Genomic DNA, 138,033 nt, shown 5'->3' with positions numbered 1-138,033 from the left:
CCTGGAATAACTTTCTGCCACCCCAAATTCTAGGCTTCCATGAAGACCCAGTTCAGAAACCCATTCCTCTGTGGTTAATCTCCTCCTGGAACCATCTTCTAATACAGTAGTATTAATTGTCCATGTTATGGGCTCAGAGCAGAGCTGGAGCCTTTAGAAACAAGTTAGTCCAGCCCCTGATTTTAAAGACAAGGAAATGAGGAATTGATCAAGTACAGAACTTGCCTGGTATCACAGAGCAGGTGCACAATGAAGCTTTAATGGTCTGGGAATCTTTCTGTTTCCTGGAGCACAGACTTCGGCATTTCCAGCTCTACCACTTGCCAGTGAACATAAAACTTTCTGTAGCTCAGTTTCCTCATCCATAAAATGCAGAGGATGTTGCCAACTTCCCAGCGTTGCTGCAAGGATTGAGATAATAAACTTTGTAAAGTGAGTGCACTTGTAAGGGCTAGATTCCCTATTACTCCCACAGAGATAGCAACAGGGGCAGGTGAGCTCCTTGGAGCAGGGCTCTGCCTCAGGCATCAGGACACGCCCAACAGACATTGGCACTCTGAAAAGCAGGCAGGGGTGGGGGTTCTGCAGCTGGCCTGGAAATGTGACTCAACAATGGGAGCCATGGCCGCGCCAAGGCTCCAAGGCCCAGAGAGGTCCTTGGCTGGAACGCTGGGAGAAAGAGGAGGGTGGTGGACCCATGACTTTAGTTCACCTGATGGGAGACCGTGGCGTAGGTCCAGAGAGGGTTCTGGTATCACACAGGTCTGGGTCCCATCAAGCTCCCCTGAGTTTTGTCCAGACTGTGCCCCACCCGGGGGTGATGTGAGGCTCAAAGGAACCCCAGTGGTCCCCCCAGCCTGGTGCCTCCCACAGAGCAGATGTGAAGTTAGTGATTTCACTTCCTGCTGCTTCTTTCTGAGCAGTAATTCCTACCATATGATGTTCGTCTACAGGAACATTTACTTTCCTCAAGCTAATACTTCATGGGGTTCGTGTTACTATCTCCATCTTACGCAAAGGGACCCTGAGGCTCAGAGAGGCGAAAGGATTTCCCTAGCTCGCGCAAACGCGCAGTTGCAAATGCGGAGTTGAGGGATGGGACTCAAACCCAAGTCGACCTCAGTTCAGAGCCCCAGATCCCACCTCTGCTCTGTAACACCTCAAGGCTCTGTGCCAGGAGGCTTTCTAGGTAACAAGCCAGGGAACTCTGACCTGGATCAGCTCCTGGGCTGTCTGCTTTATCAGCCGAGCCACCTCCAGGTTCAAGGAGGAACACGAGACTGCTGATGGATGGCGGCTCAGTAAAGTCCACAGGAGTTGCCTGGGCTCAGCTCATTCATTCTGAGGCTACATCAATAGAGGCAGCGACCAGGGGGTGGGAAGGGAAAGGCAACTTAGGTCCAGTAGTGGTCATACCATATCAGAGGCAGCACTGGACCCCATACTCCTAGAGGGATTTGAACAAACTAGGGATAAGTGGTTGTAGTTTGCTGAGCAGCAAGTCTGGGTTAGGGATGTTCCTGAGGAGGGGTTGTAAGGCACAGGCTGTTCATCGTGGAGAAGAGCAGCCTCGGAGGGACCAGATCCCCACCTTTCTATCCCTGCCAGGCTGTCTTCAGGCAGAGGGAGCAGGCAGGGTCCGTGGGCCCAGAGTGCAGAGCTGGGACCAAAGGAGAAAGCCACAAACAGATTTTCAAGCTGCATGAGAAAATGTCTAAGAGTTCAGGAGGAGAGAAATCAGGGAACACTGACAAACTGTAAAGCACTGTGAGCGATACTCGTGAACAATCTCTGCAGCCACAGTTGCGCAGAGGTGACGTGAGCCACAAATACTAGAGACCAAAAAGAAGTTTTCGGAGCAGAGCATTATCAGCAATTGCGATTTCCAACCATGTAAGCTACAGACACCTGGCAACATGCTGCTCAGAAGGATGATGGAGAAGAAGGTGGGAGCAGCCAAGGACCTTTCTCCATCTAAGACACAAAACAAAGCTATGGGAGCGGAGATGGCCGTGGGGCAAGCCCCAAAGCACCTATGAGAGAGGGGGTGATAAAGGGAGGTGTGTTTGTCCTCCTGGATGGAGGACAGAGAACAGGGGGGCAGGAATATTCTCAGAGGCCTCCTGAGCCTCTAGATTCTCAACCTGGAGACCCAGGGGGCCAGTCGTCCCCTCTCCAGAAATCCCAAGCCCCGCACCTGGGAGTGGACACAAGGCATCCCAGCTCTGTGCAGAGAGAATCCCTGGAGCTTAAAGATCACTTGACTCGAGGTAGGACAGGCCCCTTCTTGCTGCAGGGGACAATATCTGTGCCTGTCCCCACCCAAGTGACAGCAAGAGGGGACAGAAGCCCACCCAGCCTCAGTGGATCCTGGGGATGAGTGGGGAGGTGGGTCCTCCTACATATCCTAACTCTCTGGGCCTCTTCTCTCCCTTTCAACCCCCACCCCCACTCCAGGCCCTCCAATGCTCCACTCACCCCCTCTACCCTCACCTATCTGCTTCCCTGCTCCCAACCTTCCAGGGACTGCCCAAATCCAAAGTCCTGATCACACGGACAGTGCCCTCTGTGACCCAGCCTCTGCCTACCCTCCACCTGCGCACCCCGTCACTCACGCAGCTCCAGGAACACTGGCTGCTTTCTGTGGCTGAAACACCCCGACCTCATTTCAACCTCAGGGCCTTTGCACTTGCCGTTCCCTCCGCTGGCAAAGCTCTTCCCTCCCGCTCTTTGCCGCAGGTCTGAGGCCTCACCCCCGACACCATTTTCTCGGAGACGTCTTCCTGGACCACTGATGCGATGTCAGTCCCACCCCAATCTGCCATCATTTCCATCCCGTCTTGCCCCTCTCTTCACAGCACTGCCGCTCCTCAGATGATCTTATTTGCACATTCTTCTGTTGGCTGTTTAGCAGGTGCTCCTGCACCCACACCAGAATGCAAGTTGCGTTTGCGGCTGCGACCCCAGAGCCTACAACCCATTAAGTATAAATCAAATGAGTGAACGAACGGATGCATGAATGGTTCGTGATCTCTTTTCTTCAGATTTATTCCTTTGCTTCCTTTTCCTCTAGCTCATGCCTCCATTTCTCCACTCTCTACTCTCTGCCCGAGAGAGAAAGGGGCCCGGGAGTGGGGTGTGTGGAGGCACAGCTCCACCATGAGACTTCTCAAGCAACAAGGGGATAGTGCCACAGTGCTGGCAGCCAGGGGCCCTTGGACACCCCAACAGGACACACAGAGGTGGGATTCTCAACGTTTATTTATTTTTGGGACAGAGAGAGACAGAGCATGAACGGGGGAGGGGCAGAGAGAGAGAGGGAGACACAGAATCGGAAACAGCCTCCAGGCTCTGAGCCATCAGCCCAGAGCCTGATGCGGGGCTCGAACTCACGGACCGCGAGATCGTGACTTGGCTGAAGTCGGAGGCTTAACCGACTGCGCCACCCAGGCGCCCCTAGAGGTGGGATTCTAAGAAGACTGTAACCCCTCTCTCTCCTCGCACCTTCCTATCTCCTGGTTGTGGGGGCTCCCGCTGTATGGACCCAGTAGGAAATCATCAGAGATCAAGGTTCCTGGAATGAGGCAGGCCATGGGGGTTACCCTGGGGCTAGTGCAGGACAAAGGAGGTCAGAGAAAGGATCCCATCATTTCCATTTGCCTTCCAATCTCCGGTATGAGCACATGGCATTTTCTCCATTTCCTGTAAGGTGCCCTTCAAACAGCTCAGCAACACCCCGAATCCTGCTTCCCAGCCCATGCTGCCCCCAAGCCCCTTGACACGGAAATTGCGGAACCAAGATGGGTGTCTCAGCTCCTGCCTTCCTTTTTCCCTCTGATGAGACAGGGGCAGGGTGACCTGGATACAGTGACCCAGGGACATACCAACGGGCTGGGCCTCTCCCAAAAAAGGAGTCTTTGGGCCCCAGGGAGCTGGCTCCAAGGAGCAGGGGCTCCAGAGGGGCTGGTGGGACTTCCTCTGGTTCCTGGGGGTCACCCCACCCACCCAGTCAGGGACCAGAGTCTGAGAGGAAAGGGAGGCTGTCCCCTCCATCGTCCACTCGGCAGACAATTCCAGTGCTGGCCCTGGGCCGAGGGTTGGGCTCTAAGCTCTGGGAGACGAGCCAGGACTCAAGGACTGGAGGCAGATGTGGGCACAGGATCAGGGCCAGGGCAAGGGCCAGGGGAGGCCAGTCACTGGTCTGGCTCTCTTTGTGCCCCCTCAGGCCTGATGGGGAGGTCTGGGCTCCTTGGCCGGGTCCACAGGAGGAGGTGCCCCAGGCTGGAGGGGGCTGGTGACCGGCAGGCTGCGGAGGAAGCAGAAGGCGGTGAATGCAAGCTTTCAGAGCCTGGGGCTGGACGAAGGGCAGGGGGAAGCCGTTGGGGGGGCGGGGGGGGGCAGCCCTCGCATCCAGTGAAGTCCCTCTGCCCCCAGATCCTGCCATGAGGAAGGCCCCGAGCCCCTCATTCCGGCCACACTGGGGTTCCTGGCATGGCCCAACAAGTGTCTGTCGGGTGGGGTGGGAGGACATCAGGGTCTCCAGCCAGTAGGGAGGCAGGCTGAGAGAGAGCAGCCCCAACCCAGACCCCGCACAGGACCTGGAGGGACATCTGGAAGGCTGTCGGAAGGGCTGGCTGGGATCTGGCAGAGCAGGGGAAGCCACTCGGCCCGTGAGCCTGGACCCTGCCTCTGTGAGCAGGTCCAGCAGGCCGACCGGTGTGGCCGGTCAGCTCCTCCAGCCAGGCCCAACACAGGTCTGACCCACGGCGGTGACTGAACACAGGCGCCAGGGACCGCGCGGGAGCACGGGGAGAAGGACGCGGAAGGTGTGCCCCCCCCTGCCTGTCCAGGATCCAGATAAACAGCCTTTCTCCGCCAGGGACCCGGCTCCCCCTCCGCCCCAGGCCCATCCGCCAACCTCACCTGAACAGCCTGCGGAGCTGGTCCTTCGACCTGGAGCAGATCCGGAGGCCCAAGCTCTGCAGCTCACCCTGTATCCACTCCAAGTCGGCCGGCACATCCGGAAGCCATGCCACCAGCCTGGAGGAAAGGGCAGCAAATAGCTGAGCCCGAGCGTGCGGCCCAGCAGAGCCCCCACTCCCCGCGGGCCCGGGGCAGAGCTGGGTGCCTCCCTGCACCCGAGGCCCCAGGCCCAAAGGAAGTGAAATAGGGGGTGAGAAGCCCCCGCGGTATCGGCCCCGCACGGAGCCGGGTAGCGACTCCACGGGAAGCCCAAATGGGAAAGGGCGGGGCTCTGGGGTCAGGCCACCTCAGGGTTGTGGCCCGGCCCCCCTGCTCATCAGCTGTGTGCCCTGGGCAGGTCAGGGAACCTCTCCGGGCCTCAGTTTCCTCACCCGCCTAAAGAGGACCGTCACCTGGCCTAGAGTCCCTAACCTCCTTCATATCTCTGCCCCACCCTCTCCTCCCCAGACCTGCCCTCCTTCCTCCACAGCCCTCCATCCACTCTCCTCTTAGCACCAGTGACTTTCCTGAAACATACATCTGATCATAGCCCAAACCCTCCCGTGGCTCCCCATGTGCCGGGTCAGCAGAGGGCCAGCTCATCCAATTATGGCTGAGAGCGTGCCTGGCTGGGCACCTTCCCAGACTCACGGGACACTGCAGGGCCTCACTCCCAACGTGTCGCCTTTAGCAGAGCTTCTAAACCAGGGCCTTGAACTGGCGCTCCACAGGGTGTAGTATGAGAAGCAAAACATAAGTAGACCATCACCTCCCTTGTTCTGGACCTTCTATCTCTATTATTGTAACCTGCATGTGCATGTAGGTTACAGAGAATGCTAAGGAAGAACTTCCCTGTGGTCTGAACAAGTTTTCCCATCAGTGCTCGTATCTGGACTTTTGTTTTTTGTTTTTGGCTGAAAAGGTTAGACTTTGCTTTTATCCTTTTTGACTTCAGCCTGTGGTTTCAACCTAACAGCTCAGCACGAGGAGAATCTGAGTCAGCAGAAAGCTCTCTCCTGGCTTTGGGCCACTGGCAATTTCAGCATCAGGGCTGATCCAGTGGCCCATTGTCATAGACCTCTTAGAGAATAAAGAATTTTTTTTTAAATGCAGTTCTCCCCATGACACTTCCCTACTGAAACCCTTCACTGTTAGGAAACCCACCACTGTTAGGATGAAAACCACAGTCCTCACTTGGCTATAGAGCCCCGCATGTCTAGCCCCTGCCAGCCACCGCCACACCACCTCACCACCAGCCCCGTCTTGTACAGCACCCCACCTTTTGGTTCCAGCCACACTGGCCTCCAAAGAGCCTTACTTCCTCTGCCTTCTGCCCCAGGACCTTTGCATATGTTTTCCCGTCCGTCTGAATGCTTTGCCCTTCCCTCTTTGCCTGGTGGACCCATCCTTCAGATTAGGACTCAAAAGTTACTTCCCTTAGGCAGCCATCCCTGACCAGATTGCCCCTAGTGTGAGCTGTCTCAGTTCACAGGCAGTGTAGACCTCTTTTAGGAAACACAGCCAGTATAGACCTCTCTAGGTATCTCTGGACAGAGGTGTGATTGCACAGAGGTGTGATGGTTCATGGGCTGCGAGCTCCACAGGGTGAGGGGCTAGATCTGAGTCAGGGCTGCCTCCCTATCCCCAGCCAAGCCCTGGCCAGGCCCTCAATAACTACTGGTGGAATGAATAAACCAAAAATGCAGAGTGATTCATTAGTCAGCAAAGTTAAAATGGTTAGTGAGGGCTTAACCACAACCAGTCTGTCCTGGAAGGGCCTTGGTTTTTTTTTTGTTTTTTATGTTTATTTTTGAGAGAGAGAGACAGAGACAGAGCATGAACAGAAAGGAGCAGAGAGAGAGGGAGACACAGAATCCGAAGCAGGCTCTAGGCTCCGAGCTGTCGGCACAGAACCCGACGCGGGGCTCGAACCCACAAACCGTGAGATCATGACCTGAGCCGAAGCTGGATGCCACCCAGGCACTCCATGGGCTTTGTTTTACAGAAAAGGAACTGAGGCCCAGAGAGGTCAAGAGACCTGTCCCAGGCCACACAGCTAATCTGAGCCAGACCCCCCTGGAGTTATTTCCCCAGACATAGCGCACTTTCTCTGAGGCTCTAACGGGTAGAGCAAAGGGCCAAAGGGCCTAGAGACAGGCGAGCGGCCAAGGTGCTGGCCCGGGGGTCCCATTTCTGATCAGTCGGTCACAGCTGCTACACCATCTCCCCAGTGGTCCCGTCCCGCAGGGGGAGACCACCGAGACTCCTCTGGGCTGTGTGACCAAGACTGAGCAGCAGGGGAGGCCAGCCAGGCCCCGCCCACCCGGCGCGCCGGCTGCCCCTCCCGCCATGGGCACTGGTCTCCGCCACAATCCGGGACAAGCCAGGCCCCTCCCAGGAGCCCTGGCTGGGCCTCACCTTCTGCTCCGGAAGTAAACATACTCGAAGGGTAGCGTCCAGGGCAGTAGGAAGTAGGTCAGGGCCCGCCCGGGCCCTGACCGACAGAATTGGGCCCAGGGGCTGGTGTCCCTCATACATGCTTTCTTCAGTGCTACGAGAGAAGCCGAAGCCGTGGCGTGACCAGCCAGCCCTCCAGCCAGCACCCCCTCCACCATCACCCTTAGGGAAGGTGGCCTGAACCCCTGTCCACCTCACACAGTCTGCAAACTGCGCCTGCCCCCCGCCCCCCATCTGCAGAGGGAAAAACAAAAAAACAAAAAAAAAAACGGCACGCCTGATCAAGCCCCTCGCAGAAGCTGGCAGGGGGCGAGGCACTCAGGTCGTGCTCTCGCATCAGTGTCCCTGATGTTGGCAGGGCGTGCCCCTGTCCCAGATGAGGAGACTGAGGTTCAGAGTGGAGAAGTGACTTGCCCAAAGACCATCCCAGGAAGAGGCAGGGCCAGGGTGGACCCAAGGCCTGCCAGGCTCCCCGAGCTCTTTCCATCTCTAGATGGCCGTCTAGAGACGGCCACTTGGAGGGGTCACAGACAGCACGGCACCAAGACCCAGCTGCTCGTTTACCTGCCGCGTGTCCCAGGACGGGTCCCTTCCCTTCCCTGAGCCGAGGCTACCTCCTCTGAAAAGGATCTCCCTCCCAGGCAGGCAGGAGAGGATTAGGGAATGTCCATCAAGGCTTGGCCAGCTCAGTCCCAGGGGCGTGCTGGCTGTGACGCCCCATCCCGGAGGCGGCTCTCTGGTGCCCCCACGTGGCAGCAGGGATGCTGCCTTGGTTCCAGAGCTCCAAGCTTGGACCTCAGGGGCTCAGCACAGATCCAGACCCATTTCCGCACGCCCGTCTGGTCTCCGGCGCAGGAGGAGGCTGCGTCCCCTCGCCCACCCACACTGTCCTTGCTCTGACCTCAACCACTATCGTCTCTGCTTCCAGCCTCCCCACCCCCACCCGTAGCCTGTCCCACCCCAGCTAGGTGCAGTGAACACAGGATCTAGAGTTCAGAGAAGTACTCAACTCTGAAAAGGAGGGGGTGCCCTCTGTAAGCACCCCCCCACCCCTGCAGTGGCTCCCCATCTCTCTCCTCCTGCAGTTTCAAAGCCACCTGCCTGACCCTCCCAGCCTCTGTTCCCCTGCCCCGCAACCACAATGCTGTGGCCACAGGGGCCTCCAGCTGCCCCCACCAAACCCAGGACATTTGCACATGCTGTACCTTCTGCCTGGCCACTCGTCTGCCCCCTTTTGCCTGGCCACCATGCCTCCTTCCAAGTCTCACTTAGATGCTGTTCAAACCCACGTCCCCGCCACCATTACACATGCCTGGACTTTGCTGTTGTGGCGGTTGTGACTCTGGGGTCACTAAGCAGGAGAGCAGACTAAATGGTTCACAGCAGAATGGTTCGCTGCTGTGGCAGTTTGTTAGCTGTATGACTTTAGACAAGTCACTTAACCTCTCTGTGCAACGGTTTCCGTACGATGGGGACAATTCAGTGCCATCCGCGTGGCATTGTTGGGAGGGTGAGATGAGCCCATCATCATGTGTGGAGAGTCCAGAACCCTCTGTGTGTGACTCTCTTAGGTCCCTCAGGACTTCCTGCGCTTCCCCTGGGCAGTGGGCAAAGACCTGGCTTTCTGAGGCACGGATTTGGGTGTGAATCTCCCAACCGCCTCTCTGAGCTTCAGTTTCCTCATCAGTGGAATGGGGCAAGAAAAACACCAGGGTTGGGGCGCCTGGGTGGCTTGGTCGGTGAAGCGTCCGACTTCGGCTCAGGTCACGATCTCGCGGTCCGTGAGTTCAAGCCCCGCGTCGGGCTCTGTGCTGACAGCTCAGAGCCCGGAGCCTGTTTCAGATTCTGTGTCTCCCTCTCTCTCTGCCCCTCCCCCGTTCATGCTCTGTCTCTCTCTGTCTCAAAAATAAATAAACGTTAAAAAAAAAATTAAAAAAAAAAAGAAAAACACCAGGGCGCACGGTTGTGGAGCGGAGTGAGTGACACAACAGGTAAAAAGGCCTTCGCATCACACTTGGCACTCGGGAGACGCTCGGTAAATGAGTCCTGTCCTCTTCCAGGCCGCGAGGCCCTTCAGGGTAGGGTCCCTGCCCCCAGGCCCCTGTGCGCAGGGCACGTGGTAGGTGAGCAAGGGCATGAAGGAAGGGCAGTACCAGCCTCCAGCTCTGGTGAGAGCCGCTCGAAGTCGGGCACGTCCTTGACCAGCACGTTGGGCACTGACCAGTTGACAGACAGGCCCCCCTTCTGGCCACCGTCATGGTCGGTGTCCTGGGTCCCATTCGCGGGGGCTGGGGGCTCCTTAGACACCAGCATGCAAAGCACCGGTTCCTTGGTAAGTCCTGGGTCAGCAGAGAAGAGGGACACGACAGGTCAGCACATCTGGAGCTCCCTGGCGACAGCGACTCCCCTGGCCCTCCACGCCACCTGCACCTCTCAATCCCCAAACCCAGCTCTGGGGACCTGCTCGCTGCCGAACGGACCCGCGGCTCATCCTGAACGACCTCTTCCTGCTCTCCCCTGGCCCTTCTCTGCTCCCTGTTTCCCGTGCACTTTCTAGTGGTGAATCAGATCCCAGACCATGACGAACCGGTCCAAGGTTCAAATCCTAACGCCAACACCTGCTAGCTATGTGGTCTAGGTGCTCAACGCTTCGGTTTCCCTCTTTGACAAAGGAGAAAATTCCAGTCTGCTTTATGGGGTTGTTCTGAGAATTGAACGAGACAAATACCTTAAAGCTCAAGCCCAGATCTGGGCACATTTTAAGCGCTCAGCAGATTCTTCCCGCTGCTGTGTGTTTGGGGCTGTAGTGTGGAGGGTAAAGGACTTGGGTTCTGGAGCCGGCCAGCCTGGGCTCAAATCTCAGAACTACCCCTTTGAAGAGCAGTGCTCTTGGGGCGCCTGGGTGGCTCCGTCGGTGAAGCGTCCGACTTCGGCTCAGGTCATGATCTCACGGTCCGTGAGTTCGAGCCCCGCGTCGGGCTCTGTGCCGACAGCTCGGAGCCTGGAGCCTGCTTTGGATTCTGTGTCTCCCTCTCTCTCTGCCCCTCCCCCGTTCATGGTCTGTCTCTATCTCAAAAATAAAATAAACATTAAAAAAAAAAAAAAAAAAAGCAGTGTCCTGTGGGAGGACAATCGAGCTCTCCAACTGGGAAGACCTCTCTGGCCCACCCCTCCCACATGAACACACACACACACACACACACACACACACACACACACACACACTCCTGCAGCCAAACTGAGCTGTGTTCACTGAAGGTGCTGGGCCCTGTCCCTTTGCTCATCCGCCCTCTTCCTTTCTGTCTCCAACCTTTCCGTATTTTTCATAACTAGTCAAAACCCAGCTTATCTGTTGCCGCCGCCTCCAGGAAGCCCTCCTTGCCCACCCCCCAGGCTGGGTCAGTGTCCCCTCTGACACCGTAGGCGTGAGCATCCCTCCATCTCCGTGGGGAGACGTCTCTCTCTTGGTCTGTTCCCCCGCCCCGGACTAAGAACAGTTCAAGAGCAGGGCACATGTGTGATCCTCTCTGGGTCCCCAGCATCCAGCTCAGGCCAGGCACAGAGTAGATGCTGAGGAAGAGAATAAGTGAGCTGAGGTCCCGAAAAACTCAAACACCTGCAAAGCAAGATCCACTTGGGACCCCGGGGAAGCAGGATGCCCGGCCACCTACCGCGTCTCTCCAGGAACCTGAGGGCGTCCAGGTAGCCTTGTCTGCAATTGTCAGCTACCATCTGCCAACACACAGGTCAGGGTGGGATGAGGAAGGCCCGGACCCGCCCCTCGAGCTGGCAGTTCGTAGGCCAGAGACCCGTCTTCAACCGGAAGCAATCCCTGCCCAGCCCACGCTCCCAAGAGGCCCCTCAGCAGGGTTCAAGGCCCCCACTGCTGGGCGGGGACTGCTTCCAGTTGAAGATCTGCGATCTGTTCAAGCTGCTTCCCTCCCCATGACCCCGTGTCACCTCCCTCCTCTAAGACTCCTCGGCAGGAAGGGGGGGCTCCTGCTCCAGACTCTCCTCTCTCTGGTCTCAGTTCCCTCCTCTGGAAAATGGGATAACTCAGCCCAGGTCAGGATGCCTGGGACATCGTCTGGTTCCCTGTTGGTCAATGCATGGTCCTTTGGTGTTTATTTCCAGAACCAGCCTGAGACGGCAGAGGAAACTGGGGGCCCACACCTGCCTGTCTCAATCAGAGCTCCCCTAGTGGGGAAAAGGCACCTATCGGGCCCGAAGGGAGCTCCACCTCCCCACGCTACGGGGCCTTGGAAAGGCCACGCCACCTTTCTGAGAGCCTCAGCTTTTCCTTGACTGTAAGATGGGGCTGAGATTTTTTTGCCCACCCCACAGGTATAGGGGAGAGGACAGGACGGGAACATGAACTTGTGTCATAGATTATAAAACACGACAGGACCGAGGTGCCTGGCTGGCTCACTCAGTAGAGCATGTGGCTCTTGATCTCGGGGCTGAGTTCAAGCCCCTGGTGTGGCACGGAGTTTACTTAAAGTAAAAAACCAAACAAAATAAAACACGACAGAACCAAAACACGTCTGAAGGAACAGGGGAGGCCAAGGCACGGTTGGGTGTGTTATGGGGATAAACCATTTGCTGTCAAATTCCCCATTTCCCCAAAATACCAGGGGAAAAAAAGCAGGAAATGTAAGTCTACTGTCCACCTTTGTCTGTGTTTCTGCCTCGCCTCCACGGGGATGGTCAATCTGGCCACAGTCTAGGGTGGTGGCGGTTCAGAGCACGGGTCTGGGCTAGCTGAGGATTTGGAACCTGGCTTTGCTGCTTCTGGGCTGCAGAAGGGCTACCTACCAAGCCTCTTATACCTTCCAGGCGGGTGCCGGGGCCAGACCTACCTCAGGGCCGGGGGATATGAGGGAGGCAAACCCCAGGAAGAAGTTCTTGGTGGATATCTGGAAACTCGCATTGAAGGTGTTCAGCTCGTGAATGCTGGCCGAGGTGCTCTGGGGGCAGATGTCCACTGTCCCGTGGAAAGGGGACACGGTGATGGTGGAGGGCGAGTCCGCGAAGGGCAGGTTGTTGCTCAGGCCCCCGTCAAAGTAGCGCTGCAATTCGGGTGGGCTGTCTGCTCAGGATGCCTGCCCTCTCCCCATACCGCCGTGGAGCCACCGGCCAGAAATGGGCTGCGGCCGGTGACCTCCAGCTGCCCCGGAGCCACTGGGTCCACCGGAGCCCAGGATGTTCTGAGCACCGCCCCCCCAGGAGCAGGGAATCTGGGGTGGAGGGCTGGCACGCAGCAGGTGCTCAAGAGGCACGGGTTCCCTCCCCCCACACGGCTGTCAGTGCTAGGAACACTGGGCCATCCAGAGCACGGGGCGGGGCGGGGACTCAGTCATTAAGCCCCCCAAGTGCACTTACCTCCCCTCTGAATTCGGGGGGGATCGTCCCACAGTAGAAAGGAATGTATAAAGTACAGACCAGAGCCTGGGAAAACGAGTAAGTGGAAACACAATTGTTCACACTCCTGCTGTTCGGAACCTGCTCGGGGCAGAGCAGCCTGCGAAGTACGCGGCATGAGTTTTGTGCTCAGGGAAGGGAAATGAGGCCCAGAGAGGTGTCACGTCCCAGCTGAGCTCTCAAGGTCAAGAAGGTACTTGAAGGCAAGCCTGTCATGACACCCACCCTCGTCTTCCTGCCGATGGGTCCTTGCTCACTCGAAACTGCTGCTGGGACTTCCCTTTCCCCCAAGGACAAACAGAGGCACCAAGTACCCATTTCCCCTTCACCCAGCGGGCAGGAACTCTCCACCAACAATCTAGATATGCCTCCCACGGTGTGCTCCCTGAACACCGATTCAGCCAGAGGCATCTCAAATAAGAAACCCTGACTTCCGGTTAAGCGTAAGACTCTTGGTTTCAGCCCAGGTCGTGATCTCATGGCGGTTCGTGAGTTTGAGCCCCGCATCGGACTCCACAATGACAGTGCAAAGCCTGCTTGGGATTCTTTCTCTGTCTCTGCCCCTCCCCCACTCATGTTCTTTGTTTCTCTCTCTCTCTCTCTCTCTCACTTCTCTCTCAATAAATAAATAACCTTAAAAGGGGCGCCTGGGTGGCTCAGTCAGTTAAGCATCCGACTCTTGATTTTGGCTCAGGTCATGATCTCACGGTTCAGGAGTTGGAGCCCCAAGTCAGTCCCTGAGCTGACGGCATAGAGCCTGCTTGGAATTTTCTCCCTCTCTCTTAAAATAAATAAATAAACATTTAAAAAAGAAGAAGAAGAAACCCTGACTTATTTACCCACTTGGGAAACACTGTGTCCACTCTTCCCATGCCCAGGACCATGCCCAGTACATGGGAGCAGCAGAAATCTGCGGGTGCGGGGGACACGAGGAGAGGGTCCTCAGCCACCCAGGGGGTCTGCCCACGCCCGTCCCAAAGACTTGACCTCCTTCCCGGGTGTCTCCCCCTCTCCATCTCAGATTTTCTGTGCCCTTCCCAGCAGAGGCTCTGACAAATCCTGCAGTGAAAATGATGCTTAACATATTGACATTGGGGGCTTGAGAATTCTGCCTTGTGAGTGGGAGATGGGGTGGGAGGGGGCTGTCCTGAACACCGTGGGATATTTAGCAGCATCCTCGGCCTCTACCCACGAAGTGTCAGTACTTTGTGCCCCCCACACAGAGCTGTGATAACCAAAAATGCCTCCAACGTTGCCAGATGTCACTGGGGGGTGGGATGGGGAGGCAAAAGAATCACCCCTGGTTGAGAAACACTGATGTAGAGCTTACCAAACTCATCAAGCATGGAACCTTGTCTCGAGGTCTCCTTGGAAATATGCCTCCAACCCTCTCTGGGAAATGCAGAAGGCATCCTGTCCCTAACCAGTTGGAAATGCAAGTGGGAGCCTTGTTCGCACAGATAGCAGTGACAGCAGCTAATGTTTACTGAGTACCTATTACGTGCCAGGTCCTGTGCTATGTGCCATACAGGCAAAGACATTGGGACACCCTTTAGGTGTCAGTGACATCAAGAGCCAGTGGACATCAAGACACAGCAAGGGACTGGCCCCTCTCTTGTACACATGACGAATTCCAATCAGCACAGAGGCACAGACTCAGAAACAGTCCCCATGCTGGGGGCTGGGGGCTGGGGTCAGCAAGGTGAAGCAGGTTCTGCATTAGGGCTCCCAGTCTGGGTGGAAGGCACAGACCCTAACAGGAAGGGAAGGCACAGCTGCGATGGGGGAGCTGAGGCCCTCCAGGGTAGGGACCTGCCTCCCTACCTGCCTGAGCTCTCCCGGGGACCCAACCCCTACTGAGCCCGCCTGCACACCCCCACAGCCTGTCACCGGCCTCTCTTCCCGACCTGTGGCTCTCTGTCACAACCTCCTGTTTTATAACAATACTGGATTGTTTCCTCTTCCATCGTGGGCAGGCACGCCTCTGGAAAAGCAGCCCCTTCAGGGGCCCTGAGCACAGAAGCCTGACTTTGCCCCCTCCCTGGCCATACCCTTCTCTGTGTGCAGCCATGGGGCCTTCCCAAAGCAAGCCGGGAGTATGGGCACTCCGCACTCACCCTGTGGCTCCTCTCTGCACCTCCACTGTCTTGTTTGTAAGCAAACCCAAGCCTAAGGTCATCCCACCCCCAAGGAGTGTCTGCCCCTGGAAAGCACCTGAAAGTCCCTGGTAGGAGATGGGACCCAGTCCCCTGTCTCCAGGGCCCGGGTCCCACCCCTGCTCTCACCTGGATGACTTCCCTGCGGGTCGCGAAGTCGGTGACTATGATGTTATGGCCATCGGGCCAGCGGGTCAGCGAGATGCCCAGCCGCTGGGAGGCCAGGACATGAATGTCGGTGGGCAGTAAGTCCTGCAGCTGCTGTCTGATGTGCTCGATGGGCGCGAAGGCAGGGTGGAAGATACCCAGGCTGAGGCGCTCCACCTGCTTGACCATGCCCAGTGCATGGGAGCAGCAGAAATCTGCGGGTGCGGGGGACAGGAGGAGAGGGTCCTCAGCCACCCAGGGGGTCTGCCCACGTGCGTCCCAAAGACTTGACCTCCTTCCCGGGTGTCTCCCCCTCTCCATCTCAGATTTTCTGTGCCCAGCCCTGCGTTCGAATGCTCCGTCCACCTTGTGATCTCGGGAGCAGGATCCCCAGCTCTGCTCGGTCCTCTGCGAAACAAGGGTAACCACAGCCCCGAGTCCTCAGGGTTCTCATAAGGCTTAGATGGGAGCATGCTGGATGCAAAGGGCGCCGGCCCCAGCGCCCGGCACGAGGCCCCGAAACGCCCCTCTCGGCGCCCTCCATCCCGCGTGGAGCCAGCGTCCCGCCGCGCTCCTCGCCCGCGCCGTCCCCCGCGCACCGACGGTCTTGCCGCAGACGATGCTGATGGCGTTGAGCGCCCCGGACGAGGAGCCGTAGAAGCGGCGGGCGCCCCGGAGGAGGTGCGGGGCGCGCTCCCTGAGGCAGCTGGTCACACCCACGTGGTAGAGCCCCAGGAAGCCGGCGCCCGAGAAGGACAGGCTCCAGCTGCCCTCCTCCTCGTAGCAGTGCATGGCGGTCGGGGCCGCCGGGCTGGGGTCGGGACGGACACGGGCCGGGCCGCTGCACGGGGACAGCCAGCGCTGGAGAGGAGAGGTCGCTCGGAAGAAAAGCTCTGGCGGGAGCCGGGGCCCCGCCCTACGTGCACCTGCCCCGCACCGTGCACCTGCCCCGCCCCGGGCTGGGTGGCCCGCCGCCCCAGCCAATGAGGTTCCAGGGCCGCGATGCCCCGCCCTCAGGGGTGTGGCAGGTTTGACCCCGATGTACCAGGTCGCTGGGCGGACTCCGGAGACGACCCACACCGCTGCTGTACTGGGGGGGGGGGGAGGAGTCACGGCCCCAGGTCGCGGGGTGACCGGCCCGGGGGGGTGGGGAATGGCACCAGCTTTTCGCCTGATGCCTGGAAGCATTGACAGAAGCATTTCTCCCGCCCCCATTTTACAGATGAGGGAACTGAGGGCGGGGAAGGCAAATAAGAACCGGGATGTGGCAGAGCTGGACCCACACTGGGTCTTGGGGGTCAAGCCAGACTTAACTCTGCAGCTGTGCTAGTTCAAGGCCCAGGCACAGGCAGAGCCAGCCCCCGCCAGCGGTGCGGCTGTGCCCAAACTACCCACTCTCTCTGGGCTACAGTTTTTCAGCGTGATAGGAGGCGCTTGGGCGCCAGCCTTCTCTGCTCTGATCGCTGCTTCTCTGGCCCAGACTCACCATCGACTGGCCCAGCCCGGGGGTGGGGTGGCAACGGGGGCAGCAGACACAAGCACTGTGCCGAGCGTTCTTTGTAGTCACCCTCACAGAGTCGTGTGGGTCAGGATCACCGTGTCTACGCCCATGTGTGGACCCTGAGCCCTGGAGCTTGGGCACGGGTACGGCCACAAAGTGCTTCCAAGAAAACTTGCCCACAGCCTGTAAACGGGGCCAGTGAGTGGTTCTGTAAGTCAAGCAGGCAACGAGTGAAATTAAATACCCCCCGCAAATTACGTGATATGTTCACCGGCGTGTGGCAGACACGGAGGTGGGCGGAAGCATTGCCCGTGGCTGCAGGCGTAGGTGACTCTCCCTCCCTCCTGCCCCCTCCCGGTGGAATGGATGAGTAGCCTCAACGGGACATTCGCGAAAGGTCGCAGAGCCTCAGAAGTGAGGAGCGGAAGAACAATGGGGTTTATTGACTGCCTGGCTTCATTTACGCAAACATTTAAAAACACTCCCAAAGCATTACCATGTCTTTTTAGAATGAAATTCTGACAGCCTGGGAGATGGCTCTATATATTAGAGGGTGTGCTAGCGGGAAGTGGAAGGCTAGGGAAACAGAGATCAGGGATGGACAATGGGTAAAATAGTACAGCAAACCCGATGGTGTGCACCCAAGTTGCTAAAAAGAAGCTGAGGGGACGCGGCCGGGAAACAGCAGCCAGACTTGCACCGAGGCTCAGGCCCGCCCTGCCCCACTCCCAGACCGAGCAGGGGGCAGACCAGTGGGCTAGACCTTCCTGGACTCACCTAACTCTGGGGGCCTCTCTCCTTGGAGGTGGGAGCTGGGAAGTCAGGAGAGGCTTCACGGGTGGGCAACATACCTCTGCAAGCGTTTCCCTCTTACCTGACCCTGGGCTGAGTGTTTTTCCTAGGCTGTCGCATTTTATCCTCGCCACAGCCCTTTGAGATGGAAAGTCCTGCCAACCCCATTTTGCCGATGAAGAAATGGAGACAGAAACCAGGAACCCAAGAGAGCCCAGCCAGTAAGGTTTGAGCTCCACTCGTGTCCCTGCTGCCTTAACAGGAGGGGGGGGGGAGCAGGAAGTAGAGGGGGGGCCGCCTAAGTTTCAGGCCGCAGGGGTCCCCAGGGACCAGGCTGGTGGGCATGAGGTTTCATGACTCAGGGAGTGCACAGGTGTCTCTGCAAGCATCAGGGAAGAACCGTGCTTCTGGAAAAATCCCAGAAGGCGGAACCTGGAGCATCTTCTCAGGCCGAAAAGCAAGGAAGTATTCCAAAAATGATGAGGACTCGTCCAAAGGATACAGAAGCCAGCTTGGAGGGGGTTTCACTGGCTAAATCCAGCACGATTTGAACATCAAAACAAATAATGTTAATAAGAGAATGTTCACGGGGCGCCTGGGCGGCTCAGTCAGTTAAGCATCAGACTCTTGATTTCGGCTCAGGTTATGATCTCATGGTTCCTGAGATCGGGCCCTATTTTGGGCTCTATGCTGACAGTGAAGAGCCTGCTTGGGATTCTCTCTCTCTCTCTCTCTCTCTCTCTCTCTCTGCCCCTCCCCCTGCTGGTGTGCTTACTCTTGCTCTCTCTCTCTCTCTCTCAAATAAAATATATATTAAAAAAAATTAAGCCTGCTTGGTTTAAACTGATGGAACCAAACCACCTTGTGCACGGGGTGCAGTGCTCTGTTCTGGTGTCAGAAAGTCACAATTCAGCCCGTCATTTCCCTTCCGTACAGGCCTGGCAACGGTTCATGGTGTTCTGTCACATCCTTCTCTGGCCCAGCAGCCCTGCATGTATTTTCTGCAGCTTATGTGTGTGGCCTCGTTCTCCTAAGAGCATCAGTCGTTCACGTTTGGGACGGGAGCCAGATCATCCCTGTGCCCTCTGGTCTTAGTCCTTATTTATTTATTTTTTAATGTGTATTCATTTTTGAGAGACAGAGAGAGACAGAGCACAAGCAGGGGAGGGGCAGAGAGAGAGAAGGAGACAGAATCTGAAGCAGCTCGAGGCTCCGAGCTGTCAGCACAGAGCCCGGCGTGGGGCTCGAACCCACGAACCGCGAGACCGTGACCTGAGCCGAAGTTGGACGCTTAACCGACTGAGCCACCCAGGCGTCCCAGTCCTTATTTTCTTTTAAAGGATGAAATTGTCCCTTGTTGGGAGAATAACATAGTAACTTTTGCTTATCAAAGCTTACTTGTCAAGTATTTTTTTTTTTAATTTTTTTTTTTTATAAATTTTTTTTTCAACGTTTTTATTTATTTTTGGGACAGAGAGAGACAGAGCATGAACGGGGGAGGGGCAGAGAGAGAGGGAGACACAGAATCGGAAACAGGCTCCAGGCTCTGAGCCATCAGCCCAGAGCCTGACGCGGGGCTCGAACTCCCGGACCGCGAGATCGCGACCTGGCTGAAGTCGGACGCTTAACCGACTGCGCCACCCAGGCGCCCCTTTTAATTTTTTTTTAACGTTTATTTTATTTTTGAGACAGAGAGAGACAGAGCATGAACGGGGGAGGGTCAGAGAGAGAGGGGGACAGAATCTGAAACAGGCTCCAGGCTCTGAGCTATCAGCACAGAGCCCGACGCGGGGCTTGAACTCACGGACCGCGAGATCATGACCTGAGCCGAAGTCGGACGCTCAACCGACTGAGCCACCCAGGCGCCCCTTGTCAAGTATTTTTAAGTTAAAAAGAGAGAAGAAAGGAAGGTGCAGGACTGAGCCCTAGGAAGGCCTGACCACCCAAGATGGGGTGCGGCGGAGTTATCTGGAAAACTGAGAGACTGTGGTTTAAACACCAGAGGTCAATGAGCTATGTGGCCTGGGGCCATCAGCACAAGGGGGGGAGGAGAAGGAGGGGGCGTCAGCAGCTGGCAGATTCTGGTTCCTACCAGCTGCCCGCTCCTGCCCTCCATCCCAGCTGCTGCACCTGGCCCTGGTCCTGATGAGCCAGGATCTCCCGAGATCATTCCACCCCGGGGCCCAAGACCCCGATTGGAGAGCCAGGCTCCTGGTTACTTACACCCCGCAGTGGACTCTGCCTTTGAGGTTTGGGACAAGTCACTTCCTCGCTCTGGGCCTCAGTTCCCCCACTTGTACGTTGGGAAAATTGAACTACATCAGACCCCAATGTTTTCAAGAATGAGGATCCTGCTTCACTCACACACACACACACACACACACACACACACACACACACACACGGGCACGCACACAAATGCCCTTGAGTATCATATGACAGTTGCTCAGCGTGGAGCCCGACGTGGGGTTCAATCCCACGAACCGTGGCATCGTGACCTGAGCCGAAATCCAGAGTAGGACGCTCAACCGACGGAGCCACCCAGGCACCCCCACAATGTGGTTTTTTTAACTAAGGAAAGCGGGGACGAGGGGGAAATACTGGAGATGAGACTGAGGTCGACAATGAGGCACAGCAGAGCTGGTGTCTCAGCTCCGTCCAGGGGAGAGTGGAGGGGGCGTCAGGGAAAAGCTTGTGGGCAAAACCCCAGACGTGGGACCACTGAGCTATTGGGGTTTGGAACTGCCAGTCTCTCTGGGAAGCAACCCAGGCTGTCGCTGGAGCCCTCATCCCACGGGTGCCATGCTCTCCTCTCCCTGTGTTCACCCCGGAAAAAGCACCTGGGCGGTAGGGGCCTCCAGGAGGGGGCCTCACTGTACACGCAAGTCAGGGAAGCCTACCTGCAGGAGGAGTTCAGAAAGGGCTTGAAGGGAGGAAAGATTAGAGGAGGTAGAGATGCAAAGAGGGCGTTCTAGAGCAAAGACACCGAGACGGGAAAGCAGAGGGTGCGTCCGGGGCTCAGGGAGGGGAGCCCCGGTCTAGAGCAGACGGCATGGAGGGGAGGCATGAGAAACGAGTCTGGCAAGGGGGCGGGGGTCGAGCGGGGTGGACAAGGGCACACAGGGGTCTGAGCACCAGTGTCCTCAGGCCTCCCGCACCTGGCTTTCACGGGGCCCTGAGTGATTACCCTCCGTTGCACAGAGGGGACACTGAGTCACAGACAGGCACCCAGCTGGAAGGTAACAGGCGGAATCCACACACACACAGGCTGCTGGCTCAGCCTCAGCCCCGGGATCCCACACACAGGTCTGCCGCTCTGGGATACAGGGCCCCGGGCTCCAAGAAGGAAAGCAAGCAGGAGTCCCAGGCAGCCGAGGATGGGACCCAGCTTCCTGGGTCTCTCATCCGGCTCCCCGCGGACGGGAGGCTGGGCTCAGCAGGCCTGGGCGTTCATTCGCTGCCCTCTGGGAGCATGTCTGCGCATCTGTGAACAGGAAACAGCAATGCGAAAAGACGGGTGGGGACAGAACGCTCTAAACAAAGCCGTTAGTAAGGAGTATGTGTGGCTGAAGCAGGTGCACTTCTGTGGCCTGGGGTGCAATGGCCGAGTCGGTGGGCGGCACAGACCTGGGACGGCCCCAGGTGACAGAGAGCCCCCGTCTCTGTGTCCTGCCAGGCGACTGGTCCCGTGCAGCCAGGTGCCCGCCAAGCTCCCGAGGAATAAGCCACAGAATGTTTCCGGCACAGGGACCCGGGCAAAGGGAGGCCCACGGAAAGGTGTGCCCTCTCCCAGCTCCGTGTTCCCACCCTGATAGAGGAGGCGGCCCTCCCCCACAGGCTCCACACGCCGGCCCTGTCTCTCTCACACCTGTGCCTCCGGCCTTGCCTCTCGAACTCCCAGCCTGGAATTTTCCATCACCTGTATCAACACACCTCCCACCTTCCCGCCCCCTCTCATCCCTTCCCAGTGCCAGGCATCACTGGGCCTCCCCTGCCTTCCCCGATGCTGCCATCACTCACCAGGCCCTCTCCTGTGGCCTCCTCTGATGCCTCACCTCTCCCTCCTCCCCGGTGCCCTACCTCATCACCTCTCACCCCAACACCTGCAGCCGCCTCCAGTGACAACCTCCTGCCCGTCCCCCCACCCCCAACCACTGCATGGTGGCTCCAGTCCCGGGCTCCCAAACCTCCCTCCGAACTCCTCACGCAGGTATAAACCCAACTCCCCCTGTGTTTCCAGATCCCTTCCTGCCGGCCGAACGCACTCCTCCACCTTACCCGTGCCCGGGGATGGGGGGCGGGGCTGCTGTTGCTCTTGGCCTTGCAGAGCCACAGCTGGCTGGAGTTTGGGGTGCCTCTGCGCTGGGTCCCTGACTCAGCTCGCCCAGACGGGGCAGCACAGGCTGGATGGCACGGGCCAGTGCCCGCCCCTCTCTGGGCCTATCTCCTCGCCAGGTATGGGTTGACAATGCCTACCTAGCACACTGCCAGCAGACAACGGCCCTCCAGTTTATCAGAAGACACATAACACACACACACACACACACACACACACACACACACCCCACAAAGAACAACTCAAATCATGGAAGGAAGGATCAAAACAAGAAGCACTAAAACAAACGGGAAGAAACAACCCAACCCGGCAGATGGACCAACTCTGGCACAGACAAACACACACTCAAGGCTCTTCAGCTGTTGAGGGGCAGGGGGGGCAGATCTCTGACAGGGACCGGTCCCCAGAGAAAGGGCCAACTTTCTGCCCTCGCTGCGCCTAAGATTTGACCACCTGGGTGATTTTTTTAAAAGGAGGATTTTAGGGAAGATAAACATAATGGGGATATTAAGACAGAATGTCTCTGGAAAGATCCATAAGGGGGGATAACGCGGTGCCCCTGGGGAACAGGGACAGACGGATTTCTCAGGACAGAGACATGTATTCACTGTGTACCCCCTTTGTTTTAGCACGCGCACGTGTTCACCGTGAGAGAACAGCACGTTTCTCCCCAAACTGCAGATTACATGAGATATTACACACAGATTCGTTCAGAGAATGGAGATCAATTTGCCCCCAAGTGCTTTATACACTGTAAAGCCCTTAGATATGTAGGGAGGAAGGCTTTCTGGCTTCAAAAGCAGGCGGCACACTTATCGGCCGGTGACCTCAAATTTTAACTGACCTGTGCCTCAGTTTCCTCACCCTTCAAATGGGACAAAACACTGCCTACTCCGTAGGACTGACATGCGGATAGGGGAAGGTGTTGGGAGAGCTCCTGGCTACGATAAACACCCTATAGGTGCTTACTGTTTACGTTACTGTCTCAATTATGTGGCCCTCTCACGGACCGTGAGGGTAGGGCCCATGCTTCCCCCCCTGTGCCTGGAGGAAACGGGGCTCGGATGTTTGGGGACTGAATGCTTGACCCGCTGCTCGGATGGGTCATTTCCACAGGAGGAGGCAGAAAGACCCATTTCTCTTGGGTACATAAGGGCCAGGAATGAAGTCCAGCCTGTCCTCGTGAGCGCTGAGAGTGACAGGCACCAGTGACAGAGGCCAGACCAGCACTGAGGTGGCTATAGAATTCCTCTTCCCTTGTGCTCGGCCAGGCGTGAAGGGGGAGCCCTGGCTTCTCCGAGTGAGCAGTTCGGTGCCCCGGGCCAGGTGCAAGCCCGTGGAGTTGAGGCTGACCCAGCCCTGGACGCGCCCTGGTGAGAGTGGGTGATGAGGGCGGGCTGGATGCATTTCCTCCGCGTGGGGTCCACGTGGAAGCCTGAACACGGGTGTGCCAGCAAGGAACAAAGGGACAGAGGTGGCAGGAGGGTTCCTGGTGTTCCGTGTTCAGTTGCACACAGACAGACAGACGGGAGCCCCTGAAAGAGGCCACGTGGTAGGTAAGAAAAGGAAAGGCCTCCCCAACGGGTTATCCGAGGGGACCTGGCGTCCAGGCCTGAGCACTGGGACACGGGAAGGTGGATTCAAGGAATGAATCACTCGGGGCCCAGGCAGCTTGGTTGTAGGGCTCCTGGGGAGCCGGGGGAGCGTGCTCACTCTCTCATTATCCAGCAGGACTGATCAGCCATCATAGCCCCACGAGGACAGAAGTGACAAGAGTGGGGACACACCCAGCAGAGGTGCCCCGAGGGAACGACTATCCAGGCAGTGTGGACCCCCTCACTGGGCTATCCACAGCAGCCAGTACGCTTAACCTAATGAGACCAGCAGGTGTAGGCATCAGGATCAAATCTATCCCTCCATGGAGTTGTAGGGGCCTCTGGCTTTGAGGGATATAGGCACCCACAGAGAACCTCAGAGATATTTGGGGAAATGGACCTTCCTCTAAGTCAGGCAGACGGAGGCTTGGCATCAGATCCAGATTTTAAAATGTTAAGTGTGATCGGCATTGGACGTGGCCTCTGCGCGGAGGAAGGGTAAGAAGAGTGACACCGGGGCTAGGACTGGTGCAGTAGGCAGCAGAGAGGAAGATGATGATGGGGCTAGGATTCGGGTGGCCACCGTGGAAGACATTCAGGAGGGTGATGGGGCAGCACCTGCAACTGAAGACACACACGGGAGTCGACGCAGAGGGAACAGTCTGGATGAAACCCCGGTTTCTGATCTGGATGACTCGGTATATAGCAGGGCCATCAGTTGAGATGGGGACCTCACAGACAGAGCAGGTTTGGGAGCAGGTGATTAATTCAGATTCAGTCATGTCTCTGGGATCTAGAAAACACCTCGGTCAGGGCCTGAATTTGCTGCTGAGGCTGAATTTCCACCTCACGATAGCCAGGTCGTGGCAGGCCCCAGGGCACTTCCCCGCCCCATTTTCTCTCTGTGGTTTAAAGGGTGTACTGAGCTAGAACCCCACTCCCTAACCTGCTCCCTAACCTGACAAGCAGCCCCTGTCATCATGAGTCCGTGGCTCACCGAGGCCGTTGGGCAATGGTGTGTGAGGTCCGTGATACTGATCTCTCTACCTGGGTCTATGCTTGAAAATTTCTGCAGTAGGAAGTTCCTTCCAGACACGTCTGTGCGTGAGCAAATATCCTGTTACTTTGCTGGTGGATCTCGCTGTAGTCACCGCTCTCGGGTTGGACTCTGTTTTTCTTGGGCTCTTCGTCTGCCCCTCCACCCTGCTCAGAAGCCAAGCTGCCTTGGGAAGCCCGGGTCGGCATCACCCTGTCCTGCACTGACTCACCCACCCTGGTGGCAGGCGACCCAGCTGCATCCAGAACGGGTCCCACCCACAGGGCCATCAGAGGCTGGTTCTGGCCCTCGGGAGGGAACCAGACCACACCACACGGAGCCCAGGACCACCGCACCCCACAGGCGTGACTGTGCCAGGCCTCGAAGAGCCTCCGCCTGAGACTCGAAGGACCCGGAGACCCTCTAGGGACCCAGCTCATGCCCAAGCCCCCTTACCAACACCCCAGTGGTCATCCAGCCTTGCTTGAACACCTCTGCTGAGAGGGAACTTCCTGTTTGTGAGGGAGCCCTCTTTCCCACAAGAGAAATCTAAGTGTGGGAATCTACCTCCCTGTACTGCTAGTTCCAGCTCAACCCTCTGGGACCCCAGAACAGACTTGCTCCCTCTGCCTGGGGCAGCCTTGAAGAGGCAGATACCCAGGACCTCAGGCAGGTCCTTATACCACTGAGTCTCGTAGACCCTCTGAACCCGCTCTAGGTGGTCAGTGCCACTCTAAGATGCAAAACCCAGAACAGAAACCCCTACTTCGGGGACAGCCACGGCTCTGACTTTCACCTCCTTCATTATGGACACTCTGCTTCTGGTAATGTGGCCTCAGGTCTCACTAGCCTTCCGGTAAGCCTTATCATACTGACATCTCACAGTGTCCAGCCACTTAAATGCTCCGTTCCTTTTCACGAAGGATCTTTTCACACCTCTTCCATTTTCTACTTGGGCAGCCTTTTTTTCCCCCCTTAAATTCGAGTACAGCACAGTCTAATAGAAATATAACGCAAGTCTTATATGATGCTTTTAATTTTTCGCCACATTTAAAAAAGCTAAAAAGAAAGAGGTGAGATATTTTCAATAATGTGTTTTATTCCACTCAGTATATCCAAAATGTTATCACTTCCACATGTAATAAATATAAAAAAGTATTAATAAGACACGTTAGTCTTTTTTTCTCCAAGACTTCTAAATCTTTTGCTCTTAAAACATCCCAATTTAGGGGCGCCTGGGTGGCGCAGTCGGTTAAGCGTCCGACTTCAGCCAGGTCACGATCTCGCGGTCCGGGAGTTCGAGCCCCGCGTCGGGCTCTGGGCTGATGGCTCAGAGCCTGGAGCCTGTTTCTGATTCTGTGTCTCCCTCTCTCTCTGCCCCTCCCCCGTTCATGCTCTGTCTCTCTCTGTCCCAAAAATAAAAATAAACATTGAAAAAAAAAAATTAAAAAAAAAAAATCCCAATTTGGATATTAAATTTTCAACAGCTAAAGTAAAATGTAATCCTCCCAAAACAATAGAGTCCTTTAATGAGAAAATTTTGCACCTGCTTTGGTTTGTAAATTTAAAATTTAATTACTGGAAATAAAATAAATCCAGTGTCTCTGGTGCATTGATCATGTTTTAAGTGCTCAGCAGCACAAGTGGCCAACAGTGAGCATGTTGGACAGTGCGGGTCTAGAATTCAAGAAAGAAAGAGAAATTGACATGTCCCCGTACGTACCGCCTCCAGGGCCCTGGCGTCTCTGAGAGGAGTGAGCAGGTGGCTGCCCCCAGGGAGCCCACCATCCACTGAGGGAGACACACATCCGTGGGTGATGGCCTGGGGGCAGGCTGGGGCACGTGGTGATGGCCAATGTGAGTTCAGAAGAAGGTAGAGTTCAGGGGCCAGGTGTTCCGTGGGGACAAGTCCCAGAGGCTTCAGAGAACAAAGCAACATTTGAGCTGGGTGTTGGAGGCTGCGTGAGGATTCACTAGGTGGGGAAGAGAAGACGGGTGCAGAGAGGAAGAGCATGAGCCAAGGCACCGAGGCAGGGAGGAGTCGGGAGGAGTCGGGAGGAGTCGGGAGGAGTGAGAATCGGGTAAGGCAAGAGAGCAGGCTCTGAGGGTTAGCGGGAGAAGCCTGGGAACCAAGCTGAGTTTCCGTGTATTTTGTGCTTCAGGAATTGGAGTTTGCAAATTGGGGGTGGCTGTCTGAGATCTCCCGGAGATAGTCACCCCGGGACCCGTTTTCCACAGAAGCACATCCAGAAGAAAGTCAGCTTTGCCCTCACAGAACACTATCCCCCTCCCCCACCCTGCATGGCTGCAGCCAAGCCTGCTCAGAGCCCCCACCCCCACACCTGCACACACCGCCTCTCTGTCCCTGGGTCCCTCCTGCCAGCCCACACTCGCATTCTGTCTCTCCAGGGGCAGGTGACTGGGCGGAGTATGCGGGCTCTCTGGGGGCTGGAAACACATCACAGTTTGATCTGACTATATGAGTGTTTGCAATCAAGATATTCCCCCACCTGTGCATTCACAATCAGTGCCCTTGACCATGGGTGTATTATAACTCAATAAAAAACCTTAAAATAGAAGCCTCTCCCCCTAGCCCCCAGCTCTAGGTTTTTCCCTCCAAGCCCCGTCCTCTACCCCCTGGACCCCACCTTTTCTTCCTTGGGAGCCCCTACGTCCCCCTCCATTTCCTGGGGTAGAGCAACCTCCCGGGGCCCTCTCCCCTACTCAGCACCGCCGTGGGCTGCTTAGCACCCCAGTGAGAATCATTTCCGGAGCCTGGACTCACATCCCAGCTGTTCACCAGGTGACCCTGCCTGTTGCTGGACGTCAAGCATCCTGGTTTCCTCCATCGATAAACGGGGACGCAAAAGGACGTAACTCAGTCATCACAGGGATTTAAACAGGTTACGTTTGTAAAGCTCGTAGCAGGCCCCTGGCTCATGCTGTTTACCATTCGGTCTTTCAAAATCCCTCTCACACAGTCAGAGTGCGGGGGAGTTTAGGTAAACAAGATCAGTCCCCGCTTGGATGAGGAACCCTCCCATGCAAGCTGGGAGGCGGGTACAACTAACCAGTGTGACCAGTGCTACAGTGGGTCACAGAGGCCGAGAGGAAGGGCACAGCTGACTGGGGCGGGGATGGCCATCTGCCTCGGCAGGATGCCAGAGGTCCCGTCACCTCCCAGCTCCACGGCTGGGCCAGTGGGCTAGTAAAGTGTCACAACAGTGCTGCGGCACTGACAGCCGGGCAGTGGGTGATCTGGAAGGTCGCCTCGCTGTTTCTCCAGAGCTAAGATGGGCACGGTCACCATGTCACCAGGGCGAGGACCTTTGTGAGAAGGCGTGCTTGAAAAGGGGCTTTGGAAACTATCAAGCGCTGAGCGGATGTGCGCCTCCTTCTGTGTCCCTGCTCAGAAGAGCCAGGGCACCTACTCCCGCGGCCCACCTGGAGAGAGAGACGAAGGTGTGGAGATTTGGGGGTGGGGCGTGGGTCTCTACTGAGACCCGGGAGGCCGGAAGCCGCTACTCCAACCTCAGCTCCTCGGAGTTTCCCAAGGGCAGGTTTGGGAAAACTTGGAGAAAGCAGGCGTCCACCATTTGGACAGGGGGGTTCCTGGGCAGTGTGGGTCCCAACCTGCAGGAGGCGCTCCGGCGGCGTGCACCCAGGCCACTTAGGACCGCAGAGGCCTTCTTGGAGAGGCCAACGATGGGGTGGAGGAGGGCTGCCCCCAGCACCCTAAGGCCGTGGTGGAGAGCACTGCTGGGGCCAAACGCGAAGAGCAGCGATGGGGCCCTGGGGCAGCTTGGCGCACGGCCACAGGTGTTGGGCAGCGCGGAAAACACGGGGTCGTTGGAGCCAGAGTCTGGAGTCACCTAAAGAGGGTAAGGAGCGAAGGGTGAGCCCAGCTTCCCCAGGAGGTGGCGTCTGAGTGGGCGGTAAAGGGTGAGTAGGAGTTCGCCCAGCGGACGTGGAGCTGAGGACCGGAACCCCCAGCGCGGGGCGGTGTGCGGTGTGCGGTGTGCGGTGTGCGGGCCGGGTCCGGCGCGCCGCGGCCGCACCTGCTCCGGTCGGTGATGCACGGAGCCGGAGAGTCCGCATGCTCAGCCGCCTGAGGTCGGTGACGTCACGAGGGTGGGCGGGGAGGGGCGGGGTGCTCCCGCCGCCTTAGAAAGACGCAAACTCACGCTTACGGAGCGGGAGGGATAGGAAAGCCGGGGTTCGACTCCCACCGCTGCCGGTGGACGAGCCCAGGTGCGGCTGGCGCCTGTCCTTCTCGGGCTGCGGCCTCCTGGGCCTCTACCTGGTCCGGGTGACCCGCTGCCCCAGCGAGGGCGCCCCCCCACCATGTCCGCGACGCGCGCATGTTCTTGGGGCTCCCCGGGCCGGACGCTGCACCCTACTCTCTTCCTCGCCGCCGGGGTCCCTCTGGCTCCTGCAGACAAGCCAAGCCGCTGGCTAACAGATGGGGAAACTGAGCCGCCCAGAGAGGCCAAGTTCACACTGCGACTCCCAGTTCTCCCTCCTGCTCTCATTACGTCCATCCCCAGGCATGGACAGAGCCCAGCTCCCCGGCACCCGCTGCTCAAGTCTGCCCTGAAGCCCCGAGGCCCCGGAGGTGGGGGTGCGGTGGGGGGGGGGGGCACACCAGCGCCGGACCAGGCTCCGTGACGTAGAAGTGGGAGGCATTGGAAGTGTAGGGACCAGCCCGGCTCGCGTCGGCAGGGGCGGGTGGGGGAGGGGTGGGAGGGTTAGATTCGCACCCCTGCCCCCACTCGGGGGCTGACACCGCGCGAAAGCTTACCCAGCATTCACAGTCTGGGTCACAGCACCCCCCACACCTGGACACGTCCAAGTACAAAAATGTCTCCTGACCCCTTTGACCAGGGTCTCCGTGTCTCTCCGTGTCTCCTCCTCTGACCAGTCCAGGTCCACTGGCTGCAGGACATGTCAGGGCCGACAGCTCCTCCAACTGATGGCACCCCAGATGCCAGGACCCAGGCCAGCTGGGCCTGGAAGCCAGGGGCAGCCTGCTGGCTCTGAAGCTGCTGCATGTCAGAGGGGTGCCCTGTGATGGGGCTGAGTCCACCAGCAGTGTGGACATGGGAGCAGGCCTTCCCAGAGGAAGGACTCACTTGATCTGGGAGCATCATTCTGGAGGTTGGGGTCCTGGGCATCCAGCTGAGACCCAGACGGGCAAAGGCCCTGCCCTTTATTATCGTGGGGGTAGACAATAAACAAATAAATACATTCTTAGATTTTTTTTTAGTGTTTGTTTTTGAGAAAGAGAGAGTGACTTGGGGAGGGTCAGAGAGAGAGGGAGACAGAATCCGAAGCAGGCTCCAGGCGGTCAGCACAGAGCCCCTTGTGGGGCTTGAACCCACAGACTGCGAGAACGCGACCTGAGCTGAAGTCGGATGCTTAACCCACTGAGCCACCCAGGCGCCCAACAAATAAATACATTTTTCGAAAGTAAGTGAGCCAGGGGCGCCTGGGTGGCTCAGTCGGTTGAGCCTCCAACTTCGGCTCAGGTCATGATCCCGTGCTTCGTGGGTTCGAGCCCCGCGTCGGGCTTTGTGCTGACAACTCTGAGCCTGGAGCCTGCTTCGGATTCTGTGTCTCCCTCTCTCTCTCTGCCCCTCCCCCGCTCACACACTGTCTCTCTCTGTCTCAAAAATAAAATAAACATTAAAAAAATTTTTTTAAAAAAAGAAAGAAAGTGAGCCAGAGATGGGTCAGATAGTAAAAAGTGCAGTGACAGGTACTGGAGAAGGGCTACTCGATATTGTGTTGTATATTGCATGGGGGGCTCCCTGGAGGCGATGAACTTGAAGCTAAGACCGAATGGCGTGGGAGATCTGGGGCTGGGACCTCTACCAGGCAGTGGGAACAGCACTTACCTGTTTCATCCTCCCGGCAAACCTCTGAAGGCAGCCCTGTCATCATCCCCACGTACGGATTGGGAAATAGAGACTCAGTGAGACCGCTCGAGTCTCCCTCGCTGGGGCTCTGAAGTCCCCAGTTCACAGGACAATTGGCTCTTCCCAGCAGACCCACACGACACAGAGGTTAAATGACCGACTCAGCTGGTCTGCGAGGCCACCCAGGCCTCCTGGTCGGGGCTCCAGGAAGTGCTTTCTTTCTGGTTTTTCAGCAGGAGGGAAGGGCAGGGACCAGCGCCAGGAGCTCTTGCTGGTGGTTAAAAAAAAACACAAAAGAACCCTGCAAATCGGTGGAGACAAGATGCCCCCGCGGCCACACCGCTGGCCGGTTCTTGTCCCTGCGGCTGTGAACGTGTGCGCGCCCAGGCCACTCCCCGCCTTTCCTTCTCTGCGATACACCGTGACTGTGATTCCGAGGCCACTCCGTGGCAGACAGGCTGCTCCCGCGACGTCCTGATGTGTGCCATGGAGGAGGCCTGGATGGTCTCCACCAACCGTGAGGATGTGACCACGTAGGAGCAGGGGCGCGTGGGCGCTGGTGACTTCCGGAAAGCAGGCCACAGTGGAGAGGTTCCCCGGATTCATCTGCACTCTGCTGGCATGCGTGGTCTTTAACCTCATGGGAGTCCTGAGCGGTAGGTCCCATTGTCCCCGTTTTACAGGAGGGAAAACTGAGGCCAGGCACTTGCCCCGAGCCACAAAGTTTTGAGGCCCGGCCATGCCTTAAAGCCGGTCTGCCAAGTACCTAAAATACCTCTGAGAGGCAAGGGTGCGAGGTTACTGGTGATTTTCCGTCTGGGTTTTCTAAAGTTTCTCTCCTGATGCAACAGATTGAACAATTAAATTTGCTTATAAAAAGGAAGCGAGTCACCTAGGAGACTGTGAATTGCGTTTGTTCATTTCTTCCCCTGGGGTCTCTTTTTAGGGTCCTTGGAGACATTGTGAGGTTTGCTCAGAGGGCAAGTATGGGTGTGTCCCACCCTTCCTTTAAAGCAGCGTGGTCCTTAGGGACATGTTCCGGCCAAGGCTCAGAGCTGCTCCCGGGCAGGGGGCCATCTCTCTAACTAGGGTGTGCTGGTCACACTCTCTCAAAAATAAATACAGGCGGCGGGGGCCCGGGTGGCTCAGTCGGTTGAATGTCCGACTTGGCTCAGGTCACGATCTCACCGTTCTCAGCTGGACGTGGGGCTTGATCTCACGACCCTGGGATCATGACCTGAGCCAAAACCAAGAGTCGGACGCTCAACCAACTAAGCCGTCCAGGCGCCCCTCTCTCTCAAAAAAAAAAAAAAAAAAAAGCCTCCAGACATTGTCAAATATCCCCCATGGAGAGGAGAACAGGGTGGCCCCTCCTGAGAACCACAGAACTCACTTTACGGATTCTTAGGCGGATTTTCTTGCGCCTGTCATTGAAGATGAGGAAACTGAGGCACAGAGAGGTGAAGTAACTTGCCCATGGCTGTCACTTCTGATGCGTTTCAGGACCTGGGGGCTCTGTGCCACCTGCTTGGCTCTAAAGCCCAATTCTCTCTCCAGCTCCTACTTTTTGGTCTCATTCATCTCTCTCTCTCTCTTTTCTCTTTTTACTAAGAAATTGTTCTCATCACTTTTCCAATGATTAGCTCATCTCATTCCTCATAATGACTCCAGGAAGTGATGCACTCAGATTACCTGCATTTCACACTGAGGCCCAGAGAGGTGAAGTCACTTGCCCGAGGTCGCACAGCTGAATACTAGCAATGCTGGGGCTGGAGCCCAGGCAGCCTGGCTCTGGTCTATGCCCCGCACTGCTGCACGTCCATGTGTCCAGAGGCTCCGTCCTACCCCAAATTGTTGTGTAGTGGTTCTGGATGGGCTTGTCCTTCCCCTGACCCCAGAAACTCTTGCCCTGAGTACCTTTAATGGCTCTGCTGTAGGGCAGTAGGCAAAGGGCTTTGCGAACTGACAGATGTGTTTCTAATCCCAGCTCTGCCAGTGACCAGATCGGAGACCTTGAGTAAGTCACTCCACCTCTCTGGGCCTCCATTTCCCCATCTGTAAAGTGGGGGTGACCGGGGCATCTCTCATTGGGATGGTTGTGGGGACTCAGCGAAGCAGGGATGCACGGCAGCAGAAAGGTGCCGGAGAAGCAGCCCCCGCCCCTGCCCCGCCCTCCCCAGCGTCCCAGGGGCGTGACAATGGCGGCCGTCTGTCCCCCGCCAGCCACGATGATAACCACAGCTACCAACCCTGGTGCCTTTTAAGGGCTCAGCGCCATGGGGCACTTCATGCCCGAGACCCTTACCAGGTGGTAGGTATTTTGTCCGCATCCTGACAGTGACACTGAGGACCTTGGCGTGAGACCCAGGGTCCGGCACCAGGAAATGACAGTACTGAGATGGGAACAGAAGTGGTCAACAACCCTCGGTCACGCTCGCCCCGTGGGTGTCAGAACTTCCTCTGCACTCACCCCCACCTTCCCTCCCTCCTCACTCGCTGAGCCAAGCCTAGCCCCGGAGGGGGGTGGGGGGGCGGAATCCCAGGGCAGCCAGACCAAGCAGCCCAGGGGACCTGGATGTAAGAGGCAGGGCACCCAGACAGCGGGGAGTGCCAGCCTGCCCCGAGCCAGAGGGCCAGTCAGGCGGGGGCCTGGCCTGGTGGCCCCGCGAGCCAGCAGGGGAGCGAACAGGGGACCTCGTGGGGACAGACAGACCACCTGGGGGGTGAGGGCAAGGGCCAGGGCTGTTTCACCTTCAGGCCACTCCCCCAGGCCAGACACCGGAGAAGGGTCCTGGTGGCCTTCTGCACCCACACTGCCCTGCCGGCCTGGTCCCCGCGTCCCCAGCTGTCCCTTCTCAGCTTCATCGGGCTCCTCTCTCCGTCGTGCTGCGGCCCTGCCCCCTTTCTCTCCCATTTCCCGAGGGAATTATTTGGGGGAACAGCCTCCTTCACCACGACCTTGCTGGTCTGTGTTCCGGGCTCTCCCAAGCTCTTGCAGCCAGGACTCCACGCTGACCCCATCTGCTTCTTACGGTCCCGGCTCTTAAGAAATCAACTCACCTGGCGAATTCTCGGCGATGACCCTGAGGCGTCGTGTGGGGTCTCGTGCGGAGGCCTGAGGTCACCCGGACGCAGACGCCAAGCCCAGCCTGCCAAGGCCACGCAGACTTCCCGAGTGACCTGTAGGAGCCACACGCCCTGCCCACAGCGCCCTGGCCATCTGTGTGCTCACCCTGTGCGTACAGTAGGTGGCCACACGAGCAGGCTGGTCCCACCGGCTCTCTGGGTAACAGGGCAGGTCCGTCTCATCTCAGGGCCATTTGCAGAGGCCGAGTCCAGCCAGAAATTCCACCCCAGCGTGGCCTCGGGTTACCTGATGCTCTTTGTGCCCTGTGTCTCCAATGCCCTAGTGTTTTCCGTCTGTGCCCTGCCCACTGGGTCAGCCTCGCTGCTTCCATTTCAGTGCCGCTGGCTTTTCTCCCAGAAAAGTGGGCCAGGCACTCCCTCCCGCTCTGCCGGGCCCTTCTGGAAGCCCGTCTGGCTGCTGAGGGCCTTCCTCCCCGCGAGGCGCCATCCGGGAGGCACCAGCGCGAGGGGCGTCGGGAGTCTGCAGTGGGTGCCGGTCCGTCTTCTGATTTTAGGTGGGCACGAGCTCTTTTTTTTTTTTTTTTTTTTTTAAACGTTTATTTATTTTTGGGACAGAGAGAGACAGAGCATGAACGGGGGAGGGGCAGAGAGAGAGGGAGACACAGAATCGGAAACAGGCTCCAGGCTCCGAGCCATCAGCCCAGAGCCCGACGCGGGGCTCGAACTCACGGACCGCGAGATCGTGACCTGGCTGAAGTCGGACGCTTAACCGACTGCGCCACCCAGGCGCCCCGGGCACGAGCTCTTAAAGCGGCTTTTCCTCCTCCTCTGCGGCCGCCTTTACAATTTCTTCAAAGGAATCTGCTTCCTTCATTACAAATGCCTCCAGGTCACTGTAAACAGATAGAAGAGGGTTGTTTTTTTTAATGCATTTTTTTAAGTTTATTTATTTATTCTTTTTGAGAGAGAGAGAGAGAGAGAGAGAGAGAGAGAGGGAAAGAGAGAGAATCCCAAGCGGGTGCAGTACTGTCAGCTCAGAGCCCAACGCAGGGCGCGAACCCAGGAACAGCCTTGGATTTCAAGGCGGCTGTGGGCATCAGGAGCACTTTGGGGTGCCTTCCCCAAACCGCGTGGTTCCGGTGCTCCCCACCCCAACACACGCACACAGCTTCTGAAATGCCTGCCCCCACTTCTAACCGGGCCCGGCCCTGGTTACCTGCCGGGGCTGATGATCAGCACCGCGGTGAGCCCCGCGGATGCACTGAGGCAGGAGGGGGGCTTGACCTTGAGGCTCTGGGGAGGTGGGGTGGGAGCCGGGGGTAGTGTCTCCCCAAGTCAGGAATGTCCTGTTCTCACCACTGGTCCGCACGCGGCCGGCCCCACCACCCCCTCAGTTCCCTGGCCCAGAGGTGAGCTGGCCCTGGCCTGGGACTCACTGCCAGGACTGAGGGCGTGCCGGGACCCGGTGCCAAGGCCACTGGGCGTCGAGGGTGGTGGACTGTCCTGGTAAGCAAGACAGGCTGGTGTGGGGTCAGTGAGGACGAGGCTGGGACCAGAGCAGATGCTCCTCGTGCATTCATTTCTCAGAGTCACTGAGTCCCCTTGGCCTGCGCCAGGGCCGGTGCTGGGAACTCGGGACAGAGATGTAGACCAGCCCACCCGGGTCCCCTGCCTCCAGGGGACGAGCCAGGCAAGTAACATGTGTGGATTCAAATCCATGAAAATGTCACTTCCTCTGGGAAGCCCTCCCCGATCCCCCTTCCTCCTCCCTAACTTAGGTGGCCCTTCTCCAGCGAAGAGGGGATCAGACTGCCTGGGTTTTCCAGGCCTGGCCCCACCTCCTGCTGGCCAAGGGCAAGTCACTCATCCTCATCTGTGAAAGGGGCGGGGTGGGGCGGGGTCAGAACATGGCTTCCCTCACCGGCTTATTGTGAGCGTGAAACAAAATCTGGGTACAAATCCTAGCACAGTGCCTGTCACAGAGCACGCTCTCGATGGCTATTAATATTAGTATTAACATCAGTACTGCTCCAAGGAGTGACTGTTCCCCAGAGGGACGCGGTGAGGTGGCCCCAGCTCGCCAGAGGGCCACACCAGGCCCAGCCTGCAAATGTCCCAACGGGGAGGGGCAAAAATCCCAAGACAGCAAGGGGCTGGCCCCGAGTCCCAGGCTGCCTCTGGTTCTGCCGGGGTGGGGGCGGGGGGAGGCCCCAGGCCTGAGGTGAGCTGAACCCTCTGTTCCTGCACATCACAGAGCTTCTGTTTCGTATCAGCCTCGAGGGACAGACCTGGGCCGTGTGTCTTCAACATCTTGGGGTCACAGACCCTTTAAGAGTTTGGTGGTGGTGGCCGTGGTCCTTAGCGATCCTCAGCCACCACCCCGCAGGTCTACCCCCGATGCCACGCCCAGGACACCGGGTTCTCTCTCAGTGGGCATCCTCCTTGCTCCTCACCCCTGCTTCCAGACTGTCTCTCCTCCTTCATCCCTCCAGTCCCCCGTGTTCCACTCACGTGCCCACTTCACGGTTCATACCCGAGCCTGCTGCTGCCCCTGGACGGTCTCGTGCCCCTGGATGGACCCTCTCGGGCCGCCCTTCCTGGGGACCACGGCATCCACGTTCCAGGCTCCCGGGCCCTAGAATTCCGTAGATGGTCTTGCCCTCCACCCCGTCGTCATACCCTCACGTGACCACCTCTGCTGACTGCTCATCCCCCGGGGGACCCCGTTAGCATCCTCCCGTCCAAGGACCCCCACCCGTTCCTCTGCAAGCCGCGTCCCCCCTCAGGGGAGCCGCAGCCGCATCGAGACCCCCAGGTCACTGACCCCACTGCAGCTTTGCCGCCCCCCGCATCCCCTTTCTGGCTCTCACATCCCCCTTCCCCCAGCTTACATTCTGTGGCCCACCCGTTAAAAGATACACGGAGGCAGATTAAAAACTGTAAGAGTTTATCTGAGCAAATGGACGTGAACCGGGGCGTGTCACACATGAAGTGGTTGGGAGCCAGGGACAGGACTTTCTAGAGGGGACAGAAGCACAGCAAGGACTTTATCGCCTGGCTGTAACTTGGGCATTTGGCTAATTTGGGAAAGCCTGGTGGGCTGTTTGTGATGGATTGTCCTTAGGTTTTGGTTTCTTCTTTTTTTTTTATACATATTTTTATTTTTTATTTTATTTTATTTCATTTTGTTTCCTTTCCTTTCATTCTTTCTTTCTTTCTTTCTTTTTTGTGAGAGAATGGGCACAAGTGAGCGAGGGGCGGGGGGGTGGGGGGAGAGAGAGAATCCCATGCAGGCTCCGCACTGTCAGCACGGTGCTCGAACTCACCCAGCTCGGGGCTTGAACTCACGAACCATGAGATCATGAGCCGAAGTTGGATGCTAAACCCACTGAGTTGCCCAGGTGCCCCGGGGTTTTGACTTCTCAACCTTGAGGCGCTACAGGCAGGACTGCTGAGACTTGAGGAGCCACCTCAGTCTGACGGCCTCCGTGTTTAGTGAGCTTAACACACCAGGTGCCCCTTTCCTTACAAACACCTTCAGTCCTCCTCCCTCTCTCCCTCTGTCACGCCACCTGTAAAATTCCTAACCCTCTCCAGGAGTTCTACGCTTTCACAAGAGTGGGTGGAAGCTGCTGGAGAAGAGAACACAATCCCGAGGCCCCCTTTCAATGAACGGCCCTGGAGCTCGCGGGCTCAGGCCCTACACAGCCTTGCGAGCTTTGCAAGAACCTCTCCAGAAACCTCTCCGTTCCCACCCGTATGCGCCTTCCTCGCCATCCACTCTCACCCAGGGACCTCATCGTCACAGAGACTATGTGCAATCCCGTCTCATGTTGACAATCCCCTGGGCCACACTCGGGCCCAATCCAAAGGGCCCTTTTGACGGCCGGCCCCGTCCAAAGTCAATTGCCTCTGGAAAGCTTCTTCCTCCCACTGGGTCCTTTTCTCCAAGAACCTGTCCAGCAACGTCCTCCTCATCTTCTGTGCAATGCAGCCCTCTCTCTTTGGCCGTTCTCTCCTGCATAAAAAACACCAGCTTTTTATTTTATTTTTTATTATTTAAAAAAAGTTTTTAATGTTTATTCTTGAGAGAGAGGAGAGAGAGACAGAGTGCGAGCGGGGGAGGGACAGAGAGAGAGGGGGACACAGAATCCAAAGTAGGCTCCAGGCTCCGAGCTGTCAGCACAGAGCCTGACGTGGGGCTGGAACCCATGAACAGGGACATCATGACCTGAGCCAAAGTCAGATGCTTAACCGACTGAGCCTCCCAGGCGCCCCCAACACCAGCTCTTTCAAAAAACCCCTCTTGACTGCCCTCCCTCCCTCCTTCTCCACTCCAGCTTCTTCAAGGAGCTGACTCCGCCAGCTGTCCCCACGCTTTCCTCCCCCACCATCCCCAACCGGTTTTTGTCCCGTGTGCCAAGGCCACCTCCACGGTTCTTCTCCGTGACACCTGCTCTCTAGGCTGTCTCTCTCTTCCCTCCAGCACCTCCCCCCATGTGGGCCTGCCCTGTTTCTCTATTACCCCTCCTGGACGGTCTCCTCTGGTGTCCGGGCCCTAACTACCACCTCTATACCCCAACCCCCCTGAAATCGTGTTAACCTGATATCTGCGTTGGGCTGTCCAGCAGGCTCGCGGGGCTCAGAGAGCTCAGCGCGCCAGACGCGGGACCCCCATTTGCCCTTCTGGATTCGCCTCCATCCACCAGCCAGGTCCACTCTTCTCTGCTGCCCAGGTAGCCCACCCACCCCTCCGTCACCAGCTCCGGCCCCCTTGTGCAAGCACCCCCTGAATAGCTGCCTGTGACTGGCCCCACCTCTTCCAGGGCCCCTGCCCTGCAGGCGGCCGGCAACCCACCCCCACGGCCATCCCTTCTCAGAGGAAGGTTTTTCAACACGTGAGATGAAATTCGTGGAATTACAAAGGAAACCACTTGGTTTTGAATCCAGTCATCAAAATCTGTTTTAATCGTGGCTATGATAGCAGATGTGCTTCTTTGTCCGTGCATTAAATAAGCTCTCACACCCGGCGTCTTCTCAGACACCAGGATTTCAAACCCACAAGCGTAAACATCATCTCAGATCCACAACTGCAATGCGATAAAAAAGATCGGTGACTTCCGTTAGGAACAAAGTCGCGGGTGATTCTATTTTTTTTAATTTGATTTTTTAAATGTTTATTTGTTTTTGAGAGAGAGAGAGAGGAGAGAGAAAGAGAGAGAGAGAGACAGCGTGAGTGGGGAAGGGGCAGAGAGGGAGACACAGAATCCAAAACAGGCTCCAGGCTCGGAGGTGTCAGCACAGAGCCCAACATGGGGCAGAAACTCACAAACCGTGACATCATGACCTGAGCCAAAGTTGGATGCTTCACCGACTGAGCCACCCAGGTGCCCCTAGTTTAATTTTTTAAATGTTTATTTTTGAGAGAGAGAGACACACAGAGTGCGAGCGAGGGGGGCACAGAAAGAGAGGGCAGGGGGTCGGGGGGGGGACATAGAACCTGAAGCAGTCTCCAGGAGGGGCTTGAACTCACTTGAACTGAACTCACTTGAACTCCAGGAGGGGACTTGAACTGACACAGGGCTTGAACTCACGGACCGTGAGATCATGACCTGGCAGAAGTCGGACGCTTCACCAACCAAACCACCCAGGCGCCCCTAAAGCTGCAGGTAATTCTAATAACACTACCGTGGTTTGTTCCCTACGTTTGCGTGCGAAGGAAATACTACATTGCAGTTAGACGCAGTGAAAATGAAAAGGTACTTCTTTCCCGTCCAAGTTCACCAGCCCGCCGAATTCCACTAGGTGGCTCTCCCTGCTTTGTAAATAAGATTGCCACTCCCCTGCCTAAACCCTCAGCTTCTCTGTTGCAGCAGGTATCACATGGGGACTCCTACTGGTCTTGGGCCCTTCCCCTAGATTCCGCCTCCTCCTCTCCTTATCTTCCTATCTCCCCGCTTTGGAGACCTTTTGCCTGGTCTTAAACTTGCAACTTCGCTTACCCAATTCACCTGTCTCCCTCTGGCTGGCTCCCTCCCTCCCCTTGTCGCAAGGCTCTTGCTTCTGGTCCCATCTGTTCTGAGGGTACCCACACTCCAAGAAGGCTTCCCTGGCTCTCCCTCCCCGCCCCCCCGCAGCTAACAGTGTCTCGCCCCCCAGCCAGCGGCCCTCCACCACGTCCTCTTGCGTTAAGAAGAAATAACAAGCTCAAAATGGAGTCACTTGTGCTAAGCCCAGATCATCAAACAAAGACTTCATACCTGAGCTAATTTCAATTTCAGCCTCTCCCAGGAATATAGCCCTCAACCCGTTAACCCAGCATTACCTGCTCAGCAGTAGTGAGGTGATCTGCCCATTTGACAGGTTCCACTCCCCTTAAAAGGGCCCAGAAACAATGCATTCTTTGGTAACCATTTCCTTTATCTGCCCCCTGCTGCCTTTAAAAACCTTCTATCTGTGGGGCGCCTGGGTGGCTCAGTCGGTTAAGCTGAAGCGTTAAGCGACTTCAGCTCAGGTCATGATCTCGCGGTCTGTGAGTTCGAGCCCCGCGTCGGGCTCTGCGATGACAGCTCAGAGCCTGGAGCCTGCTTTGCATTCTGGGTCTCCCTCTCTCTCTGCCCCTCCCCCACTCATGCTTGCTCGCTCTCTGTCAAAAATAAATAAACATTAAAACAATGAAAAAAAAACCCTCCTATCTGCTCCCTATGGCGTGTTGTTTCTGTTCGAGGACCCCAGTGCGAGTGAGCCCCGTTTACCCAGAGTGGTCTCCTGCCTCTGAGACCCCAACCTCGCACCCCGCCCCCCCCTCCTCCCAGTGTCTCCTGGGATCACCTGGCACTCAAATCCTGGTCTCTGGGTCGGCTTCCGGAAGAATCCGTCTAAGACCACACCTAGGCTACTAACGAATAGTGAAGAAAACGTGGAGGTCTGTGAAGGTGGTTAAACTTGGAGGAGCGTCCGTGTGTAGCCAAGACAAGGGAAAGGAGGGCGCTTTAGCGTTCATCCCCTCATTCGTTCACTTACTCATTCACTCAATAGACACCGCGAGGGGCTGGCTGGGGGTGCCAGGCTGTGTGCACAGCATCATCTCTGGCAGGCGGGCAATGCTGGTCGGCAGCCACGAAGCCTCTGTGTGGCAGGGAACGTCCGTCTGACTTCCCCACGGCTCAGTGACTAGACCCTCGGCGTCGCCCAGGTCTCCCAGAGCCGATTCCATGCCCTCCCAACACGGCCAACGGGGACTGTCCCATTCCCCAGGAGCCAGGACAATTGGGGGAATGCATGTATGACACAGGACTTCCCGGATCCCGTTCTGGGGACAGGGACACACCTGAAAATGATGTCATCCCTGAGGACCAGGGTTGAAGAGTGGGGTCCTGGGACCGGGATGGAGCAAGAGAGGTGTTTACTGGAGATGCGGGAGGGAATCACGTGAATGCATGCGCATACATGGAATGTACCGAAGGCGGGAGAAATCTCTTCTTCAGTTCCCGACTGGGACAGATTTGTGAGAGAAGCATAGTTATGCATTAATATAAGTAATGTGACACAGGAGGCTTCATATAGAAATGAAGACCCAAGGGCACTTGGGTTGCTCCGTCGGTTAAGCATCTGACTTTGGCTCAGGTCATGATCTCACGGCTCTTGGGTCCAAGCCCCGCATTGGGCTCTGCGATCACAGTGTAGAGGCTGCTTCGGATCCTCTGTCTCCCTCTCTCTGCCCCTCCCCTGCCTGTTCTCTCTCTCTCTCTCAAAAATAAATAAACATTAAAAAACAACAACAACAACAAAGAAATGAATACCCAAAGGAAGGGTTCAACCTGAGCGTTTTAATACTCAGTTTAACGAAGAGTGGAAAGTCGTGGAAAAATATGGGAGGACAAGGGTAAGGGGTAAGTGTTGTGAACACGGCTGGAAACTTAGCAGGGCCCATTGGCTCAGATTCCTCTGTCCCCGAATCGTTGCAGACAAGCAGGCTCCTCTCCTCCGGGCATAGGGGAAGCCACCTCCCACGTGAGGGTCTGAGACCCGCTTCAGGGTGGGTCAGAGTCCCCGTAGCTGCCATTTCTCAGATTCCTTCAGCTGAAAATATTCACTACGCCAAGAAGCTATATTCTGGGGGGGTGCGTTCTGAACCCCATCGATACGTACAATGGACACTATTCGGCTGTAAAGAGGAAGGAGATTCTGACACCTGCGTCATTGAAACTTGAGGACATGGTGTTCAGCGAAATAAGCCCGTCACAAACGGGCAGATGCTGTGTGATTCTGCTTCTTTGGGGCCCCTTGGGTATCAAATCCACAGAGACAGAAAATGAAATGGTGGGTGCCAGGGGCTGTGGGGAATGGAAGAGGGAAATGTTTAACGGGGCCAGAGTTTCTGTTCTATGAGATGAAAAAGTCCTGAAACGGACGGTGGTGTTGGCTGCATACATTGTGAAGGTACTTAGTGCCACTGAGCTGTTAAAAAGTATTGAGGGGCGCCTGGGCAGTTCAGTCGGTTGAACATCCGACCAGCTCAGGTCATGATCTCACAGTTCATGGGGTGGAACCCTGTGCTGGGCTTTGTGCTGACAGTTCTGAGCTTGCTTCGGATTCTGTCTCCCTCTCTCTCGGCTCCTTCCCTGCTCTTGTGCACATGCGCTCTCTCTCTCTCTCTCTCTCAAAAATAAACATGAAAAATGTATTAAAATGGTCAATTTTATGCTTGGTACATTTCACTACAAAGATAAAGAAGGAGGCGTTGGAGGAGGAGGAGGGGAAGGAGAAAAGTGTGAATTTCAGCCAAAGCTCAGGAGGCTGAGCCCAGGGTGGGGGCTGAGGGGGGTGAAGGGAGGCTGACGCTGGGCTGATCAGGGGAACGCCTTCCCTGAGGCCACCGGTGGCGGTTAGAAAATGCTGAGCAAGGAATATGGAGGCAGAAGGGTCAGAAGCAAGTCAGGGGCACCAAGGGGAGCACAGAAAAAGGATCAGGACACCTGGTAGGTTGATAGAGAAGCCAAACCCTCAGGCTCAGTCCCCAGATGTTGGGGTTTCTTAACTGGGTGAAGGATGCCTGCCCTCATTTTGCCCAGCCCTGCAGGAGGAGGTGAGGGGACTGAGCGAGCACCGTCAGAGCAGACAACTCTGCGTTTTTGGTTCTATGGAGGAAAGAACCCCCAGGGTCCACAGAATCCACCTGCTCCCCTTTACGGAGTTTCGGTGAAGTACAGCCAGTCTTCGTTATTCACAGTGGTTCTATCGCTGTGAATTATGCTTATGCTTAATCAGTGACCCCTGAATTGTTCTTATAGGAGATACAGGGTTGAGTTCCTATGTGCCTCTGGTCGTTAACACTTTTGCCAACCCATCAATACAGAACCTTTAAGTTACGCGTGTTTTCCGTTTAAAAACAGAAGTATATATTATATAGAAATATACATGTATCTAGATGACTCATTAATATTGAACTCAGAGCCACCACCAGCACTGTAACCTGTGCCTGGACGAATCGTATCTAATGCGGGTATTTTCTCTGCAAGGCACGCACAGCCTTCTCGGACTCGGGAACACCAGACAGCCCTTCAGCATCGTGTGTGGAGCCATTTTAGATAGCAATGTCAGCAACAAAAAGCACAAAAATGTGAAATCCATCCATGAATCAGCAGGCCACAAGAAGAACACCTGTTTACAACAGAGGAGTTGAAACAAGAAGGTTGGACATCGCCCTGTCTGACCCCAGCTGGGAAGGAGCACATTGTGCAATTCTCTGCCCTGTTCCCAGCTCCCCACTCCCACAGGCACAGGCTCAGCAAAGCAGGGGATGTCTCGGGCTCAGGAAGGTTTGTGGGTGGGGAGGTCATGCACAGTCCACATGTCCAGGCGCTTCACAAGTGGTATTTTGATATTTTTTTCACGTTTATTTTTTGAGAGAGACAGAGACAGAGAGAGACAGAGCAGGAGCCGGGTAGGGGCAGAGACAGAGGGAGACACAGAATCCCAAGCAGGCTCCGGGCTCTGAGCTGTCAGCACAGAGCCCGATGCGGGGCTCGAACCCACAAACCGTGAGATCATGACCTGAGCCAAAGTCCCATGCTTAACTGGCTGAGCCACCCAGGCGCCCCCACGAGTGATATCTTGAATCCTGACAGGAAGCCTGTCATTTTCAGATGAGGACACTGAGGCACAGAAAGGGAGGGGTGACCTGATTCCAAAGCCCACACTCCTTGGACTCCACACCCCCGTCTGTAGAGAAGGGAGGTTTCTCTGTCCACATCGACAGGGAAGTAGGATGGCCCGGGAGACCCAGACTTCTGGCTCCGGACAGATGCCTAACCTCCCTGCACAGGCTGCTGTGGAAATGCTCTGTGCAGGGCACAAGGGTCAGGGGGCATTTTTGGCACTTCCTAAAGATGCCCGCAAACTCCCTCCCCAGCACCGGTTATCCCCAACTTCAACTTATCCATGACACGGTGGAACGGAAACCTCATGTCAGTATCACTCAACGAAAAATCTCTACCACTTGCCAGGAAGTGAAGGCATCACACAAAAAACGAGCAAGCAAACAAACAAACAAAAACGGCAGGAAAATCAAGCAAAGACCTTCCACTCTGTTGAGATGTTGGTGCCTGCTGGAGGTTCGCGGTCCCATGTGAAAAGGGAAAAGATAGTATCACAGGATCCCAAGGAGCTAAGAGGGCAACTGCTACTTGTCGCTGACTTAAGGGATGGGAGGGAACGGAAAGGGAGCGGTTTCTCTCCAGGACGTGCAGGGCCACTCGGGGATGGAAAATTTCCCTCCTCCGCCGCCGACCTGGGGGCAAGGTCCTCTTCTCTTCTCCGCCCCCGCCCCCGTCCCTGCCTCCCGAGCCGAGACCCAGGAGCACCCCCTCCCCCTCCCCCCTCCGCCCTCCCCCCTCTCCCTCCTCCCCCCTCCCCCCCTCCCCTAGCGCTCTGGCGGCCCCTCATTTGCATGGCCCGAGGGGGCGGGGCTGCCGGGCTGACGTCACGCAGGGACTGCTTGAGCCGCGGCGTGGAGGCCGCCCCGGGAGCGCGCGCGGGCGCCGGCGGTGCAGGGCGGACCGCGGCCCCGGACCTGGACGGCCGTCCGCGGCGCGCGCGGACCCGAGAGCCCCCGCGCCGGGCCCCCGGAGTGCCGCCGCTATGTACGACCCCAGGCGCGACTGGAGCCTGTCCTTCTCGGGCTGCGGCTTCCTGGGCTTCTACCACATCGGGGTGACAAGCTGCCTGAGCGAGCGCGCCCCGCACCTCCTCCGCGACGCGCGCATGTTTTTCGGCTCCTCGGCCGGGGCGCTGCACTGCGTCACTTTCCTCGCGGGGATCCCCCTAGGTATGTCCCGGGCCGCCGCCGCGGCTCCGCGCGGGGACGGGTCGCGGGGCGCCCGGTGGAGCTGACATTGGACGCGGACACCGCGGGGTGCATCCCCGGGGCCCCTTCCCGGACAGAGGCTTCCTCCGAAGTGTCCTCTCGCCCTGCGCCGGCGGGTGGCTCACTCGCCAGCCTGGGAGGGGTACGCGCCTGGGGTTGGCTGCCGTGGCCGTGGGAACCCCGAGCGCATCCCCACCCCAACCCCGCCCTGGCGCCCGGGCTTGCGGGAAGCCCTTCGCCCCGAGACTGAGAGTGGGCTCATCTGGAGCGACGCGGAGGAAGGAGCAGGACCGGGGATGGGGCGTCGAGGGTGGAGCTGGCCCCTATGGTCCCCATCAGCTCACAAAGCTTTGGGCGATTTGCCCTGGGTCCGGAGCAGGGCGGGCCTGCCCCCAGGAGCAGGGCGTTGGCCTCTGACCCGGGGGTGGGTGGGTGGGTGGGGGGAGCCTTCTTCGCTCTGGTGACTACAGGAATTGGGGACATCCCCCCTCCGCCCCACCTCCTGGGGGCTGGATAGCTTTTCAGGGGGAGGACAACCCTCCAGAGTTTTCCTGGGCAGGTTTGCTGATTTGAGGTTAAAGGGACAAGGCCGGGTGGGGCGCATGTTTTGTGTGTGTGTGTGTGTGTGTGTATTGGGGGAGTGCTAGATATCGTTCCTAGGGGCTGGGGTAGATCCCTGGACATCCCCCATGCCATCCTTCCACCCACCCCCACCCTGCTCAGTGCGGCTGGAAATGAGGTCCTGTGCATTTGAATCTTGTGCTAATGAAACATCTGTGTATGTGGGTAGTTGTGGGAGGGACAGATGTAGAGCTTGTGCCCAGCTGGGCCAAACTAGGGTGTGGCCTGGGGTTCTGAGCCAGGGGACAGGACCTGGGACTGGTGGCAGCTAGAGCTGTTGGCACCCAGAGATCCCCAGACCGGAAGACCGTGCACCTCACTGGCCCCTGCTCAACTTCCTTAGCAGTTTATTCTTTGCCTTTCCCGGGAATGGGGACTGTTAGACTCCACCAGCAGGGAATGACTTTGATCCCGGTGGCCAGGAATCCCCTGCAATTAGATAGGATCAGTGAGCAGGCCTTGGGCTGACTGGGAGGTGGGGATTAGGAGAGAGGCCCCAGCTGGCTTCTCCACTGACAGGGAGGGGAGCAAAGGGCAGGAATTGTGGCCTCAGGGAAGATTCGTGTGGCCACATAGCCAGTCGGCACACTCTGGGCTTCGGGGGTGATAAAAGACGGCCTTTGTGTGTCAAGGTGGCCTGTGCTGACTCTAGTATAGAGAGGGTTCCTAACTGGCAGAGGACAGGGGCAGTCCTGGTCTGTGCCCTGTAGAACGGGGGGAGGCTTGGGGACCACCAGATCCTTGGAAAGTGGGGTCTGGAGGTTTGGGCAGGAGCCCTGCTTTAACCTCCTGTCTCATTTGGGGACCACTGAGGAAAGTTTCCTAGGGCTGCACCTTGGAAAGAGTTCCCGTGAGTGCTTCTAAGCCCGGTGCTTGGCAGGAGAGGCGGGCAGAATGTGCCAGCTGTGTGCAACTTTGCCCCTTCCACCTGGGCTCCGTGGGGCCACACGTGTCGGGAGAGTTGAGCTGAGGTCAGAGGTGGGCCAAGACGGGCTGGCTTATGTCTGTCCTTCCGCATCTCAGGATTTATGACCCAGGGGTCGGGGTGGGGACTCGTGGTCCTGCCACGCCAGCGCCGTGCAAATCAGCCAGAGCGGCCCAGGCCGCTGAGTGAGGTTGGACGGAGCACGAATGTGGCCCGTGTCCACCGGACAGCGGTAATCCTGGTGTCAGAGCCTGAAGATTAAATCTAGTCCTTTACGAGGAGCCTTCTCTGGGTTGAGTACCTTACAGATGGTAGTGTAGCTAATCCCCTCTGTCCCCAAAGTGAAAACGTGCACAGTCTGAGACGGAGAGAGGCAGTGAATGCTGACGCTCCCTTCCTGAGGAGTTCCCGCTTCGGGCTTTGGGGGCGTGTAGGTGAGAGCGAGCTCCCCTGGGCCTCTGGGGGCCTGTTCCCGTGGCGGGAACCTGGGCCCGCAGTGTCCAATAGAAAGACAGTGCAGCTGCGTGTGCTGTTTCACATTTCCCCAGCCGCCGAGCTGAAAAAAAGCGAAAGATACAATTGAAACGAAAATGTCACTCATCCCAATACAGCCAGCCTATCATTTTCGTTTTTACAGCTAATCGATATAAAAACATTATTAATGACATATTTTATTAGATTTTTTTTTTTTTTTTTGTACGAAGCCTTTGAACTCAGGTGCGTCGTTTATACATCTCAGATTGGACTGAGCCGCGTCGGAAGGGCTCCGTAGCCGCCTGTGGCTGCCGTGTTCGTGCAGGACTGGAAAACAGTTGGCAGCTTCCTTGCCGCCTGGTTTCTGGTCACTGCCATCTCCACGGGGCACCATCCTTTGTATATTTGTGTCTTGCCGCCCCCCAGACAAGATCGTGCATGTGCTCATGGGCCTCGTCTGTGCTGCCAGGAGACGGAACATCGGCATCTTCCATCCGTCCTTCCGTGCGACTACCTACATTCGAGAACATCTCCACAGACACCTGCCAGCCAACGTCCACACGCTCGTCTCTGGCAGAATGTGCGTCTCACTCACCAGAGTGTCTGATGGGGAAAGTGTGCTGGTGTCTGATTTTCAGTCCAAAGACGAAGTTGTGGATGTAAGCAGTTTGCTTACACGGGGGATTGTCCAGTAAGAAAAGCGATTTCACTTTGGCTGCAACCCAGAGAGGGCTGTCTTGGGCAACTGGCCTCGTTTCTTAAGACGCAGGGGAACTGGATGAGGGGGGATGCTGGTTGGCTTCCTGCCCCCATGGTGATGTTAACTGGGTGTGCCTCCGGTGGTCTGGTCCTAGCATAGGTGAACCTTGGATGCCCGCAGTCAGTTTCAGTTTCAGATACTACCTGCCCCCCTTCAAGACGTGGCTCGTGACCACGTCTTCCAAGGATCCCGATCCCCACGATGTGTGTTCTGTGATGAGCACATGTGGAGTAAGGTCCCACGAGGGTGGGATTACTCGCCTCTGGCCTAAGGGTCTAGCTCGGAGAAGATCACTTACTGTATCAAAATCCTGTTTATTTATTTATTTTTCTTTTCTTTATTAAAAAAAATTTTTTTTAATGTTTATTTATGTTTTGAGAGAGACAGAGACAGAACGCGAGTGGGTTAGAGGCAGAGAGAGAGGGAGACACAGAATCCAAAGCGGGCTCCAGGCTCTGAGTTGTCAGCACAGAGCCCGACGCGGGGCTCGAACTCACGAGCTGTGAGATTGTGACCTGAGCCGGAGTTGGTCGCTCAGCCGACTGAGCCACCCAGGCGCCCCTGTTTATTTTTCTCTTAAATGTTTATTTATTTTTGAGAGAGACAGAGACAAAGCGTGAGCAGGGGAGGGGCAGAGAGAGAGGGAGACACAGAACCCGAAGCAGGTTCCAGGCTCTGAGCCGTCAGCACAGAGCCTGACGTGGGGCTCGAACCCATGAACTGTGAGATCATGACCTGAGCTGAAGTCGGATGCTTCACTGACTGAGCCACCCAGGCGCCCCTCAAAATCCCATTTAATTTGGCTGATGCTTTTTACCAGAGTTACTCGGACTATATTGCACTTAATATGCCCCATAGGAGCCAGCAGCCTGGCACGTGTAACCAGTAGCATCTCAGCAGCCAGGATCAACCTCTGTTTAGCCTTGTTTCCAGAAGCCTTGTCTAGATAGCCAGCAGTGGCCCATGCTCGCAGGAGCCGGGTTCTCGCAGGGGGTTGGTCCTGCTTCCCGCCCCATGGCTCCATGCTACTCAGTGTGCTGGTTGGACCCCCAGCATCGGCAGCACCTAGAAGCCTGTTCAGATGGTAGGTTCTCGGGTGCCTCCAGCCTGCTACGTCAGAATCCTGGGGTAGGCCGTGGAGCGTGTGGGCGGCATGCTTGCCACGTGATTCTAAGGAAGGTCAGCATTTGCAAAGCCCCTGTCTGGTGTCTTCCCTGTCAGTCAGCGACGCTGGGTCCCGTCTTCGAGGGCCCCGTACGGCTCTCTCCCGTGGGGAAAGGGACAGGAAGTTGATACCCACAGTGTTTTAGGAGCTTCTCCTTAGGCCTGAAATACAAGTGTGAGGGTTTGTTTGTTACCCATTCAGCTCGTTCATGCAAGCACCCCATCTCCAAAGAGCATTCTAGGCTTGCTTCTCTGTCCATTTGAAGAAGGCTCATGCTGGCCCAGGGGAATCGAAGACAGGCTGTTCTGGCCTGTAATTTCACTTCCTTTTGTCTCCTCAGGCCTTGGTTTGTTCCTCCTTCATCCCTTTCTACTGTGGCCTAATGCCTCCTTCCTTCAGAGGCGTGGTGAGTCTGCTTTGGTTTTGTTTTTTTTTTTGTTTTTAATTTTTTTTAATGTTTATTTGTTTTTGAGAGGGAGACAGAGCATGAGCAGGGGAGGGGCAGAGAGAGGGGGAGACACAGATTCCAAAGGAGCTCCAGGCTCTGAGCTGTCAGCACAGAGCCCGACACGGGGCTTGAACTCATGGACCGTGAGATCATGACCTGAACTGAAGTCAGACGCTTAAGCGACTGAGCCTCCCGGGCACCCCGAGTCTGCTTTTGTTTATTTATTTTTTAATGTTTATTTATTTTTGAGACAGAGAGAGACACAGCATGAACGGGGGAGGGTCAGAGAGAGAGGGAGACACAGAATCCGAAGCAGGTTCCAGGCTCTGAGCTGTCAGCACAGAGCCCCACGCGGGGCTCGAACTCACGGACCGTGAGATCATGACCTGAACTGAAGTCAGACGCTTAAGCGACTGAGCCTCCCAGGCGCCCCGAGTCTGCTTTTAAACTAACTGCACAGCTCCTGCCTGCAGAGCACTTGCTTCAGGCAGCCTGGGACCCGTCCCCAAATGCAGAGTCTTTTGCTCTCTTGGCCTTTCAGACAGAGGTTCCCTAGCCATAGCCCCCTTCTAGGCTGCCCGGGGAAACAAAACCACCTTCATGTAGAATTAATTATCTGGCTACCTGGAAGGTAAGCTGATTCACTTAATCTTTGCCAGAGCACCAAGGATAGGTCCCCGGTGCCCCGGTTAAAGTATCAGATGCTTAAGGGTCTGTTACTTGCTTAAGGTAGTGCTTTATTCTTAGGGCTTGAGGGTTTCAGCCCACCGTGGGTCCGATTCTGCCCTTTGCGGCCAATGGCTTTGGGCAGAAGCTGCCAACAGGGCTTTGCATTTGGTTCCATTCCACAAGTATGTGTTTTGGTCCATTGCTGAGCCCTACTTGGGATGGGGAAACACAGGCCGAGCTGTCTGTTCTGCAGGCATATATATGGGTTTTTTTTTTAACTATTTTTTTAATGTTTATTTATTTTTGAGAGAGACAGAGAGAGAGAGAGAGAGAGAGAGAGAGAGACAGACAGAGCACAAGTGGGGGAGGGTCAGAGAGAGAGGGAGACACAGAATCCGAAACAGGCTCCAGGCTCTGAGCTGTCAGCACAGAGCCCGATGCGGGGCTCGAACTCACGGACCGTGAGATCATGACCTGAGCCGAAGTCGGACGCTTAACCGACCAAGCCACCCAGGCGCCCCAATATGTTAGTTTTTTTAATGTGTATTTATTTTTGAGAGAGAGACAGAGTGCAAGTGGGGGAGGGGCAGAGAGAGAGGGAGACACACAATCTGAAGCAGGCTCCAGGCCCCGAGCCATCAGCACAGGGCCCGAGGCAGGGCTTGAACTCACAAACCGTGAGATCATGACCTGAGCCGAAGTCTGCCCTCAACTGACTGAGCGCCACGGGTGCCCCTAAGGCGAGCATGTCTTCATGCCTAAGATGTGGCTGAGCATGGGCCGTTCTCTGCACTCGTTTAGGCCTCGGGAAGGATTGGCTGCGGAGTCTTCCGGCTGTGATACTCGAAGGCCTTCCTCTGTGGGCACAGACAGCTGAGCTGTGATGGCCTTGGATTTGGGAATCATTCTAGACTTCACTTTGATGGGTGCAGACTTTGTCCAAATTGCACCAAAACCTGCCTGTGCCAGCCTAAAGTTGTGGGAGGATATGGATGTAGGGAAATTGATGCCCACAGTAGCTGATCCCAGATGCCACTAGGCCGTGGATACAAAAAATGTTTTTCTGGCTGCCTTGATCCCAGGTTCACGGCCATTTAGGTCTCCAAAGCTCCTCAAGGTGCTCGTTCTGATTTTCCAAGCAGCAAGAGGGGTCTGGAATCTAACCCATGACCTCTGTCACTTTCATGGCAGGGTCTACATCATACTCTGTCTCCAGCGCACACAGAGTTCCTGCCCAAACAGATCCCTTTCATGCAAATTATATGGGCACACCTAGAGGTGGCCTCCTGGGCTTCAGACTTGGCCAGCACGATGTGGGCTGGGCTCCAGCCTCTGTCCGCCTCGTTGCCAGGCACTTTTTGTGCGGCGCACAAACTACACAACAGGACATAGCAATCCTGAGTGCCAGCCTAGAGCCTGGCCTGGCATAGAAATGTTCAATGAGGATTTGTTGACGGAAAGTTTCCAGAACCTTGTCTTCTCACCATACCAGCCTGAGGCTCTGAGAGGCCTCTCCCCATAATCTGAAATACACATAAAACACCAGCCCGGAGTTTCTGATGCTGGGTCCTTTTTTCTTCCCCATAAAAGCGATACGTGGATGGAGGAATAACTAACAACATCCCCTTCTTTGATTCCAAAACGACCATCACCGTGTCCCCCTTCTTTGGGGAGTATGATATCTGCCCTAAAGTCAAGTCCACAAACTTTCTTCATGTGGAATTAACCAAGCTCAGTTTGCGCCTCTGCCCGGAGAATGTCTACCTTCTAATACGAGCGTTACTTCCTCCAGATCTCAAGGTGAGTTGGGGGCTGTGTGTTTTGGGGGTGCAGCTCTTCTCTGCTTCCCCATTTGCCGGGATATCTACCAATGGCTCTTTCCACAAACGGAATCAGATCCCTCCCCTCCCTCCCCTCCCCTCCCTGCCCCCCCCTCCCCCCAGTGAAAAGGAACTCAGGGAAGAGTGTCCGTCCTGGGAGCTCAGTGCTGCCCCACTCTGACCACTGGAATCACCTGGGAAGATTTAAACAGCCCTGTAGCTCAGATCCCACCTCCAAGGGGCTCTGATTCTTATCTCCAAGTGTGGTCAAGAACCACACCACATTTGGTGATTTAATCTTTCTCGATTGTTGTAGGAGGTTTCTTCTCCCTAATATTCAAACAAACAAACAAAAAACAAAAACAGAAAACCAAAACGTAAAACGTCTAAACCCTGGACACGAATGGTGCTCTGGGGAGAAGGAAGGCTGTGTGTAGGCTGTTGTGTGGACAGTGTGTGTTCCAGGCGACAAGGGGAGGCTGGACCTTGGTTTGCATGTGTGGTTTGTATTCAGAGGAGTAGAGACGGCTGCCGTTAACTGTCCCAGTGACAGCTGGAATGGGCCCCGGTATTTGTTAGGGTGGAGGCTGGTCTTGGGACGGAGGGGGCCCGGAGAAACCAGCCCCCGTCATGCTGGGCCACCAGCAAAGGCTCCACGGAGGGGATGTCCTCTGAGCCCAGCCTTGCATGAAAGTGGAACTTGTGCTTTTTCAGAGCACGGAGCCCTTTGTCCAGCGTCTCTGGGGCTGTGCTGGGCCATTGAGCAGCTCGGAGTGGGGAGGGTTCTTCCGTTTGTCTCGGGAGCCTTCGGAACGGCCCCCTCCGCTGCAGTGACCTTACTTGATGTGTTGCCAGGTGCTTGGAGAGATATGCCTTCGCGGGTATTTAGACGCCACCAGATTCTTGGAAGAGAATGGTATGTATGGGTGAGGTGGGGGGCAGACGTGTCCTTCTAACAAGCTTCTCGTTAGCAGTCAGCAACTGGAGGTTGAGGTTAGGTAGAAACTCAGGGCTGAGGGTCTTCACTTCGCAACTTGCTTACCCCGCATGTTAGCGCTGTGAGAGAGGAAATCTTTGTCCCATTTTATAAAGGGGGAGATGGATGTGAGCCAGGGGCCACACTGCACTCACTGAGCGGCAGGGCTGGGGCCGGGACACTGGGTGTCACAGTTCCAGGGCTCTCTCCTTCCTTAGTGGCACCTATCTGAACAGCAAAAGCCGTTCTGTTCGTTTTTCTTTTCTGCTCGAACTATTTTGAACATTTCGGTAAACAAGAGAGGAAGTTAAGCAAGGTGTCCGGCCCTGAGCCCCAAGTTGTCTCCAGCCAGGTGTGAGTCACACCCACAAGGTCAGCTGACGTCCTTTGTGGGACAGGTTCCTGCCTTTGGGTCATCTGGCTGGTCTGGGCTATGGGAGTTGGGCTCTCGCAATATTAGATGTGTTTGGAGCTATTTTTCTTGAATACTAAACGTTGGTTCCTGGGACGCCTGGGTGGCTCAGTCAGTTGAGCGTCCGACTTCGGCTCAGGCCGTGATCTCACGGCTGGCGAGTTGGAGCCCAGCGTCAGGCTCACCACTGGCAGTGCAGAGCCGCCTTCGGGTCCTCAGTTCCTCTGTCTCCCTCTCTCTCTGCCTTTGCCCCGCTTGTGCCCTCTTTAAAAAAATAAAAATAATAAAAGTACGTATGTTTTCCGTATGGCTTCTCAGAATTAGTCTTTGGCCAAGACCAAGGAGAAGTCATGGTTAAAAGGACATACACATATCTGTCCACTCAGAAAACGTTGACTGTATACCTTCTAGGTGCCAAGCTATTGGCTCTGTGCCAGGGATGCCACAGTGAATAGGCAGATGTGGCCCCTGCCCTCCTAGAGCTTAGTCTGGTGGTCAGATAAGTAAACGGAAGGATGACGTGTGCCGAGTGCCCTGATAGGAAGATACAGGATGCCGTAGGATCACGCAGGAGGGATCTGCATGGCCTGGGGGAAGGCATGGCTTCAGGAAGATGTCAATCATGTTGCAACTCTGGGATGGATGGGGGCGTCCTACGCACGGGGGACACGAACAGGAGGCTTGCAGACCACAGAGAGCATGGTTGGTTGGAGGATGGGAAGAAGGCGCACGTAGCTGGAGTGGCGGGGGGTGGGGGACGCTGAGAGGTGAGCAGAGAGGGGGGAGGGGCAGGGCTGGACCTGGCTGACTCCTGACGCCTGCAGCCGTAGGGAGCCACTGAGGGCTGCTGAAGCAGGAGTGAGGGAGGTCAGCAGAGGGCTTTGGCTGCAGGTGGAGAGGGCAAGATGCTGGTCTCTGGGGGACTGGCGAGGCCCGAGGGGACAGGGCTCAAAGATGACCAGTTAGAGATTCAGGAAGGGGAAGAATCTGGAACGAAGTCCCGGGTCCTGGCTTTAGCAGCCCGGGCAGGGGATGCTCTGTCCCCCGGTTCAGGGCTCTCAGGAGGGGGAGGGAACGTGTTCTTTGGGAAGGGTGGCCTGCTCCTTGCGGGCCGGGTGGGTGTGCAGTGCCCCAGGGACATTTTTGGCCACTTGTGCTGGAGGCAGTTGACATCAGGGCCCAAAGTGCTGGAGAGCCGTCTGGGCTGGGGACGGAAGTTGGAGGGAACCTGGGAATCGGTGACAGCAGCAGACCCCTTAGGGTCGCACTCAGGTGATTCAGTGACTTTCCTAACTCGCTGACTTTGGACAAACCACCTCCCTCCCAGGGCCTCTGTTTCTCCATCTGTAGCAAAGGGAGTTTGGATTAAGAATGCCCAGGTTAGGGGGGCCTGGGTGGCGCAGTCGGTTAAGCGTCCGACTTCAGCCAGGTCACGATCTCGCGGTCCGTGAGTTCGAGCCCCGCGTTGGGCTCTGGGCTGATGGCTCAGAGCCTGGAGCCTGTTTCCGATTCTGTGTCTCCCTCTCTCTCTGCCCCTCGCCCGTTCATGCTCTGTCTCTCTCTGTCCTAAAAATAAATAAACGTTGAAAAAAAAAATTAAAAAAAAAAAAAAAAAAGAATGCCCAGGTTGGAGTCTTGGTAATTCCAAAGCCTGGCATTTGCAGCTTCTGTGCTGGGTTTGAGTCTAAAGATCTAAGTGGGGCCCTCAGCCAGGCTGGCCCGGGTAGGGGTTGTCCTCTGGGAACAGATTATTATGAAGTTCCTAACTCAGGGCCCGCGACACAGGCTTAGCCGGTGGTTCAGTTGTTACCCGTTAATTAGAATTGCCGTTTTACCTTCATGCCCCCTCGTGTGGCTGGGGAGCCCACACAGCTAGTGGGTGATCAAGCCAGAGCCAGCCAAACTCACATCTCTCTGGCTTCAAAGTCCCACCCTTCTTTCTCCCTGGCAGGGAACGCCTGCCCTCGTGGATCCCCGCCTCGCCTCGTAGTTGGCTGGCAACAGGCCCTACGGCCCGTGGCTTTGCCCCCACATCGTTCTGTGGGTGGGTGTGTGAGCAGTGACCCCGGCCGCCCAAGTTCACCTGGTGCCTGGTTTCCCGCACCCTTGGTAGGCATCTGCAGCGGGCCTCGGCCGGGCCCGAGTTTATCTCCAGAAGAGTGGGGCTTCCTCGTGCCCCCCTCGGAACACACGGGGCCGGGGTCTCCCCCGAGGGCGGCTGCCTGGGGGACGAAGATGGAGGGAGACGAGCTGCTGGACCACCTGCGTGTCAGCATCCTGCCCTGGGACGAGAGCATCCTGGAGACCCTGCCGCCCAGGCTCACCACAGGTGCCGGCAGCTCGGGGGGCGGGGATGGCAGGCGGCGGCGTTTCCCGTGACAGCGACCCAAGGGGCTTCTTTTCTGTGTGTTGTGGAGGAAGGTGACCCGGCCCTGCAGGAGATGGAGAGGGCGGGGTGTGGGGGCCCCGCTCCTGGTGCAGGCCCGTCACCCGCCTCGGGCACCTTGCTCAGTCTCTCTTCCCGTGGGGTCATGGCCAGAGGGAAGCTGACTCCCAGCTGTTTTGAGTACCAGGCACACTGGATTTCCGGGGGCCACGGGGGTGGGTCTATTGTTTCAGAACCGCTCTTTGCCTGCCCACCCGTCTCAAAGCCTTCTTTCTTGAGGATCCCCCGCCCCGGTGTTTCCCTGCCTCCCCGCAATGTTGAATCTCCATTGGGCGGTGATATTTTGTTTTTAAGTTTTTTTAATGTTTTTATTTATTTTTGAGACAGAGACAGAGCATGAGTGGGGGAAGGGCAGAGAGAGAGGGAGACACAGAACCCAAAGCAGGCTCCAGGCTCCGAGCTGTCAGCACAGAGCCCGACGCGGGGCTCGAGCTCACAGACTGTGAGATCGTGACCTGAGCTGAAGTCGGACGCCCAACCGACTGAGCCACCCAGGTACCCCAAGTGGTGATCTATTTTTATCACATCATCAACTATTAGGTGGACAGGAGTGCCCAAGCCAGCTTCAGATCAGGCACTTGGGGAAATTCAAAGACGGACGGTACATCATCCCTTGCCCCAAGGCACCAACACCCCTACTGTGATAACCGTGCAAGCCAGCAGCTGCCTGGGTTAATGTGATCTGAGGTGTCGGGAGGTCATTACAAAAGGGTGACGGCAGGTGGCTTAGTAGGTTTAGTGTCTGACTCTTGCTTTTAGCTCGGGTTATGATCTTGTGGTTTCAGGAGTTCTGGGATCTGCACCGGCAGCACGGAGCCTGCTTGGGATTCTCTCTCTCTCCGTCTCTCTCCCCCTCCCCCACCCGTACCGTTTCTGTGTCTCTCAAAATAAATAAACAAATTCAAACAAACAAAAAAAAAGGAGGGGAGGGGTAGCAGGCCAGAGGGTTCCAGGCAGAAGGAAGCAGAGTGCGGCTGTAGGTCCAAAGAAAAGTTCATAAAGTCGATGGGGTATTTGGGAAGTTTGTGTATCCCACCAAAACTAGCTATTGTTAAAAATGTTTTAATGCTTATTTATTTTTGAGAGAGAGAGAGACAGACAGACAAAGTGTGAGCAGGGGAGGGGCAGAGAGAGGGGGAGACACAGAATCCGAAGCAGGCTCCAGGCTCCAAGCTGCCAGCACAGAGCCCGAAGCAGGACTCGAACCCATGAACTGTGAGGTCATGACCTGAGCCGAAGTCGGACGCTCAACCGACTGAGCCACCCAGGCGCCCCGAGAAATGGTTCTCATTTAAAAGAGAGTTGTTCGTTGGGAACCCTTTGTCCTGTGGGCTATCGAAGGGCTCTTCTGGGCTTACTCCCCGTTGGATCTCATTTGTGAATGCGTGTGATTCTTTGTACGCCAGGATTTATGTATTTCACAGAAATTCCAAGCACTAGCTGGACAAGGTGGTTTGGTGTTCACACTGGTGGGAGGCACGCCTCCAAATTGTATTTTTCAGCTCTGAGTGAAGGAATTAAAAGCCAGCAGAGATGCGTGAGCAGGATTTGCAACTCCTTGCCAGTTAAGATCTTGTCCTTTGCGATGCTGCCTTGTACGTTGCCCGTGGAATCTGCCGTTGCTGTGGTCCAGAGGTGAGCGTTTTTGTGTGGCTTTGTGCCTTCCTCCCTGGTTGGCTGCAGATGGGGAGAATCCACGTGAGCGTCTTCCCCCGTGGCCTGGCTCCTGGTAGAGCGGGATGGAGCTCCCTGTCTGTAAGGAGCACCCCGAAAGGTGCCTCACTTCTCTCGATGAAGAGCCCCCCTCTTTTCTCGATGCTTTTCTCGTTTGCTCCCTCTTGTAGGTCTGCGCTTTTCATTTGGGGATTTTATTCATGGTGTGTCGGGAGGGCATGAGGCAGACTCTTGAATTCAGGGTATTTGTGTCACGTCTGCTTTCTTCAGATTCACGTTGGCGTTTACGGTCTTTTTAAGGGGGTTGGTCGGCATGGCCTTCCGTCCACCTTTTAGAGGCCAGACCACCCTTCAGAATCCAGCTCAGTCCTCTTGTCCTTGGTGAACCTGTCCAGATCCCTTCCCCGCTCTACTGAATTAGCCGTCTGCTCCCCGACACCTCTGCCCTGGGGTGGGGTCTGATCAGGCGTTTACAAAGCCCACCGCACGGGTCCTTTTGGTGACCTGGGCGTCAGGGGTCGGGGGAGTCTGCTGGGCTCGAACACAACCCTGGGCTGCCTTGGCTACGAGATTCTCTGCGTAAGCTGCAGCGGGCACCTTGCCCCAAGGGGGAAGCCTGGCAAACCAGGCCCTTTTTCTTTTATTTCCACGTGTACCCCTTGAGCTTTGTGGAGCCCAGAAAGCAAGCCCAGAGTGACCTAACTTTGCTCTGGGGCTTTTACGTCGGTTTGTCTTTGGTTGACCGTCCCTAATCCACCTTCTGGGATTGATCAGATTAGAATTAGAGGAGTGCCTCTGGCGGTTTACCTGGACAAAGGGCACGGTGGTAAGATACCCGCCTTCCGTTTTGGTTTTGTGTTTGTTTGGGCTCGTTTTCATGCGGCTACACGTGTGTGTGTGTTTTGTGTCTGTGTCTTGTTTTTATCCCTGCAGACTGGTGACGTGGCTTCCAGATATTCCTGAGGACATCCGGTGGCTACAGTGGATCACCTTGCACACGTGGTCTCGAGTGGTGACGCATCTCTTCCCCACGCGCCAGGTAGATGATTTGGTTGTGGGTGTGTGGGTCTGGCAGGCACCCCTTTCATCTGGAAGTGGGGGTGTGTGTGCCTAGTCACGTAGATTCTCGTCGGACCTCAGACTTGCCGGTCAGAAGGAGGAGGCCCGGGGATGGTACGCGGTGCAGGCTGGTGGGTGAGCTGGTCTGTGTGAGGAAACTGATGGGCTCTGTTGTGCCCGTGGGCGTCCAGTGGGAAGTGTCCAGGTGGCTGGGAGGGCCACAGGCTTAGAATCCCAGGATGGTGACATCACCCCAGCATGGAAGCGTGGGGGACACCGTGGCTTTGGACACCACCACCCGGAGGCGCCCAGAGCGTGCACGGTGGGGCGCTCAGCTTTGGCTGGTGGTGTCCCTCCATCCTTGCCGAGACTGAAGACCTGAGTTAGTGTCCTTCATGTGTTTCAGACCCCAGGTACCGGCAAGCAGCCAGCGGCCTTCCCCGGGGAACACGAGGGCGTTTCTAGCCTCCTGGCTCCCTAGCGGACCTGCACACCTGTGGACGTCCAGGGGCCAAGCCACTCAGCAGCGCCACCCTCCTGTCCGGCCTGGCCTTTTGGGGCTGGGGTTGGGCAAGACCCCTACTTCCCTACCCTCCGAGGGCCGACGAGTCTCTGAGTCATTTGAGGAGACAAGTTTAGGACGTCCTCTCATAGATGCTAGGCCTTTCTGATCTTTGCCTGGGTACTTGCACGCTGGTGTCTAACGCTCCAGTGTCTGTGACGCGAGGGGTCCTGCCTCTGTGCCGAATTTACAGATTGTTGAAACCAAAAGCGATGTACTGTGTTTACGAAAAGCCAGGCTCAGGCTAAGCTACTTTAGGGTGTGTGTGTGGTGGTCGGGAGCATAAGGAAGTCTGATATGTAAGTGCCTGTGTGTGTCAGCTCATCTGGCTGGGAAATGGCTACGGGAAGCCCGGTGGGGAGGGGCGTTGCCAACTCCGTCTTGTAGCCCTCCCAGCGCAGGGTTCCTCACACAGCCGGTGTCGTGACAGGTGGTGGGAGGCTTGTGGCTGGGGGCTGGGCTGCCCGTTGTGCAGTCTTGGGGGCTGCAAGGAAGAGAAACGTGATCCCATCTCCCATACAGGAGGTGGGGTCAGTGGGGGGGGGGGGGGGGCAGCCTTCTCCAGGGAGGGCGCTGCTGGTCATGGCCATTAAAAGGCGGTAACTGACTTAAGTTGTAGAACACTTTTTTGCCCTCGCCTAAATATGTGATAAGAGTTTTGCATAAAATATACAGGAATCTCATTATCTGTTGCATCATAGGTTATGGGAATCAGTGAGGTGTTAGCAAGCCCTAGGAAAAATCCGGTGCACAGACAGGCATCCCGGGCCCCCAGGCAGGAGCCCAGCACAACAGAAGGGGCTTGTGGTCTGCGCCCCTTTTTCCTCAATGGCCCCTTCCCGCTTCTGCGCCCCCAGAGCCTTAACAGAGACAAAGAGGCAGGGACCTACCTTCTCCCCAGGTGTGGTTTGTCAGCAAGGACAGAGTAATGTGACTCAAGGTGAAACGTGCTGTCTCCATTTATGCATTCGAGTGGAACACAAAAGACACCGATCAGCTCAAAATCCTCAGCACCAGCTCACAAAGCTGCAGCCATCACCTATGCTGTGTAAGCGTGTTGCAGCTGAAGAACCAGCCGGTTCGGACAGAGCACTTCCTTGCAGACACATCCCCTCGAAAAGAGAATGTGGTTCTAGGAACAGCCTCTGTGTGAGCCCTGAGCTGCCAGGACATTGGGACCTCCCAGGCAGGCTCCTTGTGAACATTCGGGGCCACCGCCCAGCGCACAGAACCCCGCTTTGTGGCTCCTTGCTGGGTCCTTGTGTCTCCAGGATGCGGGCACCAAGGCTCCTGTTCTGAGAGCGCTTTGCCCCTTAAGTGAGCGGTAGGTTCTCCCCGCCTCTTGAGCCCCAGAGCAAGGCACTGTCCCCCTTGCCGAGCTGGCCTGGGGGTAGGAGAGGCTGGGTCCACACCCACCTGGGCAATTTGGAGCATACCCTCGCGCCTTGCCCTGAGCCCCCGATTCTCAAGTTTCCCGATCACCGCAACTGTTAACGGCTGGTAGAATGACATGCGACTTATTTTCTTACTACTTTTGGAAATGGTTCAACCTCCTGAAAATGAACACGTGTTTTATCATTTTTAGAAAATGTGTGCCAAGACAAAGAAGGATAATACTCTTTTAGAAATGGCCGAGGCTCCACTCACCACCTGTGCCTTAAATGCCACCCCACTCGCACCCCCCACAGGCCCTCACGTCTCCGGCACTGCTGAGGGTTCTTCTCGGCGCGGAAACACATTCTCAAGTTCCTACCACCTTAGCAAACGAACCCCTTCCTCCTTGTATGGTACGTTTGTGCTCTGGAATTTTCCACTGTCAGGAATCATCACTGTGTAGTCTACTGAATGCCAGGGAGCCACAGTCTTTATTTGGGGAACAGATAATGAAACTTGGTGCAGAGCACGAACCTAGTCTTGGTTTAACCATGACAACAGCAACAACAACAACAAAAGGTGTGCATGTGGGTCTATGGAGAAAAGACTGAAAGCATCTTCACCAGAAGCACTGACGGTAGTGATCATTATGCTGTTATCTGTAATCGTAGTTTATTTGTTGCACTTGGGTTTTGCAAATTTCTATGGTAAATACTTATCACTTCCACTGGAAAAGATCTAATAAATGTGATGTTGAAACGTTTTGTTTTCCGTAGTGTCTGCGTCCTTTCCCAGAAGCCCTGCTTTCGTTTTCTTCCCTTGAGGCCCTTCAAATGCCCCCCCCCTCCCCCAGGTTTATGGCCCCGCCAGCCAGGTGGTCTCCACATGGACCCTATCCTAGACACTGGCCCAGACCCTCCCCTAGAGTCCCTCTCCTTCTGGGACCCCAGACTGTCCTGAGTGCTGGGCTTGTCCCCAAGGTTCAGCCTTGCCTGCTGTACTGAGAGTTCACAGCTGCATCTGGGGGCCTCACCTTGAGGAACCCCCCCAGTCTCTGAGCCCACCTGGCCACCTCCACTGGCCATTCCTCGGCTACTCACCAGTATAACCCTCCAGTGCACAACTGCCCTGTGCCTGTCAGATTCCAAGTCACCTGAGCTGGGCACCAGAGACTCTTTGAACCCCTTCTCCCCCGCCCCCTCCAGCTGGTCCCAATCTTGCTGGACTATGGAACGAACCCAGCCTCCTGTCCTGAGCCTACTCACTGGAGCCCATGCCCGGCGGGTGCTGTGTGGGGCCACACGCTCCCGCGAAGCGCCAAGGCTCACCTCCCCTGACCTCGGGGGTAGCCTGGATCCAGGTCGGAGCCTGCTCCCCTCTGGCTGCCTGCCCGGATCCTAACAGTCGTGTTCCAAGCAAAGAGGTGAGTGACCTCTATGGGCATCTGTGGGAAGACGCAGTGTCCCTTCCTCATGACCTCTGAGATTTGAGGTTTCATTTTATTAAGGGAGCCAGCGTAGTCACTAAACTGCATTTCGACTACTCACGGGGCCAGATCTATACTTCGTGAACCAAGTTTCTCAAAAGCTGGTGTCCTCGCGGGTATCACTAAGGGATTTGATCAGTTAGGTTAGTCTGGGTTAGGTGGCCTTTAACAAAGATTCCCCCAGAAGGTTGATTTCTTATACTGCATACCCATCAGACTTGGCTGGCCTAGCCTGAAACTGTCCCCCCATCTGGAGGGTCACTGATTGCAGCGACAGTGGGAAAGGAATATGGTGCTCAAACGTTGTCATCCAGAAGTGATAACTATCCCTTTGGCCTTCAACCTGTTGACCAAAGCAAGTCACATGGATGGGGGCGGGGAAATGCTACTCTACCTTTTGCCTGATGAACACTGTCACCGAGGGCTGAAGAGCCTCAAAAACCAGAACCCAAAGTCTCTATGACCCAATCAATTCAGGAAATACCGGCTTCAAGAAAGTGAGATCGAGGTACTGCAGGACTTCTCAGAGCCTTCAATATGTTAATGTGCATTCTGACTGTCAGACATAGTGTTTGAGGATAAAGCTGTCTGTGTTCCTGATGTGGCTTCTGTCACGCTGTCACCAGTGCCTTGTACACAATAGGCTCTTGAATATTTGGCTCAGGACTCATTGCCGTCTGCAGGTCAACCTCATGGATTACCTTTCAGAAGACAATAATGAAGGAGAGAATGCAGGAAGATGTAGTTTATTCAGTGTCTGCAGTGAGCCAGGCCCCACGCTTTAGCTCATCAGATCCTCAGTATACCGCCATGCCTTAGGAACTGCTATCATCCCCATTTTCCAGATGAGGAAACAGGAACTGGCAGAATGAATTCTGAGCAAGTGTCCAGCTTGTGTGACTTGTGCTTAAAGTCTGCTCCTAGATTAGCTTTGAAAATGTCCAAGTTTTCACATCTCCAATAGCCTCTTGAGTCTGAGCTGGTGTTCAGGAGATACCAATAGACTCACTTTGGTGGTCAGGGACAGGTTTCCTGAACCCCAGGAGCGGGGTGGGTGGGTAGGGGGGAGTGTAGATGGGTAGGTCAACCTGCAAGGGGTGCTGGGAGGTTAGGACTTGGCCCTAGCAGCGCTGGCTTGGGTTTCTTCCCAGGCAAGAAGGGGAATGTGGTCTCCAGGGCCCCTGGGGACTTGGGGTGCTATTTAAATGGGAGAGGGTGTCAGGAACTCTGGGAGGGGGCGGGGGGGGGAGAAGAAAAGGAGTTGAAATGATACTGTTATCAGAAGGGAGAGGACACATGGTCCCTCTTCCCCCATCCCATCACTCAGCTGTTTCTCCCTGCTTTCATCACTACACGTGGCTACTATTTACGACATGGTTTTGACGGAGGGAAGGGGGCTGCTGCCTCCACCGAGGGGCGAGGTGAAGCCCCGTGGCCATCCGGTTCTCCGCCCCTGGCCCGTGCCCGGGGGTGGAGTCCCCGCTAGCACTTATGGGCTCGGTTGAAAGGACGATTGTCGTGCACCTACGGCCCACCCAGAGCCTTGTGCTGTGCCGGGCGTTGTCACGCTCCCTGATTCCTATCCAGAGACGTGGTATGACCCTCCCCTTCCCTTTACCAAACGGGGACAGCCCTCGGGGGCTTCCGCGACTGTTAGGACCCGGGCGGCCGGCCAGAGGGGAGCAGGCGCCGACCCGGATCTGTGCTACCCCCGAGGCCAAGGGAGGCGAGCCCCGGCGGTTCGCGGGAGCGTGGGGCCCGCACAGCATCCGCCGGGCCGGGGCGCCAGGAGGACTAAGGGAGGACCCTGGCTGAAGCTCCGGCGCACCCACCAGCGGGTTTGCTCTTTCCCGGGGGCGACTCCGGACTCCCGCTGCCTGGGATCCTCACTCCGACCCGCGCCCCACGCGCCAGCAGCTACACCGGCGTCTTTGGAGGCTCCGCGCTTGCGCGGTCTCCAGGCCGCGGGACTTCCCGAGGTCCGTGCGAACATCCGGGTCATGGGTTCTTAAGGACCAATGAGCGGAAAGACCGTGAGCCGGGGGGCGGGTTATCATGGCTGCCCCCAGTGCTCCCCGTCCGAGGGCTTGTAGGCGTCGTACTGACTGACGGCTCCGCCACCGCGGACCCGCCCTCTGCCCTCGCCAGCCGTGCCGCGTTCGGGTCCGGGTAGCTCTGCGAGGCGGCGGCCGGAAAGGGAGCCATGGGGACAGTGCACGCCCGGGTAAGAGGCCCAGCGACCCGCGGGCCGCGTGACCTCTGGGCAGGCACCGCGGGGAGACGCTCTCGCCGCGGCGCCCGGGGTTCCTCCCAGTTACGGGGGCGCCGGGGGCGGCGCGGCCTGCAGGCCGGGTGGAAGGAGGCCGCAAAGACCTCCGAGCAGGAGACCGGGCCTCAGAGGAGGGACGTGACTTGCCCAAGGTCGCCCAGCGAGGCAGTGGCCCCGAAGGGACTAGCGAGCTTTCCGTGGTGACCTGGAGCAGAGCAATAAGCCTTTCTCTGCACGACCTGACTTCTCTACCTTCAGCCGAGCCGGGTTACCGGTCGCCTTCCGCAGGCTCCCGCTCAGCCCCTGCCGGGGTCGCGGTGCACCCTAGAGCAAGTATCCTTTGAAGACCTCCGGCCCAGACGCGTCTAGAAGCCTGCCTTTCTCCTGCTTAACGGTGCAGAGACAGAACCTCTCCATGCTTTACTTACCCCTTTTAAAGTGGAGGCGGGAATAGTACTTTCCAGTTTGTTGCGAGAATTAAGACACGATAGGTGAAGGTCCTTGGGTCCTTGGTGCGTCCTACCTGCTGGCCAAACTGCTCTCCTTGGTCCTAATCTTAACTGAGGGCCAGAGAATGAGTACGTTGCCCAGGTCACACTTGTTAGAGCCTCAGAATGTTCCAAAACTCAGACCTCCCAGCCTTCAACGTTACTTTTATACTATGACACGGATTGTTTCACTTGTCCTGCTCAGAAGTTTCCCGTAGTTGGCCGTGAGCTTCCCCAAGTATTTCGCACAGGCCCCTCGGCTTGGCCCTGGGAGTTGGACTTCACTCGGCCTCACATCACGCGTTCAAATGAAACACCGTGGCTGTGCTGACACACTCGTTGCCCTGTTCTTGCTGTTCCGCGGCTCCTGGCTCACCCCCCCCCCCACTCGTTCCCCCCTCCTCCCCGGGACACAGTCCCATCTTCTAGAGCTCAGTTCAGGCCACTTGCTACATACACCTCCTCCTTATCTGGCCTCATTTGGACGCGCTGACTTCCTTGATATTGTTCCTGTGCCGCCCGTCTGAGCGCTTCCAGTCTAAGTTTCTAGATGTTACGACAGGAGCCGCATCTGACTTGGTTTGCATCCCTCGTAGCATCTCCAACAAAGTAAACGTTCCGCTCATTTATTACCGTAACATTTACCGGTGGTCTGCTAGGTGCCTGGCATGGCTATAGGCGCTGGCGATTCAGAAAACAACGACAAAAATCTTTGCTTTTATTGAGCTCCTTTGACGCTGACATTGCTGCTCCTTTGATTCGTGTGTTGGCAAGAAATGCTCTTTGATTTGAGTGGCACACGCCACCGGCCAGTGTTATTTGGACGTTTCGGTCAGGATTCGCAGTGAGAAGGCATTTTATGTTTGGCGGGTGGTGTTTACTATAAATATCAGTTTTGTTTTCTTATTTTTCTTATTTTTTAATATTTATTTTTGAGAGTGTGTGCACCGTCCGCGTGGGGGAGGGGCAGAGAGAGAGAGAGAGAGAGAACAAGTGGGGGAGGGGCAGAGAGAGGGAGAGAGACAATTCCAGGTAAGTTCTGCTCTGTCGGTGCAGAACCTGATACGGGGCTCGTACTCACAAACCATGAGGTCATGACCTGGGCCAGAGTCGGACACTCAACTGACTGGGCCACCCAGGTGCCTCCAAAGTTTGAAATTCTGATTAAAGGGTATAAATGGGAATGGCAGATCTTTGGTAGACCATATTTCGTGCTTTGAAATTTCAGGAACTGTAATGGAATTTTTTTTTTTTTTTTTTTTTTTTTTTTTTGCATAATGGACTATGCACCTTGTGCGTATTTGCTAAGCATTCAGATCGAATAGAGTGACTACGTGCATATGTTCCTAACCATAGTATATACTCTGCAAAGTTTGCACAAATTTAATATACTTTTTTACACTGTGTAAACTTAAATACAGGAAGCATATGTGTGAAATGGTGCAGGTAAAAAGTTACTTTTTCAATTAGTTAACATTTTGAGAAATACAGTAATGATTCAGTTTTTTGAAATATTGCACAACAGGGGCACCTGGGTGGCTCAGTCGGTTAAACGTCTGACTTCAACTCGGGTCATGATCTCCCGTCTCGTGAGTTCAAGCCCCGCGTGCTGTGCTGACAGCTCAGAGCCTGGAGCCTGCTTGGGATCCTGTGTCTCCCTCTCTCTCTGCCCCTCCTCCTATCTCTCTCTCTCTCTCTCTCTCTCTCTCTCCCCCTCTCAAGAATAAACATTAAAAAAAGTATCGCACAACAAAAATGAAAAGATGACGATATGAAATAAATGATCTATTCTTTGTCCAGCGTGGTCTTCCCTTTTCGCTCACGTAAATATCCCGCTTCAGCCACTGTGAGGCAAGGGCTCGGTCTGTCTCGTTCACTGCTACATCCCCGGCTGTTAGCCCAGTGCTCAGCAGGCAGTAACACAGACTTCCAGAACCTAGAGGTGTCCCACTACGGGAAGGGCAGGTTCTGCCCCAAGAAGCCTGGCTCACATAGATGACGTTTAAGGCAGATCGTTTTAGGGAGAAAGTTATTCTGGGCCGAGAGAACAAGGTATGCGCAGACATGCGCGTAAGAGTCAGGGGAGTGCTGGGGGTTGAACTTGGAGGAGCAGGTGTGGGCCTTCTGGTGGCGGTCCCTCGCACGCCCTGCTAAGGAATCTCGTTGGATTCTCTATCTGCAGGCACTCTTGAGGGCCATCACAGTCTTTTAGAGCAGGAGTGGAAAAGAGGACATGCCAGGTCGTTACCTTTCCAGAGAACCGGTGACGTGTTAGAGGAAGGACGTACTGACAAGAGTCTGTCTTGTGTCTGGGAAAAGGGGATAGTGTCCCAGAGTCTCCATTGCGGCACACGCCGCAGAGTCAAACGCTTCTGTGCGCTTTGAAAGCACCTATTTGTAGAGAATTGGGGGAGCAAGAAGCAGCCAGATACTGGTTAGGACAGGGTTCCTCCAAATCTGCGAATTTGTGCATTTGCCTAGTGCCACACTGGCCCTGAATCCATACCCAGGAGGGCCTGGGTGTCCCCGTACTTAGGCAAGTCCCCATATTAAACATGTAATACTGTGTGTGTGTTCTTAAACATTCTATTGTATTATCATGGCCCCCTGGAAGTCCTATACCAGGCACAGCCTGTGCAATTCTTATTTCGAAGTTGCTTTAATGCTTTTGAGATGATGTCAGTTCAGATTGCAGCAAGTGACTGCTTTCTGGCACATTTTATGAACATACGCAGCTCCTTTTAATGTGTGAATGAGACTTTCAGGGTGCGGAAAAATATGTTTTAGTAACTTGGTTTGTCAACGTAGTTATCCTATCCTAGGATGTATCCAATCTGGATGAAAAAAATTAGGATAATTTCTGTAACACCAAAACAATTTGTTTTATCTTTGATAAATGCCTTTGTGGCATCTTATTTTGAACTACTTTTTTCTTGAGATGGGCCTTAGGTATATAGAACCAAACAGCCATAGTCGCATAGACCTCAGTTCATGACACAATCATGAGTAATACACTGGCCACCAAGGGCTCACTGCCTATCCGGGGCTTGTACGTCAGCAGTACTTACGTCTGCCGTGTTCTCCCCAGCCTCCACTCAACAGAGGGAAACACAGTACCGAGCTTTCTGGAACACCATCTAAAGACAAAACTCAAAAGATTAAAAAAAAAAATTTTTTTTTTAAGTTTATTTATTTATTTTGAGAGAGAATGAGAGGAGGGGGGCAGAGACAGAGAATCCCATGCGGGCTCCGCACCATCAGTGTGGAGCCGACGTGGGGCTCAAGCTCCTGAACTGTGAGATCGTGACCTGAGCCGAAAGCAAGAGTCAGGCACTTAGCTGACTGAGTCACCCAGACGCCCCAGAGATTTTTGTGTTTTTGTGTAAGTTTATTTAACTGTGTTTTCTCCCTCCCTTTCAGAGTTTGGAGCCTCTTCCAGCCAATGGACCTGATTTCGGAGCATTAGGAGAAGAAGCTGAGTTTGTTGAAGTTGAACCTGAGGCTAAACAGGAGATTCTCGAAAACAAAGATGTGAGTTTTTGTTGAAGTGCTTGATGAAGTCACTGCCAGAGACATTGGCTTCCATAGAGCCCCAGGGAGACAGAGGATTAACCTGTCTCAGTGCCTTCATTGAAGAAGAGTTTATAGCCAACTGTTTTAGAAAGGCTGGTGACTTTTAGAAAAATAGCTTCTGGCTTTAGAGAAATAGTTTATTTTATTTTATTTTATTTTTTTATATACTTTATTGTCAAATTGGTTTCCATACAATACGCAGTGTTCATCCCAACAGGTGCCCTCCTCAGTGCCCATCACCCACCTTCCCCTCTCCCCCACCCCCCATCAACCCTCAGTTTGTTCTCGGTATTTAAGAGTCTCTTATCGTTTGCCTCCCTCCCTCTCTGTAACTTTTTTTACCCCCTTCTCCTCCCCCATGGTCTTCTGTTAAGTTTCTCAAGATCCACATATGAGTGAAAACATATGGTATCTGTCTTTCTCTGCCTGACTTATTTCACTTAGCATAATACCCTCCAGTTCCATCCACATTGCTGCAAATGGCCAAATTTCATTCTTTCTCATTGCCAGGTAGTATTCCCTTGTATATATAAACCGTATCTTCTTTATCCATTCGTCAGTTGTTGGACATATAGGCTCTTTCCATAATTTGGCTATTGTTGAAAGTGCTGCTATAAACATTGGGGTGCAAGTGCCCCTATGCATCATCACTCCTGTATCCCTTGGGTAAATTCTTAGCAGCTATTACTGGGTCATAGGGTAGTTCTATTTTTAATTTTTTGAGGAACCTCCACACTATTTTCCAGAGCAGCTGCACCAGTTTGCATTCTACCTGGGGAAGTTTAGACAGACATTTTTATATTTATGTTATTTAAAAAAACAAAACAAAAAACTAAGTATTTCAAGGACAAACCCAGATTATAATTAAGTTTATACTGCGTCCAGAAAAAAGAGTGAAACGTTTCCTAAACCTTGCTCCCTTTGAAATTTAAATCCAGCTGAAGAAGTGTAAGCACGTTTTCAGTGATTATATGATGAAGACCTTTTGCGACATTCTGACTACCCTCAGTTATGCATTTCCTTAATATTCCGTATTATCTCTGCTTTATTTCTCTGTTACTCATTGCCATCTACGAAACTGTAAACTTGTCTATTGCAAGCCCCTTTAGAAGGTAAGCTCCACTGACTCAGGAATTTATGTCCTGTTCACTACTATATCCTCAATGTTTAGAATAAAACGTGGCTTGTAGGTAATCGGTGCAGTGCACTGTCACTGAATAAATGAATTAAATAAGCATCTACAGACCGGGCGGCGAGAGGCTCTGAGCCAGCATGTATCATGCTTATTGAAATGCGCACAAGCGCTCTAGCAAGATGCGCAGTTATTAAGTTGGAGGTCATAGCATCAGCGACATCTGGCTACAGAGACCTTGTAAGTCTCAGTCACAGGAAGTAAACACCTGGCAAAAAATAGGTTCAGATAACCAGTTGTTCTAAAAAGGCAGGAAAATAAATAAAGTCTGGAATGAAGAAGTGTGGATCATTAAACTTGAAAAAAAATCCTTGACTTACTTTTCAGACATTTGTCTTTAGCCTTGATCTCTTGTTGTGTCTCATACCTAATAATCAGTGTCCTTTTACAACTATGTGCAAAAGAATGAAACTGGACCACTTTCTTTCACCATACACAAAAAATAAACTCAAAATGGATCAAAGACCTAAATGTGAGACCCGAAACCATAAAAATCCTAGAAGAGAGCACAGGCAGTAATTTCTCTGATATCAGCAGTAACAACTTTTTTCTAGATGGGTCCCCTGGGGCAAGGGAAGCAAAAGCAAAAATAAGCTGTTGGGGCTGCATCAAAATAAAAAGCTTCTGCACAGCAAAGGATACCATCAACAGAATGAAAAGAGAACCTACGGAATGGGAGTAGATATTTGCAAATAAAGGGTGAGGATCCAAAATGGACGAAGAACTTATATAACTGAACACCAGAAAGAGACAAATAATCCAATTAGAAAACGGGCAGAAGACACGAACAGACATCCAAGGAAGACATCCAGATGGCCAACGGACACATGAGAAGATGCTCCACCTCACTCACTATAGGGAAATGCACATCAAAACCACGCTGCGATATCATCTCGCGTCTATCAGAATGCCTGGAATCACACACACAAGAAATAATAGGTGTTAGCAAGGATGTGGAGAAGAAGGAACCCTCATGCACTGTTGGTAGGAATGCAACTTGGTGCAGCCACTGTGGAAAACAGCACGGAGGTTCCTCAAAAAGTTAAAACCAGAACTGACCTACAATCTAGCAATTGCACTACTGGGTATTTACCTCCAAAACACAAAAACACTGATTCTAAGGGATACATGCACCCCTACATTTACTGCAGTGTTATTTACAGTAGCCAAATTATGGAAGGAGCCCAAATGTCCGTCAACAGATGGACACACACACACACACACACACACACACTGGAATATTACTCAGACAACAAGAACGAAACCTTGACATTTACAAGGACGTGGATAGAACTAGAGAGTATAATCCTAAGTGAGGTAAGTCAGAGAAAGACAAATACTACATGATTTCACTTGTATGTGGAATTTGCGAAATGAGCAAAAAGAGACAAACCAAGAAACAGAGTTTTGTGTGTGTTTTTTTTTTTTTTTAAGTTTGTTTATTTTTGACAGAGATGTGGGCAGGGGAGGGGTGGAGAGTCAGAGAGGCACAGAATCCGAAGCAGGCTCCAGGCTCTGAGCTGTCAGCACAGAGCCCGACGTGGGGCTCGAACTCACAAACCGTGAGATCATGACCTGAGCCGAAGTGGGATGCTTCACCGACTGAGCCACCCAGGCGCCCCAAGAAACAGACTCTTAACCATGGAGAGCACACTGATGGTCACCAGAGGGGAGGTTGGTGGGGGGGGATGTGTGGAAATAGGTGAAGGAGGTTAAGAGGACACTGTGGGGAGCACAACATAATGTGTGGAAGTGTTGAATCACACTATACACCTGAAACTCCTATAACGCTGTATGTTATCTCCACTGCAATTGGAAAAAAACCAAAACGGCATTTAAAACAAAAAAATGACAATCAGTGTCCCTTTGTCACATTTAGGTGGTCGTTCAACACGTTCATTTTGATGGACTCGGAAGAACCAAAGATGATCTCATCATATGTGAAATCGGAGATGTTTTTAAGGCGAAAAACCTTATTGAGGCAAGTTCTCTCTACTTGGCCCTGTTTCCCATTCCCTCCCGAGGAACCTCCACATCTGTCTCAAACCACTGAGCTGCACCCCAGCCTCTCTGCGCATGACCTTGCCCCCCACCCTGAAGGGGAGCCTTGGTGCGCCCAGGCTGAGCCTCCCCAGTCCCCCCGAGCGCCTCCCGCAAACCTAATGTGTTTTGCACATGCCCTCGCCTCTGGTCTCTCCTGCCCCAGAGGCTAGTCCGTCCCGTGTTCTTCGCCGCCCGCCAGCGTTGTCATAGGCACCACGGCTGGCTCTCTCCCTGGCACCCCGCTCGGTGCTCCAGCGTGCTGCCACGTGTGGTGGGTGCTCCGCTGTTAGCCACTCCTGCTGTCACCTTGCGGCCTTGGCTCCGTTTATCCCCTGGTCTCTGTCCTGGATGTCAGCATCTCCGGTCCTCTCCCTGGAGGGCGCCTTCTGTCCTTCTCGGCCCTTGGAACCACATTGGACATGTCCGGGCAGAGTCCCCCAACAGCCTCCTCCAGGTGGCCCGTCAGTACCTGATGTGGGAAACTGTTGGGGTTCGGAGCTGTTGGCCAAGAGAGAATTCTTGGGATGTCGTGGGTGCAAAAAGGTGGTTTTATTAAAGCGTGGGGACAAGGAGCCTTGGGCAGAAAGAGCTGCCCCAGGATTGTGAGGAGTGACTGGTTACGTACTGGGGGAGTTGGGGGAGGTTTCCAAAAGGACTTTCAGATGCTAAAGAGGATTCCTAAGATACTGGAGGCCTGGCTGCGGTCAAGCTAAGGTGGCTTTTCCCTCGGCAAAGCATTAACATTGAGACCTTAGGGAGCTCCTGGAGGAATGTTCTACTCTGCCTGCCTCAGGTGTTTGTCAGTGCGCTGCAGGTGGTAAGGAAATTTAGTTCTATCTACATTTCCTTTTTGCCTTTGTTCCCCACATCAGTACCCAGCTGTTTGGCCTTTCTCACCTTAAGGAAATTGCTATTTAGGGGCGCCTGGGTGGCTCAGTCGGTTAAGCAACTTCAGCTCAGGTCATGATCTCACAGTCTGTGAGTTCAAGCCCCGCGTCAGGCCGTCTGCTGACAGCTCGGAGCCTGGAGCCTGCTTCGGATTCTGTGTCTCTCTCTCTCTGCCCCTCCCCTGCTCATGGTCTGTCTCTCTCACTCTCAAAAATGAATAAATGTTAAAAAAAAAAAAAAAAAAAAAAAAGATTGCTGTTAAAAAAAAAAAAAAAAAAGACTAAAGTTGGGCTCTACCCTGACAGCCTGGAGCCTGCTTAGGATTCTGTCTCCCACTCTGGCCCCCCTGACACGCACGTGCAATCTCAAAAATAAAGAGAGAAACATTAAAAACAGAGATTAAGGTGATACATAAGCACAGTGTGATGGTCCCCAGGCCATTGAGCTGAAAGGTAGGTATCCCCTCCCCCGCCGGCCCCGGGCTCGCTCTGCAGAGGTAGCACGGCTGGGGCTCCTTGCGCAGCCTTTCCGTGATAACCGCTGTGTTTCTGCACCTTTCATTTTTGACGCTGCGTGGAGAGCTCTTTTGTGGAACTCGTACCCACCTGCCGGGTGAAATACCTGGCCGTCCTCCTCCTGTGCTTCGTCCGTCCCCTCCCGTGCTTCATCCGTCCCCTCCCGTGCTTCGTCCGTCCCCTCACGCGTCCTGTCGCAGCGGGGCTCTCCTCTTGGTGGCTCGGCACCGAGCACTAAACCTCCGTCCTGGCCACTGGAGGAAGATCGTCTCTTTTCCTTCTCTCACAGGTGATGCGCAAATCTCACGAAGCCCGGGAGAAATTGCTTCGCCTGGGAATATTTAGACAAGTGGATGTTTTGATCGACACGTGTCAAGGTACCTACCTGTTGTTGGCCTAGTGTCTCTGATTTCCCCTCCCGCCCATCCTGCGGGATCACGAAAGCTGTACGTGTGGCCAGACGTAGATTGCTCCTGGAGGTGTACCGAGCACATAGGTAGTTAGCCGTCCCAGGGGAGTAACTGGGATGATGGTGGTGAGTTTTATGTCAGGCTGAGGGAAGACTGGTGAACTTTGAAGGTACTGTCATCTGAACCTGTAGATGGTGCAGGCGTTCTGAGAAGGACCGCGAGGAAGGGGGCCAGGCTTCGTTCGGGGTAGCCCAGCCCAGCAGGTGTCCGAACGGGCTCTTGGCAGCCAGGTTCCACCTACACGTGTGCTTTAAACAGGAGGGCGCCAGGAATCAAGAGCTCACTTTTTTCGTTTTTGCTCATTTGCTCGTGTGCCATCTGACATGGTGCGAGGCTGTCAACCTAGCCAACGTTTCTTCTTTGACCGGTGAGCACCTGCTTCGGGCAGGCCCTGTGCTGGGTACCAGGGTGAGTCCAGCGGCAGAGCTTCCAGTCCGGTGGAGCAGGGCCGGGGCGGCCAGCTCCTCTGTGCCCTCGGGGAGAGCCCCGGGCGAGGCTCTGCCCTCCACGCGCGTCCAGCTCCGTCCTCACCAGGACCCGGGCCCGGGGCTAGTGTTGTTGCAGGAAACGTGTTTCCGGATAAGGAAACCAGGGCTCAGAGAGGTGTAAGTTGCCCCAGTGACCCCAGCGGCCCTTTTGCTGCTGCTCCAGAGTGCTCTCCTCCTGGCAGGCCTTGTTGGCAGCTCGTAGCCTCTGCGTTCTCCTGCCTGTCGTAAACGTGACGTGCACGTGGTCCATGGGGGCGCTTCTGTCGGGTTCTCCGCCCCAGCTGCCCGCTAGAATTACCCGGGAAGTTGTGAAAAAGAACAGTTAGGGCAGTGAACTGTTCCGCGTGGTTCTGTGGCGGGGGTGCTCGACATCAACCATCTGTCAGACCCTCTAGGATGTGCAGCACCGAGAACGGACCGTGCAGACCTCCCTGTATTTCCTCCTGATGTCTCGCTATTGATGTGTGACTTGTGACAGACGTCCCACACCGATGCAAGATGATCGGAGACAGAAGTGTGTCGGGGTGGGGGTGGCTCTATGGGGACTCTCTATACTTTCTGCCTGATTTTTCTATAAACCTAATGCCTCTTGCAACAGTGAAGTCTTTTTTTTTTTTTAATTTTTTTTTTAACATGTATTTATTTTTGAGACAGAGAGAGACAGAGCATGAACGGGGGAGGGGCAGAGACAGAGGGAGACACAGAATCGGAAGCAGGCTCCAGGCTCCGGGCCATCAGCCCAGAGCCTGACGCGGGGCTTGAACTCACGGACCGCGAGATCGTGACCTGAGCTGAAGTCGGATGCTCAACCGACTGAGCCACCCAGGCGCCCCTGAAGTCTATTGATTTAAAGAAAAAAAAAAAAAAAATGGTGCCAAGGCTGCACCCTGGCCTGTGTCTGAGGATCCAGGAGCCAGTGTTTAGGCAGCTCGCCACATGTGGCCGCTGCCCAGCCAGGGTGGCAGGGTGGGTCCTGCCCTTCTGTGAGCGGCCCCCAGGCCTTGCAGAGCTCGGCCCTGCTCCCTGGCACCCCGGGGCACGTGGCGGGCATAGAGGCAGCTGCAGGCACCGCACCCCTGGCTTCGCAGAAGGACGAGGACAGTTGCCTCTTAATTTGTGCTGAACTGCTTGCTCCTCCTTCAGGGCTGCCGCAGTCCCTCTGGTCAGAGGAATTCTGCATTTAATGTCAGTTGCACGGAGGCCCCACGTGTTTTCAAGGACCCCTCAGCAAACGCCCTCAGCACATGACGTGTGCTGAAACAAATCCTGCTGCTTGTAGTTCTCTCCTTGTAGCAAAGTCTGACTGTTCCTGGTCTCTTCTGCCATAGGAGCCAGACACAGCTTTTCAGGTGTAGGAGTAAATTGTGATTTTTGTGTCGGAGTGTTCTCAAACTTTAAGACAGAGGGTGTGTTTTCCGAAGATCGTAAAGCACGCTGACTTCAGAAGGCTCTGTCTCCTTGTTAGCAGTGGGACCTACGTGAAATCACAGGTTCTACCTGTCCTACTGACCAGCATTTCTCGTACACTTAGGTGATGACGCCCTTCCAAACGGGTTGGACGTTACCTTTGAAGTAACCGAACTGCGGAGACTGACGGGCAGTTACAACACCATGGTTGGGAACAACGAAGGCAGTATGGTATGATGTACTTCCTCGCGGTGGAACTTTCACTTAGGAGCTTTGAGACTGTGCCCGTTCTCAAAACTGAGGGTGGGGGGCGCCTGGGTGGCGCAGTCGGTTGAGCGTCCGACTTCAGCCAGGTCACGATCTCGCGGTCCGTGAGTTCGAGCCCCGCGTCGGGCTCTGGGCTGATGGCTCGGAGCCTGGAGCCTGTTTCCGATTCTGTGTCTCCCTCTCTCTCTGCCCCTCGCCCGTTCATGCTCTGTCTCTCTCTGTCCCAAAAATAAGTAAAACGTTGAAAAAAAAAAAAAAAAACTGAGGGTGGGTTTAAGACTCTGTCACACACCGCCGTCTCTGCGGGCTAACGCGTGGATTCTCAGCGATCTTCCTAGAATTGATCATAGTATGTTGTAGTTTTTAATTTAATTATGCTTCCAGTTAGTTAACATGCCGTGCTACGTTAGCGTGGGCACTCGAGGTAGCGATTCAGCAGCCCCACGCACCGGACCCCCGGTGCTCCTCACCTGCTTCCCCCATCCCGACCAGAGTATGTTATAGATTGTTTGACAACAATAGTAACGTCAGTGGTTCATTAGGGACGATTTGGGGAGTGTTTGTATTAAGTTTTCTAGTTCAAATTCTCCTGATTCCCTGGCTTTGCAGTTAGGAAGTGGGGCCTGTCTGTCGTCACGAGGCGTATGTGGGGAGCACATGCACTCAGCATGTTTGTTTTTTCTTTTTTAACGTTTATTTCTGAAGGAGAGACAGAGCGTGAGTGGGGGAGGGGCAGAGAGAGAGACACACACACAGAATCTGAAGCAGGCTCCAGGCTTCGAGCCATTAGCACAGAGCCTGATGCAGGGCTCAAACCCACGAACCGTGAGATCATGGCCTGGGCTGAAGTCAGACGCTTCACCGACTGAGCCACCCAGGCGCCCCCAACAAAGGCATGTTTTGATGAGTAAAAGCAATTCCAGATGAAAGGCAAGCCCTTCAGTCTGCGTTTTTGTCCTGTGTTTAGGAGGACCCCTTGGCAGAGTCCTTCTTAACAGTTGCCATTCCTCCCGTTTAAACCACCGCTGTCTTTCTGTTCCTCTTAGGTGCTTGGCCTCAAACTCCCTAATCTTCTAGGCCGTGCAGAAAAGGTGACTTTTCAGTTTTCCTACGGAACGAAAGAAACTTCGTATGGCCTGTCCTTCTTCAAACCACGGCCTGGAAACTTCGAAAGAAAGTAGGAAGCCAAATAGATCGTTGAGTACGGTGGCTTGGCTGGTTTAAGAGTTAAAGTAGAGGCCTTGGTTGCGAAAAGACACTTGACAGGATCGGCTGACGCTTCTGCCCTGTCACAGCGTGCCGTAGCTTTCCTCCTGAAGATGAACCCCAGAAGTGTATTTTTAAATCTGTTGATTTAAATGTGTACAAGTTATAATCCCTGTTTCAGCTGTTAAAGCTCTGTCCCGTTGTCTCCTAGTTTCTCCGTAAACTTGTATAAAGTCACCGGCCAGTTCCCTTGGAGCTCACTGCGGGAGACGGACAGAGGGGTGTCGGCCGAGTACAGCGTGAGTGACCTCCCGCCCTTCCCTTTCTTGCGCTTGCGTGGGGGACCAGGCGCCTGCGTAGCTGACTGCCAAAGTCAGCAAGTGGGGGTGGGCCGGGGGCGGGCAGGGGGCGGGCAGGCCTGGCAGCGGGCTGGCTCTCGCAGCGTGCGCGTCGCGGCCGGGGTCACCCTCTGTCCTTGGCCCTCTGCTGTCGGCTGCTTTCCCGGCCGGGCGCCTTGCCACGGGCCACGCTTGGACTGCCGGGGGTCAGAGAGTGGCCCGGCTCCGTCATGGCGGCTGCGCTTCTGGCTTCCCGTGGGGCCGTGTGCTCATCCTTCCGTGGATGTGCTGAGGCCGACAGCTTCTGAGAGCCGGCAGGGTCGCTTCAGGTTACCGAGGGCCTCCCTCGCTGGTTTGCCCTGAAGGGCGCTTCCAGCAGGACGTGGCGAAGCGCAGCAGGTGGCATTCCTGCCGTCGGACCACTTTTTGGCTTCCTGACGACCCTGCCCTCTCTCCCTTCCTTTTTACACTGGTGCCGCCTCCTCCCCTCCTGTTCGGGCTTCGGTTAGTGAGGAAAGACGGCACGCGGTGCCGAGTAAAAGCAGTTCTCCAGGGGTGGCCTTGAGACCAGCAGCATGGCCTCGCCCGTGAGCTGGTTAGAAATGCAAGTTCCTGGGCCCGCCTGCCTGCCGAACCAGCATCTTGGGGCGTCTGCCCGCCTGCTCCCTGGCGGTTCTGGTCTGAGAGCCCCTGCTGGAGCCCTGCCGTCACCCCCGGGGCTCGAGCGCTGCTGTGCCGCTCGGTCCTTGTCAGCCCGGGGGACGCTGGCCACTCGGGCTCCTCAGCCTCGCAGACAGACCAGGGTCGGGGAAGCCCCCGGCACGGAGGCGGACCGGCGGCCACTGGCTCAGGACGCGACGTGAGCATTTGTAGCTCCGTTTTCGATTCTCCGTGTGGCCACCTGCCCTGTGTGACAGGAGTAGCCTTCAGACTCCTTCCCGCCCTATGCAGGGTGGGGAAGGCCCCCCACCAACCCCGGCTGACGCTGCCCTCTCCGGAGGCCATCGACAGTGTGCCCGGGACTGCAGGCTTTCTCCCCATCCTTCTCCTGTGTCCCCCTTTATCCCTTTGTTCTAAGCCTTTTCTAAATAGCAGATTCTTAGAAGTACCTCCTTTATCCACAGGAAATAGCAGAGGTGGAAGCTCTGTTGGAATAGGCCGTGGGGGAGGGGAAAAGGGAGAAGAGGGACAGAGGGCACTTGTGGCTGGCAGCCCTGGGGTTGAGAGACGAGCTCCTGGAGGCATGGTGCGCTCTTGGTGCCAACGCAGGGTGGGGCTCACTGCGGGAGACAAGAGGCACCGTCTGGCCTCTGCCTCGTCCTCCTGACTGTGCACACCGAAACATAAAATGTGTCTTCTGTGGGCAGTTGTGTTTCTCTTGGGACGAGCTGCCTTATAAGTTCTGGAAGAAATGATTTAGGCCAGCAGTACACCTGCCTCAGGCATTTTGGGGGAGCAGCGGAGTCTCGTGCGGCCCTAAGGGCAGAAATGGCAGGTGAGCAAGGCTGGCCTGTATCTTCTCTGCTTCGCCAACACCTGACGCGGTGCCTGGTGGGTGCTTGATAAGAGATGGAGTTGACGCGGGTGCCCCGCGTTCTCACCCTGAGCGAGGCCCGAGAGGGTGCCCAGCGCCTGACTCGCTCCAGGGAGTGTGAGGTGACCTGGTTTCCTCGTAAGAGTCACCTCATCGTCGCACCGAGGCCACCAGCCAGCGTTCACTGCTCACAAACAACCTGGGCGTCTCAGAGATGGGAACGTAGGTGGGCCTGACCCGGGGGCCGGAGGGTCGGGGCGAGAGGCAGGTCCCACTCGCCCCGGGTTCACTTGGCTCAGGCCTTTGGCCGCAGGAAGGACGCTCTTCACTCAGCAGCGCCTCCGTCTCCCTCTTCTTGCCGGCCGATGTGGGTCACTGCCGTCCCCCGGCCTGGCTTGGGATCCAGGGCTGGGAGGGTCGGGGGGGGGGGGGCCAGGTCAAGCCATCCTAGAGCCGGAAAAGAGGCCCGTGGGTTACAGAGCTGAGTGCGGCCCTCACACAGGCGGCCCGTCTCCTCCCCGGGGCACGGTCCTGCCGCTTTGAGCAGTGTCCCCGCTTTATCCCCTCCCGCTGCCCTTCCTGCCCACCGTTCAAAATAATGCATCTTAGGTATTTAACTGGTTGGCCGTGTGACGACGCCTCCTCCTGAGGCCCGACTGGGGACGACTCCCCATGTGTGCTTACAGTTTCCCATTTGGAAGACCAGCCACACGGTCAAGTGGGACGGCGTGTGGCGGGAGCTGGGCTGCCTCTCGAGGGCGGCGTCCTTCGCCGTGCGGAAAGAAAGCGGGCACTCGCTGAAGTCCTCTCTTTCGGTAAGGGCTCCCCTGTCCCACTGCGATTCGCAGGCGTTGGGAGGGTAGTCTCCACGACCCCGGGGACCGAGGAGGGCCGTGGGTTGGGCGGCTGGTGGCACCGCCCCTGTTACCGTGGGTACCGTCAGTGGTGCCAGCAAAGGTGTGCCTGAGAGCCGGTCCTGGGGTGTAGCCGGAAGCTGGCGGAGGTCACTCAGGTCAGGCTCAAGCTCCTTGAGAGGTCTGCCCCACCCTGTGGGCCCCCCCCAGCTGTGAAATAGGGACGAGGTGCTGCTTTCCCAGAGGGATTTTCTGACGACGAAGTGACGTGATAGGGCGAGGGGTGCGGCCGGGAGCCCAGTCTGAGGTTGGTGCTCAGGAAGCGCTCCTTGTCGCCCGACGTGCCCACTCACAGCGAAATGCCCGATGCGCATGCGCGTCTCTTCTAGCACGCGATGGTCATCGACTCCCGGAATTCCTCCATCATGCCCAGGAGAGGTGCTTTGCTGAAAGTTAACCAGGTACCCTTCCTTCGCAGCGTGTGACCTGCTGGCCGGTGACCCGGGAGGGGAGAGAGCCCCACACGGGAGGCACATTCTCTATACGGCACGCCTTCCTTTAATTATGGAGATTGTTCTAGAACGGCTGGAGGGGGTGTCGGCTCTGGACCCGTTCCCCGCAGTGCCGTGTCCTGCGTCCACAGACGGAGCGGGGGTGGGGTTCTGGCCTCGGGGCTGGGGTCACTTCCTAGGCCGGGAGGAGGGTTGTGAGTGGGCTGAATGAGTCCCTTGGCACTGGTTAGACACCTCAAGGCAGAGAGTGTGGATGCCGGCCGGGTGGCACCCTGGTTGTCCGCCTGGCCTTCGGGATGAGAGGACCAGCGAGAAATCAGATTTTTTCTGGGACGGGCCGAATTGTACACGATGGGCGAGTTCTGTTTTCCAAACGCTGGTTGGGCGGAACGAGCCGGGCTGCCGGTCTTTCTTGCTCACGTGCAGGAGTAACTGTGCAGCTGTTCACTAAGTTTGAGGCCTCTCCATTTCTGACAGTCCCCCGGTACCTTCTAGAACAACTAGAATCGAGCTTCTAGGACACAGACAGACGCAGTCTCTTGCCCGTTTAAAAGTATAAAACAACAAAATTAAAGAGCCCTCGCGGTGACGTGGTGTCGAAGCCTGGGCCTAAGTCTGCCTGCTCCGTTTTGACCTGCGGATTATTCGCCCACAGGAACTGGCCGGCTACACCGGAGGGGACGTGAGCTTCATCAAAGAAGATTTCGAGCTTCAGTTGAATAAACAGCTCATATTCGACTCAGTGAGTGTCCAGCCGGAACGGCCACCTGCATTTTTGTCCCCCGCATTTGTTGTCAGGAGCTCAGGTCCGAGGTCCGAGGTAGTGAAGGCCTGACCCAGACCACAAGCGCAGAACATTCGTGCTTGACCTTTTCAACCTAGCCAGGGTTGAGGAAACTCTGGGGAGAAGCAATCCTTCTTCTCTTTATAAGGAACCCGTCAGCCATTTTATGCGGGACCCAGGAGAGCAGCTTCCCCGTTTGTCGGCTCGGGGCCGTCGTGGGAACGTGTATGGAGGACCGAGGAATGTGCTTCCTTTCCCTCCTAAGGTCACTTCCATAGAAATTCTGAGTCTTCACCTTATTTTGCTGAGTCTGCAGGGCTCTGGGCACTTCTAGGAATTTCTTTTCTAGATCTTTAATCCAGTTTGGTCTGGTTTCTCCTGACTTGCTCAGGAATGGGGAGTAAGCGACCGGATTCTGACCGAGGCACAGGAGCCCCTGACGTGTTCTCCCGTCCTCCCAGAGCCCCGGGGACTGGGGACCGCTCTCTGTGCCCTGCCCCCCCTTCCCCCGACCTGTGCCCTTTGCTACCGTAAAACTCGGGGTGAGGGGGTGAGGGGCCAGTGTGAATGAAATGATACACTGGTCTGTTTCTGAAGTCCCTTATCACTGCCCCTGGCCAGGCCTGGGCTCATCACCCCTTGAATTTCCTTCCTGCCTTTCCCCTGCTGCTGCTGCTGGTCCAGTGGCCTCGCTGTTGTCCAGTTCAGTGAGCGGCTCCGGGTCCCCTCCCCGGGCCTCGCCACAACCCGTGACATCGTCATCACTGGGTGCCGTCGTTTCAGTGGTCTCCCTCCATTTCCTCTTGGTGGAGTCCTGTCGTGGCCTGTCACACTCCCCCTGGATTCTCGGCGAGAGGTCCTACGCAGCCACGGTCCCTGGGGCGTCTCGTCCCGCCTGGGGCTGCAGCTCCGTCCTCGTGCCGTGCTCCCAGAGCTGGGCACGGTCCTCCCTCCCGCCCCCGGCGTCACGTGCTGCCAGGCCTTTTGACTGTGTTCCTCCTCGCAGATGCGTCAAATTCGGCGCGTGTGAAACCAGCTCCTCCCTCCCTCCCGAATCTGTGCCTGACCCGGGCTCCCGAGTCCACTGGCTCACACACCTGTCCGCCCAGCTGCCCTTGACTGCCCTGACCGCTCAGAGCCCTCGCCCTGAAGGCCACCAGGCGCCAGGTCCCGCCTCTTCTGGCCGCTCAGTGTCACTCAAATCCCATGCCGCTCTTTCCCGCCTTGGCAGGGGTGTCCCTTTCTGGGCCGTGTCTGCTCCCCCTTCTCCTCCACACTGCAGACGTGCTGGTCTTTCTGAAATGCCAGCCGTGGGGTACCGCTGCCCTGCGTGAAGGGGGTGCTGTTGACGGGGCACGCAGTCTGTGGTCCCGTCTCTGTCCCCTCCTCCCCGTACTTTGGCTCTGCTAAACTTACGTCCGTCTCCCAGAAGGACGAGGATCTTTTACGTCCAGGCGCTTGTACTTTGTCTTCTGCTGGGGTCCCTTCTTTCCGCTGTTGGCTGGCCTCTCGTCGCAGCCTTGTTAACAGTTTGGCACGGGCTCGTCTCCTGCAGGCTTCCTGTGACCCCCGGGCCCGGTCGGGGCTCCTGCTCGGTGCTCACAGCGCCTGTGCTTGTCTCCAGGTGTCACTCATCACCACCCCTCACCCAGCACATCTGTATCGGCTGCCCAGCACCGTCTGGGCACCAAAAGTACCTCAGGAAGTAGAACGCGGCTCCTGCCCCCTCACGTTCTAGTGAAGGGAGACCCGCAAGCAGGTCCGTGTGTGTGTGCAATTTAGCAGGCGGCGAGCGTCCTGAGGAATGAGACCACAGAGTAAAGAGAAAGCGGCCCCAAGTGGGTGCTGTCTTCTGTAAGATAGTCCGGGAAGGCACCCTGGGTGAGGCAGCAGAACCCAGGGCAGAGCAGGGGAGCCAGCCACGGGCTGTCTGGGCACGAGCCGGGTGGGGCCTGTTCCAGGATGAGCCAGGGTCTGCCGGGGCCACACAGGGGGAGGAGGAGGGAGAGCGCAGGGAGGACAGAGGTTGGACCAGGTGGCAGAGGGCTTTGGGCACCGCGGTGAGGGTGAAACTGGTTTCCTCCGGGAGGGAGGCCCACTTTGGTGTCACCGTCGGGGTGAATGGGGCGCCCGTAGGAAGAGGGGAGCGCTGCTGGGGGCTCGAAGGGCCCGCTAGAGATCAGGACACATGGAAAGGCGCCGTCCCCTGGCCGCGTGGGGCGTGTCTCCCACCTCGCTCAGCCTCACCCCTCCTGGAATCAAAGCCCTGGAAGCCACGCCCTGCTGGGGCTTTGGGCTTGGGGTTTGCTTGTGTTCCTGTGTCTTGTTTGAAATTGGAAGTGGCAGGTTTTCAGAGTATCCACAAAAGACTGTCACCAAGCCAGATGTTCCCGGCGTGTAGCCCCCAGCGCAGAGCTCTGCCCCTGCTTGTGGCCAGATCTTGGTGTGGTTTCCAGCCCAGGGGGCTCATCGCCGGGAAGGGGCGCGGAAGAAAACTTTGGCTGTGTGTCTGTTTCTGCAGGTGTTTTCCGCATCTCTCTGGGGTGGGATGTTGGTGCCCATTGGCGATAAGCCCTCAAGCATTGCCGACAGGTAAGGAGTAATGAGCGAGGGGGTATCTTGCACATGCTTTCCTTTGGCTCTTTTTGGTTGGTTTCTTACAAGTTCTTTTAGAGAACCTTAACCATTTGGGAGAGGGAATATTTTAAATTTTATTTCAGTTTTTATGTTTAAGCTAACTTCAAAATATCCAACATACCTCATGCTGAATAGGTTTTGCTTTTTTGATGGGGAGGGAGTTAACTTCATAGTATTAAAAATCTTATATTCTCTTCTGAGCATGAGAGAATATAGTTCACACGCATTGCAGAAACATAAAAATAGACATTTAAGGAAGTAAAAAAAAAAAATCCTGCTCGGTGATCAACAGAGTTAACATTTGGAATTATTTCCTTCCAGTCTGTTATTTGTGGACGTGTGCTTGTGTGTGTGTGTGTGTGTGTGTTTGTGCGCGCGTGTGTGTGCATGTGTGTGTTCACATGCACATTATGTTGTCAACATACTATAATTTGCATACGCTTTTGTGGTCTCTCTGCTTTTAATTGTTTTACATTTTGTTTTAAAGATTTTATTTATTTATTTTTTTAATGTTTATCTTTGGGAGAGATGGAGAGACAGAGCATGAATGGGGGGAGGGCAGAGAGAGAGGGAGACCCAGAATCTGAAGCAGGCTCCAGGCTCCGAGCTGCCAGCACCTGGTTCCAACCCATGAACCATGAGATCATGACCTGAGCCGAAGTCGGACACTTAGCCGACTGAGCCACGCAGGTGCCCCTTAAAGATTTTAGTTTTGGGGCCCTTGGGTAGCCCAGTCGGTTGGGCGACCGACTTCGGCTCAGGTCATGATCTCATGGTCTGTGGGTTCCAGCCCCACGTCGAGCTCCATGCTGACAGCTCAGAGCCTGGAGCCTGCTTCCGATTCTGTGTTTCCCTCTCTCTTCTCCTACCCCCCCTTGTGTTCTTTCTACCAAAAATAAGCAAACGTTAAAAAAAAAAAAAAAAAAAAACTTTCGTTTTAAGTAATGCCTATACCCAACATGGGGCTCGAACTTACAACCCCAAGGTCAAAAGTTGCATACTCCACTGACTGAGCCAAAACAGGTGCCCCTGTGTTCTCCCTGCTTTTTAAAAAGTTTTAAAGAAATTGTGGAGGGGGCGCCTGGGTGGCGCAGTCGGTTGAGCGTCCGACTTCAGCCAGGTCACGATCTCGCGGTCCGTGAGTTCAAGCCCCACGTCAGGCTCTGGGCTGATGGCTCAGAGCCTGGAGCGTGTTTCCGATTCTGTGTCTCCCTCTCTCTCTGCCCCTCCCCCGTTCATGCTCTGTCTCTCTCTGTTCCCCCGTTCATGCTCTGTCTCTCTCTGTCCCCAAAAAAATAAATAAAAAACGTTGGAAAAAAAAATTAAAAAAAAAAAGAAATTGTGGAGTAAACCATTGACCACATCATGAGAAATTGTTTGAAAGCTACATTTTAATGTTTCATTGTTTGCATCTAAGGAGCCCTGTGAAGAATATGATTTTTTGTTTTATTTTTGAACAAAATGAAGTTTTGTTTTATTTTTGTTTTATTACTTTTTTAAATGTGTACTTTTGAGAGAGAGAGAGAGAGCGAGCAAGAGCGAGCGAGCAGGCAGGGGAGGGGCAGAGAGGGAGGGAGACACAGAATCCTAAGCAGGCTCTGGACTCTGAGCTGTCGGCACAGAGCCCAACATGGGGCTCGGACCTACGAACTATGAGATCATGACCTGAGCCGAAGTCGGACAGTTGACCAACTGCACCCCCTAGGCTCCCCGAGAGTAACAATAATTCTGTTTTGGTCTGTTTTCTTTTAGTATTATTTTTCGCTTTCTGTAAGTTGGGATTGTACTATTGTATGATTTTTATCTTGCCTTTTTAAAACTTAATGTCACACTGAGCACATAGGAGGTGGTTTTGAAACAGAGCTGTGACGTAATGAATTCTTATAGACAGGAGATAATTCCTTTGTAACGGACAGTCCACACTGTCCCTCGTCTCTATAGAGACGGTCTATAGACCTCTATAGAGAGGTCTTTATTTGTGCCTCCTATCTCACTTATATCCCCCAGAAGTTTGAGGTGTTGGTTTAGATTTTTATGAAATGCCCCAGTACTCCTGTGCGTCTTCCCAGTCCTTCAAAGTTTTGCCATGTGACAGTGTCGCTGATAATGCAGTAGCAGACGTGAGCCTCACTCAAGTGTTTTCTGCATTTCATTGTAGCTTGTAGGTTTTCCCCTGGTGACTTTCTTGTGCCATCTGCCATTCTTTTTTTTTTTTTTAATTTTTTATTTTAACATTTATTTATTTTTGAGACAGAGAGAGACAGGGCATGAGCGGGGGAGGGTCAGAGAGAGAGGGAGACACAGAATCCGAAACAGGCTCCAGACTCTGAGCTGTCAGCCCAGAGCCCGATGCGGGGCTCGAACTCACGGACCACGAGATCATGACCTGAGCCGAGGTCGGATGCTTAACCGACTGAGCCACCCAGGCGCCCCTCGTGACATCTGCCATTCTGCTCTAGGTTTTACCTCGGAGGACCGACCAGTGTGCGTGGGTTCAGCATGCACAGCGTGGGGCCACAGAGCGAAGGTCAGTCTCTGCTCACGGTACCGCCGCGCCGAAATTACGGTCACGTCGCATTTTTGAAAGTGTGCGCGCCAGACCCTTGAACAAAGCGGGCCACCCCCCTCCCCCACGCAGGTGATCTGAGCATAATTTTGGACTTCCCAAAGACTCCACGACGAATGGCCTACCGGAGGCCTCACTGGTAACAGTCAGTCGTCACTTACTCTGTAGGTCGTGTGTCTCATGTACTCTATCCTCACACTAAAGGAAGCTGCAGAAAAGAGAGGGTTATGAAGGAAATCGTGAGGAGGGGGAAACACTTTTACAAAACTGTACCTAGCGAACATTTGTGTGTAAGTGCACTTGCACGGCCCGCAGCGTGTCGTTCAGGGGTCAGCTCTGTTCCGGTTCCCACAGCATCACACGCTCCTGTTTCCCCACGGCGCAATTCACACCTAACACGGCGTGTATCCCACGGCAGGCACGGGCAGGTAATTGTTGAGGGAACTGCGGAAAAATGAGAAAATCTAAGTAAAAAACGCTCCGCGCCGATCCGTGGTCCCGCTCCCCAGCGATGATACGCGTGAGCGTTCGTCGTCTGAACAAGCACCCCTTCGCGCCGGTGTTCTGGTCCCTCCGCCCGCTGCGTTCCAACCTGCTCCCCCCACCGCCCTCAGGAGCGCGTGCGAGGAAGAGTTTTACGGGAACGAGTTCTGCGTCGTTTTTAATAACCTTCGTCTTTTTTTTGTTCGTCTTACTAAACGTACTGTAACTTTTCTAAATGAGTAGATTTTGTTTTGGGGAGCAGTTTGAGGTTCACAGAAAAGTTGGGCAGAAAGTACAGAGAGTTTCCACGTCCGTCCCCTAGCGTCCTCGATGACCGGCGTCTCGCGTTAGTTTTCTTTTTTTTTTTTTTTAATTTTTTTTTTTCAACATTTATTTATTTTTGGGACAGAGAGAGACAGAACATGAACGGGGGAGGGGCAGAGAGAGAGGGAGACACAGAATCAGAAACAGGCTCCAGGCTCCGAGCCATCAGCCTAGAGCCTGACGCGGGGCTCGAACTCACGGACCGCGAGATCGTGACCTGGCTGAAGTCGGACGCTTAACCGACTGCGCCACCCAGGCGCCCCTCGCGTTAGTTTTCTAGTCATCTCCGCGTCCAACGTGGGGCTTGAACTCACAACCCCGAGGTCAAGTTGCCGTCGTAAGGCAGTACTGACGCATTCTCACTAAATCCCCCGTCCGCATTCGGGCTCCCGCTGTGTGCTGTGGCGTTCCGTGGGTTCTGGCACGCAGCCACCGTTACGGCGCCCTCCAGGGTTCCACCCTCCCCCGCCCCTTGCCTGACAACCCCCGAGCCGCCTCCTGTCTCCACGGTTCGGCCTTTTCCAGAGGCTTGCGTAGTTGGAATCTTGCAGTACGCGCCCCTTTCACACCGGCCTCCCCGAGGTTCCTCCGGGTCTCTTGCGGCGCGTTTGCTCGTGTCCTTCTACTGCCGAGCGGCGTTCCTTGCGTGTCTGCGCCGTCTCCGTTCGCGGGCAGGTTTTGTCTGGACATAAAACCACAGCTTTCGACTGACCTGGGGAAATAGCAGTTCAAGCGGTTGCTGCGTCGGAGGAGAAAAGTGTGTTGCCTTCGTACGAGATTGCCAGACCGTCTTCCAAGATGGCACGGCGTTTGCACTCCCGCGAGCGGTGAGTCGGGGAGACAAAACTCTGGTCGGTTTTCACGGCCGCGCATCTCATCCTGTTGCCATACTCTCATCTTCCCAGACCACACCCCAAGCGTTGGACATTCAGGCCTTCTTTTTTCCGCACGATCAGGAAACAGTGTATCCGTGAATAAGCTGAGTCTCTATGCTCCTGTCTAAGTTTTACTCTATGATGTGAAGTTGTAGGTGTGGAATTGCTAGGTCAAGGATTTTGAATGTTTTAAAGCTTTGCGTTGCTCTCTGGAAAGCCTGTTTCAGCCATACTTGGGCCGCAGAGTGTGAGAATTCCTGTTTTCTAGAACCCTTTCCGATATTGACACTCTATCCGAGGTATTTCCGCACGTTACTAAAAACTTGAAAAACATCCTTTGAACGGATGTGTGCTATTCCATTACAAAGTCTTGGGCCCTGATTTTCTGAACTGTTCTTTTAGTATCTTTGTTGTCTCCGTTCTGTAGTGTGACAAATAATGGCTGCCCTGTGCATAAATTTTTGGACAGAGTATACATTTCTTGTCACTTGTTTTTAGAGTAGTTTATTAGTGTGTCATTTTTTTTAAAGAGAAGTAACACATCAGGGGTAGTGTTACCCTTTTCATTACAAGGAAGTATTATATAGTGACTCTATGGAAGTTTAGGAGTTTATCATGTGCCTGAAAATTAAAACACAATGACAGTCTGCATGGTTCCCAATCAGCTAGGCCCTTGGGAAGAGTCTATGGGCAGGAACGTAAATTGTATAACTTTTAGTGAAAGTAGTTTGATATTTCATAGTCCGTATCAAGAGCCTAAAATGTGCGAGGACTGTTAATAACAGCTCCAGACTGAGAACTAGAAACCAAATGCCCGTCGACCCTGGAGTGGGCGAGCAATAGCGGTATCTTCACCCCGTGGACTACGACCCAGCGAGGAGGCTGAGTGAACAAGAGCCCCTGGCCGAATACGCAGGAATGAGCCTCAGAAATGTGCAAAATCAACAACAGCAAAGCCAGGCCCAGGGGAGGCGTCAGATGGGATTCGATCCACGTAAAGTTTAGAGACAGGCTGGAGCGATCTGTGCCTCGGACAGCAGGGGAGTGGTCAGCAAGGAGAGCGGAGACTTCTGAGGGCTGCACACGCCTGTTGTTCAGTCTGGGTGTGTTCCCTGTGGGGAAACTGACCGAGCTGTGTGCTTAGGACGTGCATACTTTGCTGTGTGCATACTGTGCTGCACGACAAGGGTTTAAATGTGCGTGCAGGGGACTCCACGGGTTAGTGTCCACCTGTGTCCAGAAGTTAGACACCAATATGACAGTAGACAGGAATAGGTAAGTGTGGTACACAAGTGATTATTCAGGCATTGAAATCACGTTTCCAACTATTAAACCAGCTTTTTAAAAGCAGGACTAAACTATACGTGTATGTATGTGATGACTCACATTTCATTTTCTGAAGGATTCATCACACTTCGCTGGGTGAAAGACACCAGCATGTTAGCTGATTGAGTGTTTTAATAGTAGAGATGAAAAGACAGGGGCACCTGGGTGGCTCAGTCGGTTGAGCGTCCGACTTCGGCTCAGGTCGTGATCTTGCGGTTTTGTGAGTTCGAGCCCCACATCTGGCTCACTGCTGTCAGCTTGCCAGTCAGTGCAGAGTCCGCTTCTATCCTCTGTCCCCCCCCTCTGCCCCTCCCCTGCTTACGTTCTCTCAAAAATAAATACGCATTAGAAAAAAGAAATTAAAAGATATTTCCCCTTGTCTCTACTTCCCTAGACTTACCAGATTTTCTGCAGTGAGTGTATTACTTTTATGACCAGAATAAAATAGGTTGTTTAAAAGGTGGGCAGTTACTGGGAACTGGCAAACAAACACAGCTGACCTCCTGTTACTGGTCATTTTTGTTCCCTCTGGAAGGTCGGTACTAGACCAGGGACTGAGGAGATGGCTGGTCTTTGGATGAACAAGCAGGTTGTTCCTTGAGGTTAATCTTGGAGACACCACGGTTTTCTTTTTCACGATTCCGTCATTTTGTATTAAAGAGTACTGAGCAAGAGGCTCTACAAATAGCGTCTTGCAACAAAGTATAAACATTCAGGGTTATTTTTGTTTTCTTGTTGGTTTAACATCATAGTCGTTTATAGTTAAAAAGGACTGGATGGGAGCATTTTTTAGAAATAATACATTTATGTCTCAGTGGATAGCCTTCAATTTTGGCCAAAGTAACCTCGGTCAAAAAGAAGCAAGCAAACCGTAGGCAGCTACGAACCGTCAGCCATGGGCCCCTGCCCTGCGCATGTGGAGCCGGGCCTGCTGCTTCCCCACACCGCGGGCAGTGGGCGCGCTGGACCTTCTGATGACGAGCACGGACGGCCGTTTCCCGACACCGCAGAGCCCCGTCCTGCGTGCTGGCCCGTGTTGTGCTCTTGAACTTGTGGCAGAGGAATCCACTTCCTTTGCCGGGCGGCCGCGATCCGGTAACCTAGCAGTCGTGGAAAAGGCGATTTCCAAGAGCTCTCTCGCCTTATCCCGCGTACTCTACAGATAGGATACATTTCTCATGTCATCCTTTTCTAAACGACACTAGCATCGTTCTTCCAGTCCAAGCTTATAAAGTAAACCAGGTGAGAAAGAAATGCACCAGGTGAGGCCAGCGTGGAGCCCCTGGATGGCTCAGTGAGTTGAGCATCCCGACTCCTGATTCCGGCTCGGGCCGTGGTCTCACGGTTTGTGGGATCAAGCCCCGCGTCAGGCTCTGCACCGCAGGGAGGCTGCTTGGGATTCCTGCTCTCCCTCCCTCCCTCTCCCTCCCTCTCTGCCCCTCCCCCACTCTCGAGTGCACTCACTCACTCTAAGTAAAAAAATAAACTTTAAAAAGAGGAAAATAAAAGAAACAAAGTGAGGTGGCCAGCACGGGGACTTGGCGAGCTTGCGCAGTGTGTGGCCTGCGCGCACGTGCGTGCACACACACACACACACACACACACACACACCCTCGCTCGTACAGCTTGTGGGGCTTCAATGTGATTCTGCACACGTGAGCCTTTGTTTTCTCTGCACCTGTTCCTTGACTAGGAGACTACCTGGGCGGAGAAGCGTACTGGGCTGGCGGCCTGCACCTGTACACCCCCTTGCCTTTCCGGCCAGGCCAGGGCGGCTTCGGAGAACTCTTCCGAACACACTTCTTCCTCAACGCGGGGAATCTCTGCAATCTCAACTACGGTAAGGCCTGGGGGGCTCGCAGACCGCCGCGGCACCGTGGCCTTTGTGTTTAAAGCACGGCGCGCGTGGCCTCTGTGTTAGATTTCGTAGTCTTTACGTTTAGAGACGGCCTTGCCTTACAAAAACTCCTTACGATGCCTGACGTGGTGCTCAGAATAAAATTGGTGAATGGAACACAGGTGAAAAATCGTCATCAGATGCTGTCCTGCAAAAATCTGCTTACACATTCACTCAGCAGACATTTCTGGAGCACCTGCTCTGTGCTGGTCATTACGGCCACAGAACTGAGCTGGGTTTGCTTCCTCCTCACGGGGCTCGGGGCGGAGGAGACTGAGGGCCAACGCATCCGGTTAGGGGGTTGTGAAGAGGTGTCTGGAGAGCTCCCTGGAAGACAAGGCCCTCAGACAGAGGCGTGGAGCAGGAGTGGTGCTGGTGGTCGGGTGCTGGGGAACTGCCCTTTCAGGCCAAGGGGACAGTATGTGCTGGGCCCGGAGAACTGCTTCCGGGGCAGTGAGAGGAAGTATGCTCCCAAGCCCTCTCTTGATTTCAGCCCTAGACCCACTTCACGTGTTCTCCTTGAATAGCTAGGCCACATGGCAGGGAAGAGAGCCAGGGCCTGTCTGAGGACAGCTCACGTGAGGTCACATCCTCTTTCCTCTTTCCTCTTTCCAGGGGAGGGCCCCAAGGCTCACATTCGTAAGCTGGCTGAGTGCATCCGCTGGTCCTACGGTGCCGGGATCGTCCTCAGGCTCGGCAACATCGCCCGGCTGGAACTTAATTATTGTGTCCCCATGGGCGTGCAGAAGGGGGACAGGTAAGTGCTCAGAGTTCTTCCCCGCGGTTACGTTGTTGTACCGGCTAGTCATCTTGTTTTGGTTTGCACCTGGCTAATCATTTTGTCCGTGGCCTTTAAGAGTCAAGATTTTTAGTAGAAAATTGCGGAATAGCTCGCAAAACAATGAAAGTAGGGGCGCCTGGGGGCTCAGTCGGTTGGGCGTCTGACTTCGGCTCAGGTCATGATCTCCCGGTTCAGGAGTTCGAGCCCTGCGTCGGGCCGTGTGCTGACAGCTCGGAGCCTGGAGCCCGTTTCAGATTCTGTGTCTCTCTCTCTCTGCTGTCCCCTGCTCATGCTCACGCTCTCTCTCTCTCTCTCAAAAATAAATAAACTTTAAAAAAATTAAAAAAAAAAAATGAAAAAATATTTTTCTCCATGGTGTTTTCCTCCATCCAGTCTGGAGGAAAAATATGACGTGTTCCCATCCCCCTTCTCACCCTGTTTGCACTCCCTGTTACCAAATAATGAGGTCCGGGTCTGGCTGGAGGAGTTGATGAGGCATTATCGATCCTGCTTGTTAAAAATGGAATGAGGTATTTCTGGTGCGTGACTTTGCAGGCCAGGAACTCAGCACTGGAATGGACAAGGCTTTGCTCCTGGCCACAGGGGACTCGTTCTCCAGAGCCTTCTCTTGGGAGCAGAGGAACCCGCCATCTTGGCCTTTCTCCACCAGCCCCCTTACTAAGCAAGATTTGTTCAATATTGCGTGGTTGCTTGTGGCCTGAGGTCATTTATGGTCACACAGATCAATTCCATTTCTTGGTTTATATGGTATCCACCATATACGTTGTAAGAAGGCCAGAAGTATCGTCCTGGTCTGCGTTACATCAGGCTGCTTTGACGGAATGTCACAGATGGTAGGGCTTAAACAGCAGACACTTAGTCTTGCGCTTCTGGAGGCTGGGAAGCCCAAGAGCAGGGTACTGGCCACTTCGTTCCCGGCGAGAGCCCTCTTCCTGGCCAGTAGATGGACGCCTTCTTTCTGTGTCCTCACATGGCAGAGAGAGCACACCAGCCCTGTGAGGCCTCTTCTTATACAGACACTAATCCCACTGTGGGGACCCCTCCTTCATTACCTCATCTAAACCCAGTTACCCCCCAGAGACCTTCCCTCCAGATACCATCTCATGGTTGGGGCTTTAACATAGGAACTTGGGGGGGACATAAACATTCTGCCCGTAACAGTGTTTATACTGTCTCTTGTCATTTTCATGTTGATACTTCAGTACCGTAGGCTGTGTTTTTCTCTTCTCTGTGTTCTTTCTGCACTTACGTGGCCACCGAGTGGCGGTGCTGTCTGAGTCATAGCCCGAGTCTCAAGCATGACGTTGGAGATTGTCCTGACTTAAGGCTACTGGCTTTCCTCCCACTGTGTTCTACTTCGACGTGGTCGGTGGTGGTGCTTTCTAGAGGGTAGCCTCGTCGCCAGGTTTTGAGAAAGGACTCCTTCTCAGGGCGCCTGGGCCGCTCAGCTGGTTTGAGCGTCCCGACTTTTGACCTCAGCTCAGGTCTCAATCTTCTGGTTCGTGAGATCGAGCCCCGCATCGGGCTCTGTGCGGACAGTACAGAGCCTGCTTGGGATTCTCTCCTCTCCCTCTGTCTCTGCCCCTTCCCCGTTCACATGCGCGTGCATGTGCTCTCAAAATAAATTAAAAAAAAGAAAAAAACATACAAAAAGAAAGCACTAGCTGTTAGGTGCAGTTCAGGATCTGTTGTCCGGGTCCCGTACAGGTATCTGCTCCTCAGGCTCTAACAGGGAGGCTGATTCTAGGGCCGCCCTGGCTCCCAGTGACGTTAGCGCCCTTCCTTCCGGTGCCTGCCGTAGATGACTCCCCTCCACCCCGTGTTTGTGCGGGAGCCCCGCTGTCCAGGCTCGGTGCTTCTGTGGCTGTGTGACCCAGGGTGAGGGACTTAGCCTCTCTGGTCTCAGTCTTCCTGCCCAGAGAATGGGCCCTGGTGACCTTGCCCGGATGAATGAATGTGCGGGAGGCACTTGGAGCAGTGCTCAGCGTGCTGTGCGTAAATGCTGGTTATCGCTCACGTTGGGCCTCGTGGACTCGCCGTGGCCCTTTGCACGCAGGAAGCAAAGCGTGTTCCCTTCAGAGACATCTTCCCTCCGCCTACGCACTGGCCGCCCCCTGGCCGCGTCTGAGGTGCTGTAGACGGGATTTTGGTTTCCCGATTTCAGAGATAATGAAATGTGAAAACGGGAATTTTTCTCCTAGAGCAAGGTTTTCACGTTCGGTACCTTTCTAGCAGCTTCCATACCTTTACAGTCTCAGGTAAATGAGCCTAGTCCTACAGGCTGCTTTCTGCAAAGCCTTCTTCCCACCACAGGTGCGAATGCGGGTCTCCCTGGCTTAACCACCAGGCGCTAACTGGGAGCACCAGCCGTGCAGGTGTCGAGGCCACGCCAACACCAGGATGAGGTCGGATGTGGGTGCTAAGGCCCCCTGAGCCCGCGCTTCTCAAAGTGTCGTGTGCCTCCGTCTGGGGTGGCCCTGACACTGCATCCCTGACGCGCTCTCGTGGTGTGGCTGTTGCTTGCGGACCGGCCGCGCCGAGGGAGACCCACTCTGTGTCTTCCGAGAGCCACGAGAACGTTTGCGGAGGGAAGGCGATCATTCGTATTTATTGAACACTTACCTTGCACGAGATGCCGCGCGAAGCCCCTGGTTTTGTTATAGAAGCCTCTTGACAGCTCTGTGCAGAGGAGGGTGTTAGCCCTGCTGACAGGTGAGGACGGCCAGCCTCGGCGGGGCCAGCAGAGGGTCTGCGGCAGAAGCGGGGGCCAGAACTTGTGTCTTTTCCTCTGCACCAAAACCACGTGAGCACGGACCACCCCCCCACCCCCCCAGTCCTCTGAGAGACCAGGTGTGGTCTCATCCCCACACTGGCTTTTCTGCACCTCGAGTATTTTTTTTTTAATGTTTATTTATTTTTGAGAGAGAGAGAGAGAGAGAGAGAGAGAGCGAGCGCACAAGCAGGGGAGGGGCAGAGAGAGAGGGAGACAGGATCCAAAGCAGGCTTCAGCCTCTGACCTGTCAGCACAGAGCCCAACGCCGGGCTCAAACCCACGAACCGTGAGATGATGACCTGAACCGAAGTTGGACGCTTAGCCGACTGAACCACCCAGGCGCCCCTCTGCACCTCGTGTACTAATCACGGAAAGAGAAAAATCACCTCTTCCTCACTCGTCTTCTTGGAAGATCTCCTTATTCAAACTCAAATTCTGTAGTTTCTCATTTCAGAGATTATATAGCTTGTTTCCATGACACTCAGTGTGTATTAATTGTGCTAATGTTAGTGCGAATTATGTAAGTGCGTACGTTCTAACTGCTTTGTATTAGAAAGAAGTGCACGTGGGCTTTTGGCTGTAGCTACACCATCTGTGTAACCAAGTGACCATCGGCCGCCAAGAACTGACTGCTCCTCTCTCGGCCAGTTTTGAGATGGCAGGAGATGTGTGGCCTCTTGGCGGGCCCTGCCTTGTCTCACCCCGGCCTCCTCATGACTTGGGACCAGTGCCTGGGGCTGTGGGGCCTCCTGTCCTTCAGCTCAGCCCTCCCGCTGCCGTTCAAGGCCACTGGATGTCGCTGTGCTCCCAGGATCCGTAACCCGGCTCCGGAGCCGCCCCCAGGCTTTCCTCCACTCACAGAATCCTCACAGAGAATGCTTCCGCTCACCTTTCAGCTTTGCCTCTCTCTGAGTTGGAAAATCTGTTTCAGACACAAATCTCAAGTGTGGTTTCTTCTGGGAGGAAGAGGCATGCTGTGCATGTGGTATTTAAAGACCCAAACATGAGGAAACCGCCCTCCCCGCCCGGCTCTGCTCTGTGGCCCCCGATCGTGGCGGTCGCAGCAGGTGCTGCAGTGTCCCCTACGCAGGCTCAGCCTGGCACCCGGGGATGTGGGACCCGCTTTTACCCCACGAGTGGCTTTGTTGTGACGTTTTATCCAGGTGGGCGTTTTGTGAAGCTTGAGTGATATCGTCACAGTTTAATCTTCATTTCTGAAGTTAGGCAGTCGCAGGACAGGGATGGTGTGTGTGTGTGTGTGTGTGTGTGTGTGAGAATCACCTGTAGGTTTCCCCCCACTCTTCACGCAGGCTCTATAATTAGCATTTCAGGCCTTTACACAAACGGAAACGGCTTAGAAATGTTGGCTGCGTTTCATACCGGGGGGGGGGGGTGGGGGGGGGGACTTGTGACAGGCACACTTGTCTGAGACCTACCCGTCTTCTGTGGCTCCAGTCTCCCTGAGTGTGGCCCCCAGAGACTCAGGGATGAACATGGGGGGGCTCCTGAGACAGACATGCACCGCGAGGAGGAGAAAGAGGAGGAAGAGGTTCCTCCCACCTGGGGAGGGTGTCCGAGGGCTTCCTGGGGGAGGTGGTTTCCGGGATGAAGCTTTCTGACACGAACAGCTGGGGACTTGCAGGGGAGGGCACTCCAGACCGCAGAGCAGCCCGAGCCCAGGTGTGTAAGCGCGAAGTGCCAGGGGCGCCAGGACTGTCCTCGTGTAGGCGCAGGAGGGAGGTTCGGGCAGCCCTTGGGCCCGGTTGCTGTAGTCTCACATCGTCTCTCTCCTTTTCACTTCGGGCGCACACGCGAGGGCTTCGAGTTCTGGCCCTCGTCTGCCTGGTTCGCCACCACCTTCCCCGTGTCTCGGCTGGCACCTGGTGTTCCCGTGTCCCTGGGGTCTGTGCCTGTCCCCCGGCGTGACCTTCATCGAGACCCCGTGGCGGCCCTCACGGTGCTGAGTTGGAGGCGGGCAGGGTGCAGGCAGGGTCATCGTCTACGGTGGCACTGGAGGGCACGCGGCCAGGCCCGTTCGCAACCCCGGGGTGGGAAGGGGCCCTGGGGAGATTCGGAGGACCTCCTTCTGAGGTGGACACATGACGGGAAGGTACGTGTGGCCTCTTGTAACCCTGCGACGCTGGTGTGTTCATGGGGGGAGGTTTTCTTTGTTGCGCCGGGACGGGCTCCAAATGCGGTTCGAGTGAACGAGCCTTTGCTTGTGCCCGAAAGCCGGGGCTTGACGGACTTGTAGCTTATTTTCAGGCGTCTGTCTGAGGAGTGAGTGCAGGTAGGGACGGCTTTCATGGACCCCAGGGTGTAAAATACAAAACAAATCACTTAGGTTCGAGCAGAACTAACTCATAAACGCAGCCCTGGTTGGGGCTGTATATCTTCACGTTTCTAAGGACATTGGTGCGGTTTACCGTAGACCACAGGGGCCCCCGTCCCTTCTGGCTGGAGCACCCCTGCGAATGCAGTTGGCCCGCGAGCAGGGGTGCCGCAGGGGTCCCAGCGATGGCGACGGGCCTGCCTCGAGCCTCTCACGGGTTGGATGTCCTGTTCCCTCACTCGCAGGTTGAAGAAGAAAAACTTCCCGCTGGTTTTCATACGCCATAAACCCTGAGGTTGGGCAAGGGCACAGGTGTTATGACGATAAAAATGCCGACTTTTCCTCAGAACAGAGGAGCCACCCTCGTTGCCCATCTTCTGGGAATTGTCCACAACTTGGGAAAACACCGTGTCCCATGAATGCGCTGTCAGCGGCCATTTGGGCTCAGAAAACCATTTTTCCTCGAAGCTTCTGCTTCCTGGCGTTGACGTCCCCGGGCCAGGCCCCTCTGCCCGTGTCCAGCAGGGGTCCAGCCCCTGGGCACGGCCTCCAGGTGGGCAGTGCCGCGGGCCGGCTCGGGCTCCGCCCTCCGCACCACGACCAGCCCTGTGCCAGCGTGGGGTCCGCCGCATGGGTGCCGGGTCTCCTCCCCTGGGTGTGGCCGGGCCGCAACCCTGCCTTCGCGCAGACAGGAGGCCCCTCGCCTCGGGCCCTCTGGGCTCAGGCAGCCGGGCCGCAGGTGCCCTTGTGTCTGGGCACGGGGTCCCGCTCTCCTGCTGCGACTGGGGCCTCGCGCATCCTGTCGCTTATCTGAAAATGGGCCCTGTGGTCTGCCGGCCGCACGTGGAGTAAAACCCACAGAATAAAACCTGTGGAGTGTCAGCCTGTCATCAGCATTGTCGCCAGGGCGACTCCTTTGCACCCGTCCTTTTCCTGGGTCAGGAGCAGGTTCTCCCTGTGGGGCTGGGACGCTGCCGCGGCCGTTGGCCCCCGGAATCCTTCTAGAGCCCGGGCGGCCCAAATTCCGCCGGCGTCCCCTCCCCCTCATTTCTCCTGCACCGTCTCTCTCCGCCAGCCTCCCTGCTCTGCCTCCTCCTGGCCTCCCCGACCCCACTGAGGGCTGTGCTTTGTCCCCACCTTCCCCAGCCACCTCTGTGGCTTCCAGGTGGGTCACCTCTCTTGTCACCGCTCTGCTCCGCATAGCCAGCCTCTCACAACTCGCTGCTTGCCCGGCAGCCTTAGAAATAAACCCAAAGCTGTTGTTTTTCCCTCAGGGGTTTTCTTATTGTAAACATTTCTCTCCTAGGTCCTTCTTTGCTTTTTGCCTCTGGGGGAAGGACTGGAGGACATGAAAGGCACGAAGGAGGGATCTGTGCCCGCTCATCTTAACCATTTGTTTGTCCTCCAAAGGCTGGTTCTTAAGCCAGCAGAGGAGGAAGCCGCAGGGCTGGGGGGGTGGGGCCCCCAGGAGACGGGCCAGTCCACCGATGGTTCTGGAAGGCCGGTGCCCGTTTGTGGTCTCATGATGCCGGGGGCGTGAGCAGAGCAGCCAAGGTGTTGACTTTCTGCCCTTTGCTTTTTTAGGATATGCGACGGTGTGCAGTTTGGTGCCGGGATCAGGTTCCTGTAAGCTGACCGCGTCCTCTAGGCCCCGCAGGAGAAGCCCTGGGACTCGGTGGCAGTGAGTCACTTTCCGAGCAGACGCGTCGAGCCACTCTTTGCCATCCTTGTGGGAAAGCACGTCAATAAATTTTAAAGACGAATACTCAGCGGCATCGTGGACGTGATTTGCTTTCCCAACCTCTGTGTTCCACGCTGGCTTTTCCCAAGGACCACGTGGAGGGGACAGGGCGTTTAAAATGGCCATGCATTCTTCCACGGGGACCGCCCCCACGGAAGGTCCCGTCAGACAGCCTCCTGATTGCTTTCCCTTGCAGGCTCCCCGAGCCTCCGTGTCTGGTTCCCTTATACCAGAAAGTACTGGGCAGAGCCCCAGGGACGCCCGGGCTGCTGGCGGAGGGCGTGTGGGTGGGGTGCGGGCGATGCCGAGGGGGGACCCTCTGGTGGCCGCTGCAGTCACAGTTCTGGGTGTCGGAGCCCTTTAAGCGCATGTGGGTGGCGTGGAAGAATCACGTGTAACGCTGGGGACACCGAGGCAGAGGGGGAAAATGTGTTCTTTAGGGGTAATAGTGTTAGTAAGACAAGTCCACCAGCTCCCGGAGCTGCTCTAACGAGTTACCGCAAACACAACACAGTCACTGGAGGTCGGAATTCCTGAATGGGCCTTATGAAACCAGTGTTAGCCTGACTGCGTTCCTTCTGGAGGCTCCAGGGGAGAGTCCGCTTCCTGGCCTTCTGGCCTCCTCAGCTGATGGCCGTGTCCTGTGTTTTCAAAGCTCACCACCCAGCATCTGCCCGTGTCCCTCTGCTGCTTGCCTTCTGGTGCTTTCTCAGACCCTCGTGAGCACGGTGGGCCCCTCTGGACAGCCTGGCTGCTCTCTTCATGTAAGATCAGCCAGCTCGGGTCTGTCTGTGCCCTGAATTCCCCCTGGCCGCGTTCTGGGACAGTCACAGGTTCCCGGGATGAGAACACAGGCATCTTTGGGGGCCCTTATTCTTCTGAACACACCTCGTGTCTGTCAAAGTCACATTTCCAAGATATACGTAGTTGGTCACGTGAAAAAAAAAGTGTTTTTGAAAGTTAAACCTCTCTGAATTCTCCCTGTGGAAGAAATGTCGGGGCTGGAGACAGTGCCCGGTAGCATTTTACTGTCTCTCGCAGCTGGGGCTGAGTTCCTTCACTTCCAGGCCTCCCTGTGATTTGTTTGTGTCTTTGCCCAGTGAGCTTGGCTGTCGGGAGCAGCTTGGGACCACAGCCCTCGAGCCCCCCCAAGCACAGTCTCCCCTCCCCCTGCCCTGCCATTGCCTGTGTGGCCTACAGGGACGGTGCAGAGAAGATGTAAGAAGCGTAACAGTTGGACCGTTCTGATTAGTTGGGAACATGGGGAAATACACGGTTTCCCCTGAGTTGTTCTATCATTTACAGTCTCGCATTTATGCCTTTGGCAAAGTAAGAGGCCCTTGTTACAACACTGCCACGTTCAGACTGTAAATTAAGAACAGAAAGACCCGAGTATTTCTCTCAGACACCGTGACCTTTGAGAATCCGTCTACTGCGCCACCGAACTGGAAGGAGAAGTCCTTTTTGAAAGGGTACGTGTCTCATCAAGCCCTGCCCGGGTCACTGGCACCAGCTCCTTCATTAAAGCGCACCCACCGGGTCCAGCCGCCCCAGTGCGCTCAGGGCGCGTGCCATTTGCCAACGAGTGGCCCGGCGGCCGCTTGGCAAGCGGATGTGAAAACGGCGGCGGGTGGAAATCAGACATCCGCTCGTTCTCAGGCGGAATCGGGTGGGCAGGCTGGAGCCACACTTCACACGGCGCTCCCCGCGGAAGACCAGAAGCCAGGCGAGTTTCGTCGTGGAAAGTCATCTCCCACCACTGCTGTCTGAGGGCATCACATGTGACGGGAAGGAAACCCGAAGAGCTAACCGATCCCTCCGCAGAGTACCACCCGGCCTCCGTGAATCTTCGCATCCTCAGTGTACTCCCTCCATTTTTCTGTAAGTCCCTGCGTGTTCGGGGCTGGAAGAGAGCTGGATGTTTGTTTCCTTAACCGCCGGCTCCAGGCTGCGGCGAGTGGGCCACGAAGGCCGCTTCTCTGTTCTGACCGGGACGCCGCCCCGTCCCGCGCCGGGCCGCTCAGCTGTCGCTCGTAACGAGGAGACGAAGTCAGTGAGCCCGTTCTTCCTGGGAGGCAAGCCCCTCGTGACGGCTGGCGTCCTCTGTCACCGCGGACGTGTGGTCTCTGCACCACTCGAGTGACCTTTCCACGCGGCTTCAGCAGCAGCGTGCTCACCCAGCGGTGCCCGTCACGTCTGCCGGTCCGATGACCCAGCCGGGAGCAAGTGCCACAGTTACCGGAACAAGGGACGGTCCAGTCGGCCACACCGAGACAATCTGCCCCTGGCGTTACCGGGTCACCTTCCCCCCGTGCCGGCTCCTACAGGGGCCCTGCCCTCCCCATACATGCATCTTCCTAAGCTAAGCATCCTCTTCCTTTGTGGATTTCCTTTTTCTTTTTGAAGACCAGATAAACTAACCTTTGGGACAGTTAGATGTGTTCAGGCACACCGTATGGGTAAAGATCTGCAAGGGAGAGAATGCCTCAGTCTAGAGAGCCAGAACCAGAGAACTGCATTCTTTTTTTTTTTTTTTTTTTTTTTTAATTTTTTTTCAACGTTTTTTATTTATTTTTGGGACAGAGAGAGACAGAGCATGAACGGGGGAGGGGCAGAGAGAGAGGGAGACACAGAATCGGAAACAGGCTCCAGGCTCCGAGCCATCAGCCCAGAGCCTGACGCGGGGCTCGAACTCCCGGACCGCGAGATTGTGACCTGGCTGAAGCCGGACGCTTAACCGACTGCGCCACCCAGGCGCCCCCAGAGAACTGCATTCTAAGTGAAGTGTTTAAACTACGGCATCTGCACTCAAAATTCAGATCTCTAGCTTCTCGTGAAAAACTGGGTCTGACGACGAGAAGCCTTCCTTCCGAGAGCAGCAGAGGGCTGGGGCTGGGAGGTGGTGTTCCTGTAGCCTGCGGCTGCCCCGCCAGCTTCTCCTCTGCGCTTCCTGCCTTTGGCCCGTCAGAAGGGGCAGCGTGTTTGGGGAGGAGGCAAGTTTCCGGGGGAAACTGTCGGGGTGGAACAGCCCTGGGTCAGGAGCCTGGCTCTCGCCCTGTGGGCTGTTCACCGAATCCCCATCTGGCCTCCGGGCCTTGGGTTGTCTTCTGTCAAGGAGAGGATTTTTGGTTTGGCACCTTTCGGCGATGGCTTGCATGGCCCTGGATGGCTGCCTGCCGCCTGTGGGTTTTCCAAGGCTTTCTGCCCCCAAAGAAACGCTGGCTGATGCATAACGCTGTTGACTGTTTCGCCTGGTTTTGAGCATTCGGTGCAGGGGGTGAGGAGTCGGCACCTGGTTTGGATTCAGACCGGACGCCATCCCGCGGCTCTGCCACTGGCTGGATAAGGCACTTGCAGCACGGGTTAGGACACTCCCAGAAGTCTCTGAGGCTGTCAGTTCCTGTTCCCAAATGGGAGCGTGGCCGATGATCTCCACAGTGTAACCACTTGAAGCTCGCTCCCGGCACCCAGCACGGGAGCCCCGGGAACAGTAAATAGATTCCTTTTTTTTTTTTTTTGCCTTTTTTTGCCTCTCTTTTTTTTTTTTTTTAATCTTTTAACTGATCTTATCAGACGATTGTTAAACATAACAGCAATTCTCAAACGTTTTGGTCTCAGGACCCCTTCACATTGTCAAAAATTGTGGAGAACCCCCAAAAAGCTTTGGTTTATGTGGGTTCATGCTAACCCTTACCATATGGGGTATGAAGACTGAGAAGTAAAAAAAAAAATGTTAATGTTTATTTATTTTTGAGAGAGAGAGAGAGAGCAAGAGAGAGAGACAGAGCATGAGCGAGGGAAGGGCAGAGAGACAGGAAGACAGAACCGGAAGCAGGCTCCAGGCTGTGAGCTGTCAGCACAGAGCACGGTGCGGGACTCAGATTCATGAACCACGAGATCGTGACCTGAGCCGAAGTCAGACACTCAACCGACTGAGCCACCCAGGCGCCCAAGACCCAGAAAATATGCAGATCTTCCAAATAGTGGCCCAGTCATGATCGTGTAAGATAAAAAGATCACCGTTGGTAATGCCATCACCGATTTCATCAGGAGAATCCTTAAGCTGCCCAAGTTCGTGGGGGCGGGTACAAGTTCCCCCAGAGTCCAGTTTTTGCCCAGAAGCTCACATTTTATCACTGACGGTGAATACTTGTCAGTCGCTTTCCTTGAGGCTCACTTCATTTTCAAGGAAACGCCGACCAAATACCCAAGTCTGAATAAGCAGTTGGTCACTCCTCCAAGCACAAACGATCGACGCTCCATGACAAGGGTGGCTGGTTCTCTCTGAAGCCCCACCACGTAGCGTTTTCCTGGAGCAGACGTGCCTCCGTGCGCAAGCTCGCCGCGTGTCGTCACACAGAATGTTAAAGCGGCCGAGATTTAAGGGGATTGGGCATTTCTGCTTCCCTGAGGCCACCGCTCAGCGAGTCTGGCCTCTGGGCTTTGCCCGGCGCGTGCGGGGGAGAGCGCGGTGACCGCGGGAGGCGAGGACTCGGGCACTGGCACTCCCACCTTCCGCACGGTGCAAAGCAGGGAGTACAGATGTCATTGTGAGCCAGATCCCTAAGTAACGCCTTGGTCTTATAAAAACGGTTTTGACCTCACAGACCCCGTGAAAGTTTCAGGGGCCCGGGGACCACACGCCGCCGAGAACCGCTGATCTCTCCTCATCATCTCCCTGCCCTCAGGTTGCTCTTCTGGAGGAACGTGTGTGTAGCAGGAAGTGCATATAAAGGGCCTGGCGCACCAGAGCCCCGCTTGGGGGCGGAGTGGGTATGGGGGCGGGGGCTGGGGTACGAGGGGTGCAGGAGCGCAGTCTGCATCGGTGCACGCGGGCTCTGCCTTGGCTGGTAGATGTGATCCAGAGGACGGCGTTAGCAGGCAGAAAGTGGGGTCTCTTCCGCAATGGTATCGCCTGGAAGTGAGGGAGAGAGAAAATACAACGGCATACACTTGGAATGAAACGGACGCGTCTTACGTTCCCACTTAGTCGCGTTTGAGACGGGAGCTGTGGGACGCCGTCTCAGCACTGCTTTGCTGGGGTCAAACCGGCTGCCCTGGTTTTAAAAATGAACAAGGCTTTGCTAGAGTGGGGCTTACGGTCATCTCGGACACCTTGCCCCCGCGCCTGGGTTGTGACTTTCCACGTGGCATTTTTGTGACGAGTAAAATCACCAGATTCCTTTGCCAAATCATCAGACGCCTCGTGAGAACAAAGAACGCTCATACAGAAGGAGATGCACCATTATCTTGCTGGGAAAATAAATAGTTTTTGAAAAGAACACATTCTGTGACTTTGGACAAACTGAAAATTACAGCCTCTCTCTCCCGTTTTTTTTTTTTTTTTTTTTCCTTTCCTCCTTTTCCTTTTCAATCAATTCATTTCTAATGGAGGAAGCATTTCCTACATTTGTCACTAGATAGATGTGCTGGTCAATTAAAATACTCTGACTTCAGACGGTTGAGATAATAGCAAGCCTGGATCCATCCATCACTGTGAAATAGAAGGTGACCTCCCCGTATGGAGTGAGAGACCCAAGTACAATTGCTTCGATCTTATTATCATACCCAGAAATTACTGCTCATCTATCTAAGTGTAATTTCCCTGAAATACGAAGCAGGCAGAGGCACTGCTAGAAATATTAGAGCATAATAAAGAGGCTGTGGTATGGCCTTGACGCTGAACACGGAGGGATGGAAATTGACACGCCGTCCTCACCGGGAGGAAGTGCTGAGGTCAGCGGGGTGGCGTTTCCCCAGATGTTACCGCAGGTTTCGTAGGATTCCTCGGGCAGCTTTACCCCAGACACGTTTGCTCACCAGGCGCCGAGAGAAAGAACTACCCCGGGGCGGTTTGACGGGGGGGGGGGAGGGGGGTCCTGCCTCTCAATCCGGCAGCCTCCGTGCCCCCCCCCCCCCCCAGGGCCCCTGCCTGTCTGCACGCTGCCTCCTGCCATCTCCTCCTGGCGGGGGGGAAAGGAAACAGGCCCGGGGTGGAAAAGCACCATTTGGGAGTCAGAGCCGTCTCGAATTGTCACTCCTGCCACTCCCGTTGTTCGTCTGCTCGTTCATTCCACACACGCGTGCTAGGGCTGGGCTGGGGCCAGGGGCGAGGGCCAGGGCAGGTGCCTCCAACACAGACGGATTCGTTCTGGTTCTCGGGAAACACGCCGTCCTTTTCAGGGTCTGTGTGGATGTCACCCTGTCGTCAGAGAAAATAAGTATGTAAGTTTCCCCGTTTTCTGGGCTTGAGTAACGGAAAAAACAAAAAGCCAATCAAGCTAGATATTTACGCAGGCGACCTGGTGGCAGAGCCGAAGGCACACAAAAGGGGAAATGGATCAAGTGCCCCTGGCGCCCCCTGCCGGCCGCGGTTCCCCGGGCGCCTGAACGGGTTCCGGTTTGCCGCGGGCGGGTTCCGGTTTGCCGCGGGCGCAGACGCGCCTGTAGTGTCCCGGGCGCCCCCTGCCGGCCGCGGTGCCCGGGTGCAGGAGCTGGGTCGGGTTTGCTGCGGGCGGGGCGACCCCCCCCCCTCCGGCCTGACCTTGCACGAGGCGACGAGGCGGCCCTTCCACGGTCGCCTCCGTTTCCCTGCCGTGAGCCTACACTGCCCCTGTCTCCTGACTAAGCCAGCAGCAAAAGGGTTAATTCTGAAGTGAATTTTAAGGAAGGTTAGGAACCATTGGTCCAAAAGGATTCTAAAAATAGATGACTGATTTCGAAAGCATCTTGGGGTGCTGCGTCTTGTTCATAACACATTCCCCAGCCGACCCCCTTAGGCGCTTTGAAAATTCTAGAAATCTTTATTTTGCAGTAAAGGTGGGGAAAATGCAAGAGCTCTGTGAAAATCAATGATGGTATTTTTTTGAATACACTTTCCATTTTGTAGTTTTAGATTTACAGACAAATTCTGAAAATGGTGCTGAGTTCCCATATACCCCACACCCAGCTTCCAGTATGAATGTCTTACGTTAGTCTGAGTGCATTTTGTTACAATTAACAGACCAATATTCATACATTATTATTAACCAAAGTCTGTACTCGCATTTCCTGTTTCCACCGGACGTCCTGATTTGGCCCAGCGACCCCATCCAGGATCCCACGTTACACTGAGTCACCCTGTCTCCTGAGGCCCCTCCTGGCTGTGACAGTATCCCTGATGTTCCTTGTTTTTGACGACCTTGACGTTTTTGAGGAACTCTGGGCAAGTATTTTGTAGACTGTCCCTCAGTTGGACTTGGTGGTGCTTTTCTCCCAAAAACATGAGAACGTCTGTGGAGTTACGGGGTTGGGGAGGAAGACCGCAGAGGTAAAGTCCCCTTCCCATCATGCTTCAGGGCATGTGCCACCCACACGACCCACCTTCATCACCTGGCTGAGGTGTGTCTGTCAGGCAGGTTTCATAAGAAATATTGGTTTAAAAGGAAAACTCAGGGTCCCCTGGGTGGCTCAGTTGGTTAAGCATCAGTCAGACTCTTGACTTTGGCTCGGGCTGTGATCTCACGGTCCGTGGATTCGACCCCCACGTTGGGCTCCACATTGACAGCTCAGAGTCTGCTTGGGATCCTCTGTGTCCCTTTCTCTCAACGTAAATAAATAAAAAACTAACTACATAAATAAAAAGAAAACTTGGATGAAATAGGGAAGGTGTATATTTCTGGTGATTTAAGTCCCAATCCCATCTTTTTTTTTTTTTTTTTTTTTTTTTTTTTTTAATGTTTAGTTTTGAGAGAGAGAGAGAGACAGAGAGTAAGCAGGGGAGGGGCAGAGAGAGGGAGACGCAGAATCCGAAGCAGGCTCCAGGCTCCGAGCTGTCAGCACAGACCCCGACGAGGGGCTGGAACCCACGACCCGTGAGATCATGACCTGAGCCAAAGACAGACGCTCAACTGACCGAGCCACCCTGGCGCCCCCAAGTCCAATCCCGTCTTGATGCTCATCCCGAGATGTAAACGTTAAAATCTGGAGTTTGCATTCTTTGCTAATGGAACGGAAATGCAGAGGCAGCCTAGGAAACAAGTGGGATCGATGTGAACTGCAAACAGACCTCAGCAGGTCGGTAAACGCCGGGAATGCAAGCAGCCCTTTCACTGACGTGGCTCCAGATTTGACAGCTCCCAAAACAGGGCTGCCGGTGCCTGTGGGAGCCTGGATGCTTCTGGAAGGCCACAGCAATGGGGGCGGAGGTCAGCGGTTCCCCTGCAAGTTCTTGGCTGTTTCATGGGGAGATGAATTAATGCGCCCCTGAAACTGATAAGGTGCAACCAGACCCACGGGCAAAAGGCTTGTAGAGGTGCCCGAGTTTGAAATCCAGCGAGGTGTATAAATCTCAACTACCACCGTTAGTGTCCTGGGCCCTGCTGTGGAGTCTCGACCTCCAGTCAGAACAGTTCTCTCAAACGTTCCTTGTGAGTTTTTCCAAATGTCATCTTTCCAAGTAGTAGCAGAGTTAGATCAAGCACTTGAAAAATGTCTTTCTCTCTCCAAGGAGAATGAGTGCTCTCACATTAAAATCTGCCATAGGGGTGAAGAATTTGACCCTTAAAAGGGCAAAAGGTTGCCAGGAAGTGTTCTATCATTAATAATTTTTAGCCATTTAAAAATGTAAAAATAAAAACCAGGGCGCCCGGCGGGGGGGGGGGCTCAGTCGGTTATGTGTCAGATTCCGGCTCAGGTCATGATCTCGCGGTCTGTGGGTTCGGGCCCCGCGTTGGGCTCTGTGCTGACGGCTCAGAGCCTGGAGCCTGTTTCGGGTTCTCGGTCTCCCTCTGTCTCTGCCCCTTCTCTGCTCATGTTCTGTCTCTCTCAAGATAATAAATAAACCCTAAAAAATAAAAATAAAAATGCACAAACCATCCTGAGCTCCGGGGCCACACAAAACAGCCGCAGGCCGCATTTGGCCTTGGGGTGTAGCTCGCGGACCCCTGAGTGGGTGAAACTGGAGACCACAGGCCAGCGCTGGACCCGAGACGTGTGTGGGAATTCTCAGTATCAATGCTGAGTCCACACAGTGCCCTTCAGTCACGCCAACCTACTGCGTGTGTGTGCGTGTGTGATCTGTGTCCAGAACGTAAGCTGTGTAAGGAAAGCACTCAGTTGCTCCCCCGTGTGATACCGCTAGACCAGAAGCACGTCCGAGGAATGGAAAGACAGACGCCCCCCGGGGGGAGTGGCCAGCCAGGTCTGCGAGGGAGTCAGGCTGAAGTGACCTAGAGCAGGGTCCCCAGGGCAGGAGGGTGCCCGCCAGCCGGGCAAGGCGGGCAGAGAGCCTGGGGGGCTGTGGGTGGCTTACTTGGGCGGCTGTGATTGGCGTGAGGCTGACGGGAGGCGACACTGGGCACTCGGGAGGCAAGACTGTGGGGGCCTCGGGCAGCAGGCCCGGCAGGGATGAGCCATGAAGGCAGGGAGGGCGGTGATGAGCTTGGGTTTTACCCCTTAGGAGATCTTACCTTAATCCAGCTGAGAGATGGGGGTGTGAACGCAGGCTTCCTGCGGGGGTGGGGGGGGCTGGGCGACAGGGACGCGGAGGAGGCCGACCTCACAGGGCTTGGGGCGCGGCCACGGGTGAGGCCCCTATCCCTGCCCGGTGGCTGGGTGAATTCACTAAGTATGGCAGGCTTCAGTGCCGTCCTCCAAATACGCCTGCTGTCCCTTGGGTGCCCCTCTGCTAACTTGGGGCTGGTTGTGGCTGGACCCCACTCGAGGACGCCTCTGCACGTCACCAGGCCCCGGAGCGAGCGAGGGCCGCACCAGCGGGGCATGGGCGCCCGCCTCCTGGGTACCCACCGCTCAGCCCAGCCTGTCCTGGGTGGCGAACGAGGACCAGATTGGAGGAGGGGTGGGCTTTCGGGGAAGAATCTGCCCGAAGTTTGAGGCGTGGGAGAGTGTCTGGGCCGGAGGCGCAGACTGGAGTCACAGCACAGGGGGGCTCTGAGGCCTGTGGGGATGAATGACAGCACCCAGGGGCACGGCCCAGGGACAAGAGGCTTCTGGGGGCAAGACCCCGCCAGGACGGGGTGGGTAGAGGAGCCCGTGCTCGGGGAGGGCAGCGTGGGCCTCCTAGAGCTTCCCTAACAAAGCACCGCACACCGGGCTCCTGAAACGACAGGCGTTGATCCTGTCCCCGTCTGGAGGCCCCAAGTCCAAACTCAAGGTGTCGGCAGGGCGGAGCTCTCTCCAAAGACTCGGAGAATCCCTCCCCCGCTGTTCCCATCCTCTGTGTCCCAGGAGCCCTTGGTGCATCCCGGCCCCAGCGTCCACCTCTGTCTCCACGTGGGCTCTCCTGGGCGCATCGGACAAAGACCCACCCATGGCGTACCTGAACTCCATCACACCTGCCAAGACCCCATTTCCAAATAAGGTCACATTCCTGGGGACGGGGTGGGGGGGGACGGGGGGATGGGACTCAGCCTATGTTTCTTGGGGAAACGGTTCAAGCCACGGCCAGCGGTCACCACGTCGTAACACGTTGCGGGGTCTGGGCCGTGATGTCTGGACTGGCTGAGAAAGGCATCAGGAAGGGGGAAGGGGAAGCGGCAGGTGTGGGGGGGGTGTGGGGGTCAGGATGGGAGAGGCCCTTGGCCTGTCCTTTGGAGCCTCGTGTGGTGACTCCACTTCCTTTCCCAAAACGGGGGGCTGGGGGCCACCTGGGTGGCTCAGTCGGTTAGGCATCCGACTCTTGATTTCAGCTCAGGTCATGATCTCACGGTTTGTGAGTTCGAGTCCCGCGTCGGGCTCTGCGCTGACAGTGTGGAGGCTGCTTGGGATCCTCTCTCTCTCTCTCTCTCTCTCTCTCTCTCTCTCTCTGCCCCTTCCTGCCTACTCGCTCTCTTTCTCTCTCAAAAATAAATAAACATTAAAAAAATAAAAACAAAACGAGGAACTGGATTTCAAAGGAGACCTGTAGGTGTCGGTGCAGGGGACGTCATGATGACCTTTGTGCCCTTCTCTTGCACAGAGGACGCCTCCTCCCTGTCAGGGGTCAGCACCTCCCTGTCCCACCACCGCCTGGCTCCCCCCGGGTCTCCTGTTCACCGAAAGGGTGGGGGAGAGGGGAGATGGCCAGCACACGAGTTTTAGAAAGTAGTTATTTGAAACACGTGGTTGGCTAACACACTGTGAGAGCGGAAATCCCGGGCACAGGCCTGGTCCCTCGGTTGTCACTGTGCCGCCTTCGTGGCAGGTGGGGTGCTGTGCTTTACTTCGAGGCAGCTGACGCTTAAAAGTCGGTCTCCCTGGCCCCATAAACATCAACGCTGCTGAGAAGGCAGCTGGCGTCCCTGGCGGGCAACTTTTCACTCCAGAAGCCCAGGGGGGACACTTTGGTCAAAGAGCCTCTCCACTCAAAGTGCGGTGCAGGGGTATGGAGGGCACCTGCGTTGGACGTGCGGAGTCCGGGGCGCAGCCCAGCCCCCCTCCGCCAGGACCTGCGCTTTCCGGAGACGCCAGGTGACCCGCGTGTGCCTTTTAGACCCACCGGGAAGCGCGGGGAGGTCCGAACCGGCAGCCTCTGCCTGGAGGCTAGAGCCCGGCTCCCCACCGCACCCCCCTTGCCCTCCACAGCAGAGCCCCCCTGAACAAGGCTGGTGACAGAGAAGCTTTGTTCCTAGTGTTTCCATGCCACGCCGTCCTCTCTTGTGTCCCTCATCACTAAGGCTGTCACTGGGGCTGAGTGCATGAGGAGCTATAAATAATTTGCATCGATGGAGAAGAGCTTTCCTGTGGGGGTGCAGACGTCCCATAACCCCAAGTGGCCATGATAGTCTTATGCAGTCATTGCTCCCAACCCACTGTCATCAATCATTTGCCTTTTATTTATTCATTCACTCATTCATAGACTCATTCATTCACTCATTCACTCACTCATTCATTCGCTCATTCATTCATTCACTCATTCATTCACTCATTCAGCAAACACAGCTCTGGTGTGTGCCAGGCCCGGATGTGGGGTACAAAGGCACAGATGATGACCGTCTGGCAGGGAGCACAGACAAATCAGCTGGGAGGAGGCCCCGATGGGGTCAGCTGGGTGCTCCCATCTGACTGGAGGCGACTTCGCCCAAGCAAGGGCCATTCCCCCTGGGCCTGCTCTGCAGGTTAGTGGGGGGCCTGTTTGGTGGCTTCCTCCGCCACCCCAGGGTCTGTTTCTACTGCCTTCCCCACCTCCGTCCTTCCCCTCCGGGTCCTGGTCGCTGCTGCCTCGATCTTCTTCGGCTCTTTCTTCGCCAAAGGCCGGCCCTCCGGTGAACCCTTTGCTGCCCCTGACACACCCTCTTACTCTCTGTTCTTCCTTCTTTGTCAGCTCTGTTTCCTTGTCTCTCTTTCCTGCTGCCTCTCCTCTGTAGGAAGGGCCGGGTCTCGCCTGCATCCCAATGCACTGCTTTCCAGTTTATTAAAATTGCCTTTAGTTCGCGGGCTTGATTTACTTTGGGTCTTAGACACAGGATGTAAAAAAAAAAAAGTTTGGGGGCACCTAGGTGGCTCTGTTGGTGAAGCATCTGACTTGGACTCAGGTCATGATCTCGAGGTTCTTGAGTTCGAGCCCCGTGTCAGGCTCTGTGCTGACAGCTCAAAGCCTGGAGCCTGCTTCGGATTCTGTGTCTCCCTCTCCCTCTGCCCCTTCCCTGCTTGCGCGCTGTCTCTCCCTCTCAAAAATAAATAAACATTAACATTTTTTTAAATAAGTAGATAAAAATTAAAAAACCTGTGGTTAAAAAAATAAAAATGAGAAACATTGCGGTAACATATACATAAGATAAAATTTACTACTACAACTATATTTGTAAGTTTATTTATTTTGAGAGAGAGAGAGAGAGAGCATGAGCGGGGGCGGGGGGGCAGAGAGAGAGGGAGAAAAAGAGAATCCCGAGCAGGCTCCCCGATGCCAGCACAGAGCCCGATACAGGGCTCGAACCCATGAAACCACGAAAGCGTGACCTGAGCCAAAGTCAAGAGTCAGATGCTTAACTGACTGAGCCACCGAGGTGCACCTGTTGCAACCATTGTCAAGTGTATGATTCTGTGGTACGGAGTCCATCCGGAGTGTTAGGCAGCCACCACTACCATCGGTTTCCGGGACTCTTCGTCTTGCAAACCCGAAACTCTGTCCCCGCCAAACCCCCCGCCCCCGGCAGCCCCTGATGACTGCCATTCTACTTTTCATCTCGACGACTGTGGCTCCTCTAGGGAATCATACGAGGTTGTCCTTCCGTGTCGGGCTCATCTCACCGAGCACGACGTCCTCGGGGTTCCGTGCTGTGGCCCCGGCTCAGAATCTCAGGTGCATACACGTGGGTTGACCACGTTCCGTTAGTCCGTTCACCTGTCGACGGGCACTGGGGCCGTTTCTCCCTTCAGAGACAGGCTTTTGTGACTCATCCGCTATTCGCGAAACATCTACTACGCGTGATGCTTCTAGAACAAAGATTCTCGTTTCACATCTCTTTTTCACATTACGTGGAAACGACCGCATTCGTTGTCGAAAAATGTCTTCAGTCGCAGGTCTTCTTGGACGGACTCTGCGACACAAGGGCCCGCGTTCGGCTGCCGTGGTGCTCCTGGGGGGGGGGGGATTTAAGCTCCATATTTTAACAGTTTTTGATACGAACCACTTAAATAGCACTGATGATTGAACAGTGTTTTCAAGCCTTGCATTTTACTGATTTCCTGAAGTTTGAAATTTTGACAGTCTTGAGATAATTCGCCATACACGGTGCAGCTTCACGTTTTTAACACTCCCGATTCGAGAGCATAATTGGCTCACAGCTGCTCAGCCTCTGATCTCCGTCAGTAACAGACTGTGGGAGGTGTGGCAGGTGGATAATCCTGGAACACGCTTTTCCCCCTGCGAGCTGGGAACCCGAGCGAACCACTGATAAATGACACTGTTTTCAACTGATGCTCCGGCTCCGCCTGAGGATCCGCTTTCTCAGTCACAACCTGTTCCAATTAGCCCTGAGGTCAGTTCTCCTCACTCCGCGTGAACACCCATTTGCTACTTTTTGCACTGACGGAAAGGCAAAGTTCGCGTTAGTCGTTTCCCCTTGACAGCGTATCTGGAGATTAAAAGGTGGGCTTCGGGGCGCCTGGGGGGCTCAGTGGGTTGAGCGTCCGACGTCGGCTCAGGTTGTGATCTCACGGCTCGTGGGTTCCGGCCCCGCGGCGGGCTCTGTGCTGACGGCTCAGAGCCTGGAGCCTGCTTCCCATTCTGTGTCTCCCTCTCTCTCCGACCCTCCCACGCTCATGCTCTGTCTCCGTCTCAAAAATAAATAAAACATTAAAAAATAAATAAATAAATAAAAGGTGGGCTTCCCTAAAGGTTTATGTACATGTGTAAAATGTATGCGTGTATACACATGTACGTAAAACGTTTGCAGGGGTGGATGTGGGTTTTACAGATCGCTAATTCAGTTCCCTGGCCGTTAGAACGTAAGCTCCACCGGGCAGGTCTTTGCTTCCGCTCCGAGTGTGTCCCAAGGTCTGGGATCATGCTTTTCCGCTCGAAACCACACCACGGATGGTACGTCCGCGCGAGAAAACATTCGCGAAATGTTCTCTCGGTGCAGCTGGACTCCGCTATGATTTACGTAATCACGGATGCACATTTAGGTGGTTCCTATTTTCCAAAAAGACAAGCTATGTTGCAATATACTTCTACTTTATATAATAGCACAGAAAGTTTTATAGAATAAAATACGTAAGAAGTGGGATTGTTACCAACCCACTCTTGGAGGTGCTAAGTTAAAAAGGCATTTGTAACACGAGGAAAGGTTTTGTGTACTTCCTCAGAGCTCAACACAACAGGATCTGAATCCTGGTCATCTTGTAGACGATGATTTTTAGCAGTCCCACCATCGTTACCGCTGTTAGGGCTTTCTGGCAAAAATGTGCAGTAAGTCAAGTTCAGTTTGGGTTTGGGCACGATCTGCTCCCGGATCTGGCCCAGTGCCTATTTCTGTATGGCCTGTGAGCTAAGAATGGCTTTACATTTTAAACAAGGTTTTCGAAAAAAAAAACATCAAAAGAAGATCTTTTGTGACAGGTGAAAATGCTATGAAATGTAAATTTCTGTGCACATAAATAAAGTTTTATTGGAACACAGCCACGCACATTTGCTTATGTATTGTCGACGGCTGCTTCCGGGCTGCAACAGGACAGTTGAGGAGTTGTGACAGGCCGTATGGGCCGCGAAGTTGAAAATATCCGCTGTCTGCCCCCTAACAGACCCCTGCCCTATGCCACTGTCCTTCCCAGCCCCAGAGATGTCCTCATGATGGGCTGTGGTGGCCGAGCCTGCTCCCTCCAGCAGCCAGGAGGAAGTGGGTAGTGCCCTACCCTTCGTCATCCTCCCCGCCACCCAAAGCATGGCTGTCATTCTCTCACTGCTCCCACGTTAAGTGGGAGGAGGAAAGCAAAGCCTTTCATTGTGTAGGCAGATGATACATATATAAGGCAAGTTAATAGTGAAAGAAATTCAGACTAAGGTGTGAATGTCTAATAGGCCTGGCCTCCGCTCTGCCCACCCATATAAAAAGTGCTGGCATTTTTCAAGGGGCTTGCTCCCTAAAAGCTTGGGGGAAGCCTTTCTTGAGGGGGATGCATCATTTTTCAGGGGGCCCTACCCACTCACCTCCGCGGAAGGAACCAACAGCTCCGTGCCAACCTGTCGCCCTCTCCTCCTCTATAAAATGCTTTCAGGAACGAAGCGCCTATGTGGTTTAGTTTGCCTACTATGCAAAATGAAAACTCAGAGGAGTTGCTAATAAGTGGAAATCCAACTTCCCTTGTTGCAAACTTTGCTGATGTTTCCAAAATCACCAAGTAAGAGGCTGCTGATCACTGCTGTCAGGGATTCCTGTTTAATCCGCACGCGGTAGGGGAGAAAGCGTTACCGCGCCAGGTTTTAAATTCCAGGCGAGTGTGGTCATCTTTGCGCGCTCCCGGCGTTTCCCGCGAACACCGCGCGGTACTCTCTTGCCAGATCCTTCCGGGAGCAAACTGATGGCATCACACCCCCGAAAGCCGACTTTAGAGACGGTGCGGGCACCCCGTCACTGAATTAACGATTCCCTTCGCTTCTCTACACACTTGGGGCTCGCCCACGACTGCTAGGAGGTTTGAAAATGAGCAACACAAGAAAATGTTTCACAGGCTCCATACGCCCTTGGACGGGTTCCCTTTCCTCTCCCAAAGAGCTAAGGGCTGCTTTGCGTTTTTGGAGAGACACTTGTTTTTAGTTCTGTGAAGGGGCAATAGAAGAAAGCGGGAAGCTCTAAAACCCTCCTTAAAAGCTTCGAGAGGGGCGCCTGGGTGGCTCAGTCGGTCGAGCGTCCGACTTCAGCTCAGGTCACGATCTCGCGGTCCGTGAGTTCGAGCCCCGCGTCGGGCTCTGGGCTGACGGCTCGGAGCCTGGAGCCTGTTTCAGATTCTGTGTCTCCCTCTCTCTCTGCCCCTCCCCCGTTCATGCTCTGTCTCTCTCTGTCTCAAAAATAAATAAATGTTATAAAAATTAAAAAAAAAAAAAAAAAAAAGCTTTGAGAGCCGAGCCGCGGTGCCGTGAGACGCACGTTTTTGAGGGAATGCAACCCCAAAGCAGGCAAGCTAAAGAACTCAAATTGTCCTGCCTACAGGTGTCGTTGATTTTTCCCCAAGACGTTACGGAGGGAGAACTGATATGCAGGAAAACGTGCAAACCCTCGGCATGCCGGTCTACACCCGTGTGACTACCACCCACACCACCGCACGGAACGTGCGCATGGCCAGGTGCTTCCCGGTGCCCACATCCGGGCCAGTCCCTCTGCCCCGGGGGGGGGGGGGACCACTCTCATCATAGCAAAGAGGCCATCTGTTCTTACACGTCAAGTGAGTGGATTCCCTCAAGGGTGTACCCTCGCCTCTCAACAGAACGTCTTTGAGAGATCTCTGCCGAAGCGTTAGGACAAATGGCCCGCACTCAGGAGACATTTGTTCCCTGTCCTCAACGAAGCTCCTAAGGAACTGGCCTCTTTGGAAGCCACACTCCAAACGCACATCAAATGGTTTTCTTTCATAGGGGCAGCTGCGTGTAATCCGATTTTCGTAATTATTCTCCAAATGTAAAGCGGATGTACAGTACAGGCGTGGGCTCTACGTGTGTGACATGCTAAGAAGAGGGAGGCCGAGTTGGCGAGGACAGAACTAAGATCATGTTTCTGCTCCTTGTGAAATTCTCTCTTTTTTAATGAAAAAGCAGTACTTTCCAGTCTTCAAGTGAGTGTCGATGTTTGCTGCTCTGTACCGCGATTTGGAAAGTGGTTTTGGTTAGACTGCCCCAGCGGAAATGCTGTATAAAATCCCTAAGAGCCAGGCCAGGAGGGAAGGAGAGTTTTGGGGGGTTAGATCATTGCCCCTCCTTCGTCTAGCCCTGAAAAAAAATTACAAATTAATCCACGGCCATTAAGTCGATTCTTGATTGTTATTTGTGGCACACACACACGAGACAAGCCATTACAACGAACGCAATAATTTAAAACAACCTTCAAAGCTGCATTTAATAAGAGATCATCCAATTCTCCAACCCAAAATGTGCGAGGAAAATTGTGTGTGTGAGTGCACATGTTGTCTCTGCAGAAAAGGGAACGATTATAAACACGACTGAGACATCATCACTTTGCACGGATTTCTTGGTAACAAGCACCACGCCTGCATTTAAAACATGATTATATTTTTGTGCAAACGATTCCTACAAAACTCCAGGAACCCTACTATCCTGTAAAGCCCAGCTCAGTTCCTCTTACAGCTAGGAATCACTTGGTTGTAGTGAGTAGTCCTGCTGGGAACAGGTGGGCCAGGCGTCTTCTAGAGAAATCTGTTCATGGTGTGATGACATTTATTTATTTCTTTTTTAAATTGACTTATTCTTTTGAATGTTTATTTTTGAGAGACAGAGCATGAGCAGGAGAGGAGCAGAGACAGAAGGGAGACACAGAATCCGAAACAGGCTCCAGGCTCCGAGCTGTCAGCACAGAGCCCGACGCGGGGCTCGAACCCACGGACCTCGGGATCATGACCTGAGCTGAAGTCGGATGCCCAACCGACTGAGCCACCCAGGCGCCCCTGTAATGACATTTTTAAAAGTAGGATTCCACCCGTCTCCACAGCGTTCAAAGTAGCAGCTAACAAGCAGAAACTGTAAATTCTGTGTGTTCCCGGGGAAGCCGGACCCACTGATGAAATACTCAAAATAACTGATTATTTACTTGGGGGGGTGGGGCACAGGACTGTATCCTCTGCTCCCGGGTCTCGTGGCCCAGGAGCACATGTGCTTCCCACGGCTACCTTTCCACTTGCTGGGACCTGTGGTAGGTGTGCCGAGGGCAGTGGGAGGGTGGGGGTGTCCGTGGGCCCCTCACAGCGGTAGTGGACTTCTCGCGTGCACACTTCTCTAGAGTAAACCATCGGTGCTGTGCATAGGATTCTCAAAGGGGTCAGAGCCGCCCGCCCTGGATGCCAGCCTCCCTCCCGCATCCAGAGAGCTCTGTCTAGCCCTGACTCTGCCATGACCCCATTGGGATGTCAATAACCGAGTTCACAACCTTTCTGTGTTTTCCCCAGCCCGGTTAGAGACCCCCCCCCCACCATCAAAAGGGGCGTTGGAAGCCTCTGGGACCTCTGACCCTGACCCTGACCCCCAGTTATTGTCCAAATGTTGTGGTTTGCAACCCTGAGAGCTCATTCTTGTCTGGTCCCTTCCCTGTGCCACGGCCTCCGAGACTCTGGCCTGGCCCGTTTCAGTGACTTGTGAATTGCTCTCGGGCCCTGGGTTTTGCTTCCTTTCATCACTCAGTTTTCCCATTAATCCAACGTGTACGGTCTCTGCTCAGACCCTCTCAGTGGCTCAGGGCTCCTTGAACACGGCATTGATCTGGTTCCCTCCACCATAAAGGCTCAATCCACGCCAGGCAATGTGCCTTTGTTTCTTGTCACTTCACACCCCCAGGTGCCTGTCTTTACTTAGCATCCTCTCCCCGTCCGTCACCCCTTCTGCCTGCCTGCCGAGTTTTCTCTCCCTTTACTGAACCAAGGCAGAAGGTTCAGATTTCACCCGGGTCCCAGGTCAGACGGCCCTTTCCGGACAAGCCTCCTCTCCCCCACCTCACGGGGTTCCTAAAGGCATGACCTGTGAGTCCCGTATTACTGCGGGTCAGCATGTGCTCTCCTGGAGGGCAAGGCTCTGTCCTTGTGGTCTGTGCACCCCCAGCGGGAGGACGGGGCTCGGTACCCGCTCAAGAGCACCGAGTGTGCCGGGGACACGGAGCAGGCACGATGGGGACAGGGGCATGGAGAATCAACCTCAGGCCATCCTTGCCACCCCAACTCTCCTACCCTTCCCCGCGGTCCCCCTGTGACAGCCCTGCCTCAGACTGACCCAACCCCTCAGCCCTGGCCCGGCAAGAAACAGCCTTAACTCTCTGTCCACTTCCCTCCTAAGTCACCTGGGCGCTGGAGCTGGTGCCTCAGACCCCGGTCTTACGCCTTCACCCACTGTCCCGCTGCCAGCAGCAGTCAGGCCTATGAACCCCAATCCAATCCCGTCATCCCAGTCTGAAAACCCTCTCTCAGCCTCCAGCGCTTACAAGGTCTGCCCTGCCCTCTTCTCCCCTTCTCCCCTCCCTGGAGCCCCCATCCCGTCCCCTCCGGTCCCTCTCCTGCCTCTGCCTGAACACCGACCCCCCGATTCCAGGTCAGCCCTGGAAACCTCACCCCTTGGGAAACACCCCGAGTTCCCCTAGGACCGGGGGAGGGGTTCAGAGGGCGCCTATCGGCCAGCGCGGCTTAGGAGTGGGGACAGTTCACAGGGGGTTCCCCCAGCCCCGGGCCTGGTTCCCGGCAGAAGTTCAACGAGCGAAACGCGGTTCTTTGCCGCACGTCGGTCGCGCTCCCCACCGGAGCCTGGGCACCAGAGCCCTCGGGCGCGGGGCTCGAGCGTGTAGGACAAAAGGTCGCCGCGAGCCCCGGGGGTGCGGCCCGCGCGGCCCTCGGGAGCCAAGCCCCTTCACTTCTCGGAGGGGGGAGTACGGGCGCGCGGCGCGGGATCGGCCGAGGGCTCAAGGCGGCGACCGCAGAGCCGGGACGGCCGTGGCCTCTGCGGCAGCGCGTCGGACCGGGGGGCGGGGGGATGGGGGCGGGGACCGAGGGGGGCGGGGACCGAGGGGGGCGGGCGGCGGGGGCCGCGCCCTCCGGCCCCTCCCCGGGCGAGCGGGCGGCGGCGGCGGCGGCGGCGACCCGGGCGGTTCCCACTCGCGCTGCGCCCGCCGGCGGCCCCCGCGCGGCCCATGTCCTCCGCGCCGCTGCGCTCGCCCCCCCTGCGGCCCCCCAGGATGAAGAAGGACGAGTCGTTCCTGGGCAAGCTCGGCGGCACGCTGGCGAGGAAGAAAAAGGCCAGGGAGGGTGAGTGCGCCGGCCGCGCAGGCGTCCCCGCGCGCCCCGCCCGGGTGGCTCCCCCCCTCCCCTCCCCCCCACCGCCGGGTCCCCGCGTCCCCGCCCCGCCGGGCCCCGCGCACGCGTCTCCGGGCTCTGCCGGGGTCCACGCGTCCCCCGTAGGGGGTGGCTCCCCGGCCCGCGCGCTCCGGTCGCCTGACCCCGCCGGCCCGCGCGGCGCGCCGCCGTGACCTTCGGAAGAGGCCTTGACCCTCGTTCCTCCTTCCTCCCGGGCCCTTTAAACGCCAGCCGGGGACACTTGGGCGAGCCGGGCCGCCCCCTCCCGCGGCGGGTCGCGGATGGGCGCTCGAGCGGAAGGCGGACGTGGAGCGGGAGGCGCGTTGCCCTGCGGCGCGCACGCCGGCTCGAGTCGCCCTCCACCCGGACCGCCTGCGGGCCGACCGCACGTAGCCGTGCGCGGTCACCCTCACTTCGCCGGACATTTGCTGGCTCGGCCCGGGCCGGGGGGCCCGGCGGGGGTTCGGTGCGGGAGCCCCTGCGGGGGACGCCGCCCCCGCCCTGGAGCGGGGAGGCAGGAAGGGGGCCAGAGTGTGCAGAGGCCCCGGGCCGGGGGTGGGGGCGGGGGCGGGGGCTGCGACCTAGGGCCCCGGAGCTCCCTTCCCCCTTCTGTGTGCTTCGGCAAATAATCCTAAAAAAACCACCTGCCTTCCCTTGCATTTTAAAAGTTTTCGAAAAGAGTTGCCCGGGACTTCACTTCTGCCGGCCTGTGTGTGCTTCACATGCACTGCTGTTCCCAGGGCCTCTCCGAGGACTTGCATTCCTGAATTTTCCCTTTGTCTGGCGAGGAGATTGCTCCTCTGGGACAGATTCCGGATGGGCCTGGGTGAGCGGCGCTTACAGGGAAGGGAAGAGGCAGCTGTGATCAGGCAGGTGGGGGAGCTGGCCTCAGGCAGGTCCTGGAGAAAAAAGGACCTGAGAGTTAGGGGTGTGTCGACTGATCTCCTGAAGCCACCTGGGGCTGACTTAGCCCCTAAAAAGTCTTTTGTTTTTCCAGGTTGATTGTACCCCCTGGGACACATGTACCCCAAGGATGCGTACCCACGGGGACACTAACTCCGTTAATTTCCCCCTGGGACGTGTGTATTCCCAGGGATGCCTGTGTGACGTTTTTCTCTCTAGGGGATGCGTTCCCTTCAGGGATTTTGGTGGAGGTGGGGGGTGCACCCTGGCATCTCCCATCAGGGAAGCTGTTACCGAATTAGATTATTCAGTTCCCGTCGGGGGAGGACTTTGTCACCTTTTAGTGGCTTCCCCATATTCCTGAACAAATTGGCCACTCCTCTCTCGAGCCTTACAAGTCATACCTCCCAAGTGAGATCATATACATGAGAGTCACCCCTCTGTGTCATTCAGTCTGCCTTGGTGATGTGTGTCCGCACCCACAGTCACGTTGCCCTCAACAAAAGTCATTTCAGGGCCTCAGTTGCAGACATAAGTGACATTTCCTCTCCCAATTTGTTCAGCCTCAGAAGAGACAGCCGAGGTTCTTTTTTTTTTTTTTTAAGCTTATTTATTTATTTTTTGAGAGAGAGTGAGCAGGAGAGGGGCAGAGAGAGAGAGAGAGAGAGAGAGAGAGAATTCCAGGCAGGCTCCGCACTGTCAGCACAGAGCCCGATGCGGGGCTTGAACTCACAAAGTCTGAGATCATGACCTGAGCCAATATCAAGAGTTGGACACTTAACAGATTGAGGCACCCAGTCGTCCCCAGCCAAGGTTCTTGCTTTCGTGGAACAGGGAGTCCGTTGTGATAAGTAAACAGACCAGTAGCACTAGAATAGCGTGTGATCTGAAGGAGACGTGGAAAGTGCAGGCCGACAGAGAAGGGCTCAGAACAGGTCATGTTTGGGTTGAGATCAGAAGAAACCAGGGGAAGACAGCTCCCGCAGAATAGCAAGTAAGTGGAATGTTCTGGACTGCTGCAGCTTTTTAGGGGTGACATCTACACTCCCGGAATAGGAAGAACACAGGCCTGGAGTGATGGACTGGTCCCGAGTTCCAAAGTGAAATGCTTCTTGTCTTTGCTTTCTCGGAACTAGCGTGCGTCTAGTAAATTGAGGGCCAATCTGGTCTGATGTGAATGCACCAAGAATCCTAGTGGTCAGAGGCATCGTGTGATGAAGAGGGTGGGCAGGGATGCTTGTGGTTTGCTGTGGTTGCTTTTGCGTATGTTAGGCAGGGAGCTCTGCCTCGGTTCTCAAAGTTGGGGTGCCTGGCATACTGGGGGGGGGTTCCCCCATACAAACCAAAGGCCCGAAACCCGAATTGAGCTCAGACGTAGGCACTGGGGCGAGGCTGGGCCTAGAAGGGCTTATTGGCTTCCGACTGGTCTTCTGGGAGGTGGACTGCACCGATGCAGAGACTGGATAACGAGGTCCTGAGTAATTGAGGGTTGCCAGGACTCTAGGAGGCCAGTTGCTTGGCCGTGTGCCCTCCCGATCTCCGTGCTGTTCATGCAGTTCTTGAGCTGGGGCAGGACCTGGCCCGGACTTCGGGCCCCTGCGGGATGGCAATCATTTGCCTACCCTGGCACCATCAGGAAGAGGGTGGGTGCTTAGAGATTGTCAGGCACTGACAGGTGTATGGTGGGTTTCATTTTCCTTTTTGTTACAAAGTTGGCGGTGATTTCAGGAGCGTGGGTGGTGACGCAGCCCCTGTGGGGGTGGGGGTGAAGATTCTGGAGGTTAGAGATGTGGGGAGCCTGCAGGCACTGCCCACTCCCCACCAGATTGGCAGAGGTTGTGGTTGTGACAAGGCACAGAGAGACACGTTGGGGTGAACATCCTGTCTTCTGCAGGACGAGATCATTTTAGGAAATGCGTTGTTCTGGGGTTCGGAGGAGCCGGTGCAGGAAGTGCCCGTGGATGAATTCACGGCGTGATTAAGGCTGATGTTCTCCGGGAGGGAACCACATCGTGTCACGTGGTGGCCCGGTTTAGAAAACAGAACTGTGACTAACTGTGGACATCGGAAAGTGTGGGAAGGAACCCTTGAAAAACCCCAAAGCTCCCCGTAGAAGGCCCGGAGACTTTTGGGAGCAACTTACTACAAGCTGCTTTGGTTTTACTGGAGCTGGGCAGAGCAGGTGCAGGGGAAAGACTGCCCACGCCGGGTCCCCCTGGTGACCACGGATGAAAGACCCTAGAGGTCCAGTGGGCCACGAGGTGGGGCCAGGGGACATTCCAGGGACCACAGCTGCCTTGTTCAGTCTTTAGAGGTGAGCAGCCAGCTCTGGGGCCAGGATGGCCCTGGATGGAAGGGGCCGAATGGAAGGCCCAGACACCTGTTCCTCCTTTCTGAGGAAAGAAAGCATTTAGGAAGTTCTTATTGTCTTTTTTTTTTTTTTTTTTGTAAAAGTACTTTCTTTTTTTTTTTTTTTTAACATTTTAATTTAATTTTGAGAGACAGAGACAGAGCATGAGCAGGGGAGGAACAGAGAGAGAAGGAGACACAGAATCTGAAACAGGCTCCAGGCTCTGAGCTGTCAGCACAGAGCCCGACGCGGGGCTCGAACCCACGGACCGTGAGATCATGACATGAGCCGAAGTCGGACGCTTCACCGACTGAGCTACCCAGGTGCCCCATGTAAATGTACTTCCTTAGAGCAGCCAGGTTCTCGTTCCCTGATGACTTCTATGTGGAATGTGCCGGTTGGTGAGGTGTCTGTTCAGATCTTGGGCTCTTTTTTAATCGAGTTGCTTGATTTCTTACTGTCGGATGCTAAGAGCTCCTTGTGTGTTTCAGATGCACTGGAGCCTTTTGTAGATATTTTCTCCTAGTCTGGGGCTCGTCTTCTGCTTCTCTTCCTTCTGGCATTTGATGCAGAAACATCGATCAATGAGCAAGATACTGATGGAGACCTCCCGCAGGATCTAAATCTAAAGGGACCATGAGGTGGCTGTGACCTTGAACTGAAGGTTGAAAGTATTAAGCTTCTTAAGTAACTTCCAGGAGAAAATCTCTACACCACCCATCTTACATTTTTTTTTTTTTTTTTAATGTTTATTTTTGAGACAGAGAGAGACAGAGCATGAGCTGGGGAGGGCCAGAGAGAGAGGGAGACACAGCATCCGAGGCAGGCTCCAGGCTCTGAGCTGTCGGCACCTGGTTCGAACCCACGAACCTTGAGATCATGACCTGAGCTGAAGTTGGATGCTTACCCAACTGAGCCACCCAGGCGCCCCTCTACACCACCCATCTTAAGCCCTGTCTTTTACAGAGTGATCAGCCGTGTTGATTCTGCGTAGACCCCAGCACAACCCGCTCACACATTGCTCTATAATAAGAACACCGGGATAAAGATGCTATGTAATTTAGCCCTTCGAGGTAGGAATTTTTAACTCACTGCAAGTTCTACGCGGGGCAGGAATTTCCCCCTCGTTTTATAGCTGAGAAAACACAACCTCGCCCAGTAGCCACTTCACCATGGGTTTAGTGGTTCTGGGGGTGACTCTGCCCCCAGGGGACGCTGGCATTGTCTGGGGACATGTTGGGTGGTCACGACTGGGGCTGGGGGTGCTTCTGGCATCCAGGGGATGCGGGCCAGGAATGCTGTGCACATCCTACAACACACAGGACAGACAGCTTGTGCTGTAACAGCACATAGCAGTGAATTATTGGCCCCAGATGTCCGGTCAGAGTGCCAACGTGGACGACCCGGATGTTTGTTTCTGGAGGTGTCTCGAGAACTCCAAGAGAGGGCTGAGTAGTCCCAGCTGGTGGGGAAGCAACTCCGGGCTCAGCCCCTGGAGTCGAGAAGCCCCTGCAGCCCCGCCGTGAACCTGCCTGGCCTGGGGCTCAGCATCTGGGGCTCTCTGCTCAGTTTCCTGAGGGGGAGAATCCGCCTGGCCTACTTGGGCCCAGGCACCAGTCTCAGAGTCCTGGTGAGTGGGGTCCCGTTGGGGGGTAGGTTCCCAGAGTGTGCAAGATGGGAGAGCGCTCCTCCCCAGAAGAAACGAAATTTCAAACTTTCCTGAAGGTTCAGAGGACGTGCAGCCAGACCCCCTCCCCCCGCAGAAGGGGGAGGGGGACGTCCTCCCCTTCCAGGACAGCAGAGGGAGGAGGTGGCCCTGACTTCTAGGGCCTAAGGGCACAGGTGGAGGAGTCTTGACGGGCGCTTACCTAGCAGGCTGGGAGCTGGTGATGGGGCAGTGACGGCCACAGGCCTGTCCTCGGGAGCTGGTGATCGAGACCTTTGGGGGACACACAACCCGTTCCGGCTGGAGGAAATGGTCCCCCTGATGGCATGCAAAGGAAGGCTGGGAATTAGCTAGGAGGGGGTGGGTGTGTGGGGCTTCCCGCCAGGGGCCCTGGAGGAGACCCCGGCTCGTCCCCGGCTTTTGGGGAAATGTAGGCAGTTCACGGTGGCTGGGCTGTAGTGTGGCATGTGGGTCGCGGTGAGCCGCGATCTGCGTTACTTTAGAAGGTCTAGTGGGTGCCGGGGGTGGGAACAGCCACCGTGCGCACAGGCACAGGTGGACTTCCCCCAGGCGGTGCGGTGGGTGGGGAAGAATCTGGATTCCCAGACAGCGAGGACAGAGCAGCTGCAGAAGTCGTGGCCCAGAGGCTGCTCTAAGAATGAAGACGTTTTGCGTGAAAACATCAGATGAGGCCGCGTTCTCCGCCTCGTCCCCAGCTCCCAGTGGGTGCAGGGCTGACACACCCGGGTCGCCACTGGAGTGGTAGTTTGCAGCCCATTCAAGACATTGTGCAAACTTTGAAGTGATTTCTACATGCTGTTTTATAGCAGAGCTCAACAGCCCATTGATTGACTCTTATGTTTTTATTTTTATCTTATTTTTTTATTCTTCTTTAATTTTTTTAAATGTTTATTTATTTTTGAGACAGAGAGAGACAGAGCATGAACGGGGGAGGGGCAGAGAGAGGGGGAGATACAGAATCGGAAGCAGGCTCCAGGATCCGAGCCGTCAGCCCAGAGCCCGACGCGGGGCTTGAACTCCTGGACCGCGAGATCGTGACCTGAGCTGAAGTCGGACGCCCAACCGACTGAGCCACCCAGGCGCCCCTATTTTTCTCTTTTAAAGTTTATTTATTTTGAGAGAGGAGAGAGAGAGAGAATCCCAAGCAGGCTCCGCACTGTCAGCACACAGCCCTACGTGCGGCTCAAATTCACGAACCGTGACCTCATGACCTGAGCTGAAATCAGGAGTCAGATGCTTAACTGACTGAGCCACTGGGCGTCCCTGATTTACCTTTAAAAATAAAAATGGAATGGTGCCAACATAGAGGGAAAGAATTTGTAATGAGCTTCGTGTCTTTGGCCCGGGAGATGGGACTCTTAGAATTCCTTGCGTTTCCAGGCACGCATGTGATCACTTTGCCGATCTGCAGGACCCTTTGAACATGAACTGCAGATCATGTTTTAGGTCAGTGGGACTCCTAACCTGTGAGAAGGGAATGGGACCGTGGAGGCATGTAAGTAGGTGAGGACCGGGGCCAGGCACACGGTGGGTTCTAGAATAGTCTACGGTACGAGGAGCCAGTGTCGGGCCCACGAGGTTCTCTGAAGAACTCCGCACCCTTTTCTCCAAACGCAAATGCCTCTTCTTTGACCCACTTCTGTTCATGGGCGGTGCGGAGGGGCAGCTCCGGTCGGAGAGGAAACGCACTGTCTGTTCATCTGTGACTCTGTTCAGCTCCTGGATTGCGACAGATTCCTTAGGGAGGTGGGGTAGAAATCACTGGAAACCGCTGTGCTGTTTTTCCTCTCTCTGGCCCAGAGGAAGTGGCTTTCAGGGAGCTTTTGGTGTGGCTTTGTAGTTTCCTTTGATTATTATCCTGATGGCGATCTTCAAGCCCAGCGTTTCTCCTTGTTTGTTTCCCCAGGTCATGGGGGTGGGGAGCGGGCCGGGGGAGGGGTGGTTTTTACAAGAGAAACACACGTAGGCATGTCAACTTGTACCAAAGTGGGCTCTTTTTCTTGGTGGCCCACTAACATCTCTTGGAAATCCTTGCTTCGGTGAGAAAGGGAAACTGCCTCGGAGCCCAGAGCGGTGACTTTCATGCTCCTTAGCTTTCTGTGCAGAGACGGCCTCTTTAGGAACAGCTAACTCTTAGCATCCTGGTCCTACCTGCCGGGCCCCAGAAGCATCAGTCGCCTTGGCAACCCCACACTCATCAGAGGAGCTCTGCTCTGAATGCCTGTCTTAACTCCCCGAAATTAATATTTATCGCACATCCTGAACTTGCTCCCTGTCTGGTAGTCAGAATAATGAAGGGATGTTTATAAGACGTGAGTGGGTACGTGCTTGCTGGGAGTGGTTTTTAAGTGCTCCGTGTGATCGATCCCCGCCCCCCCACCCCCGCTGTGGTTGGCAAAGGCCAGGTAGGTACCTTTACCCAGCCGTCTCTTGGTTTCCAAATAGCCGGTTCCGTCACATAAAAGATGTACCCTAAGGAAGCAGGTTTCCTCTCTGGCATCAGCTCTCGCTTTATGTAGGTTTCAGATGCAAAACTGCTTTACTTCCTAGCGAGTCTGTTTGCTGTTTATTTATTATGTTAACGCAGGGGCTGAAACAACAGATTAGGAGGTTTAGGAGTGCGCTGTAAACATGTTGGCTTGGTGGCGTGAATCTGCTTGTCTGTACTAATTGCTGTTGGGGTAAAGAGAGCATCGTATGGAATGCGCTCAAGTCGAGAATTTTTGGCGGCTCTCGCGTCCTAGCGACCCCGCTTTCTGGTTGTCACTGAGAATGGAGTGAGCAGGTCTGGGAGGCGCGGGATCGGCTCCGCGAAGCTGGCGGGGGGGGGGGGGTCCTTTACTTTTCTCCCGACTCGGAGTGTGGGGCCGTGGGAACCCCCTCGAGGCTCCGTGTTCAAGCTCCGGAGGGGGAGTGCAGGGGAGATAGCACTCCGCGGTTCCCAGCTGGCTCGTCTCGGCTGTTCCTCAGGAGCGCGGTGTGTTCCAGGGGGAGGCCGAGGGCAGTGGAGGAGCCAGGTCTGGGCTTTGCACCCTTGCTGCGTGCGTCTGCTGCTTCACCCCTGAGCCTCTGTCCTGACCACACGGGCCACGCGGAGGCCGGTGGCACTGGCCCTTGGGCCATGCGTGTGAGGATAACAGGCTGGCGGAGGCGAAGTCTTATGAGCGCCTGGGGGCGTGCCCAGGCCGTGGTCCTTGAGGACGATGTTGGCAAGTGAGGGCACTGACACGGACACCAGAGCCGCTTAGGGGCCGGGCAGGGGCGGCGTGACGGCTGCCTCTCGAGGGCGGACGCCGCTGCTTTTCTAACGACTGCTTGCTCCTGGGTTAAGGAGGGTTCTGAGGCGGCGTCTGGGCTCAGGGGGAAAGCGTGCTGGGATTGATCAGTCAAGCCTGCACTGTACTCGGGAGGCTCACTTCCTTAGTGACGTCATCCCCTGGACAGAAGCCCCTTCCCTCTTCTCCTCCGGGTCCCGTGTCGTTTCAACAGCTCTGGCTTCTCCTTTCTCACTGCGTTTGTTCCGTGGAGCAGCTAGTTAGCTCTTGGTAACAAAGGCACGTGAATCCTTTAAAAAATACGCGTTTGAGGGGTGCTGGTACTCGACCTTGTCTCCTGGCCCGCCGTGACCAGGAAGCGCAGCGCACGCGCCCTTGAAGGGTATGACCGGAGAAGTGGCAACTTCCTCGCTTTACTGAGCAGCTGGTGAAGGGAGGTCAGCTGGGACCCTGGGAAGGGCGGTCAGCTCAGGTGCGCGTCGTCCGCCTGGGTCTCCGATGGGGCTTCCTTGCCAGCTTAGAGAACTGGACAGTAGGCAAACTCTACATGGTTTTATGCTTCGTGTTCGTAGTCGAAAGTAAACGGGTTCGAGCTTAGGCATTTTGAGAGGACCGCTCTTGGTTGGGGGTCTTCGAGCCTTTGCTCGTTAGCCAGAATCCGTCACGAATGTGGGTTGCCCCAAGTAAGGCTGTCTTAATCTGCCTGTTTTTTTTTTTAATTTAAACAAGTTTTTAAATTTTTTAAAAATTTTTTTGAGAGAGAGAGAGAGAGAGAGGGGAGAAGCAGGGGAGAGGCAGAGGCAGAATCCCAAGCAGGCCCCACGCTGTCCGCGCAGAGCCCGACGCAGGGCTCAAACCCACAAACCGTGAGATCGTGACCCGAGCCGAAGTCAAGAGTTGGACGCTTAACTGCCCGAGCCACCCAGGCGCTCCACGCCTGTTGTTCTAAAAACTTACACACTTTTGTACTTTCATTCGAAAAACCCTGATTCCAAAGGATCTAGGTTTTGCTCTAATAGTAAGTTATTAAGGAGGGAACAGACGTTGCCTGACTCCTGGGGCTCGCTCAGAGCTTGCTTGAACCCAGCAGTCCAGGAAGCAGCTGCCGGTTCCATGGAACCGTGGCTGCTCTCAGTGTTTGCTCCCCTCTCCCCCCCACCCCCCTCCCCCCACCACGGAGCCTCCCAGAACCATGCAGGTGCTTCTCTGTGGACAGAACATCCTCGCAGCAGGCTGGGGAGAGGGGGACGCCGTGCTGGTGCAGATGGAATTTAAGGGAGCTCCTTCCCAAAGCCTCATTTGAAGCGTCTTTATCTCTCTCTTTTTTTTCTTATTTTGAAAATGAATACTGCCTTTCAAAGTAAGACCTGAACGCATCCATACCTGATATACACAAGCTCGATAGAAGATCATCAGGGAAGACGTGAGGGAAAATGATTAAAAGAAGAATTAAACAGGAAGAAAAGCCAGAGTGGGGTCTCCCGCAGCCGCAGCCGCAGCCGCAGCCACGGCTAAGCCTTGTTGGGCCCTTGTAACGTTCCGGGCATCACCCCGACTGTGGCTCACACAAAGCGGGGAAGCGGGTGCTATGTGCTTATTCTCATTCTGCAGATGAGCGGCCGGGGGGCTGGGGGAAGCGAGGTCCCTTGCAGAGGTCATGCCCCCAGCCGGGGAGATTAAAACCCCAGCAGCCTGGCTTATAAGTGGGCCAGCCTTGCAACCTGGAGAAGTGATTCAAATGTGAATAATTTTCCCAGCTGGCTCACAGTAAAGCCGCTTTCTTCTCTGGCATTTGAGATGCACTCAGCCACAGTGGCGGGAAGGTGCTCCGGAGGAGACAAATGACATCCATTCTGTGCCGAATGGACTCACTGGCATTTACAGAAAGAAGACAGACCCCCGGCGGCTACAGTCCAGAGCCTTGCTGACTCTGTGTTTTCTGCCCTGCAATCGGCCAGCCCCCGCCCCGCCCTCCCCCTGCTCCCCCCCATTCTTCCCTGGCTGGGGGCCCCTTACAAACGCTGTCCCTCTGCCCCTTCGTGTCACTGGTGCCTCCAGCAGGTTGGGGCCCCTCTCTGCCCCCTTGAATGTTCCTGCCAGAGTTGCTGGCCCAGCGCCCACCTCCCTCCCCCCCTGGCCTGAATCCTAGGCCTCCTGTGTCCTCTCGGAAGATAATGATAAGAAGTGACCTTCTGTCACTCACCCTGTGGTCTTTGTGTATTTGCCCGGTAAGCAGGAAGCAATCAATCCACGTGGCGGTTTAGGGCCACGCTTCTTGGAGCCCAGCTTCCAGGGTTTGAACCGAATGCCGCGGCACTCTGGGGCCTCGACCTGGGGAAGGGTACTTCCCAGCCCTGAGCCTCGGGTTCCTCTTCTGCAGAGAGTACTCACCTCTAGGGTTGCTGGGCAATTAAGTGGGTTATTAAATGATGTAATTTGAACTGGGCCCAGTCAAGCCATAGAGTGGGAGAAAATACTCCTAGGGTTCTGGTGCCGGTTCCCCTCTCATCACCCACTGTGGTGCCGACAGAAATTCTGATGTGGGGGTTCTTCTCCCCGGCACTATTAAGCAGTTCTCTGACACCAGCCGGGTGTCCTCTAATTCAGCCCGATTCTCACACTCTCTCCAAGGACAGGGCTCAACCCCACACGTCTGCCCCAGCCCTTCAGATGCCGGCACAAGTCTGGGCCCTCACCCGTGCTTCTGACCCGTGGTGACAAATCAGAGGTTCCCACGACCTCTCCTTGGGTGCCCTTGATTTCCTACCACGGCTCGCAGAGCTCAGAGAAACGTTCTACTCGCCAGATCGCTCGCTGGCTTGCATGCAAGGGTCACTCAGAAGTGACCTCCTCGCACGGAGGAGATGCACGGGACGCCGTGGGGGTGGGTGGGTGCCAGTCTCGTGCACTTGCACGCGCTCACCAGCCCGGGAGCTTTCCCAGCCCAGTCCTCTTGGGTTTCTAGGGAGGCTTCGTTACATAGGCACGATGGATGAAATCATTGGCCATCGGTGACGGAAGTCCCATCTGTAGCCCCAGAGGGCCGTGTCGGGGTGGGGGAGGCTGAAAGAGCCAGCTCTCTAATCTCCTGGTTGGTTCCCCCTGGCAACCAGCCCTTTCCTTGGGTGACTGTCTCTGTCATCACTAGGAAGTTGCTAGGGTTTTAGAAGCCCTGGGCCAGAGAAGACCTTGCCGGAGGACCAAACAGATCTGTTTCTGTTTGGGAATTAACACAATTCCCCAAGCACCTAGCTGATAAAGGACTGCTGTCCACGATCTGTAAAGAACTCCTACGACTTGATAATAAAGAAAAACGCAATAAAAGGGTAGATAAAAGGTCTGGACAGACACTCCACCAAAGATGTACAAATGGCCAGTGTGCATCTGGAAAAGCATCATTAGACATCCAGGAAGTGAACCAGATATGGTCCACACCCACCGGAACAGCTGAAATGGTCAGCCGAGACTTGGTGGGGATGAGGGACAAACTCTTACTTTGTGCCCTGTGGGGGGCAGGGGGCGGTAGGATGGTGCAGTCACCTAGGAAGTTAGTTGGGTAGTTTCTAAAATTTTTTTTTTCAACGTTTATTTATTTTTGGGACAGAGAGAGACAGAGCATGAACGGGGGAGGGGCAGAGAGAGAGGGAGACACAGAATCGGAAACAGGCTCCAGGCTCTGAGCCATCAGCCCAGAGCCTGACGCGGGGCTCGAACTCACGGACCGCGAGATCGTGACCTGGCTGAAGTCGGACGCTTAACCGACTGCGCCACCCAGGCGCCCCCAGTTGGGTAGTTTCTAAATTAAAAAAAAAAAAAAAAAAAAAATGTTTTTTTTTTTTTTTGTTTTTTTTTTTTACATTTATTTCTTTTTGAGAGACGAAGTGAGACAGGGTGTGAGCGGGGAGGGGCAGAGAGAGAAGGAGACACAGAATGCGAAGCGGGCTCCAGGCTCTGAGCCGTCAGCACAGAGCCCATCGCGGGGCTCGAACCCGCGAACCACGAGATCATGACCTGAGCCAAAGTCGGACGCTTAACTGACTGAGCCACCCAGGCGCCTCTTGAAAACGTTACTAATACAATATTGGGGGGAGCTGCCTGGGCCAGGCGTGTAGCGAGCCCTCCACAGGTGATAGCTGTCACTGTGACCACTGCCTCCAGACCCTACTTTGCCCATCACATAGAGAAGACGGGTGAAGAGAAGACCAGGGGACCCGCAGTGGCAAATGGGCGGAAATAATAAAACAGAATGAGATCATCATGACGTGTTTGGATGGTTGCTTCCGTTTAAGAACACTTAGGAGACAGAATGTCGGCGAAGGGCCGGGAGCTCGTCAGTTGTCGTTTCTGCCTGTCGCCTGATCAGGTGCGGGCTGCAGGCGTTTGCAGCGACGGGGCGGGAGACGCGGTGCCCCGAGAGCTGTCATCTTCAAACATCCCGCACTGCTGCTGCTTCTGAGAATGTCTGCACTTTGTTAGGGGAAGAGAGTGTTTTAGTTAAGTCTGACTAGAAAACATATTATTAGTATAATGAGATTTTAATGATTTGAAATTTTGTTGGAGCAGCACGCGGAATTTCAACCTTATCGTGTGCAGCTGGGCTCTGCTTTTGTTTCATTTTTTGCTTGGGCCTCCTTGCAAGGACACGTTTCTACAATTATTATTTAGTTTTTCTTTCTTAGAGCCCTGCTTGTAGGCTGATCCTAATTTTCTTGCTTAGAAGATCTTTTGGGGGGGGGAGAAAAAAATACTCTTTTTGTACACATTTAGCTGGCTTGATCACTTCCACGGTGTGAGTGTTGTCACTGAAGGAGATGTAGGTTTGTTTGAGATTTATGTGGAGGCTCTGCTGATTGTTCAGAATGGCCACGAAGCGGAAACGGCCCCGGATGCCCTTCAGCAGATGGGTGGATGAACACGATATGGTCTAGCCAGACAAGGGAATACTATTCGGCCGTAAAAGGGAATGAAGTACCAATGCGTTCCGCAACTTGGGGACAGGATACTCAGCGACAGAAGCCAGACCAAAGGCCACAGGTTGTGTGGGGCCGTAGTTACGAAATGTACGGAACAGGCAAATCCACAGGATGGAGTAGGAGATTCGTGTTTGCGACAGGCTTGGGAGGACGGGGAGTTCCTGGCAGTGTGGGTACAGGGTTTCTTTCTGGGGTGATGAGAACGTTCTTGACCCGACTGTGGTGACGGCCGCAGAAGGGGTGAATATCCTCAAACTCACTGAATCGCGCACTTGACACGGATGAATTGCACGGAGTGTGAATTCTTTGTCAGCAAAGCAGTTAGGAAAACAGCGCTTGGGCTGAGAGCTGAAGCCTGAGCTTGTCAGTTTCTCTCCCGCCGTAAGTCAGTGTCTTTGCGTTTCCAAGGTGGGCTCTTTAACCTTGGGGTGAGGATGGGCGGTCCGGTCGGCCGTGGGTTGGTGGAGTCTTCCTCCTCATTGTCCTGTCCCCGGTCCCTGCCTGTTTTGGTGGCAGCTGTCCCCCACCGAGGGGCTGCTGCTTGCTCAGATGGTGTCATCCGATCACCACTGCGATGTGTTGAGGCGGGTCTGATGCTGTCCTCGTTGGGGAAGAGAGAATGGGGACCCCCAGCGTTTGTGTGTGCGGTTTTGCTGACCTTGTGTGCTTCGGGAGGGAGACTTTGATGAGGTTCCTGTGGGGCTGACAAATGGTCAGAAGGTCTGAGCTGGGACAGGTGTCTGTGAAACTTTAATTTGACCTTGCCCCCGTGGTAAGAAAGGCATTTTACGCAGAAGCACCAGTTCAAACCTACATTTATTCATAGCCACGGACTCCTGTCTTCCTGTAAGTGAAACACGTTGGCCTTTTCTATTCGATTCTGTTTCATTTCATTAGAGAAACGTGCTGGTCACACTGAGCTGATTGACGACCCACCGGGTCAAGATGATGGTTTCAGTATGTTGCTCTGAGAGATGTAAGGAGGGAAATGGGTCAGTGGATGTTATGGGGCCCAAGGAATTTAATCTTTATTTATTTTTGAGAGAGAGAGAGAGAGAGCGAGCGAGAGCGCAACAGCAGGGGAGGGGCAGAGAGAGAGGGAGACACAGGATCCAGAGCAGGCTCCAGGCTCCGAGCTGTCGGCACAGAGCCCGACGCGGGGCTTGAACTCATGAACCGTGAGATCATGACCTGAACCGAAGTCAGACAGCCCCTCAGGCGCCCCAAGGGGTCCAAGGCATTTGAGGACTATTGTTGTTGGGCCTGGTGTCAGATGCTCAGGCCTGGCTTCTCAGACTTTCAATTGTTCCCTGTCATTCGTTATCCTTTGGCCTCACAGGCAGGTGGTCACTCCTCTATACATTTGAGCCCCCCTGAGACCAGGGGCGGGCTGGGGGTGCAGTGGCCCTGCCCTGATGCTGGCCCAGCGCTCACGGTGCTGATGGGCTGGCAAGACCCTGTCTGGGGGCCCCCCTCGCTCTTGCTGTCCACTCTTTATTCCCCACGATCTCGGCCCCCTTGCTCAAAGTCAGTTGACCATCCGCGTGTGGGTTTATTCCTGGGCCGTCCCTGCCGTTTCATTGGCCGGTACGTCTGTCCTATGCCAGTCCCACACTGACCTGGTTACTGCGGCGTCGCGGTAAATTTCTTCCACTCTGTCCTTCGTTTTCGACATTGTCTTGGCGAGCTGCAGTCCCTGAAGATTCCCCATGAATTTGGGGGCAGGTTTTCCTATTTCTGTAGAAGCCGCCACGGGGATTTTGTAGGCATTGCATAGAAGTTGAAGATCGCTTGGGGTAGTATCGTCGTCGTAACAACGTTAAGCCTTCTCATCCCCGAACGCGGATGTCTATCCATTTATTTAGGTTTTCTTTAAGCTGCCTTAGCAGGTGTTTTGCGGTTGTCGCCGTACGGGGCTTTTTGCCTCCTTGGTTAGGCTTATCCCCGGGAGGTTTATCCCTTTGGATGCCGCGTACGTGGAAGATTTCCATGCCCGGGATTAACCGGGTGTCTAGGCTTCAGCCCTGGTTCCTGGCTGGCAGGGACTGTCTGAGTGGCCCACGTGCTGGTTCTGGCCCCGTCTTGCTGGTGTCTCACTCTGAACCCAGAGGGGAGGTCGAGGCCCTGCCGATGGGGGTGGGAGCGGGCTGGCTGCAGGGGGGATGAGCTCCTGGCCCCGGCGGCGGAATAAGCCGGCGGCTCCCTGGCAGGTCTGATAGAGGCCAGGCCCGGGCACAGGGGCCGGTGCATTTGACCGTCATTGAGCTGCATCGCAGCCTGTCTTGGTCACATGTTATCTCCCTGTGCAGCCCCCCTTGGACTCACCCGATTAACGGAGGTGCAGAGGGGCGTTCGTTGCTCTGATAGCGTGAGCCAGGGTGTCGTGTTAAGCACAGAAGGTGCTGCAGAAGCCTCGGTGAGATCACGGGGGTTTGTCCCGGTTCGTTGTGGGCAGTGTGGAGGGTGCGGCGGGGGCTTGGAGGATGAGGTCAGAGTCTGCCGACTGGAGCCTCAGGGCCCTTATCAGTGAGGCTGGGAAGGGCAGCCTGATGATCTCTGATGGCTTTCACGATTAAGCGAAGTCATGCACGCGGAGGTTGAGCACAGAGCCCGGGGCCCCAGTGTCCTGTCTTCCTCCTCAGCTGGGAGCACACCCGCATCGCTGCATGCTTTTCGCGCCTCCGTCCTCACAGCAGGGCGCTGTTGGGACCCATTTCGCAGATGAGGAACATCGAGGAGGGAGACGAGAGTTTGAACGCTCTGGCCTGGGGCCCGGCGCCTTGGACTTGGGGAGCTGGGAGCCACACCGAGCCTGTGCCCCCGGCCACCGGGCTGTACCCCGCCTTGTTGCCCTGCTTGCATCGCCGTCACCCTCCGCCTCGATTTCCTCGTCTGTATAATGGGCACGAGGAAGGCCTTCCTAAAAGATTCGTGGGGAGGTTTCCCTCCGGACGATGCCTGGGACCCACGGCGGAAGTGCAGGGACGTATTCAGGGGCCCTCAAAGCCACCCCAGGACACGGGGATAAAGACATTTGCGGGAGTAGAGCCTTGAGACCCGTGTTCCTCCAGCTGCCTTCATTCACTCGCTCACCGGCTTCTTTGTTCCTTCAGAAGGCGTCGCTGGGGTGGGCATTGGGGGTAGAGCCTGGCCCGTGGCCAGAGAAAAGGCATGCCTTTCTGCAGAACAGGCGGGAGCAGATGAGACTCTCTAGGCCTGCCCTGGGGAGGAGGGACCTTAAGGCATGTGGTGGGGGCCAGCCCTGCCCGGGGGCCGGGAGGGCTCCCCTTAGAGGTGGCTTTTGAGCTCATGCTGGAGGGTGAGCAGGTTTAGCACGTGGGGTGTTTACAGCCATAGGGAACAGCCTTCGGGAAGCTGAGGGGCTGAGTCGCATCCCCCGCCATTCCTGTGTTGTGAACCCAGCCCCCCAGCCCCCAGTACCTCCGAGAGCGACCTTATCTAGAGGGAGGGTCTTTGGGGCAGTCCCTGATCCAATGTGCATAGTGTCCTTATAAAAAGGGGGAGATCAGGACATAGGCACAATACCTTGATCCTGGGCATCCAGCCTCCAGAGTGGGGACAGAGTAGGGAGAGCGTAAGGTCCTCTGTCTATAGCCCCGGGGCTGTGGCCCTTAGTGACTGCAGCCCCAGGACACAAATACAGCCTGTGTGGCTGGAATGCAGGTTACAGCGGGCAGGAGTGTGTAAGGTGAGGCGGGGGGCCATGCAGAGGCTGGCTCAGGCCCCTGTCTGGTCGTGACCACCAGTGACACAGGTGACACTGTCCTTTCAGGTGAAGGATCAACGTCAGGGCTGGCCACAGCCACAGGGAGGCCTGGCTCCTTTGTCCGCTGCCTCTTTCAAGGTGTGTTTATTTAAAACAATTTTTTTGTTTGTTTAATGCTTATTTATTTTTGAGAGAGAAACAGCACGAGCAGGGAAGGGGCAGAGAGAGAGAGGGAGACCCAGAATCGGAAGCAGGCTCCAGGCTCTGAGCTGTCAGCACAGAGCCCGACACGGGGCTCGAACTCATGGAGTGTGAGATCATGACCTGAGCCGAAGTTGGACACTAACCCACTGAGCCACCCAGGTGCCCCTAAGTGTGCTCATTTTTAAAGAGGGGCCCTGGCAGAGGAGACCCACTATCCAGCTGGGCAGGAGGGAGACAGAGCTGTTAATTTGGGGGAGGGGGCATTCAGTCCTGGAGGTGGGGTCACAGTTTGGGGCAGAGTGTGGCCCTGGTCAGGGACATCTGTCTCTCAGTGGGCACTCGGATCCCTTCCTGCCCCAGAGACGTTGCCAAAAACCCATCAACAATAAACGACAATCCCTCCCCTCCCCCAGGATAAAGACCAGGGCCCCAGGGGGACTTGCACTTGAATGAGGTGAGCTTAAACAGAATCCTCATCACTGCTTCCGTGTGGAGAGAAGGTCCCCCCTTGCTCACGGAGCCGCAGGATTGTTCAGGTGGTCGGTGACAGAGATTGCAGTATTTCGGGCAGGAAGGTTTGTCTTACGTACGCAAGCCTAGAAAGGCAGAGGAGCGGCCTCAAAGAGCCTGACTCAGGGATGGGGGCCCCACTGTGACCCTACCCTGCATGTGTGGCTCACGTGCCTACAGCATCACAGGGGTGGGGGGTGGAGGGCCCTGCCTCCCCTCCCCCTCCCCCCGGCCACCAGGTTGGCCCCTGGTGTCCTATCCCGAGGCCGGGTCACCCGTGCACCCTCCTGTGTCGAGCTGTGCTGACATCGGCCCCACCACCGAGATCTGGTGGCCACGTGGCCCTGGGAGCTGGCTGCAGGCCCGGGTCCCTGGCCTCCCGGCTGTGCTCAGGGCTGGGCCACCTTCCCAGAGAAATGAAATGTAAGCAGAGTCTCCTTGTCAGGAAACGGAGGCCCCGAGAGGGGGTGGGAAGCCGGGTCTCTTGCCGAGCGGCCTTCTCCCCGAAGCCGGCAGGCTTCTGTGTGTCGCTGTCAGAACGGACAACCCCGTCCACGAGCCAGGGCTCTCTTTTCCTCCTCCCTTTGCCCATTGAGCCACCGGACGAGGACCTTAGCTCGCCTCCTCGGGGTGAGCTGCAGCCTGATGAATCTGGGGGTGGTTCCGCACCTCCCCGCCGGTGCGCGAACTGGTGTCCTCCAGGTGACAGCGGGAGCAGGGGACTCACGCGGTGCCGCTGGCGCTCCGAGCTCCGTTAGGTTTCTCCGAGGCATCGTCCCCACGGCTGCCCAGGCCCCACTGATTGGTTTCGATTTTCCTCTGTGTTGGAGCGATCCAGTTTGAAGCGCGCCTTCTGAGCGCCTTGCGAGAGCTCTAGGGGCTGCGGTAGCCCTGGAGGCTGGCTGGTGCCAGGCGGAAATCCAGCTTGAATTGGTACCTCGTTGCTCTGAAAGGCGGGGGCCCCCTGTCTGCCCGGGGCGTGGGCTCAGCCACCCGGAACGTGACGCGAGCGCATTTTGGGGCACCGGCCGCGCAGGCCTCGGCCTCTGCGCGTCCCTGGCAGGGGTGGGCTCGCTGCGCCCACCGTGAGCGAGCCCCGCACCTGCTCCGTACTGTGGGCAGGCAGCGCCTGGGGTGCCTGTGCGGGGCTCACCCAGGTCCCTCCCTCCACCGCTCGGCCCCGCCCCGCCCAGCAGGGTCTGCAAAGGTCCGCTTGCAGAGAGACAGATGGGAGGTTCTCTAGCCTCCATGGCGACTACTCCGCTCGCTCTGCCCCGTGCAGCCAGAGAAGATCGTAAACGGGTGGGCGTGGCCGGCTTCCAATAAAGCTTTATTTACAAAAAGCAGACCAGAGGCCAGATTTGGCCCCCCAGGGGTTCACTGCCCCCCAGTCTGTGGCATAGACTCCATGCTCTAGATCCGAGGTATGTATCCTTTCTGTCTTCTTAAACTGTTATTGGAAAAGAAATGCCAATGGCCCAGTCCCCCCGGGGACCTTCCGCACCTGTCAAGACTCTATATGCTACAGACTGGTAGGAAGGCACAGGACCTAGGTCACTTGTCCCCTCTTAGCTCGGTGACCTTGACATGGGCCCAGCCTCGTCCCGTTGTCTGAACAAGGGTTTTGATGGCAGCAGCTCTCTTACCAACGCCAGGATTGTTCCAAGAATTAAATGAGTTACGGGGCGCCTGGGTGGC

The 138,033-nt window shown here is 55.4% G+C and overlaps 5 protein-coding genes and 2 long non-coding RNA genes across 16 annotated transcripts in view; 4 read left to right on the top strand and 3 right to left on the bottom strand.

The window, feature by feature from the left end:
• Positions 1-3,464: 3,464 nt before the first annotated feature.
• On the bottom strand, positions 3,465-16,003 carry PNPLA5 (patatin like domain 5, triacylglycerol lipase). Of its 2 annotated transcripts, none has more exons than XM_086712069.1 (9): positions 15,743-16,003; positions 15,126-15,358; positions 12,802-12,867; positions 12,279-12,488; positions 11,091-11,151; positions 9,573-9,758; positions 7,381-7,513; positions 4,924-5,040; positions 3,465-4,306 (listed from the first exon to the last, which is right to left on the bottom strand). In XM_086712069.1, exons 1-9 carry the CDS (start codon positions 15,933-15,935, stop codon positions 4,222-4,224), a joined length of 1,284 nt encoding a protein of 427 aa, XP_086568195.1. In that variant the 5' UTR covers positions 15,936-16,003; the 3' UTR covers positions 3,465-4,221. The 2 variants fall into 2 exon arrangements, with proteins under 2 accessions (XP_086568195.1, XP_086568196.1); XM_086712070.1 differs by lacking the exon at positions 15,743-16,003 and adding an exon at positions 15,510-15,702.
• Positions 16,004-27,119: 11,116 nt separating this feature from the next.
• On the bottom strand, positions 27,120-33,903 carry LOC147578843 (uncharacterized). Of its 3 annotated transcripts, none has more exons than XR_015253246.1 (3): positions 33,382-33,903; positions 28,037-28,275; positions 27,120-27,847 (listed from the first exon to the last, which is right to left on the bottom strand). XR_015253246.1 is itself a non-coding variant. In XM_086712067.1 (3 exons), the coding sequence occupies exons 1-3, from the start codon at positions 30,307-30,309 to the stop codon at positions 27,772-27,774; spliced, it is 324 nt and encodes a 107-aa protein (XP_086568193.1). In that variant the 5' UTR covers positions 30,310-31,604; the 3' UTR covers positions 27,120-27,771. The 3 variants fall into 3 exon arrangements, 2 of the variants coding, with proteins under 2 accessions (XP_086568193.1, XP_086568192.1); XM_086712067.1 differs by lacking the exon at positions 33,382-33,903 and adding an exon at positions 30,301-31,604; XM_086712066.1 differs by lacking the exon at positions 33,382-33,903 and adding an exon at positions 30,301-31,604 and having other exon boundaries at positions 27,120-28,275.
• A 4,998-nt stretch (positions 33,904-38,901) lies between these two features.
• On the top strand, positions 38,902-44,232 carry LOC147578842 (uncharacterized). 2 transcript variants are annotated; one of them, XR_015253244.1, is made up of 3 exons: positions 38,902-39,077; positions 42,930-43,102; positions 43,917-44,232. It is a non-coding gene; the product is annotated as an uncharacterized LOC147578842 (long non-coding RNA). The 2 variants fall into 2 exon arrangements; XR_015253243.1 differs by lacking the exon at positions 43,917-44,232 and having other exon boundaries at positions 42,930-43,244.
• Positions 44,233-44,414: 182 nt separating this feature from the next.
• Positions 44,415-58,834, top strand: PNPLA3 (patatin like domain 3, 1-acylglycerol-3-phosphate O-acyltransferase). The gene is made up of 9 exons (XM_086712065.1): positions 44,415-44,737; positions 47,223-47,455; positions 49,062-49,127; positions 51,429-51,638; positions 52,514-52,574; positions 55,160-55,375; positions 56,995-57,127; positions 58,100-58,205; positions 58,632-58,834. The coding sequence occupies exons 1-9, from the start codon at positions 44,551-44,553 to the stop codon at positions 58,704-58,706; spliced, it is 1,287 nt and encodes a 428-aa protein (XP_086568191.1). The 5' UTR covers positions 44,415-44,550; the 3' UTR covers positions 58,707-58,834.
• Positions 58,835-59,406: 572 nt separating this feature from the next.
• Positions 59,407-63,708, bottom strand: LOC147578841 (uncharacterized). The gene is made up of 2 exons (XR_015253245.1): positions 63,480-63,708; positions 59,407-62,348 (listed from the first exon to the last, which is right to left on the bottom strand). It is a non-coding gene; the product is annotated as an uncharacterized LOC147578841 (long non-coding RNA).
• A 23-nt stretch (positions 63,709-63,731) lies between these two features.
• On the top strand, positions 63,732-98,259 carry SAMM50 (SAMM50 sorting and assembly machinery component). The gene is made up of 15 exons (XM_025926772.2): positions 63,732-63,871; positions 67,825-67,935; positions 71,049-71,150; positions 72,905-72,992; positions 75,105-75,211; positions 76,294-76,424; positions 76,665-76,752; positions 79,012-79,140; positions 79,569-79,640; positions 80,347-80,433; positions 82,997-83,067; positions 85,572-85,639; positions 90,380-90,526; positions 91,199-91,340; positions 98,075-98,259. The coding sequence occupies exons 1-15, from the start codon at positions 63,851-63,853 to the stop codon at positions 98,118-98,120; spliced, it is 1,410 nt and encodes a 469-aa protein (XP_025782557.1). The 5' UTR covers positions 63,732-63,850; the 3' UTR covers positions 98,121-98,259.
• Positions 98,260-118,448: 20,189 nt separating this feature from the next.
• The window catches only part of PARVB (parvin beta), a 103,902-nt gene continuing 84,317 nt past the window's right edge, over positions 118,449-138,033 (top strand). For 2 of the 6 annotated variants that reach the window (XM_086712058.1, XM_086712057.1), the window contains exon 1: positions 118,452-118,658. In XM_086712058.1, coding sequence (XP_086568184.1) covers positions 118,544-118,658 — 115 coding nt within the window. In that variant the 5' untranslated portion in view covers positions 118,452-118,543. Of the gene's footprint in view, positions 118,659-138,033 lie in introns of all 6 variants that reach the window. The other 4 variants (XM_086712050.1, XM_086712052.1, XM_086712056.1 and 1 more) reach the window with 4 other exon arrangements.

Source organism: Puma concolor, chromosome B4, assembly GCF_028749965.1.
Source record: "Puma concolor isolate L17-30 chromosome B4, mPumCon1.1.hap2, whole genome shotgun sequence".
Lineage (NCBI taxonomy): Eukaryota > Metazoa > Chordata > Mammalia > Carnivora > Felidae > Puma > Puma concolor.
This window is presented reverse-complemented; position numbering and strand designations above follow the sequence as displayed.

Bases quoted from the DNA above. Each gene is read 5' to 3' on its own strand.
- SAMM50 (XM_025926772.2), top strand. From the start codon at position 63,851: ATGGGGACAGTGCACGCCCGG. The intron at 72,993-75,104 runs GTACCTACCTGT...TCGTACACTTAG, and splicing joins TTTGATCGACACGTGTCAAG to GTGATGACGCCCTTCCAAAC. The intron at 79,641-80,346 runs GTACCCTTCCTT...ATTCGCCCACAG, and splicing joins CTTTGCTGAAAGTTAACCAG to GAACTGGCCGGCTACACCGG.
- PNPLA3 (XM_086712065.1), top strand. From the start codon at position 44,551: ATGTACGACCCCAGGCGCGACTGGAGCCTGTCCTTCTCGGGCTGCGGC. The intron at 47,456-49,061 runs GTAAGCAGTTTG...TTGTCTCCTCAG, and splicing joins CCAAAGACGAAGTTGTGGAT to GCCTTGGTTTGTTCCTCCTT. The intron at 52,575-55,159 runs GTATGTATGGGT...CACCCTTGGTAG, and splicing joins CAGATTCTTGGAAGAGAATG to GCATCTGCAGCGGGCCTCGG.
- PNPLA5 (XM_086712069.1), bottom strand. From the start codon at position 15,935: ATGCACTGCTACGAGGAGGAGGGCAGCTGGAGCCTGTCCTTCTCGGGC. The intron at 15,359-15,742 runs GTGCGCGGGGGA...CCGCACCCGCAG, and splicing joins CGTCTGCGGCAAGACCGTCG to ATTTCTGCTGCTCCCATGCA. The intron at 12,868-15,125 runs GTGAGAGCAGGG...TCGTTTTCCCAG, and splicing joins CCCGCAGGGAAGTCATCCAG to GCTCTGGTCTGTACTTTATA.